At 35.1% G+C, this 144179-nt stretch overlaps 1 long non-coding RNA gene across 1 annotated transcript; it reads left to right on the top strand.

Annotated features, from left to right (window-relative positions):
• The first annotated feature begins 43797 nt into the window (after positions 1-43797).
• Positions 43798-121064, top strand: LOC138710039 (uncharacterized). The gene is made up of 3 exons (XR_011335031.1): positions 43798-44661; positions 110705-110961; positions 120714-121064. It is a non-coding gene; the product is annotated as an uncharacterized lncRNA (long non-coding RNA).
• Positions 121065-144179: the final 23115 nt, after the last annotated feature.

Genomic DNA, 144179 nt, shown 5'->3' with positions numbered 1-144179 from the left:
TGGTTCACATTTTCCTCCCGGACGTCTTGCGATAACTGGAGTTAAACTCGCCCCACTCCAGAGCAATGACCTCAAGAAGCACTGGTATTCTGTGCAATGTTGCAACACGTTACATTTCATATTCTCAAAACTACTGGACGTATCGACAAAACTTGTTCGAATTGACTTCATCTATTACCTGTGTGAATTAATTTAATAGATTCCCTTCTAACTTATATAACATATTTAACACTATGAACTTTTGTTTCATACATCCTCGTTTCTGAAGCTACAAGCAAATAAACCAAATGCGTTAAATGCGTTTAATCAGGAAAGCTCATAGTATTCGAGCGGATTAACTTGCTTATCTTTTTTAAATGGCTTGATTGAGACTTGCGCTGAAAGTAGTCTGAATATGAAGTGATGTTCTACTTCCGTGTAAAAGCATGAAGTTTGAAATTTCACCCTGAATCAGTTATGTTTCAAATACTTCTTGTAATATAGATATAATTTAACTGACTACTTGCAGCTTCTATATACAAGATAGGGCCATAGAGTCCAGTTCCTTTGAAAGTCAACATCACAGTTCATTTCGGTTTATCTATTTGAAATTAGAACGTGGCCGCTTGTGCTTGTTCACACGACCACGTGTATGAAATGTAGCCATTTCGCTCAATAGGAAGTTAGCCGTAAGATTTTCACATTTAATGTCTCATATATCTGGACAGACGTTTTGCAAGCAATGTGGCATTTAAGTTCGAAACGGTTAACTCTAAATAGAGCGATTTACATGTACAGAACTGCGTTCCAATGCTGTCGGAATCTTTTAGATAGGTATCTTACTGAATAAACTCAGTCACCGACAATCATTCCCAGGGATGGTCAACTCGTGCTCACAAAGTGCTAAAAAGACCTTGGAAAGAAGAAAGACAGACGAAGCCATCCGTAGCAGTTGCAAGTTGTTTGTAGTTTCGCTGCAAACCAGTTCACTGCCGCGGTGCGCTCTGGCGGCTCATGCAGGTGGTCGTGATATCTACTCCATGATTTGAATTTCAGAATGACGCATTGTATAATAATTATAGTAATTTTAGACAGACTGTACCTAAGCACACATAACAAAATTATATTATTTCCTATCTTTGTAAATTAGTTTAGTACTGGAGAGACAAACTGAATACAACATTTTCAAGATACAACAAACATAGCTGCAACACGTATTTATTATTACACTATTTGTTAATATTTATTATTATATGTCTTATTTTTTTGAAACATAGAACGCGAGAATTTACAAGTGTTTATACATTAAAGAGTATTCCTATTTTCTCAGAAAGGTAATAGTCTGTGTTCGCAAATAATCACAAATTCAAGGAAATATTTTGTACATGTCACGGCAGAGGAAATAAACTTACTTCTAAGCTCTTTCTGTATATTGAGAGCTTTTACACTTTTTTCTTGTATTAAACTCTGACTCAAGCACATAATGTGGAAGCAAAGAGTATATTAGGAAATTCTGACTTAGGCAGCATTACGAACGGTTCGATTCCTGATTTCGATGGAATTTGAATGGCGTGCTGTTTTGTAGATTTATCAATTCAAGCTATAAACTTTCAGAATATTCTATCGGCTGTAAGCCAAAAGGATTTCAGAAAAATCTCGATCCCTTGTCAATTGTCATATTTTTCCAAACTTACCAGTGAATTCTGCTGTAGGGCTTGAAGTAGGGTCTTATATTTGATAAGAAGATTTTCTTATCACTATTCAAGCTAGTTTATAGCCAAAGAAAGTGAAGTTGTCTATGTTCTACATGATACTGCCACATTTCAAATTTATCCATAAATGCTCTTAGCTAGTCTATCATATGTCGTGCACTTCTGTAACTCGCACGCACAACGTGCTAACGATATTTGATATCAGTCTTACCTTGTTGTTATCCAATTTTTACCTTTAGCTATTCTAAAGCATATCTAGACAATATTTATTTACTAAAACCTTCACTGTGTTTATTATTTGTATAACATAAAATGTCGTGCGTAGGAAAGTGTAATAGAACATAATACAAGCTTTACCTTACCTCCCTTCTTAATAAAAAGAATCTTTCTCTTTCGACTCATCACTGAAGGGAAATAATCTAGGAATTATATTGTTTTTCACTTAAAACAAGCCGCCACTTACTGCAGAAGCGAGTAAACTTGTGTCTTGCAAGAACGGCATACATGCACTACAGCTAATACAGAGTCCGTTCTACCTGCACTGAGGTTGTGTTCACACTTTGAGAGCACGAGTTGCCCACCCATGATCATTCCCTTCCATCAAGATGACATACAATTCTCTGAAACTTATTCATCAGTAACTGCTCTCGTATATCCTAACTCTGCTCGAACTTCTGCTGTATCTCCTCAAACAAACAATTACGAGCTAACATTACTCCTCTTTTCTTCTCCCAAGAACATTTATCGGGTAAATCTTAAAAAAATATTTTCTTTATGAAAATCGAGACTTTGTATCACACCATTATCGTCATCTTCTTCATCATCATGAACTATTTAAGATTATATACTGTATATAATTTTATGACAAGAACCAATTCCTTACAAATTTAAATATTACAACATCCAACCAACAGCATATTACAGGGATCCTATGAGTCCCTTTTCACGTTTATTTTATTTCTGTGTTCATTTCAAATAGCTTGTTACATAAGGATCCTTTACTGTGTAGCAGATTTTAAAATAATGCAGTTACAGTATAGGCCTAATGCTATTGAAGCGTATGGGTGACAGGGAGGCAGGGCTCGTCTGGTTTCTTGGCCTCGACACTACAAGAGCACGGTGTGTTCGGCATCACAGTTCGGCCATCTTTTACGTCAGAACAAAAAATGAAACATCACGTCTCTACCCGGACTGAACCGTATCTTTTCGTGTCCATAATGAGTTTACATAGATAACTCCTTTCGTAATAATATACTTGTCAGAATTAGGGCTAGACTAGGGTGACCAGATTCACATCGGTAAAAAAAAAAGACACAAAGTTTAAAAAGGGAGGACATTGTTCGAAAAAAGAGGACAAAGAATATGTATTTAGATTTAGGCTTGGGCCTATATTATACTTTAAATTACGTTAATATCTATTTTATTACAACATATTTACAGTAAAGATTTAGGCTTATAACATATGAAAAAGTATATTAATCTCTATTTTATTACAAAATAATTATGATAAAATATAATAATAATAATAATAATAATAATAATAATAATAATAATAGTAATAATAATAATAATAATAATAATTTTACAGTTACATATATGAAAGTCAAGGGAACTATAATATTAAAGTGGACAGAAAATATCCATTTAGATTTAGGCTTACGCCTTATTATACTTAAAATGATGTCAATATCTATTTTATTACAGTATACTTGTGACAAAACTTAATAATATAATAGTACATTATGTACGAGCCTATAATGATAATGGTAGTAATTAAGACGCGAGGATGTTTATGAAACGAGCGCAAGCGAGTTTCATAATTTTCATACGAGTGTCTTAATTACCGTTATAGGAAAGTTTCATACGACTTTTTATGCTCGACCATATTTCTAACTTGAAATTATTCATAAGTATTCATGTTATTGTTATGTGAGTGAGTGCAATAGCCTACCTCATAAATTGTGAGGTCCACACCTGTGGAGTAACGATTAGCGCATCTGGCCGCGAAACCAGGTGGCCCGGGTTCGATTCCCGGTCGGGGCAAGTTACTTGGTTGAGGTTTTTTCCGGGGGTTTCCCTCAACCCAATATGAGCAAATGCTGGGTAACTTTCGGTGCTGGACCCCGGACTCATTTCACCGGCATTATCACCTTCATATCATTCAGACGCTAAATAACCTAGATATTGATACAGCGTCGTAAAATAACCTACTAAAATAAAAAAAAATAAATTGTGAGATGTGCGCAGACGCGAAAGTTTTGATTTTTTCCGGGGAACGAATGCCGACGACCTTGATATAATCTAGAGAGTAAGATAAACATTAATCTTGATATACTCTTGAAATTGAATTCGACATTGAAATCGAGATGACAAATTGAATTTATTTCAATATTATTTACAATTAACGCTAATTATTATAGTAACAGAACATAACCTTCTGCGACAGTATTGGATTTCCAGTGTCCGTGACGTTTCGCTAGTTGTCTTTCGATTGCATATCCGAGAATAATCGAAAACCTGAACTTTAATGAATAGGTGTACTTTAATGACATGCATTAAAGGGTTGCTACCAGGTGTATAGTTACTAAATTTCGGCATGGTCGAGCATAAAGTTATTTTACATTTAGCTACATATGAAAGCAACGACCCAGAGGTCTGCATAGGACGTTTTCGCTCTAGCGCCATGTAATTCATAGGATAATCCGATAGGTAGCGCACATGCATGATCGGTAAAATTGTCGCGAGCGATAAATCCTTGAATGGTATATGCCGAGTGTTAGGCATTCGTTCTTGTTACTGGCAAGAAGTACACTGTCAAAAATGGAGAGCGAGCTAAAAGATGTAGTGAAGTTGAAACTTCTCAACAAGGAATTCAAGTTAAGTCCTAAAGAAGGTATTAAGAGTGATGTGTGGGACAAATTCTTACTTCTGATACTTAGTGTATCAATCTTTGCGTCTGTAACAGTTGTGCAGCATGATTATTCGTTTTATTATATTTTCTGTGACGTTATTTCTGTACTAATATTGTTATTAATCTACTGCTATAGGTATCAATAATATTTTGTAAAACGTTTCTACATTGTCGCAGTATATAGGCGGAACACTGTGTATGGACCTATCATATTATATATGTGTTAAATCAAATATTGAATAATTATTAATTAGCAATAATAAATGTATATCGAAGTTTTTCATACTATTTTATTTATAACTTCATGTTACTGTTTTGGTATATTCCATTAGACTTTTGTCATAAACGCAGAAAATAAAGCCTTATTTTTACCGTGTGAGCAAAACATATGTGTATCTTATCTGTCATCTTCCATACAAGATAAGACATGTCGGTGAGATGACCTTGTCCTGTGCTTCTATTTATTACGAGCGTATCACGACCGATCGTATTTCACTCGAGGGTGCGACACTCGACCGAGTTCAAACGAGCGATTTAATTCCAATGCAGCACTACTATATTCCGTCGATTCTACTGCCAACTACAGGTAAATTACTTGAAGAAGGAGTCAAATCATATAATTTGAAATTATCAGGCATGCAAGTTACGTAAAGGAGGACATTTCTTTATTTTTTTTTAAATCCGCCCGGACCTCGGACAAAGGCCTAAAAGGGAGATCATGTCCGGACAAAAGAGGACGTCTGGTCACCCTAGCCTAGACCGTGTCCTGGAACTTGACATTTTCAACGTTTTAGGTCTTACATACAGGTTACATCATCAGGGCAAATAGGTATTCCCGCTTATTGAAATGTTATCGCTTTAGAGTAGTAAAATGTGAAGCAATGAATCAAATATATGTGACCTGAGAAATCGTTCCACTATGTCTGTTACGTAGCCTACTGTATAGCCTAGCGTCTAGTATGAATTTCGTGACTCATGCTCAAGAAAGATTTATACTCGAGTGTTCTTTATAGCGACCATATAGAGTGGAGTATGCTTCACATCAACCCTGCAGAAGAATGTTTCTGTCATAATGACGTATGAAGAGAATCTTCGACTGCTGCGGTAAATCTGAGAAAGAAAGATGTTACACGAGGCACTGAAATTTCTCGTCACGATTATAATAATGCTGAAGTGCCGGCCGGCTCTCCTGCTACCGAGCTAATGGGCGGAACAGGGATTTGGCGCACCTTAACCCATTGTACATGCTGCATAACACTGCCGAGTTGCCAGCAGACAGTCCCTGATTCTGGAAGACTGCTGTCTGCTGTTCTTAATTCGCTATTCTTGGAGTCGCTGCTTTTAGCTCTTAAGTAGTTTCATTCCCAAATAGGACACACTTTTAATGCAGAACATGCAGTAAGTAGTAATAGCACAGTCTACTATATACAGTCGCGAAGCTCGAGGTGTTTTTTTGCAAATCTCGTGATAAAGCGCTCCAAGCGGTTAGCAACTAGAAACAATAGACTGCCCATGGTCGACTTTGGACTGTGTCGTATTTCTATCGAGTGCTAGCTCGTTGCGTATTTCACATTGATGCTTGTGAAATGTTCGTTATTGGTTATAATGAAAATGTTAATGGCTAAAATATAATAATTGGAATAATAATATGGGACAAGGAGGAGACTTTGTAGTGCTATAAATTGTAGCAACAATAAGGGAAAGAGGCCAGAGTTATCCTTTTTCCGATTTCCGAAAGATTCAGAAAGGTTCCTGGGTTTCCACAAGAATGCCGTGCAGAAACAAAATTGTTAATTCGAAGTTCTTTGTGACTGTTAGAATACATTATATCCTTAAATTTCACAATGAAATGTTTCAGTCTAACCGAAAGGACATTAGATAACGGTTAAAGTTCTGTCACTTAGGCTGCTAAATTCCCAGAGAAATAAAGGTTAGGTCTACTTTCTTTTCAGAGGATATATTTTTAATTGTAGCTATTAATTTTGTTATTATTTTTATGTGTTATTTTACTAAAGACGTAGAAAAATTGAGTTTGTTTTAATGAAATTTATTGATCACGTTTTATTTTCAATTCTGGTGGGATTATTATTGCTTAGGCCTACTTTTTTCTTCAAAGGATATGTTTTTAATTATAGCTGTTAATTTTGTTGTTATTTTTATTTGTTGCTTTACTAGGGACGTAGAAAAAGTCTGTTACAATAAAATTTATTGATCACATTTTATTTCCAATTCTGGTGTGATTATTATTGCTTAATCTCATCCCACTTTGTTAACTATGTAAGTCTACACTACAAGTACCGGTACACGTAAGTTACTCCATTAATTCATATTTCCATTATTATTGTTGTAAAGAGAAATGCAAATTAATATTTATTGGTTTCATAGTTAATTATCGCTATAATCTTGAATGAGTGAAGCTATTATAGTAAATTTCAGTTCGTTTTGCACAAACAAAAATTATATTAACTTATTTCTTGCAGGTATCTTCGAGTTTATGGTGGAATTTAATATACTTCATTAAAATAATAAATTAACTTTATGCATTTAATATTTCAATAATGGAAGGAAGGTGTTAATTTTTCCAAAAGATCACGACAACGAAAGTATAACATATTTTGTCGGCTGTTAGCAGAGAGATCTGCGATGATGAGGCGATAGTAGCGATCCTAGTGGTGGGCAACTACCCATGTTTGCATTTTTACTACATATTGAGCTTCGCGACTGTGTATAGTAGACTGTGGTAATAGCCTGCAATTCGTACAAAATACAGTCAGTATAATATGTGCTACTTAGTATTTTGCAATGGAATCCCATATTTCGGTGTCAAAGTTATTATTATTATTATTTTTTTCTTTTCAAATTAATTTTTCCACTTGCATCCCCGTTGTGACGTGTGTCTTACAAGGGAGGGTTTCCAGTAGGGCACGATGGATTTGGCTGAACATGTTAATGTAGATCAGCGATGGGCGTTTGAGTGCATTTGCCCTCCGTGCGCACGGGGTATTCCAAGTGCGAGCGCTGCAACGCGCTGTAGTGTGTCAGCAGCTGTAACAGATCTTACACAGCTTTTAATGAGCTAAATTTAGGACTTGAGGGAAAAGAAATTCCTAATACACAATTTGCAGATAGATTTGCAGCTTTTAAGGAGAAATTGCTCTTATGGATACATCAAATGCAAAAGGGCGAAATATATCATTCCCCATCCTTATCTAGCGCATAGAATTTTGAACACTGAAAATTTTGAAGTGTACGCATGTATTCTATCAGGTCTATTAGAGGAATTTACATCAAGGTTCCGCGATTTAGATTGCCTGGAAATGGATTTGCGAATTTTTGCTATATGTTCTGATTCCAACTGATTATTGATAACGTCCTCCCTTCATTATAGTGTGAATTGACCTGCGATGTGATCGAGAGATGCGAGCGAAATATGCTTCAAGGTCGAGTCTTACGCAGTTTTATGACGGATTCCCAAGAGGACGCTTTCCCAAACTGCATAAGCTGTGTGAGAAAGTTTTGTGTTTATTTGATTCCACTTATACAGGGACATCATTTTATTTTTACTTCAATTTTTATTGTACCTGAGTTTTTGAATGTACTTCACTCTCACCCCTTCTACTAAGGAAGTTCCAACTCCACACAGAACCAAGACCGCAGATAGTAAGCAGTACTGAGTTACTGAGTATAGTACGTTCCATAAATATGTTCGCGTTTTCCAGTGACGAAAGAGCTTTCAATATTGAATCATATTTTCGCACAGGTACTGTGCCTACGTCGCATCCCGATTTCCCCCACCTGCTTCTGCTCGCCCCTCTGTAATAGCTGGGCTGTCTTAGCTCTTTTCTGAAAACATTAATTTCTCTTAGGAATTGGAAGTTTACGTAATATTATACAGCTGTTTAATTTAACTTAAATAAAAGGGCCTCGTTAAGTAATTAACTGTCACGTGATTTCCTCCCTTTCTACAATCCTGCGGCATAACCACTTGGACGGACAGTAGATAGCATGTCTGAGTAATTTTATATTTTCGGGTCGGGCAGAAGTGAAGATTGAATTTACAGTACGTAGAGTAGGTACAGAATTATTTCAACATGAGTTACTAATACGAAGGACGAAACTGGCAATTGGAATTAGATGCAATAGTCTATAGTGCGATAATGTGCACAAAAGAACTGAAGCCTGTATCGAAATGAACGGCCACCATTTTCAAAATTGTGTTTAAATATTCATATTATGATTATTTTTCAATTTAACTTTTTTCTCTATATTGTACGCTAATGTGCTGTAGACAGTATACACTGCATAATGAATACGTTCGCATGGATAACCCACTTCGTGAGTAAAAACACTTATTCTTAATACAGTACTGTACCTTGATTAAAGGAAAAACCTAATGAAAATTATCAAACTCAAAATCGCGATATTTCCTAGTTTACGTAAATGGATGAACTACTTTTCTTCCATCCTATACCTAGTAGAGTGATTTGTGTTTTACGCCAGTATCATAGAACTCCAGTCTTGGAGGGGGGAGCAAGCGGTGTTTCTGGTTCTCTAAAGGTATAGACAGGTTAATATTAAAAATGTTAGTAAAAATAAAATGATGTCCCTGTAGATGTGAACAGTTATTTTCTATTACGAAAATAAACAAATCTCAAACAAGAAATGATGGGCTTTTAACGGCAGTTCTTCGCATAGCCTGTGCTAATACAGTTTCTCCAAATCTTGAGAAATTGATTAATATGAATTAATGTGCAACAGACATGTTTTGTTTTGTGTTTAAGGAATTGTTTCATTAATTTGTGTTCTTATTTAGTTTGGTAGAATAACATTTTCTTTTGAGACATGCAGTACGTACCGCAACTTTAATAAATCGGTTTTCGTGCTCTCTATAAGCACACTTCTCTCGTAGTACACCGTGCAAGCACAGAGTGCATAATTCTGCCCAACCCTGATGTAGAGTGATTTAAGGTTCCTGAAAACGAAGGTGAAGGTCTTTCGTTTCGGAATTGCATACAGAGGGTGCCAAAGAAATATATACACACTTCAAGCAAAGAAAAAACTATCTTAACATAACAAATCTGAATTCACACAAACAGAAAACGATCAGACTTTTATAGTTACAACAGTTGCTCAAAATGCCCACCATGGGCGTCGACACATTTCTGAGTACATTAAACTAATCTTCGAGCAACGTTTGCGAAAGTGTCCTCAGCGATTGCAGCACATGCCGTTTCAATTTCTTTCCAAAGTGCTGCCAGTATAGCTGGTTTTCTACGGTGTACAACATTCTTAAGAGTCCACTCTAGGTAAAAGTCCAACGGAGTTAGATAAGGAGAACGAGGTGGAAACTCAATCGGACCTCTTCGTCCTATCCAGTGCCCTGGATGATTGTCAAGGTACGCACGTATTTCTCGGTGATAATGTGATGGTGCACCATCCCGTTGGAAGTAAAATTCCTTATTTCCATAGAGTATACGAATGGCGGGTAAGACGGATGTGCGTAACATCACCCTCATATTTCTAACAGGGATGGAGGAAAGTAGTTTTCTCGCCTCTAGTGCTCTCTGCAAGTAGGTTATGAGCAAGCTGCACGGAAAAACGACATGTAATTCAGATTTTAAAAATTCTTGTATATTCACAAATATGCAATTCCGAAACGAAAGAGCTTAACCATCATTACAGGAACCTTAAATCAGTCCACATTAAAACTTTTAGCCAAATCCATCGTGCCCTACTGAAAACCCTCCCCTGTTAGCCTCAACTTTGTAACCGCATTGGTGTACGAAACGTCGTCGTAATGTAAAGTGTCATTTATTTATTTTATTAAATTCTGTCTAATCTTTATTCTAATTTAATCACTTCTTACACTACGCAACAGTTTTCACTGGCAAATTAGATCGTTTTAAACTATTAGACTATTTTTAGGAACATAATTATTTACGCTTAAAGTAAAAAAAAAAATTACAGAAATATAACATTTTGAAATAATCACAGTATAAATCAATCTAATGAAGTATATAAATATTGTCACTGGAACAGCGTTGAATTGCTAGGTTAAATCCATCCAGATGCCTGTCTTTCTCTTAGTCAACTTCCGTCAGTACTTTTATTTTCCAATATTAATGCTGAATAATTATACATCTTGATTACACAACTTTTAACACTGTATCACTTCGGAATGTGTATTATATGTCTTTCTCGTGTTAAATTTTACCGTACCTGGTTAACATGTTTCGGCCTTGTATGGATGAATTGGTTGTTGCTGGTCTTGGCGCCTTTTATTTTGTTTCCTGTAGAGGTGTGTTTGTGTAGTGTAATATGGAGTCAAAGAGTGTGTGTGTTCTGAAAATGTTCTAGAACAATACGAAATAAACAGACACAAAAACACATCCAAATGAAATTCTCAACACACAACTCAATTTCAGAACACACACACACTCTTTGGCTCCACATTACACTTCAAAAACACACCCCCACAGGAAACAAAACAAAAGGCGCCGAGACCAGCAACAACCAGTTCTGAAGAAGGCCCATATAAGGCCCAAACATGTTAACCAGGTACGATAGAATTTAACACGAGAAAGACATAATACACATTCCGAACTTTCATAAGAATTCTCACTTCAAACTGCGAGAAGTTGGGTGAGTTTTTCTTTTCATCTTTCATCATTATTTTAATTACTTTGAAAAACAAATGTAAGTTGGACAAACAAACAAACAGAAACCAAGCGATAAGTGACAGGGTACATTCGTTCGCTGTTTCAAAAGCGTAACTCCAGCTCTCAGTAGATACTTCTCAATTGAACTGACTGTACTGAGTTGAACGAGGAAAAATGTTGGTGCACCGCGCGTGTAACATGATTATTATCAAGAATTAATCATACCTCAGTGATTGCTGATGAACGGTTGGATAATCGAGAATGTTGCACACTATCACAGGTGTTCTATAAATAATAATTCATTCATAGTGTTCCGCTAATCCAACATTCCCCAATCTTTCCTATTTTCTGCCTTCCTCTTAGTCTCCACATATGATCCACATATCTTAATGTGTATCATCTGATGTTGTCTTCTGCCCCGAACATTTCTTCCGTTCACCATTTCTTAAAGTGCAACCTTCAGTAGGTAGTTTTTAGCAAGTGACCCAGCTAATTTCTTTTTATCTTCGTGATAAATTTCGCCATTATAAGTGCAAAAAAATAAATACTGTAGCTTAATAAGTTATAGGTTCGTGAAAGCGAATTAAATAAAGAAGAATAAGAAGGCGATGAATATATAAGTAGAGAAATGTATGGATTAGGAAGAAAATGAAACGTAAATCCTCCAACTGATAAGCTTATTTACTTATACTGATTCTTAAATAGTATGTGTCATTAAACCCAATTATTCTGTTTTTCGTTTTCCTACAACTTTACAATTCTTGACTTACAGAGTTTCAAAAATAACCGATAGAATTAGCCCTTTAATGGACCTCATTAAAGTACACCTATTCATTAAAGTTCAGATGTTCCACCAATCAGAAAACACCATTGTAGCAATATGAAAGCGCAAGTATCGATTATTCTCGGATATGCAATCGAAAGACAACTAGCGAAACGTCACGGAGGCTGGAAATCCAATACTGTCGCAGAAGGTTATGTTCTGTTACTATAATAATTAGCGTTAATTGTAAATAATATTCAAATAAATTCAATTTGTCATCTCGTTTTTCAATGTCGAATTTAATTTCAAGGTTAAATCAAGATTAATGTTTATCTTACTCTCTAGATTATATCAAGGTCAATGACATTTGTTTCTCGAAAAAAATCAAAACTGCGCACATCTCACAATTTACGAGATATTGCACAAGGCTAGTTCCGCTCCCCAGTCACATAAGAATAACATGAATACTTATGAATAATTTCAAGTTAGAAATATGGTCGAGCATAAAAAGTCGTATGAAGCTTGCCTATAATGGTAATTAAGACGCTCGTATGAAAATTATGAAACGAGCGCAAGCGAGTTTCATAAACATACTCGCGTCTTAATTGGTACTATTATAGGCTCGTTGCATAATGTACTATATTGGGTTATTTATTTGTTTATTTGTTCATTTATTTATTTAATTATTTATTTAGTTACTTATTTTTTCACTCATTCAATTAATATGAAGAAGTTAAGGCCATCAGGCCTTCTCTATCACACCAAGTTCAAAGTTTAAGTTAAAAAAATAGAAACAAGATTCACATATTAGATAGCAAAGAGTGTCAAATATGGGTAATGAGTTAGGTCTGAACGTTAAAGAAAACCTTCGAAAACACATTAAGAAAGATGATCCTTTGTATAATATGAATATGGCTTTCCTAGGGAACGTAACACAGAGAATTTTACAGCTTCTTTTGCAAAAGGAGGAGAAAACGAGCAGGGTATAAAAATGTAATCAGAATAAAATCCGCATAATAAAAAGGTGTGTAACTGCATTGTAACAGTTATGAAAATTAGGGTGGAGAGAAATAAATACAAGGTGAAGAAGAATACATTTATTTATATTAATCGTAGGTTTGCCCTTAAACAGTTGAGAGAAACTGGTAAACAACTACATGTAATGTGATGTACTACTACAAAATGACAAGCAAACTCTAGAAAATGAAATACTGTACGTATATGATTTTATTAAACAACTCATAGGAAAATCGTACACCTCACTGTAATTTATGTAAACAACCTGAACACAACGAGGGTACGATTTATTGCGAACAGTGTAATGGATTTTGTTATAACAAGTTTTGTCACACATCACTATAATATTTGTAAAGAAGTTTTTAGGTGTAAAGGTTGTAATAAAATTGTATTAAGAAAAATCACACTGTTATAAATAGTCAATCAATCAATGAATCAATCAGTCTTTATTATGAGCATGAATACATGCCACATACATGGCCAAAATACAATGATATACACAGAGTGCAATAAAATAACATATAAAATAGATTTAATAAAATATAAAACATATAAATACGAATAAAATGCATTTAAATAATTAAAATATTTACAAATACAAATATTCTTTATAGCGAGGTATTATGTATGGCATTGTCAAAATACATAAAACTTATAAAAAATTATTTGCACGGTCATAGCATTGTTGTATTTCATATAAATATACAATTTTCTTTGAGCTTCTTTAATTGTGATCGGGAGGAAAAAGGTCTGAAGTAAAAATTTTATATTTTTCAGAAGAGCAGTAGAAAGATTGAAATTGGTGTCCATTATAGGGTTTTTTTAATTAAGAGGTTTTTCCTGGATATTACTTGTTTATATTTCTTCTAAAATAGGTAATGTTGCTCATTTAACAATTTTCTTGATTATTTCCAAAAATAGCCGCACTTAAGCCCTTTTAAGACTAGAACCCAAACTGAGTAGAAGGGACTATTTAAACATAAGACCTTTTTCATGTCTACATAAATCAGAAATGTAAATTATTAGGAATGCAAAATGAGTCTTAAACAATTATAGGACATTTTACCCTGGTGCTTAAAGTTTTAAAAGGAAAGGACATCAGTATGTGATAAAATGGCTAAAATACAAGTTAGACCTTTTTAATAGGGAAGCATGGAAAGTAAACATGTGATGGTTTGTAAGGAATAAAGTATTAAATATTCTTAATCCTTTATTCTGTGTGTGCTTGATTCAAAAAGTACTTAGGACATTTGGTAACGCTCTATAAATCCAGTCAGGAGTCTTATTTGACTTTAGCCATTTTACCAGATTGTAGAGAATTGTTTCCCCTTTCAGAATATATAAAAATCTCATTTTCACAAAAAATTTACTTAAGACTTTTTTCCTCCCGGCCACAGCTTTATTACCAAACATTTAAAAGAATTAAAATCCAAATTTCTGGTCACAATAGGTAAGCAATTATAAAGCTTAACTGACATATACATAACATTCTGTTAAAGAAAACAAGCATTGATGTTAAGATTATACGTAATGTAAACCACGAGAAAGGAAGCGTACGTGACCAAGAATGTAGAATATGTAATGTAGGAAGAGAATTTAGTGGTAAGATTTTATTCACAATACTCTAACAGTTCTGTGGGGAAGAAAGAACATTGAAGTTAATCGACAGAAAGATAGAAGGCCTATATCGTGATCAAGAAAGAGGACACGTAATTCAAAAGCCATACTAACGCGATAATTGCTACGTAATCTAACATGCTATATCTTTACTTCACTCACTCACTCACTCACTCACTCACTGAATGAAAATGATTTAGTTGAATTTGCGAAATGTTTAGTGAGATTTGTGAAATTTATAGAAACAAATAAGACATAAAAATAGGCAATTAAATTGTAACTTCATGTCACAGTGTAAACTCATTAGTTAAAATATTAGCAAGAACGATAATTTATAGGCCTATAAATAGCAAACCGCAATTTATTTTAATTAGGTTAAAGGGGTTGGGGACAACTCGCCACAGAAAATTGGCCACAGAGGCAACTCGCCACATAATCGAAATTGGTATCAAAGACAATTCGCCACATAATTGAAATTCGTATCAAAGACAATTAGCCACATATTAAAATTCAAGGCAATACTCAAATTCGCAACAATTTAGAATATATTTCTATGGTAACACAAGATAAATCCAGAAGCTGTGAACTAATTCGGAACTATGGCGGAAGAAATTCGCTTCACAAAATAAGAAAGAGGCTCTGACAAATTAATATATAAAGCGCATCCTTCCTTGTATCACGTACTGGAGCAACTGCAGTTTGAAGTGGAAGAAGTGGACAAATGCATAGAGAGATTGGAAGGTGGTCATTCTCCTACCAAAAAGAAGCGGAAGTACATCGATATGGACAGACGAATATCACGTATAGTTGAATACCCCCGGTACAAGGCAGAAGGCACCGTCATCCGGTACTTGAGAGCTATAGGCCACAACCTAGCAAGACATTTTTGAAGCCAAATTTACATGTACATAGCAATTCCTAGTGGAATTTACAATTATTAATCTCTGTATCCATTCGCACATTATAGAGCTTCTGGAAGTCCTGGATTTATCTTAGTACCTCAGTGGACAAATCGTCTATCTGTGGCAAATTGTCTATCTGTGGCAAATTGTCTATTTGTGGCGAATTGTCTATCTGTGGCGAATTGTCCCTATTACCAATTTTCTGTGGCCAATTGTCCCAGTTACCAATTTTCTGTGGCCAATTGTCCGGAGCCGAGGTTAAAGATTACGACCCAAAAGTTTGTAACTATTGATATAATATTAACATAGACTAGCTGAAGACAATATAACGGGAGGAATTATTATCTAAAGACTGAACTTTTACATGTGTCTGCTATATTCAGCATGTACGCGAGCTGCAGAAGAATTCATCATTGAATACTTGCCGGATATGCGTACCATTTCGTAAGATCATGATTTTACCATTGTGAAGGGTTTCCAGACCACTTCCTGACAAGATACTATGTCAAATATATTAATAATAATATTGAACTGCCCCCCCCATTGAGGGTAACCCTTACGGACTCAATATATCCTCAAAAAAATTAATATACATATGTAAACATAGATATTAAATTTTAAAGAAAGGAAACAAAGAAAAGGCGTGAAAAATTACAATTTTTATTAATGTGGCACCATGTGATTAATTACGGTTTGGCAGGATTTTTTTAACACAATTATCACAATGTCTTCCCTCAGAGATATTGGCAGAGCAAACTGCCGTCGACCTCGGCTGATTGATGATGTTCTATTTCAAAACGTATTCGTGGGGTTCACAATGATGCCCTGTTTAGTGTCAGCATTGTACGCTAAAATATCTACTCGTCTCGTTGACCCATTTTCAGCTAGACAGGAGATTTCTTCTTCTACTATCCAGCCCTTATTTCTTAATGCGGTAGCAATTTTGGATCTTATAAGATGATGTCTAGAGTTCCTCAAGAGCAATCCCGTTCACAGAATCCCAAGACGTGTGCTAAAGTTTCAATCTCCAGGCAGCCATGTCTGCACCGTTTACCGTCGAGAGACCTGCCGGGAACGGAACGAACAGCTGCTAAACTTGCTGTCATTTTCAGACTAGATATCTATAGTGGAAAACTGTCCTCGAATAGGAAACTAAATTAGTTCGTTGTTGATTTTACTTGTAACATTAATCGTAACATTCAGTACCACATGTAGAAATTATGATTGGGTGACAAGTTTATCAAGAATAACAGTGACGGTATAAAAAAATTTAAAAAATGTGTTGTATTGAAATAATAAAGAAACGTTAGCGGTTTTTGTTATGAATACAGAAGAATTTATGTCTCCGACGATTCTACAATTCATAAAAATTTTATAGAAGTATGATTCACTTTTTCAAAAATAAAATTTAAAACAATTCTAATCAATGATTTTAATAGTATCTAAAAATTGATAAGGGAGAATATGGATACGTTAGTCGATAACAATTCAACACCAGTTTAAGGTGATCTGCAGAATTTTAAAATTTCTGGGTTTGAAGAAGTTTGCGACACGTTAGTCTATGGACTGAAAACTAAATTATCTTGAATATAATGTGTAGAAAATTCTTTCATTCATGATATTTCACAGAACTTACACTAACGTTATTTGGCCTTACTTTGAAAATAGTTTTAACGTAGAATTACGTATATCCAATCATTCCATTTCTTAGTTGGATTTAACGAAAATGTGTAACGCAGAGACATCGTTGTTATCGAATCGAAGTGAAAAATGCGAACTCCTCGAAAGAGAGAGAATGTGTGTAACGACTGTGAAAGTTTCGATAGCGCACAGCGCTCCTAATGGAAATAGTTGGGGGGAGGAGCTCCTTAGGGTACCAAAATTGTGCTTGTGTGCTTCGCGAACACAGGAACCAATGCCTTCCACGTCTTCCTGAGTGATCGACTTCCAGCCTAACTAACATGCAATATCTCTGTCAACTCTTGTATACTGTGTACGAACTCTGCTTAAAAAATAGAACATATTTAGAGTCTTCATTTCTTTAAAAATTTCTTCATCAAAAACTAGAAAAAATACTATGTTCTCACTGCTTCAACTCTGTTGACATAATTCTACACCTGAAACCTAGCGAACCTTTCCACAGAAGCCGCCCCACAGTTTTATTTTTTTCGTGATTTTTTTATTATTTACTAGGTATTCCAAACTTGCAAGAAAAACATTATTTATTTACCTAATCTTATGTGTGCTGAAAGTTTTTTCTATAACAAATATAGCATATTGTATGAATCTCTTAAGTATATTATGTAATAATATTCCTTTATGCAAACAGTTAAAATCATAGTAATTTACAAATAAAAATATGAGATCCTTTCTCTTTAACGTTGTGGAACAAAATCTGAGAAGCCTATAACAGTCTTTTCTTTTCTCCTGCAGTTCTGCGGTTTCCACACAGCACCTCATAAAACTTGGGTGAATAGAGAAGGAAGCAAACAGGATGGAGACGAAAAGATGTTTTGAGGAAATTAGCTTCAGATTGGAATGTCCTATGACGGATGAGAAAGAGAGAGAAATGCCATTAGGGAGTGGAGTGGAAAAGGAACAAGACACAAAAACTAACAAGAATTACCAGGAAGTGGAAATATGGAAAACCCAATTATATTTAAGGAAAGATATGAAAGAAGTGTTGTTATTGCTTTTGCTATATCTACTTCTTCGAAATTCCTCTTAGGGAAAGGATATTTCTATTTGTACACCCTGAAAAGATCAATCAAGTTGGAATGATCTGAATGGATTCGCTATTATTTGGAATAATATTTATTATGCTACTTCAGAATTATCTCTAAAAATAATTGTCCGTACATAAATCGAATGAAAGTTATTCATAAATCTTCTATATTTACTACGACAACTGCCATTTTCAGAACTCCAATCAAACTTTGACTAGAGACACAACTGCTGCATTTCCCATGTAAAGAGAGGTATTCCGCGTGTTTTTATAGCACTGTGTTCATGAACTATTATTCGTTTTACAGATTAAATTTCCACATTACATAATTTACAGTGTGATTGGAGAATTTAACTTCTGTCACGCTGAAAACTGCTCATTCAACTGCACAACTCCATACAAACGTTAGCACGTAATGAAACTGCTTCTTTGTTGTATATATTATTGTAATGTAGTTACTAAAGTCATGCACCTATAGTTGATGATATACTATGAGCTTTTATATGAACAGAATATAGAATGCTAGTACTATAGATCTGTATGCCCAGTTGCACTCAACCCGAAAGCAATGTTTTGGTACGAATTTCCTAAGACTGGTCATAATACTTCTTAAATGTACAAGAGAGTACGAGGCATTTGACATTCCTTCCTTAACTTCATTCTATTACTTACTTACTTACAAATGGCTTTAAAGGAACCCCCAGGTTCATTGCTGCCCTCACATAATCCCGCCATCGGTCCCTATCCTGTGCAAGAATAATCCACTCTCTACCATCATATCCCACCTCCCTCAAATTCATTTTAATATTATCCTCCCATCTACGTCTCGGCCTCCCCAAAGGTCTTTTTCCCTCCGGTCTCCCAACTAACACTATAATAAGCATTTCTCAAATTATGGTCCGAAGACCACCTGTGGTCCTCGAGTTCTGCACTTGCGATCCTTAAAAAAAGACAGAAGAAGAAATAAAATTCAAACGAATTGAATATCACACTACAGCTGAAAATCTCAGAGTTTGGAAATTACACATGACAAATGCCTTTCACTTTTTCTCCCAGTACTAATATTTTATGAAATAATTTCTTATTCTACTCGTCTACCCACTCTGCTCTCAGCAACAAACGAGGGATTTAAAACACGTGGCATTTCTCGCCATCTCGCCATCTTTTCCCTGCACATCGGTTGCCAAGCCTCTAACCCAGCCAGGGACAACTCGAATTCATAACAGAGGACCAAAGTACCGAACCTTTTCATGTATTGATGACTTTCTTGATAGTTTCGCCGACACCCACTATGCACATTGAAATGGGCACGTACACTATGTCATACACCAATAAAACAGAACGTGCCAAATTGCATCTTTACTTGTTGAAAAGGTGGCATGTTTCTGGATTAATTTTTTTATTTCCTTTTCCAGATGACGATATAAGAAATTTTAGACAACGCACCGAGGTTTTGGTTCACTCTCATTGCCACACCAAATAAATTCAAGTTCCAAATAACTCTTGTCATATTTACGAAAATAGGTTAGTTTTTCTTTGAATACCTATCACTAGGATTAGATATTTCTGTAATGGCACTATAATCACTGATATTAATATATTTCTTCACAGCTTCTGAACTATTAGCACTGCCTAAATGAAGCGTATCATCATGTTCCTTTCTTTTCAAAGACGCGGATCGAAGTCAGTTTTCCATTATTTATAATGGACACTATTTAACAGAAACATGGACAACTACTGTGTGTACCACATAAGAAGGATTTCAAAGAGCTAACTGCTAACAGGCAAGCGATGAATCAACAGTGCACAGAATTTGTTATAAATTACTTGTGATTGGCTACAAAAATATAATTAGAAAAGTATTATAATTAATTAACTCTATTTTGAAATATAAGTATATTGGTAATAAAATATGCTACAAAAATGATAAATTTGCTTTCGAAGGGAACAAGAGTAAGGTGGTCCGCGGAACTGTTCTGACTTTAAAAGGTGGTCCTCACTTCAAAGAAGTTTGAGAAACGCTGCTCTAGGCCTATATGAATTTCTGGATTCGTACATACGTGCTACATGTCCTACCCATTTCAAACGTCTGGATTTAATCTTCCTAATTGTCAGGTGAAGAATACAATGCGTGCAGTTCTGCGTTGTGTAACTTCATTCCTCTTAACCCCAAATATTTTCCTAAGAACCTTATGTATGTATGTATGTATGTATGTATGTATGTATGTATGTATGTATGTATGTATGTATGTATGTATGTATGTATGTATGTATGTATGTATGTATGTATGTATGTATGTATTTATGTATTTATTCACACTGCAATGGGTATATACCCGGTGGCAGTGGTAACTAATTACACTCAATAATGACAATAATAAACTTATTAATTAAAAATACAATTAATAATAATACTAATAATTGATACTAACAATAATCAATAATAATACTAATAATAATAATAATAATAATAATAATAACAACAACAGGGAATATACTAAATTAAATGAAACGATCACTTAAAATAACATTTGAAGTATTCTAATTTCTATCTTAAAACTAAGATCGAACTAAAACCCACGAGTTATGTTCATATCTGCACAAGTACCTTTCAACATTACACTCATTTCGCTGTCAACTCACTCACTGCACTGGAACTACGACACATTTCACTGATTCTATCCTGATTTCACTAACACTTCAAAAACATTTCACTGTTCAAATTCTTTGCACTGCCACTATAAACTATAAAGCTTCACTGACAGGAACACGTTTCACTTACACAGCACACTTCACTGACACGACATACTTCTTCACTGATACAACACACTTCACTGACACAACATAATTCTTCACTGATACAACACTTCAATAACAACATATCATTTACACCCTTTAACTACTGTGTATAATTACCGTCTATTAGTAAGGTCCTTAAGCCTATTTTTAAATGCATTTTTGGTTGTTGGTAAAGCCTTTAGTAAGTTTGCAGGTAAAGCATTCCAGTCCCTGATAGTACGATTGAGAAAAGAAAACTTTCCAGTGTCCGTCCTCAAACACCCTTAATCTCTGTTCCTCTCTCAAAGTGAGAGTCCAAGTTTCACAACCTACAAAGACTAGTTACGTTCCACGTACCAAATCTCATAACATTATTCCTTTGCTGTGGTCGTGCCAGAGAATCAGTCCTGTTCCGAGGCTTAACTTATTGTAAGATTTCGTAACAAGTTGTTTTTACGGTGATGGGTTATTAGCCCTTCGCCCAACCTCCAAGCTGGAGGAATACCCCTTATCGGCTGTCCACGACTGCTTATTCAATATATTCACAGCTACCCTCCATATCTGCAGGCCGTCTCCTCTATCCGCAACCTGAGGACGCGCCATGCCGTGGTGGTAGAAACCCAAAATACATTACTATCATTTTTATTTTCTGTATATGAGAGAGAGGCAAACAGAATAATGAAAGGTAAGAAATAGGAAGGAGAAAAAAAAAGAGAACTTTATGCCCATACTCTGTAATACTGACTGTAGTACTTTAGAATGAAGACAACTAAGTATTCTTCCATACGACATCTGAAAATTGTTTTCTTACACTTACGTGCACAGAGAGAAGAGGAAGAAAACCGAAGAGAAGACAATTCCAAGTCGAGTATTATTCCTACAAAATATATAAGTAAGAGGAACTTTTGTGTCCTCTTAAATCTGAATTTATATTTGAAAGTAATCCTCCAGAACTCGTATCAATTCCATCACGCTTCTTACTCGAGTAATTTATTCAGATTCCGTGAAAATAAAACTGAGGAATGAAATCATCTTCTCAAAGCTAAATTATTCTTCTTTAGAAGCCTGAGTCGTCACTGCAGTACCGTTCCAGCTGCTCACGTAACATTATCTTCGCTCCCTTGTTGCTTTGATAGAACGATTGAAATAAACAATAGTCTATTGGTCTGAAGCTGCAGGTGTGTTTTACGGAATAGATCAGTGGAGCGGTAGCAGCTCCTATACCAAAGCGGTTACTAGCTGAGCGATATAGGTCAGACAAGCTGGGAAGAAACGAATGCTGTGTTATCGGAAATTCTCAGACGTGGCGTAACTAAACGAAACGTACTCCGAAAAAAAAAATAGAAAGCAATATAGGTAGTGACAAAGAAAGAAATAAAAGCTCGTAGTTTCAGATAGAGCAGTGAAAATATTTCCCAGACAATTCCGAAGATAAGAAATCAGAATTGGCTCATATACATTCACCAATACCTTTTTTCTTGATAGGTTTTACAAGGGCTAGGATTCAATATCGAATTTCACCCGTACAGAATATCAGGTAGAGGAAAAATACATAAAAGATATCAATGAATGGCGTATAAAAGCACTCATAAAGGAAACCAACTTGCGCGCTTACCAATGTCTGAACGAGTTTTCTATGTAAAATGAAAATGCTTGTCAATTTTACGACATCTCTTGGGAAATAAAAGAGTATTATTCCAAATCTGTTCAGGACATAGGTATCTAAAAAGTCAAACACATGACAGTGTGTTCGTCTTCCTGAAAATAATTCCTAATACATAATAATTCTAAAACTGTTCGAGCAACTTTTAAATAATTATATTGAAGCATAATAAACGGATAAATTGTGACAATGTTACTAGCTCATACCAATACATTACAGGGCCCAAAAATATGGCGCACAAATGGGAAGTTTATTTATTTATTTATTTATTTATTTATTTATTTATTTACTTACTTATTTATTTACTTACTTATTTACTTACTTATTTAATTATTTATTTATTTACTTATTTGCTTACGTACTTACTTATTTACTTATTTATTTATTTATTTATTTATTTATTTATTTATTTATTTATTTATTTATTTATTTATTTATTTATTTATTTATTTATTTATTTATTTATTTATTTATTTATGAACTATACACATAGAAATAAATATTATTATCATTGCCACCTCTTCCAGCAACAGTACAGTATATTTGGCCTATATCACAATCGTGAATCGAAGTTGAATGTCCAGAGTTGCCTCTTGTAGAAAACAACTAAAATCTGTAAAAATAGCGTGGGCAAGCAAGCACTGCTGCGTGTCGAATATCACAGGCTTTATGACTGCATCTGTCTTGTTTACCAAATGCTTTTACTTTATATTAATTTTCTGCTTCCTCTTGATATTCTTGAAGGTGACTCTTGTATTCTCATTATCTTACGCAACATGAGATACTAGCACAGTCTATTATATACAGTCGCGAAGCTTGAGGTGTTTTTTTGCAAATCTCGTGATAAAGCGCTCCAAGCGGTTAGCAACTAGAAACAATAGACTGTCCATGGTCGACTTTGGACTCTGTCGTATTTCTATCGAGTGCTAGCTCGTTGCGTATTTCACATTGATGCTTGTGAAATGTTCGTTATTGGTTGTAATGAAAATGTTAAATGGCTAAAATATAATAATTTGAATAATAATATGGGACAAGGAGGAGACGTTTGTAGTGCTATAAATTGTAGCAACAGTAAGAGAAAGAGGCCAGAGTTATCCTTTTTCCGATTTCCGAAAGATTCTGAAAGGTTTCTGGGTTTCCACAAGAATGCTGTGCAGAAACAAAACTCTTAATTTTGAAGTTCTTTGTGACTGTTAGAATACATTATATCTTTAAATTTCACAATGAAATGTTTCAGTCTAATCGAAAGGACATTAGATACCGGTTAAAATTCCGTCACTTAGGCTGCTAAATTTCCAGAGAACTAAAGGTTAGGTCTACTTTTTTTTTTTCAGAGGATATATTTTTAATTGTAGCTATTAATTTTGTTATTATTTTTATGTGTTATTTTACTAAAGACGAGAAAAATTAAGTTCGTTTTAATGAAATTTATTGATCACGTTTTATTTTCAATTCTGGTGGGATTATTATTGCTTAACCTCATCCCACTTTAAGTACGTAAGCCTACACTACAAGTACCGGTACGCATAAGTTACTCCATTAATTCATATTTCCATTATTATTGTTGTAAAGAGAAATGCAAATTAATATTTATTGGTTTCATAGTTAATTATCGCTATAATCTTGAATGAGTGAAGCTATTATAGTAAATTTCAGTTCGTTTTGCACAAACAAAAATTATATTACTTATTTCTTGCAGGTATCTTCGAGTTTATGGTGGAATTTAATATACTTCATTAAAATAATAAATTAACTTTATGCATTTAATATTTCAATAATGGAAGGAAGGTGTTAATTTTTCCAAAAGAACACAACGAAAGTGTAACATATTTTGTCGTCTGCTAGGAGAGAGATCTGCGATGATGAGGCGATAGTAGCGATCCTAGTGGTGGGCAACTAACCATGTTTGCATTTTTACTACATATTGAGCTTCGCGACTGTATATAGTAGACTGTGATACTAGTGTCAGCTTATCACAAGTGCAGTTTGTGTCCTTAAGAGGTTCTTTATCGCGAGGTTTAACATACAATGAACTCATTTTCGAAAATGCATAGTGACATTCAAATGTTCAGATAGTTTCAAGAACTGTTTCTCATTATTCACATTATTGAAAACATTATTGAGGTTTTATCTTCTGGGATAAAGTATTTAAACCTTTGTGATTATCATTTCTTTTCCATTGTTGGGATTTCAGAGAGTCGTAAAATGTATAAGCGACATAAATCGTATCTGATGCAACTGCCTCTCGAAACCAAAAATATTTTAGAAAATGTGGCAAACTCTTTGTCAACTGGTAGACTTAACACACTTTATACACCCACAACTATGCTCTTGGCGAATCAACGTAGAAAACACAATCACATAGCTATGGTTCTAATCGAGATAGGAGTTATCGCACCATACACAAAAGTGTGTCTATTTTCTCTATCATCTGAACTTAAGAACTCAATTTCAGCCATCTGTGGAGTTAACGCACTTTACCCACCCATCCGCCATATATATCTAAAGTTCGCCAATGTGGACAATGTGTTCGCTTTTCAACCAAGCGATCCGAGGTTCGTTTCCTTGAGTGGGTAATAGAATATATTTATCTTCTGTCTACGGGACTGGGTGTATGTCTCTTGTCATGTGCTGTTCTGTGTTGTCTCAGCGGTAGCCACGTGCCCTGCTGACCACATGACCGGGAGGTCCGCAATGTGTGCCTGTGTAGTGTTGGTTCATAGTTATATCCCTTCCCTATATCTCATTGGATTGTAAGTCGGTAAGAAACCAGAAGGTAAAACAGAAGAAGAAAGAAAGAAATTAAGAAATAAAGAAAGTAAATAGAGGGTTTGATTTTTTTTTTAAACTGACTATAATACAAGGTAACAGAATTTTAATGTATCATTACTTATAGATTGAATAAGACAGAACTTCTCACTATACTAAATAGGTCCCCAATCCATTTGCTGCAGAGTCCACATGGACACAAATGCAGCACATGCTTTTTCGGCAACAATGCTGTTATGCACATGCGCAATATGTTATCACGACATGCCAGTACCATAAAAGAAAAACCTTATGAGTTTATCTTTCACACCACGTATCGATTATTGTTCTGATGCGTAAACACGAGGTGTACATTTTTCTCGCTGCATTTCCTTTCATCTGATTTTACCTTTAGAACATAGATTTCATTTCATCGCACTTCTAATGTATGTACAGTTACCCTTAAAAGGAATGAGACGACTCTTGGTCGTCGGAAGTTAAAGTTCTACAGCGCGGTTCACTCGATATCGACGTAATGATAAGTTTCATGACAAATACAACAAGAATTGTTACAAGGACCACAACAAGACAAGGACCAGAATAAGAAGACAGCCATTTAAGGCCACTACTTCACAACATAGCTCGAGTCACAAAATATCATTGCTTCTCTGTACCGAATGGCAAATGCCTGCTATGGGATCTACATTCTAGACTGCTGCTGTCACTGTCTTGTTTCGGTAGCTCATATAGTAGCGTGTCGGTTCCACTGCTTAACCGAAATGTCTCGTGTTCGATCCCAGGTAAAACTTTTGTTTATTGAGATGTAATTAATTTCTTCAGAATTCCTCGACTGTCTAATTTGTCGAAAAAATATGAATAATTTATGCCCAATTTCTGGGTCTTACAAGTGGGCTGAACCTCGTCAGAAAAAATAAATCTTACTTGGAAGTTAAAAGTATTCTTCCTCAAACAAAAATCATAAGAAACAAAAAGAGACCTGTCAACTTAAAATCTTGTCCACAAGCCATCAGCTTCTATTACAGCTCTAAGTCAGTCCGGCATGGATGTCACGAGTTTGTGGAATAAGTTCTAATCCTCGGCGAGATCTTCCCAGGTGTCAACAATTTGATCCCACAATTCGTCTCGATTTCGATGGCGTCGGTGGGCATAGGTGGCTATCCTTCTCTTTTTCAATTATGAAAGAAGGAAATAGAATACATTTGAATAGAAAAGTATAAAACTCAGATAATTCAATTAAAGCTATTCCGAATATTATTAAAGTTGAACTTGTAGATATCCTAAGATAGAAAATATTTTTTCATTAAAACCAGTGATTACTCGTATAAAGTAGAAGATCCCAAATCTATTGCAAATTCTTTTAACGTCTTATAGTATATAGTACAGAAATATTATTGACAACTTAAACATTAAAGATTTTGCAAAAGATACTGCAATTAGTTACTTAATTGATGCATTTAATAATTACTATTAATATATGTAATTAGTCAATAACTGCAACACTGCTTTTTCATTCAATCATAATATGAATAAAGTTGAATACACATTAAATTAAACACTATTGCAAACACGTAGATAAAATAGTTATAATCAACTGAAGGGGTGAGAATGAAATAATCCAAAGCCACACTTTTAACAAAAATTGTTTTGTGCGAGTGCACTTATTACACAATTGGGAAAGCTACTAATAAAATATTGTAATAATTACCCAACAAATGACATAGCCTAAGGACTCTAAACCTTTGTGAAAGTTTGTCTGTGTGGCTTAGGAATATTTTTTAGTTTCATTTTAATTGTTAGTTTTTAATATATATGCATTTACATTGTATATGTTTGTATATAAATGCATTCATTAGATTAACGTTTATAATATTATAACTTGTAATTTTGTATTGTCTGTGATCATTAACACTTAATCTGAGGACTTTGTAAAACTCTATTTCAACGTTACTTAGCTATTTCAACGTTATTTACACAAAAAAAATCGTTGATGTAGACTAAGAATCGAACTCGCTCTCTTCTACACAACACGCGGAAGTCTTAGCGTCTGAGCTATTGCAACGACACGAAAGCTTTCCTTTCTGTGCGGAGTGTCGATCTAGTCATGAAGGTCCATTGTCGATTTAACTACACGATTTATGTATATATTTATCTTTTATTTACGTAATATTATCATATTTTTTGCAGTTTTTGAAGTGAATTTCGGAACGATGCTAGTAACAAACCAAATAGCCTGCATTTAAGTAACTCAATATTCGTTATCTTGTGTATCAGTGCTCTGGTCTCCGATCATGCGCAGTGTTTTACATCTGAGACTTAGGGATATTCAATCATCTCATTCTTTTCCAGGGAAACTGTACGTTCAGAATTCAACATGCTTGGTTTGGCAATGCTGAACGGCGTACTCTACTGTAGCCCACTTCGTAGGCAAAGAGTGTATTTATTTAGTCTTAGTGGTAGTGTATAGTAGCGCATAATGGTTTTTGTACCGATATAGTGGTTAGAGAATTAACGTGACTTCAATATATGTAGGTTCAAAACAATTTATCGAATATATTTTTCACAAATGCTCTTTTAAAAATCTAATTAAGTGTGTCTTTTAACAAGTTAATATTCTACAAACAAATGTTTTTCAAGAGTTTTACATAAATGTGAGTATTTGAACGTGTTAAGATTTTATAAACATGGATTTTAAATAATAAAAATAACAGACGTCAAGATATGGAAGTTTACATTGAAACAATGAGACTTTCAACCATTTATAAAACAGGTTATCATGGCCATGAAAACATTTCATCATATTATCTAATAAATTAAAAACAAAGATTTCGCACAATTGAAAAGAAAACAAAAGCTAATTTATGAGTATATGGAAAACCTTTTTTAAAGTTGATTAGGACCGAAATGAAAGAGAGATTTGAGATTTTTTTCTGAAATTGATCTGCTAAGGCAAGCAGTTTACAGGAAACTTTTTAAAATGCTTCTTTCTGTTCCTTCTTCCATCAAAGAAGTCTCATAACATTTTTTTTTTCCGAAGAAAATGTAGTTACATTGGAGAAAAGTTCTTATGTGTACGGCAACAGCAAAATTGTCTCAATAACCTGTAAAAGAATTCTAATTCGTCTCATGAATAATGAATGCATCATTGTTTTGGCAGACAGTATTTTTGGTTATGCTTACAACCATTTCTATCACATGTACACCATAGGCTACATTCGTGTCTTAATGTTTTCAATATTCCTATGGTTATTTTTTTACTAAATGCTAATACCCAAGCATACAACATGTGGTGCTTTCTAAAGAAATTATATCTCCAAATACTGAAAAACAATTGTAATTATTTTAGAGCTTTTGTTAGATTATGAAATAGCATCACACAATGCTACAAAAATTAATTTTCCCAGTGATAAGATTACAGTGTGTAAAATTCACTTATGAAAGAGTTGGCTTAGGAAAATCATATGAAACAGTATATCAAACCAGGAGCTCCGAAACAAAACATCTGAAATTCCCTATAGTACATGAGGAGCATGTGATATCAAGAATAGGTGAGCAAAAATTTAAATTTTCATTAAAGTGTTGGATGCGACGAAATGAAAAGTACTTGTGTGCTGCAGTAAAAAAATAAAGTGCGGCGAAATAACCGACGCCATATTTCTTCCGTTATAGGAACTTTTAAGCCGGACACACTGTATTTCGACCTTATGAACTTCTTAGCTAGTTCCTTGAGCATATAATTTTCAATCACTGTATGTACATGAGAGCCAGTACATCAAGGCCCTCCTCCTAGGGTACGTTTTCTTAGTGATAAAATTAACTTTTCAGAAGTACGAGGAATTACTGGGATAGTTGCTATTATTGTGAACAGGCTGTGTATTATCGAATTAAGTCACATTTATAATGTTGCAGAGCGTTAACAGCGATTCGTTTTTTTTCTGGGAGGCTTTGGGGGAGGGGGGGAGTTACCTCTAAAACCAATTATCTACGGCATTTTCTTGAAACAAATGACCATCTCCTGAATAGTCATAATTATATTAATATAGACATGGTTCTTTCCCTTCAAGATTAGAAAACTGTCAGAAATAATGTGTATTTTGTCGTTGTTCCTGCAAAAACTCCTATGTGCAAAATATAAAATCTTTCGGGAGGAAGGAAAAACACATTTATTCATCCTATCCTGTGAATTCTTATATTTTCAAAACAAAGATATTATATAATTACATATAGAAGATTTTATTATCTCTATTTAAGTTATTTAATAGATCAAAAATCTGAAAATCGATGAATTTGTCACATAGGAGTTATTGCAGGAACAACGACGAGTTAATAATGATGTGGCATAGGAAACTCACATCTCGTTAAATATCAATATTATCAAAATTATTCAGGGAATAAACTTGTCGGAAACATGTTTCAAAGAAGCGTTTGTTTTTAATATTCTTATAAAAATTAATAATAAGTGAGGTATTTAGATTTAGTTACTTCAGGCTCCCTTAAAAGTCCCCTTTCACAGAAAGTACTTACAATGCCATATACGAATAACATTCGTAGCTTAAAATCTAAGTGAGAACTAACTTGCATTACATACAAGTTTTCATGGAAAACGGTTCTGCGAATATCGAGTGAAAAGGTAACAAACATATAGACTAAATAAAATTTAAAAAATGTCGATTTTCTGTCTCAGGGTAGTTAATTATACATGTTAACATCAATAATTTTTTCAAAAGCAAAAATTACCAGAATAATTTAAGTTACAATTTTATTAGACTACTAGCCTTACCGTGCGCTGCGCTGCTCTTCTTAAAAATAAATACCATTGACTTAAACCTATTGTATTTTCAAGTACATCTTTGTTATTACTTAGCGAAAAATTATCGTTGTAAATACATAGTTTGCTCGTGAATTGTTTTTAAAATTGCATTTAAAACTATGAATATAACTGTTATTGTCATGCATTACTGTATAGAGTTGTGCAACCTATTCCACTTTTAAGCTTGGTATTATAGGCTATTAGACCAAACAGACAATTGGCCAGCGTCTGAAACAAAATGCATTTGTAAGAAGTGAGAGCTGGAAGAGGACTTCCAATTAAATGATAAATGGCTGTAATTAACTTGTGTTGCATCACGGACAATGCACATTATCCAACTGACTCTATTGTGGAATAGTCGTCACTGCTAGCGAGTGCGAAATTCTCCCGCAGAGATTCGAATCTCTTCTCTAGGTTACACTGTATGTGTACATACAATTCCCGTGGCATATGGCACTTAGTGTTAATGTGCATATGAACTGAAGACATATTTATTCATCATCAGGGAGACGAGAACATAGTACTGCAGAACAAACAGCTTACTAAGTCATACTGTATTACCCGGCCTGAAAGAGGCTCAAGTTGTATTGGAGTATGTAACTGAGTAGGTACATCTTGTGATTCGTGTTTCTTCTACTTTCTACTACACGAGAAAGTAGGCTATTGGGATTCTGCTAAAAGTGTTCTGAGAATTTTATGAATACACCAGATTACAGCGTGCAGATTAAGTGGATTTTGGTATGGCGTTTGTCTCTTGGAGTACAGCGATTACTGCTAAACAGATTTTGTTTATATTTAACTTAGTATATATGAGCAAATTCAACCGGAACAATGCACTTGACATATATTTTCTGCTAAAAATTCAACGAGTTTTCATTTAAATAAAAAAAAATATTACCCGAAATCGAATCTTCTTTCATTCCTTTCTTTATTCTATTTCTCATACAAGACAAAGTGTTGACCGACGCTCCTAATTAAATTCCCGAATCCATTTTCCCGTACCAAAAATTCCGAAGCTCTATTTTGCGGAATGGACATTTTCCCGTGTCGGTTATCCAAAATTTACTTTGCTTCGTTTTTTGAAAAATAGGTACCAGTATGTAAGGTTCTACAAAAGTATTATACACGAACAGTGTTTTAATGTTGCTACGTAATGTTCAAAATCAACATTCCGGAATCTTCAAGAATATGTAACACAGTACTAAAAGTTGAAATGGACAACGGACCTAGAATTGAAGGGTTGAGAACCATAGTGGCCAAGCGCCATTTGCTAAAACCGTACAAAAACAAGGGTTAAAATGAAGTTATTACCATAATTCAATGGAAACATAGCCTATAGTAAGTAATATAAAGTATACACATTAAAACTAAATGACATATAAATCTTCATTAAACTATGGTATTCACTTAACTTTAACTCTTGCTTTCTCCTTTTTTAATAAATGGAGCTTGGCCCACTATGGCTCTGAACCCTTCAATTATAACCTACGGAGGAAGAAGCACCAAGTTATTATTAAAGGGTTATATTACCAGCAAGGCAGTGGATCTCCTCGGGAACCTCTAGTCCTTTAGCTCAAAGAGCATTTAATACGATGTACCGAAGTACATATCGTCACTTGAATGCAAGAACTAGGTAACTTGATTTTTCATATTTTGTGACATTGCCTATTTACTTATTTATTGCACTAAGGAATATGTCTCGTTTTCTTTTACCTATTTGTTATATTGGAAAATAGATGTCGCTGGTATCGTTCGATCAGTTACCTAGTTCTTGCTTTACATTTTGTGCGATTTTTGCTATGCTATAAAAGAGGTAACTAAAAAACGCAAATTTCGAGTTACCTAGTTCTTGCATTCACGTGACGATAAGATATTTCCGTTCCACTCTTTCTTCATCAAAGAGCATTGGTCAGCATCGCGTATGGTGCTATGTCTCTTGAATCTCATCAGTTATTTCCTAACCCTTCAATTCCCGGTGTCACAAGGTGCAGCCACTTCAAATCCATATAAATTTCTATGCAAATAAAATCTTTGTTTGGTATCAATGAAATTGGTCTTAAGCAACTTTACATTGTTGGGAAAACCGGATATCATTTTTAATTATAAAGACATTCAGGGTTCAACAATGAAGAAAACATGGCTGCGAGAGAAAATAGCAATTTCCACTTCTCTTCTTATTCTAGAAGTAAAAAGTATCAGTAATGATAGGTGTAAATTTTTAATACAAGTTATACGTAATATATCAGTGAAATTATATTTTAACATTGCGTATCAACCTCTCTTTAGACAGTATAATCTTGTGCGCTTAATTCATGCAGATGTTTTCAATTAAACGACTGTTAATTTTCTGGACACAGGAGGTTTCACCCAACGGGATGTTCGAGGCTGTATCGTATCTGACTCGCATTCGGGAGGCCCAGGTTCAAATCCCGAGATTGATCAATGTAAGAGTGAGTTTTTTCGTGGCTTTTCCCACTCGCAATGGCGAATGTCGGATTGGAATTTACTTTTCACCTATCCCGAACTTTCTGTCCATTGTCTATATATGTGTTAGTTTGTCTTTAGGAGGTGGTTCCAGCGTCGAGCTGATCCCCCACCAGGGAAGTCCCTCCATTGTCCATGTCTCACGTGTGACCCGAACGAGTTATCCCTCCCTTACGGGCAGGAAGCTTTTGGAAACCTAGGAATAATTTTTGCTATACTAGCAATTGGTTTATTAGGCTAGCTTGTAGGATCCAGAAAGGAGGCTAATACAAGAATTTGGAGGTTTTGTGGGTTACGTAATTTTTTATTGATTATTTTACGACGTTTTTCAACTGATATGGTTATATAGCGTCTGAATAAGATGAAAGTTACAATGCCAGCGAAGTGATTTAAGGGGCCAACGCCGAAAGTTGCCCAGCATTTGCTCTTATTGGGTTGAGGGAAAACCCCGGAAAAAACTGAAACAGGTTACTTGTCCCAAACCAGGATTTGAACCAAGGCCCACTGGTCCACGGTCAGGTATACTAACAGTTACTTCATAGAGGTGGACGCGTAATTGCCTTGTTACATTTTACTGGAAATTGATTGTAGGCCTATTGGCATTTTTAGATTATTTCATTTGATTTTGTATTTATAGAGGAGGGACAGAATTAAATTTAATATTTATTAGATTCTCCATGCCAGTGCTACTGACCCGAAAGAATAATACGGTAAAAATATCCAGTTCAATCTCTGTTAATCACGTACTGTACGTATCTCGTAACCTGATTGGACAAGAAATTGAGGCGTCCATTTCCCAAAGGATCCTTGTCCATGCTGTTTAATTTTAGGGAATGTGATAAAAACTTTTTATTGATATTCTTGATCGGAAAATGTTAATGAAACTTTTCTGTCTTGTTTATTCATGATCGTAGAATGACATTCTGAAAGAATTAACTCCAAATTCTTATTGGTTTTGTTGAAAATAAGGTTATTTACTTGGACAAGGGAATTGTTTTATGGACAAGTGCGATTTTGTAACTGTTTGAAATGGACAAGGGGCATTTTGTTCTTGCAACATTTTATTAGTGACAGAGAAGGACATAATATTTAATAATAATAATAATAATAATAATAATAATAATAATAATAATCTATGTTATCTTATTTAGTATACAAATACTGAAAAATATAAGCAATTTAGAAGCCTAAATAACAGAAATGTATACTTCGGTCATCTCCACTAAGGCAAAGAAAAAAATCCATCAATAAAATTAATACAAAATTAATGAAAAATGAATGGAACACAATTCAGAATTTTGATAAATCATAGTTATCTATTAATAGCAAAATAGCAAATAGCATTTACATTGTCCCTAGCCATTGGCAGTTTCAAGATCTTCTATGAAACCCACTCGTTTTCATCTTCAGATGGCAACTCAACTTGAACATCACTGACAGTCTTAAGTTGTTTGTAAAATTCCAACTGTTGCAAGTTATCCCGGCCTCTCCAAAGTGCAGGCTCAGTAAGCGATGGACGCTTTCCCTTAAATGAGGGTGTCACTGCACCAGATACTCGTCTAAACCCACTCTCAAAATTTGTAGACGGCTGCTGTCGTTAATCCATATTATTAATAAAAGCTATGATGCATTAAAACGGAATAATTAATGCAATGATGAAACTGAGAATATGTGAGTAAAAATAAAGTAAGATAAGAGAAATAAAAGCTTACAATGCACCACTTACCTCAGCAAAACAGGAGAACTTTGAATATGTTTCACAGCTGTACTGGTCGTTCAAATTTATGTGTGCTCTGTGCCTATTGAGGTACTATTAACAGAACCATATTAAATTATTGTTTAATGATGTTTAATTCTCGGTACAATTAAGCATTAATCCTAAGATGACAAATCCAAATGAGAAACTGACAGGAGAATTTTTGGAAGTAAATGTCACTTTCTTAGGCTAATAAGCTCCGCCATTGGACAAATTCCATTTGTTCCTGTACTGATGAATCCTACTATAGTCAGCCATGATTGATTCTCTTTTGTGGATAAGGGGCGTTTTAAATCTGTTCGTAATTTTTAAATGCTTTTTATACAGTTTTGCGTTTCGGAACTGTAAGACGTGTATATTTAGATAGAGAGTGATCATCTAAATGCAGGGATACCGATATCTCAATTTCGAAAATGTATGGGCAAGGGCGCATTTGGAAATAGACACCTCAATTGATCATTTTAATACAAGACATAAATCAGATCTTCATCTACCCTCTGTTAGTCTAAGCTGTTTTAAAAAAGGAGTTCGCTATTCATGTATAACAGTCTTCAATGCACTGCCTAATTATCTTAAAGATTTTAAGAACAACGAGAAAAGGTTCAGAAAAGAATTAACCAAATTTCTACATACTCATACCTTCTACACAATTGATGAATTGTTTATGCTTGTGAATTGAATTATTCTACTTAAATGACATGTACAATTTTATATAGCTCAACTAAAATATGTTTTTATATTGACTTAATCTGTTTACTATGTATTGTATTTTTTGTTTAGCATAACTGATGAATTGTATGTACTGTATAGATCAACTGATGAATTGTTTAAGCTTATAAATTGAATTAATCTACTTCATATGAATTGTATAGCTTAACGAAAATAAGTTTGTAAATTGAACTAATTTGATTGTATATGTTTGTATAGTTTGGCTGATGAATTGTATATGTTCTTAAAATGATTACTAGTCTGTGTAGCTCTACTGATGAATTGTATATAGACCTACTGTAAATGGAATGGTAATATGTATAGCTCAACTGATGAATTGTTTATGATTATAAATTGAATTAATCTACTTGATATTAATTGCACAAATTTGTATAGCTTAATGAAAGTATGCTACTTTGTATTGTATATATTTGTATAGTTTTGGCCGATGAATTGTATATGCTTTAAATTGAATAGTAATCTATATAGCTCTACAGATAAATTGTTTGTGTTTGTAATTTGAAGTAGTTTGCATGATATGTATTATCAATTTCTGTATATCACAACTGGTTGAATTGTTTATGCCTTAAATTTAATTAAATTGTTTTGTATCATAATATAGCTCAACTTATGAATGATCGTTTGCGTTTGTAAATTTAATAATCTGATTGGCTATGTATTGTATACTTTTAGTAGAGCCATCGATGTAGCTCAGTCGGCAGACTCGCTGGGCTGCTGATCCGGAGCTGCGTTCGGGCTTGGGTTGGATCCCCCTTTGGACTTTGGTTTCTTCGGAGGTTTTCCCCAGCCGTGGGACTGAAGCCGGATGGTCTATGGCGAGTCCTTGGCATCAACCCCTTTGATTTGATTACCCCCTTTGATTTGATTACCTGGTTGGGTTTTTCCGAGGTTTCCCCCACCGAAAAGGCAAATGCCGGGTAATATTTTGGCGAATCCTCGGACCTCATTTCATCTCACTACATCTCGCCAAAATGTAAAAAAAAATTGTACAAAATTGTAAAAATTGTAGAAAATTACTAAATTGTAATACTATAAAAATTTGTAAAAATTGTAATTGTAATATTGTAAAATGTTGACATGTTCCACATCTTAAAGCTTCATTGCTCATGTAAGATCTATGGAATAAAATAAATGAATGAATGAATGAATGAATGAATGAATGAATGAATGAATGAATGAATGAATGAATACAGCTGTATGTTACATTCGACAATTTCTTTGTGAATTCCAAATGAGCCTTATAACATTGTAACATTTGATTATGGTATGAAATATCTCATCTGATACAGACAATTACTGGCAATAAATTAAAAGTAGATGTGAACAATATTAAATGGTGAGTAACAAAAGCGTTGTGATTGAACTGCATAATGATGATGATGAGTGTAAAGAATTTATGAACAACATCAGTAGCAATAGTGATGATTTAAAGGTCAAGGTTCCAGCTAAACGAAATCCTCTGTTCATTATACATGAAATTGAGGTTAAATTTCCAGAAGAAGAACAGGTTGATGCTATTATTGAACTAAATAGTGCTTGCTGGATCCTGCTGAGGGAGTAGAGAAGAGATCTATGAGATCGATCCGCAACGGGCGGTCACAATACGCGGTCGTGGAAGTTACACCAAGGATCTACCAGACAGTGAGGAAAAGAGAAATCTGTATATTGACTACAATAATGCTCGCGACAGGAACAGTTTGGCTATGGCGCATGCGCGGATTTCTCATACAGTGGCAACGTGATCCTTACGTGAATTTTTTTTCACGTGTACATTCCAGATCAAATCTAAAAGTTCCCTTCGTGCTTCGGTTACTCATCTTACATATACAAAGTTTAGGTTTGGTTACTTTAGGTTTTTATTAACCAAGTACAAGCATTCCACGCATGTGCAGATAGCCAAGACGATCCTGTTGCGAGCCGCACGTCTGCTCTGGGCTTGGCCATGTCTCCGCGGACTGCAGAACACTAAAGCTATGCTCTGAAGAACAGAGTGAGTGAATGCCACAAGACGAAAACGGAATATGGAAACTGTAAAGTTTATAATAGAAAAATAGCGAGTAGACCCTATTTTAAACCTTGCCCGACCGATCACCCTGTTTTCTTCGTGTGAGTGCCCTGGATACAAAAGAATAGTCGAGATAATGAAGTCGAAAAATTATGACTAAATTTACCCTTTACTATCAGAACTTGCACAACTCATAGCAACGCAGGAATTAATTATGAAGTCAAACTTTATGACAACTGATCTTAACACAATTAAAATACTCTGCATACAAGAACCGAATGTTGAAAATGGCAAACCAGTCGGGTTTGGTTTAAATTATCAAGTCTGTTCCTCCACCACCAATGAGAAAGTACGCGCTACTATTAACTCAAGCCAATGTAAACGCAATTTTAATTACTAACACAGTTCACAACTGCCGATTGTGTAGTGGTAGAAGTGGATTTTAAGGGGTTCACTTTCTATATTCGCAACGTATATTTCGAAACAAGTAACATAGAAATTTCCGTAAGTAGTTTACAAAAGGTATTTCCAATGTTAACAATCAATAAAATATTCCTTACAGGTGATATAAACAGCGAACACAGAGCTTGGAACATTCCTATAAACGATAATCGAAATATACAATTCTATGATTTCTGCTATACAAATAATCTCACTATTTTGAACAATAGCAATGAACCTGTATACTCTAGAAGTAATTGCTTATAGTTTCATAGATGTTAGCGTTTGTAATACTTTATGTCTTCACATTAAGGACTGACAAGTCAGTAATGCTCCCACTTTTCTGACTATAAATTAATTACTGTAGAAATACACCACTACCCTACCGCCGCCTTTATCACATATGTTACACGAGTATATAGAACCAAGCATGTTAAATGGCCTCATTTTGATATTGCAGCAGAGCGTGATCTTATGAAAATTGTAGAAGATGTCAGGATCTGTCACACTGCCGACGACTTCAATAGTATAATGTATTTTCTGACCAACAAAATAACTCAGATTTGTGAGTCACATCTTCCTAAATTGTCTCCCAAATCAATAAAAGATTACTGGTGGAATGATTAATTAGCAATACTTAGGAAACTAATCTTAGCAAGTCACAGAAGATATACGTCCAGCAAGTGTCCCTTTTTAAGACATAAAATTTAAATAAATACAATAGTGTGAAATCAAAGCATAAAAAGGCCATATACTGTATGAAGCAAAGCTCAACTCATGGAAATCCTTCTGTTCTCTGCAAACATCACACAAAGACCAGAGTTTTTTATATGCAAGATGTGTAGAAAGTCAGAAAATTTAAATAAGATTTTAACTACTGTCCAAAACAAAAATGGTACCACTAAATCTGCACAAGAAACATTACGGGTTATGATTAGGCATTTCTTGCTCCTAGTGCCAAGAGACTCCTAAATCATCCCAAATACAGAGGACTACGTACCATTACCTTCAAGAGAAATAAAAAGAATAATCATGTCTCAAAATTATCGGAAAGCTCCTTGAGTTGACTCATTATCTGCAGAGAACATCAGACATGCACATTTCGCTAAACCAAAATTATTAATTGAAATTTATGACAAATGTTTGGAAGACTGCTGTTGCAAAAGTCACCCCTAAACAGTCTTTTTAAAATAATACACTCAGAATCAAACATTTTCGTCCATTTAGTTTACTACCGGTTCATGGAAAATTTTTGGAAAAATTATAAATTGTCAGAATCATGGTCCATCTACAGAGTAACGATCTCCTAAATCAGAACCAATTCGGATTTACGCCACACATATCTACAGAAGACGCTGTGAGTAAAGTGGTCGATTTCATGGAAAAACTGTTTATTTCATTAGGTATAGCTGGTGCCTTTGATCACGCTTGGTGCCCGAAGATCTTAAGCGAATTGAAAAACAAATGATGCCCTAGGAATGTGTATAGGCTAACGAAGAGCTATCTCAATCGTCGTAAAGTCAATTTGACAACAGGTGAACCTATAGTTGCGACTGATGTAACTAGAGGGTGCCCCCAAGGTTCATTGTGTAGTCCAGACGCCCGTTTCACAATGTAAATTGTAAACTTCTATTTCACGACCTTTGTTTATAATGCTGAATTATAGAAAGGAAATCAAATCTTTACAAATGAAATTTTGCGCACTTTACAAGTGTTTTTTTACAATAAAAGAGTAATTTTACAAATGTGTAAACTTCACTTGTAAAGTTAGCACATTTTCTGCAATTTTTGAGAAGTGTAAAGTTTAATATTGCAACAAATTGTGAATGAACACTATATCTATTAAATTAATTTTTGAGTAACAAGATACCATTAAGATTTAAACTACAACAGTTTTGATGTTATCAAGTAGTTCTACTGACTCAGACAAAGATATTAAATTTAGGCCTAAGCAAAGAAGACGTATACGTAAAATTTTCCGGCCAAGAATTAATAACACGTTGGTATCAATGTATGAAATTAATTGAAGGTTTCGAATGAGTTTCATACTATACTTCAGAATACCGCGTAAATATTAGAGGTGTAGGCCTATAGTTCCAAAACCCGTCATTTGCTTTCTAAGTGCTTCTGAGAAAAAGTAAAAAAACTATTTGTAGTAGCAGTGTTGAGATGTGCAAGAAATGTTTATAATTGTCTTTAATAGGAAAGCTGAGGATAAAATTACATGTTTGAACTAAAAGTATGTATTTTTGTAAGAGTTATTACATTATTAAATTTGGACATATCGTGTTTTGGAACTAACTATTGCACATGTCGGATTTTGGAAATTCTAATAACATTATTTCCCATAAATAATCCATATTTTATACTAAAAAGCTATTAATTTTATTGAATCCATGGAATATAATAAAGAATTATCATGTATTTAGGTATATCATCAGAATATTATATTTAATCTCTATTAAGTGTACATTTCAAATCCTGATATTCTCTTCTCCCTGTGGTTCACAGATAGTCAGTCTTCTTCATCCTCATCCTCGTTACAAATACGGTCTGTGATATTCTTACAATATTCCAACGTTTCCATGTCTCTCCAGTTATCTTAAACATTTTTAAAGTAATTCGTTAACATTACTTAGTTTTTCCTTATAGATTGTGCATGTGTTTTTGTGCAAGTGTGATTTTTCCATGCAGAGCACGTTTTCCCCCTTTTCAAAATCCTTTGTACAAATTTACAATTCTTCTATAGTTTTGTTCTCCTCTTATCGCAACTCCATTGTTTATTCCTTTATCTTGATTCCTTTACAGAATTTATGTTTGAAATGCCACCCACTTGGTGATTTGAAAACAATTAGTATATTCGTTTTCTAGTCGTAAACTGGACAGTCCATACCTAACTTGATTATGGTGCCATTGTTATTGAAGATAATGCAATAATCTTCGGATTTAATAATGATGTTCAGCTTCTTTGCCTCCTTCTCAATTCCGTAAAAAATTCTATCCCTTGGTATGAAGGAAATGGAGCGGACTCATTTCACCTAATTTTACAATGAAGTATTTCATAACATTTCACTTTATTTCATATTTCTTGCTACGTGTATCCTTTTCTCTTTTTTTTTTTTACTGGAGGAAGTGCAGTTTTTAAATGTCACTTAATTAGAAGTCCCACCCAATTCTTTGACACTTGCAAGATTTCTAAGAAAGTTTGTCGGTAAACTGGTAGAACACGATGTGCTCCCATCCCATGATGTCTCACGTTCTGTTAACAAAATGTGTTTTAGGATAATCAGCTGCTGTGTATTCAGTCTATGAATTCACCTTGAACCAACTTATTAGGGACGCTGTAAAACACTTCGTAAAAGTGCTTGATATCACGCTGAGTTAGGAAACTGCATTGAGATTCAATTGGACAAAAATACAAAGTTCCACTTATTGTTGCATTTCCTGGTAGTGTTAACACTAGGAGGGCCATTCTTTTAAATATTTTGTAACGGTTTACCCTACTAATTCGCAGTTTTACGACTTTTCATAAATATTTCAAAAACACTCTTTCTCCAAAAATTGTGATTTTATGACACTCTGAAGGGCAGTACAGCTAATCGGTTTCAGACCGAAAGCAGTCATTTTTATAGTATAGTATATCTCTGAATCGGTAGCAGCACATGTTGTGATTGTTGCCTGCTTCAAAACTAAGGTTGGCTCTTTGTCGGCATTTATGCCTCCAAACATGTTAAATTCGGTGAAATCTATTGCGAGTGTCGTGAGATTCAAAACATTTTGTTTCCTTTATCAATGGTTTCATGGCCGGTGTGAAGCAAACTTTCCACTTTTTAAATGCCTTAAATTTCGCAGTGAATGCATGTATAAATTATAAAAAGTAAGAGTGAAATGCGAAACTTTACAGTGAGTTAGGCATTTTTAGGCGAATATTAACAAATTAGGCTCTAATAACCGTTTTATGGCATTTTAGGGCACTATAAAACTCCTTGAATACCTTTCAATTTCCATGAAACACAAATATTAATAATTATTTTTACTTTTCTCCTAAAGAAACAAAATAGGCATTTGCCCTAGAATCCGATGTCTGGTAATAACAGAATTCGATGTGTTGATATGTTTTAGAATATCAATAAATCATTCAACTCTACTTTGTAGAATGAAATAATATGACATTTTAAATACACCAAGAGATACATAACACCTAAATTTAATTTGTTCTACTCGTATGAAAAAGACATACAATGTAACAAGACGATCGAAGTTGTTTCTTCCGACCCGTCACATCTTTGTGACATAGGCCCGGTTTCTTCAACCTTTGTTAAATTACAACAGTGTGTTATTCCATTTTAACTGTAAACTTAACAGTTGAAGCATTTCTTCAACTACTGTTAGTACTAACAGACTGTTAAAACCTATGTCAATTTAACTGTCCAATTTCATGCAGTTAAATCATTTAACTCTCTGTTAGCATAGAAGTATCCAATATGGCTGGTGCGTTAGATGCTGAACTTATATATCTGGATTATTTAGAAAATGATATCCATGAATATATAAACAGAGCGGATGATTTCTGTGATTTGACAGACCGGAAATTCATACAAAGGTATAGGCTATTTTCTGCCAAGCCTCACTTTTTGCTTTCAACTTAGATTCGTTTGTTTATTCTCATTAATTGGTTTATACTGGGAAATAATTTCCAGCAGAAGGTTTCTTTCGAACGAAGAGAAATTAGTCCCACGATTTCTTTTTGTTCCAGTGTTTTCCATTTCATAACAGCAATACCAATACGCCGCTCCACGCTATTGTGATACAGACGAAGAAAGAAGCAGAAATCAAACCTGAGAGAATAGAAAGACTTCTATCCTCTCTGAATCAAACAACGGAAACAAGCGAGAATCGCAATTGTCAGAATTCAGAAAACAGAAGTGAGCCTATACTTGGTTATAGGTTATGGTTAAACTCTAGAATCTCTGGTCCTAACAGAGAGTTAACAAACAGAATTTTAAAATGTTAAATGTAAAGTTGAATAAACGCAATATTTTGAACAGCAATTCATACTTTTAACTTACAGTTAATTAACGCTATGTTAGGTGAATTTTAACAGCTTTAAGAAACCGGGCCATAAATTATTAAACGGCAGTTTTCCAGTCTTCCGGTGAACTTTGTGGCGGAAAATATGGCTATAGAATTCAGTTGTCATTGATTCTTGGAGCTGTTATTTCTCTTCAAGAGTGTCAGTATGCTTTCCATCTCCTCTGACGTAATTTTGCGGTTCTTTTCTCTACATTCACATATATTTCTCTTCCCATTTTCTCCTCCCTTGCTTCCAACGTTCTCCCCGGACACCAAACGATTTGCTCGCTCATCTATGGTAGTTGCAGTCGATCGTAAGTTTCACGTCTGGACGGTTTAACAAGCAACGTCATTGTCGTCGCAGGCAGACGCATCGTGTCACGGGACGGACGCTGCAGGAAGACAAAGGAACGCCGCCCTCGACCGCTCTGTCATTAACTGCAAACATAACTTCATTAGTAGTTACACCGCGTCCCCGTCCATGTTAATTAAATAGTGTCTGTCTAGTAAAGGGTTATATGTATATAAACACACATTTAGAGTTTTCTCTCCCACTTGGATGATGCTGTTTAAACTTTTGAGAGTAAACGGAAACTTTGTATACAGAAAGAAAAGTTTTGCTAACATTCCCGTACTTGAGCCCCATTTTATTGCGGGTTTATCTGGATCGGTAGCGAGAGAAGAGTGGCGCAAAAGAAAGATAGAAGGGTGAGTTTATGGGAAGGAAAAGCGGGGTTTATAGGTCGGGTGCAATCATTCTAAGGGCTGGATTGTAGGAAAGGATTTAAGTTGAAAGTGAAACTGGACAGTAATTTCTAACACAAAGTTTAATGCGGTGTGGGTCAGGACTATAGCTACTATATATATGCAATTTGGACCACGGCACAAGTTTAACTGAGAGAACTTGTGAACGGAATCTGCGCCTGAGCGTACACATGCGCCGTGTGTGAACCCCCCTTATCACCGCAGGAGTGCTACTGCTAAAATGCCGCGTTTACCGACTTGAAACTTGTTGACAGCATTCCACGGTTAGCGGACGGGCGGACTCGCGGGGAATTGTACGAGACGAGATCTGGCGTTTAATTAATCGATCAGTCTAAAATGATGACTATATACGTTCGCCGTATATCGCCCACACTGACTTTGCAACTTCCGAAAGCAACTATGAATTTATTTAAAAACCGAAAGTGTGACATTTTTGTTCCTCATTCCCACATATAAACTTAATGTCAAAGATAATGTTCACATGCAAAATCAGACTGTAGTATATCACTCGAACAAAATATTAGTGATAATGAATCAAGACCTTGTTAATCGAACTTACTAACTGTACCGTGTGACAACAGTATCGCCTGTATGTGCGTATGAACCACACATTTGTATTGTAGAAATTAAAGATCACGATAATCGTAACAAGAAGGTGTGTTAAAACGTAGTGACTTTCAAGTGGTCGCGTAGTTCGAAAACTAAATATGTGCGCATGTGTGAATCAGTTTCCTCGCTTCCTCCGCCCCCTACGTCGCGACAGCGAACCTTAAATCACAGCTTTCGGGCACCAAGTGAACCATTTTTAATGGAGCATGTTACTAAATCGCAAGAGATGAAGATTGTTCTTGGAAGTGAACTCCTTGCGCATGCGTGTTCTTTACGTCAAATGAAGCTAATAAAAATCTGACCTGACTTAAGTAGGCGTGGCGTACATTTACAGAAGTGAGACGTAATTAACAATTTATTGTTTAATTAAATGTGGCAGACAAATTTAAGCTTGGTGATTTATAAGTGCCGCTTCATAGTGAGTTGCTGCTGTCTTCTAGTGTGTCTGGGCATATTGCGTCACCAGGAAACTTTCCTGACCTGCCTCAAACCACATGGTATGCTCCATAGTCGGACTGTTATCACAAAATAAATTTCCAAATGTTCGACATATTGGCAAATGAATTGAAATGCTGGTTCGGATTGTTTTTAAATATTTATTTCGTTATTCCCATAAGTTACCTATAAGTTAATTACAATTTTTATTACTCACTGAAGTCTATATCACATTTCCGTCATATAACTTATAATTAATAAATAGTTTTTAATTAACAGACTCTTTTCCTTTATTTCCCTAGGCATCATCAGGTTATTTATTATGTTTTTCATAATTACGTGACTGACATTGCAGCATATAAATTTAATTATTGTCATTTTTGTCATTTGTTGCGATTTTTGTTACAAATTATGTAGCTTGCTATTGGCTTAATGCGCGATGTTAATATTGTTTATTTTAAAGGCTTTGCCTAATTTATTTGGTATAAATTTATTATAAATCTCGGTTTACCAAAGTTTTCGTTTTTCTTTCCTTTTAGAGGTATTTCAAAAGTTGTAACATCGGTTTGTATTGTTTTTCTTTCTTTTCTTTATTATTATTTTCCCATTTTATTGGTGCTGTTTCAAATATTTCATTTTTTTTTTATAATTTTTCGTTCTTATATCTGTATGTAGCAATCTGTTAGAAAACTGAACATACTAACTGTATATGAATAAGGTAGGATAGTATTAATATGAATAGGCTTTCTGTGATTTGTCGTCGTGGGTTTTCTGTATACAGAGTGAATGGCGGTTATTCTTTGAGATATTTCAAACAAAAAAGTTTAATACAGTTTCACTCATTTTTGCTTCCTTTTCGAAATACAAATTGTTATATATGAAACATTTCATTGCGTGTTTTGGGAAAACCATTGATTTATTTCTTAATTTAGTTAAACCTAAATGTTTCACATCTGCTGCTTTACTACACAGTACAAATTATGGTCCACGTCTATATAATTCAATAATAAAATTACATCCAGAAGCAATGAAATTTTCAGATCCAGAATTAAAAAATTTATATGACAGACTTCCCTGTATTATATTATGTATCATGTATTTTAAAACAAGATTATTTCTATCCTAAGTATATCCTATATATACTATATCAACATAACCTGTACTAATTATATTACTAATAATAAGTTTAATATTAATCCACCAATCTCAACATCGTCTCTTTTTTCACTTAGTTATTACTAATATTATTATTACTTACTTTATTATTATCATCTTTATGTCACCTTTTTTTTCTTAAGTATTTTGTCTACAAAGTATGTATATTTATGTAACGGAACTGTCCCCGAACACGAGCTTTGCTCTTCCAGGGTACTTTAATGTAACGTTTTTATGTATGTTTATGTAATTCCTAATATGTTCAGTCAGTTTAAGAGAGCAGTGTATTATGATAATAAATTATTGAAAGAATTTTAGTTCTGTACTTTAAATGTGGAAAAATTTAATTCGAACAAATGTAACATTGTAAAATACATTTGCAGAACGAAACATTACATTTGTTCAGATCAAATTTATCCAAATTTAAAAGACAAAACTAATATTACTTAAATAATTTATTATTATAGTACACTGCGCTCTTAAATTGACTGACCATATTGGGAATTAAATCAATGGCTTTCCAAAACACGCTATATAAAACAATTTTTATCTCGAAAAGGAAGGAAAAATGAGCAAAATTGTATTAAACTTTTTCGTTTGAAATAACTCAAAGAATAACCCCCTGAAATTAATTATATTACTTACGGTTCACTAGGCAGAGGATCCCGATTGCGCTCAAGACAAATTTCTAACTGTTTTAAAGCGCCCGACTGCGCGCGACGATTATTCCTGCATTTTCATTCCCAATTCCTGAAGACAAAGGACTCTCTATAAATGTTAGCCTATTTGCCATTCTAGGTATGGTTAAAATTCAGTGTCATATGTATGCCGAATTTAGTATAGGGTATTTGTAAAGAAGTTAATATATGCATACCGGTATTAAAACAGGGAATTGGGGAGAGGATGGTATTTTTTTAAACTTTTTTCCTATTTGGTGTAAAATATTAATTTTTTGTATGTAGAGGGCTCATAGCTGTAGCAACTTAACCAAATATAAATATTAAAAAAAATTATTTGGGGGACCAAATTTGAAAAAAAAAAAATATATATATATATCCAATGCAGGATTGTACTAAAACCGATATATCTAAACCGCTTTTAAAAATAGATTCAAACAGTTTTTTGCAATGTATTTGCAGAAGCATATTCTACAAACCCTCAGTAACAGAATTTTGATATTAGTCTCTACGTTTGTAAAATAAACAATTAAAATTTAATAATAAATTATCTGATTTCCTTTCTTGCAAACAAACAGGCGTATTTTAAAAATGAAATCAATTAACACACTTCTGTTACAGAGAAAAGTTTCCTAATAATCTAAGGAGTGTGTGTTCTAAATTTCATGTATGTATCTTTAATAGTTCAGAAATTATATCCATTTTTGCCTGGCAATGTAGCAAAAAAAAAATGAAGTTACTGGAAACCGATAAAAGGAGACGTGTGATTTAAAAATCCATAGCACAGGAAGTTTAAAAATGACGTCTCAACATCCGATAAGGGCACAAATACCCAAAAATGTTATGCAATGCATTCCACACATGTCAAAGTGTATTTTAAAGAATTTTTTTTTTTTTTTAATTTAGTTTACCGGAAACGACAATAAAAGTGGGCGAGTGATTTAAAAATCCATAACGCAGGAAGTTTAAAAATGACGTCTCAACATCCGATAAGGGCACAAATACCCTCAAAATGTTATGCTATGCATTCCACACATATCACAGAGTATTTTAAAGATTTTTTAACAAAAAAATACCATCCTCTCCCCTTAAAATATGCACTGAAATTATTTGGTTTTCTTGTAATAATAAGAAACACTTTTTAGGAAATGCTATCGTGAGATAATTCCTTGCCTGTATTTTAAAATTAATTCCTCTATGCACTGCCTATGCTCTTCGCAGACAGGTTTAGATTTGTAAGTATCTGTATCATTGATTTTGATGTAAGTGCATACGTTTGAATGATAGCGTCAAGAAAGTCTTATACATGTGGATGTGCACTGAAACCACTGTGGAATGAATGCCTCACGAGCACTGGTTGTTCTTTCTGATGTGATAGTGTCAGAAGCCCAAATTTCTAGAGAAAACGCAGAATCAGAATCTATGAAAGTTGTTGTTAAATAATCTCGCGCGCAGTTGACCTATTTACAATTCAGTCGCTCGCGCGCAGTCGGTACTCACCCTCAATATGCCTATTGTAAATAAATTTGGTTTTATGTTTTGTAGCCGTAATAGAGAGGAAATTTGTAAAGTTATTTTGTTCTTTTCCGAACGTGAATTTTAAATTTTGATGTAGTTTATTGAAGATTGTTACTATATTGATATGCATTTCTTTATTGCTTTCGTATACAGGGTGTTAAAAAAGTATCCAATATTTTAGGATGTGCTAGTATGCATCAAAACAAGAAAATAATGTCTAATAAACATGGGTCCTACAACACATACTTTCTGAGATCTGAACACTTGTTCATAGGAGGTGCTCAATGTGACGTCCATTCATAGCAATGCATTCCTCTACCCCAGGGGTCGTCAGCACAGAGCACGCTGGTGCTAGAGTCTCTTGCCCGCGGAAAACGCAGTGCACTAGGGTACACTCAGTAGCTGCTAGCGGGTGTGCTCTCTCTTTCTCCCTGTTGCACGACGGTGCACACCGGACAGCACCGCGTACCCTTTGCACATTTCAGCGAGTGCTGACGACCACTGCTCTACCCCTTGGAATAAGGAATCACACACTCTTTGAAATTTGTTTTAATACCTTAATGTCCACACCTGTGGAGTAACGGTTAGCGCGTCTAGCCCAGAAACCAGGTGGCCCGGGTTCGATTCCCGGTCGGGGCAAGTTACCTGGTTGAGGTTTTTTCCGGGGTTTTCCCTCAACCCAATATGAGCAAATGCTGGGTAACTTTCGGTGTTGGACCCCGGACTCATTTCACCGGCATTATCACCCTCATCTCATTCAGACGCTAAATAACTTAAGATGTTGATAAAGCGTCGTAAAAACAACCTATTAAAATAAAAGAATACCTTAATAAGAAAGTCCTGATAACGATCTTCAATTAATTTCTGTTGTAGCACGTATGGCCCTATTAAATCTATCACCAAGAACGCCTGTCCATAAGTTGATTGAGAATCGGTACTGATGCCTTGTTTCTTCAACTGCATGGGGATTTACATCAGCCTACACATGTTGATTACGAAAATTCACAACACAATCTCTGCTGAACCCCTCTCATATCCGCAACCAGACTTTTGTTTTTAGTATGCCTTACGACGTATCATTATTCCATGCCAGGGGTGTCAACTATGGTATGATTATCTGTATTGTAGGGCAGAGAAATTCATTGCCGTAAATGGACGTCACATTGAACACCTCTTATGAACAAATGTTCAGATGTCAGAAAGTGTATGTTGTAGGGTAGGACCCATGTTATTAGACATTATTTTCTTGTTTCGATGCATACTATCACCTCCTAAAATATTGGATACTTTTTTGACACTCTGTATAATTAACATCTCGTCTACGTATCGTCTGTGTAGTTTTATGTTAAATTTTCTGTATATATTTTCAATTTGTTGTAATGATTATTGGATGTTAGTAGATCTAGTATATATTTTAAAAAATAAATTGTAATCATGTAAAAGTAAGTTTAGAATTTTAACAAACAATGCAGTAAACAACCCGATGATGTCTGTCAAAATAAGGGTGAAAAGTTTGTTAATTAAAAACTGCTAGTTAATAGGTAATATTCACGTAAGTAAATAATAAAAATTGCCGGTTTGAAGATGTATAAGAATAAATTGGTAGGGGCAAGTGTGTGTGTGTGTGTGTGTGTGTGTAGCATCCAATTAGTATAGTCTAATGATAGTAATGTTAATCAGCAGTGAACGTAATATTACTATTATTAGCATATAAATTTTTCAGTTCTAGATAGTAGATGGAAGTTCTGAACTTGCGCAAGTATTTTAACGCTAATTCCCACGTGCATCAATATCGGTTAGTGTAACCACCGGTTAAAATTGTCATCTAACCCCTGTTAAGCATTTTTACAGTGGATCGATCTCGGTTACGAATTAAATAGAAGGTTATCCACAGTAATCTCTAACCGGCCATATTCGAGCGGTTAAAAGAGGTAACCAGTGATTAGTAGAGGAAGTAAAGCAAAATGGCGGCCAGAGCCACAGATGATTGTTTCGAAGACGATTATTATTGTACAGTACTTGAATTACTTGCATAGAGCGTGAGCGTGAAGTTTCTTTAGTGGAAAGAGAGAATTCTTACTAGGAATTGGGTGACAGAAAATTTCAGGAGGGATTTCGTTTGTCAAAATCTACAAATGGATCACTTGAAATAACACAAAAAGTCATATTTCTCCTATTGATCGGCTGCTTATATTACAATTCTATGTAACTGCTATTTTCTGTAGATTAAGAGGGAATACTCGAATATCTCTTTCTCTATGTCACTGGCTGAACAAAGAGAGGTTATGGACGGATCTTAGGATAATGAACCGTTCTCTCGTGTAAATGGGGTCCTGGATCGTATACACATTCCTACTAATCTTCTGCATCCTTTTCCTTTATAGATATTCCATCTTTTTATATAATATATTTAAATCTAGTAATTAAATGTATCGATGTTTCAACCTGACATTGGGATATAATCATTTTTGCATTCAATTTTCTATTTTGTACGATTTTAACCTAACAGCACTAAAAGGCAAAGAAATGCAACTCGCAAATATAACAGCGCCCAAAGGCAAACAAATGCAAAGCGAAAATGTAGGACACGTTCATTTCGATGTAGAATGGAGAGAGCGCAGTCGTTTTTAGACGTTGACTATTATCTTTGCAGCGGTATGGATGCTTTCCTTTAGTCATTTTGTAGAAACAGTGTACCATCATAGACTTTATTCTGGTTAAATGAGGTGTCAGCTAACCATGTTTAAGTAATCGGTGATTATGAATGGTGCACAGAAATTACATTTTAACCACTGTTACTGTTTTACCGTCGTTTCGTAATCTATTATTACTGCGTTTTTAACCGATGTTGATGCACTTTGCCATAAGTTTGATAAGTTCAATTCAAACCACATGGTGGATGGCAATAATGTTCAATTGTAACTAAAGCTTTTATCTTTTCGCATTGATCTGAAACAGTTACATTATTTCTTTCATGATCAAATTTTCCATTCGTATCTGAGTATGTATATCTTGATGTTTCCACATTTTTTTTTATTATTATCCAATTTAATAAACCCTATTTCACCCTGAGGTATATTAGGGTTATAGTTGGCATCAAAATACATATTTTATAACCAATAAACAAAAGTAAAGTTATTATATAAAATAGTGGTCACAGTTCCAATTCACATGAATTATGTAGAAGAATGCGCCTTAATGAAAAATGGATCCTATTAAAGATTAATGAGATGTTTGGAGAATAACCAATACAAAAGATATACAAGAACGTCTAACCGTTTCAGAGTAAATACACGACCTAAAAAGATAATCATTAGTACATTAATATAACAAAGTTTGACTTTCACTTTCAAATTAATACTTAATTCATGAACAATGGAACAATTAAGAGTATTAAAGGGATATTACAAGCAATGATTTACGGTTACAAGTTACATACGTGATTCAGGAACAAGTGCAATAATCAAAATAAGACAAGTACCTAATGACTTGTAACTAACGAATAACGAAATTCTTGAAGGGCAATATATAATAGTAGGGGCAATACAAAAGATTTGAAAACAAATGTAAACAGTAAAGGAATAGTAGAAAAATTGACTTGAAATTACAATTAAACACATTCTTTTTAAAGCAATAGGTAACAACAAAGAGATACTGATAACAATACACTGACTGTAGTTACAGATTAAACACATTATTTTAAAAACAAAGGATCAATAGCTATTTTCAGGCATTATATACATCTTCTTGACGTTACTTCGTATATTATTTTGTGTTTCAATCTATTTCAAATTGTTTTTCACTGTAACAACAAAAATATTTTTCATAAAACCTCAGGGCATTTCTCTATATTTATTGTATCATGTACTCTTTGTCAATGGCAACCTGTGATGGTTATAGGAAGAAATATATATAAATAAAAATAAAATAGCTACTAAACACATTATTTTAGAAGCAATAAGTAGCTATACTAAGAGATGACTTAAAATTTACGAATTAAATACATTATTTAGTAACAACAATTGGCAATAAGGAGGTATTACAAAAAATGACTCAAAATTAGAAATCAAATACCTAATAAAAAATTAAAACCAATAGTACAATTATAGTATGCGAAATTTAAGACTTACAGTTTCATAATAGTTGATTAGAACTAATACGATTTTTTTCCCCGGAATAATTTAATATTTTATAGTTTCACGAATATTCTATTCAAAAAGGACATGAAATAATTAGGCCTATATGATTTAGAGTTGGTAAGTATATTGGTTAACGGTTCGGTAAATGTATAATTTAAAATGTTCAGTAACAACTCAAACTCGTATCTTTCACGGCAAAAGACTGGACAATTATATAATACATGTTTGACATCTTGAGATTCCTCCCCACAAATGCAAGTTACATCGTCTTTAATATGGAATGTATTTAAGTATTCTCCGAATTGATGTTTCCACATTATATGGACTATTAATCCGGGTTTGTATGTTATTTTAAAATTTGCTGTGTCTTCATGTGCGTTCATTTCGTCACTGCAAGTAATTATTTTAAGTTGTTATTCGAAAATTGGCTGCAGACTTTTTTGTACTAATCACTCATCACTTCTTCGCAGCAATTACCTTCTACGAAGCGAGGCGGAAGTGTTATCGCCATCATTACACACGTTTTCAAAACATCTTCAGTGCCCGATGGTAATTTGGAAGGTGCGAGATGAAGTGTGACGTCATCCCCCACGTATTTTCGTTTCCCACACGCGGAACCGTCGAGTTACATTATCCATTTTCTACTCCGGTATCTGTCAGGAATAAAATGTCAGCGTATATCGCTATGTAACGAGATATTTCGATCACATTGAAACTCAGAATTATGGCATACTATTTCCTCGCTTTCTGGCAAATTTTAACACGCAGACTTGAGATCTATTCTACATTCGTGAAAAGATTAAATACCAGTTTTAATGTTTACCCTTCGAAATTGCGAGGAAGAGTACGATAAAGAATATAGATTCAAATTTAAAGTTTGGGTAATTAATAGGGCGAATGCTACATTCAGTATCCACAGGAACAATTTTTAGCACTACAAATTATAATGATCATAATAATAATAGGAGCAGAAGAGGGGTTAAGAACATGATTTTTATACTTCATAATTTTGTCAAATTTAAGCATAATACTAGTTAATTATTAAATCGGGGATTAAGTAAGCTTAACGTATTTTACCACTAATTACCTGTTAAGTTACTTAAATAGGCAACTTTTAAGCTTCACTAGATTAATATTTAACTATTGCGGTAGTTTAACGTAATCTATTAGTTTCGACATGGTGTTCGTCATCTTCTGTATTCTAGTGATGTTCCGCGCTACCTCTATTTTCCTGTTGGTGACTTGGTACTGTTGTCCAAACAGGAGATTAACCGTGAAAGGAATGTGCTTACTATTGCGTCATCTATTGGAGCGAAGTACATGAATAATATTACCGTTATAACGTCAGTTTAAAAAACATGCGCTCTGCTGCATATGTTATTTCCTGTATAGAGAGAGATTAAAAGACCAGGAGATTAACAGTGATCTAATTTTGTAACTAGGGTAGTATAAATATGTGTGTATCAGTGTTATCGTTTGTGCTTTGAGAGTTAGCCAATGGAGATCCGTGTACCCACGTGTGTGACCTTATGACATCTTATGACATCAACATTCATTCATGACATTGCCCCGCTGCGTCTCATTCCCCTGAGACTCTCTCCTGGTTGGAGTACAGTGGAGTATGGTGTGTGGATAAGCTTCAGGGCTTCTACCGCGTTGTCTTGGTGTTATTGGCTGACGTTTCGACCGCTGTGTTGTGGCCATCTTCAGAGCAGTTGTTGGATAAGGAAATAACTGCTCTGAAGGAAATATATTTCCTTATCCAACAACTGCTCTGAAGATGGCCACAACACAGCGGTCGAAACGTCAGCCAATAACACCAAGACAACGCGGTAGAAGCCCTGAAGCTTACCCACACACCATTTAATGTACACCAGCCGCGGAAGCCTACGCGAACACTCACAGTAGAGTTTGTTTAACTTATAATTGATATGTATCGACAAGGGTGTCTATAATTTTTTTATATTTCTAGTGTCTAAATTTTGGCAATTTGAGTCAGTGTGTAGGATTTTCATATATATTTTTTAATATTTCTGTAGTTGTGATTGGAGTTTGTTGTGTTTTCTGCGTATGTTGAATTGTTGTGTGATTTATTTATGCTTGTGATATGTTTCTTGTATCGTGTTTGAAAAGATCTCCCAGTTTGTCCGATGTAGAAGTCGTTAAACTATTAGGTTATATGTTAGGTTATATTTTTGTTTTGTGTCTCTTATTAGTGTGTTGAAATGTTTTTGTGTTCTCTACGCAATGTTGTATTTTAAATTTCTTGAAGGATGTTGCAATCTTGTAGGCCAATGTGTTTTCATTTTCGTATATTGGTATGATGTATGTGTTTTGTTCATGTGCTTGTGTTGTGTTTCTTTGTCCCTTGTGATTATATTTTGCCTTTTTTATTACGTCTGTTATGTTAGAGTTATATTCATTTTCTTGTGATACATATTTAATTGCGTGTACTTTTTCATTATAGTTTTGTCGGTCCAATGGTATATACTAATTAGTCTGTGTACCATGGATCGAATTGCTGCATGTTTGTGTTATGTTGGGTGTTCAGATATGTACCTATGTGTGTTACCGGGGTTGTGGGTTTCCTATATGTTTCGAACTTATGTTTATTGTCTGATTATTTTAGTTTCTAAGAGGATTTATACGTGAACGCATGGAAAAAGAAAATCATTACACCTAGATCTGTTAATATTTAAACTGCAGTTGCACAAAAATATATAACTATAATTAATACATAACTTTTATATTGTCATGATGGATCACTTCGAATTTTGAAGATGTGAGACATAACTCTTAAGGGCATAGATTTATCTTCATTCAATATTAAATATGAGAAAAAAATATTTGCAAACTTGCATATTGAGTGTGAGTGTATACTTACTTATGGATTTTAAGAAACCCGGAGGTTCATTGCCGCCCTCACAGAAGCGCGCCATCGGTCCCTATCCTGAGCAAGATTCGTACTCTTAAATTTAAAATTTCGAAACAATATATCAATAATCTGGCTGATGTATCTACTTATTATCAGGCAGTACATTTCATTTGACTATGATGTCAGAGTAAGAAAATTGCTTGTATACACCTGAGGTCTGGTTAGTGAACTATGTTATAGTTGAGGAGGTGAGACCTGGCATATGAGCTGTGCAAGAAGGGAAAGAATAAGCCATTAGAAAGAGAGCTTGTTTCACCATAGTTAATATTATACGAATTTACCGATACGGAAGTTGATCTCAGACTGAAACTTACCTTCCCCCTCCATACACATTGATGATGCAGCCACTACACATGATGACACAGAACAGGTCTTGCCTCTTCTACTGTACTAGTCAGCGATGTATGCGATGAAGGGAGAAATGAACTGGCCACCCCACCCCATTATCTCCAGGCTTAGTTGCCTCATGAGTTATTGGTGTCACGATGTTCCAACCTCTCTTTAGACATTGACTGAACAACAACATGTAAGTTGAATGTTGTTAATTGTGGACTGGACAAGGAAAACGGTATATGTGCCAAAATGACAACGTGTGGGAAAACACAAAAAACTGTATACTTGCAATTACTTTTTAATTTTTTCAACATAAAGTGTTTCAACATCTAATTAAGTTCCCTGCAAACATATTGAGCTGTGAAACAACCCATTACTGACAATATTATGTAGTGTAACTGGCTCCCACAATAGCAAATTGTGACAACGATATGTACCATGTATAATTTCCTCGAGTGATTTGTGACTATTAGCCTAAAAGGTAGAACACTATAAAATTTGATATCTAAGCATGGGAAACTGTTTCTTTTTCTTACTGACACAGGTCCTTATAAAAATCATGGTACTAAGTGTCCATGAAATCTAGCATTGCCAGAAGGTCTGCCTTTAAAGAGTTCTTAGGAGACAGCATAGCAAACTTCTCCAGATTTGTAATAGACTGCAGTGTTCGTTCTCTTCTTAGAACCTGACATGTCTTTCACTGTTCAGAATCAAATTATTCCAGGTAAGGACCAATGTTGGATGATCACAAGCAAATCGAATCCATGATACTTGAGTAATGCGCAATGTTAACGTATTTAGAGCCCTATCAGCTTCTGAAGCCACATCCAAGAAGTTTTCAGATTTCACTTAAATCACTTCGAATGCTTTTTTCATTCTGGCCGAACTTACAATGTCCTGCATCTCAACAGGAACCATGGCTCTTCCTTAGCAGTTGTGTATGGTTTCCCTTGCTGCCGTAGTTCCCTATTTTCTACATACTTTTATAGTTAGTGGGCTGTTATTATTCACGATAAATGCTACAAAACCGCTACATTCACTGCAGATCAACACAGCGAGAAACCCTCCACAGATCATACACTAGGTGGCACTCATATCGTTCATCAGGACTATACTACGGGACTTATATCGAGTGCCATCTAGAATGCACTCGTTTGACTATATAGTATAATGGCAGTTGACACTGGACATATACGTCAACATCTATGCCTAACATGGAGTCAGGCCATTAAGGGAAACATTGAGGGAGGAGAATTCGACCCGGTGCTGTGGATTGAATTCGTTGTAGCTCAGTGGTCAGAGCGCTTGGTACGTAGAACTAATGCCCGGGTTCGATCCCCGGCCCCGGAGCGTATTTTTCTCCTCAAATATTAATTATATGGAAGGATGTTTGGCACATATATCCATTACTATGACATTGGCGCTGCTACAATTATCACATTCCATGACAAAAACAAAATTTGACATCGGAGGCACTTATACCGTTTTCCATGTCTGCTCCTCATTTGTTCATTACATTTCTGCAGTGCTCGGGAAAAGTGACACAAGTCAGTTTCCACAAACCTTTTTTGATAATTTATTGACAACTTACGGAACATCTGCTCGCTTGGAAAAAAATACATAAGTATTTCTCCCATTACAATAATTCATACAGAAAAAAATCAAATCGACATAAACCAGTGTAAGTTGTCAATAAATTATCAAAAAAGGTTTGTGGAAACTGACTTATGTCACTTTTCCCAAGCACTGCAGATTTGTATCTAAACTACGTAAATATTCAATTAGATTTCATCACTTATCAAATAATTATTACGCACTTTTTCATATCGAAGAAGCTAATGGATATTTATTATAGTTGAGTTATTTTTACTTCTCTATAAATCGGTTTATAATTATTGAGAATTATTGCACCCGTTACGTATAACTCTACTATTCCATTATTATCATTATTATTAATGCATGATCTATAAACGTGAAAACTGTCATGCACAACGCCGGTTTCGGAACTCATTGATTACCAACTTTTTTCTCACTCTAAGCTCCACCCACACTTGCTCTTATTCATTCGTTGTAATATTACGTTTAACAGCTACGATGCAGTAATAATACGCAGACCTGTTAATATTCCTGAGTCTGGACGTTTTGGATCACTTTTGACCACCTGAATACATAATATAAGGGTATGATGTAAATTATTTAACAGTGAATGCTATAATGAATTAGCAGTTATTGTCCAGGACAATTTTCTAAACTGAAGATATGAATAAGTTTTAATTGTGATATATTTTTAGAACTATATATAATATATTGAATCATATGAGGAAACGAAGAGGAACGCAGAAAATAGGAAAAATTAGAGAAAGCTGGGTTTGCAGTGAAAGATCTGGCCTGAACACTAAAGGAAAATAATAAATGAATATATTACTTCCCAAGACATTCTCAGCAAAAAATGTGATATAAACATGTCCTAATCTCAATATTTTCAGAGTTACACTAATTTGAAGTTGTTAGTAAAATACCTTTTTTCTTTAGTTTTAAGGATAAAAGAATATTACAAATATAGAATGAAATATTCAGAATTGGCTAGTGTTCTGAAACTGAAAATGTATTGTTAATTGCTTTGTACAGAGTTTGTTTTTAAATTCTTACGCGTTTATCACAAAAATTGTTACAAATCATACAACTTTAGGAACTTGATTTTTTTGCAATTTAATTATGCATCCTAATGTACAGGCTTAAAGTATGTACAAGAGTGGCGTGATTTGTAACAATTTATTGTTGTGATAAATGCGTAAGAAAAAGTGTAATTTTGTACTTAAAAATCGAAAAACAGATCTATACTAAGCAACTATGGAACTCACAACACATTTTTAGCTTCAGAATAGTAGCTAATTGAAGAAATGATACTCGTGAATAATTCATTCTTCATCTGTAATATTCTTTTACCCTTAAAACTAAAATATAGTGATATATTTTACAAACTACTTCAAATTAATGTAACTCTGAAAATATTTCGATTAGGACACATGTTTATATGAATTTTTTGCTGAGAATGTCTTCGGAAATAAGCTCCGTAAGTGCGGTAAGTCCTCGTGAATCACCCTGTATATATATTCATAATCATAATCATTACGGGAGTAGACTAAAAAAAAATAATTTAATTCTACGACAAAGTAAAATGTTACATTGTAGTTGAAAAATGATCTACTAGAAATCATTTCTCTCAACAAATAATTTGAAAATAAGGCTGCAAAGCAGTGCCATCCATGGTCGCTGTTGAAGGAAATAGTTACTAAAATACATTGTAACTCAGTTGTAATGGCACCTTTATGCATGGTGGCGAACATTTGCATCATTTTATTCTACATCTTTTACTTCAACGTACTGTAGATTATGAATAACTAATGAAAGATTAGTAGCTACTGGCGTAGCTCAGTCGGCTGAAGTGCTTGCCTGCCCATACGGAATTGCGCTTGTATTAATTATCTGGATCTGGTTTTTCCGAGGTTTTCTGCAACCGTAACGCGAATGTCACGTAATCTATGGCCTTTTAAATGTCTATTTTAGTAGGTTATTTTACGACTTTTATCAACAGCTTAGGTTATTTAGCGTCTGAATGAGATGGAGATAATGCCGGTGAAATGAGTCCGGGGTCCAACACCGAAAGTTACCCAGCATTTTTAAATTTAAGAGGCATGATTTTTTACCCAGCATTTACTCATATTGGGTTGAGGGGAAAACCCCGGAAAAAATCTCAACCAGGTAACTTGCCCCGACCGGGAATCGAACCCGGGCCACCTGGTTTTGGGCTAGACGTGCTAACCGTTACTCCACAGGTGTGGACTTAAATGTCTAAACGAGATCATTGTTAATTACTTCGAGTCCTGAATAGTAGGTCCAGTATTACGACTTCGCGTCGTATCTAGACTGATAGAGATATAGGAGAGGAAATGCAATGCCGAGCGTCAGAAATTCTAGTTGATCCATGTGGGAACAAAATGAAATTCTCATTCGACTAATGGTGAGTCATCGGAAATAAATGCTTCATTCTATACAACACAACGGTCTCACTTTAATATCTGTCCAGGAACTGCACAAGCGTCATGGTGTTCAATGTTTTATAAATGCTACCAGCGCTACAATGTGAAACATCACGAATTTAGTGACGATGGCATGTTGGTTAGGTGAAGCGTGGCTTGACATGTGTATCCTGTCCACTGGATCACAAGTATATTAGTCCATGTTTCGAGTTTTTGCGAAAATGCATTATTTTACACTGCATTTTGTTTTAGATTAAATATCAGTCCATATAATATATTTTTGGAACCGAATTGGTTCTGTCAGGCTGGAAAGATCCGGCTTCAAGTATAGCGAACAAGATTTTTGATCAAATCATAACTTCAGAATGGCTCTGGGGCCAACTTATTCTTCTCCTCTTCATTTCTGCGAGTGTAAGGCGGTCTAAATGTGGTACTTACCACATCACCTGGGCCACCGGCGTAGCTCGGTCAGTTAAGGCAATTGCCTGCCGATCCGGAGTTGCGCTCGGGCGCGTGTTCGATTACCGCTTGGGCTGCTTACCTGGTTGGGGTTTTCCGAGATTTTCCCCAACCGTAAAGCAAATATCAGGTAATCTATGGCGAATCCTCGGCCTCTTCTCGACAAACATCATATCTAAGCTTAGTATTCCTGCTACCAAAAGGCTCAAGTTGCGGATAAATACGTAGTCTATATGGGCTATTCCATCTCAAATCGACCGACATATAGAGAAAATTGACCTTGCAATTTTTAAATAGAATTAAACTTTTTCTGTCCGTTGACAACTGTGATACAATGCTTTGTGCAAAGTTTGAGGCATCAGAACTTCATAGCGTTTTAATTTAAAATATTTAAATTTATGGTATTTTCATAAAATTAGCAACTTTAAACTGTTGTGGCTCCGAAACCCTTTCACCCAATGATCAAAATCATGGTTTATTTTTATGCTGAGAAATTAAAGTTTATATTGACATGTAAACAGTTTTTCTTACTTTTTATCGAAGTGGAGAAATTGAGCTTTTTCTTCATTAAGACGCCTTTGACCAGAAAAAATATTTTAAAAATATGTAATTAGATAGATAGACAGACAGACAGAGAGGCAGATAGATAGATAGATGAATGGATGGATGGATGGATGGATGGATGGATTTATTCGTTCTATAATATTCTTACATTTGCTTTATAGTATAGAATAAAGAACATGTCCAATTCTTACGTTTAAGAATAAGATGCAATACATATAAAATGCAAATATGAAATATGTACAGAATTAATACCTTAATAACAGTAATATTTTATACAATGTAGTATGTTTACCATTTAATAGTATTATAATATTTACACAGTACTGTGAAATGTCGAGAATTCATCTACAGAATAGAAAGTGTAAGATATTAAGTAATTTTTTAGTTTTACCTTAAATAATGCAGGGTTTTGGCTATGATTCATAATGTCTTCAGGAAGACTATTGAATATTTTTATCGCCATGTAACATACTCCCATTTGAAAGCATGATAAATTTGATGATGGCGTATGAAAATCCTTCTGCGTGTTTTTATACTATGTATGGCTGAGTTAATTGGAAAATTTTCTTTATTACCTAAGAGGAAATTTATTGTAGAGTATATGTATTGATTTGTTAAGGTTAAAATCTCTAATTTTTTTTAAATAATCTACATGATTCTCTAGCCTTTGCTCCAACTATTATTCTAATGGCTCTTTTTTATAATAAGAATATATTTTTACTATCTGCAGAATTTCCCCAAAATATTATTCCGTAGGACATAATGGCATGAAAATAGGCAAAATATACTGTCTTTAAGATACTGCTGTTTAGAAATTGTTGTAACGACCTAATTGCGAAGCATGCTGAGCTAAGTTTGGGGGCTATTTCTTTGATATGATTTTTTCAATTTATTGTATTATTAATATGCAAACCAAGAAATTTGGTTGTTGATGTTTCTAGTAGAGGTATATTGTTAGATTCCGCATTGAAAGTACAAATAAACACATATTTTTTACTTGTGCACCGTTGATAAGAAAGTATTGAAAATTTCAAATAAAGAAAATAAATAGTACGCGCGTGAAGTAACCACCTGACTGTGAGGCGGGAGCTAGCTGAGACAAGCAAGCCAGGAGGCAAACATATGATGTTTCGTCTAGTAGCGCATAGCTGGGCTAGCTTTATCACAAGTTTTCATAAACACAGGAGTAAAATGACGCCCAACGCTCGCTTATCTTCAGCTCTCGGCCAATGCGTGCGGTACTGCGCCGTTCAAGTCTAGGCGTGTGAAAATAATTTATTTAATACCCTCGACACTTATTGCCGAGCCACTAAGCAAACAATCCGAATCCCTCTTAATAATGCAAGGTTTTTTCTCAATATTTGTTACATTTTTACAAATTGGCAAAAAGCCTAAAAGTAAGTAAAATCAGATTAACTGTCTCTCTGTATAAAATAAAAATAAGGATTACTTCTTAACATAACCTACCAAATGTCAGCTTCAAAATGAGCTCCCGTTCAATGTTCTGCGGTAAATAGTTCCAGAGTTCAGAGCACTGAAAGAGGTTTGTTTTTATAAAAGACGCTAAATTTGTCGCTCACTAGTACGAAAACTGTTTTGACTTTCGATAGTCAATATTTTTGAAAATGCACTGTCCTCAGCAACTTGTATAAATAGGGAAAAAATTAGAGTATTAAAAAAATGCGAGGTTTTTTACTGATCGATTTCATATGGAACCCAGGTGATGCAGCAGAGAAAGAGACTGACAAACCTGTTCTTACTGTATGTTCGTAGAGTACATCCAATCTGAAATAAAAGTAGAGCAACTACTGACTTTATAATCTAAAGGCGCAACAGCCCGAAGTTGGCCAGGGCCTACCTGCGTGACAAACATTTTTTCTTCATAAAGTATGGGTACAAAGTGCTGACGGAGTTGGGGCTCACTTTGAATATGTTTCTTCGTGTACTTTTCTAGAAATTCTCTAAAGTGTTTATTGTTCAATTTATTAAGCGGTATATTAGCATTGACCAACATGGCACATAGTTCCCTGCAAAACATGAATTTCTTATCGTACTCTCTCTGAGTTTGGTGGTACTGCTTGTTTTGAGTTACTTTCAACCATATTTCTATGTGTTTTTGTATAGAAGTGTCTTTCAATGCTCCGTTTTCTTGTAAATTTTAGTATATCTGCTTTGCACAACTGACATGTAATGTAAATTATTATTGGCTCCGAACTCCTGAATTAAGTCCTCCAGCCTTTCGTACTTCGAACTTTTTGTCTTCGGCATTTTACCTCGTCACAAATACAAATGTTACGTTAAGTAAATAATACGATTTTTACATTTCACTGGTTTAAAGTACTCACTATGACCGCGTTCCGGCTTCAACACTAACTAGAGTGAGCGTGAGTAAGATGCGGTTCTATGTTGTATCAGACGGGACGTATCCCTGGGCTGTGACGTCAGGTACAGTATGAGAGTAGGTAACTGTATTCCAGCTTAGACGTAGCTGAAATACTAAGCTTAATCATATCGCTATCACTATCGACACTAAATAACCTCGTAGTTGATACAGCGTCGTTAAATAACCAAGTAAAATAAAAACCACATCACCTTCTAGTGCCGAGTTCAAGACGGCATGCCTCTCGTGGGCATAAATAGTCAAACCTTTCTTTTTCCTCTTTAATTACCTCTACTTCATACACTTTTTATTTTTAACGTTTAACGCCTATATTTGATCTACACCAGTAGAAAAATGAAGTCCACACCTGTGCAGTAACGGTTAGCGCGTCTGGCTGTGAAAACAGATGGCCCGGGTTTGAATCCCGGTTGGGGCAAGTTATCTGGTTGAGGTTTTTTTTCCGGGGGTTTCCCCTCAATCCAATATGAGCAAATGCTGCGTAACTATCGGCCCTGGACCCTTGACTAATTTCATCGGCATTATCACCTTCATTCCATTCAGACGCTTTAATAACCTTTGATGTTATATTGTCGTAAACTAAACTACTTAAAAAAAAAAATAAAAAAAAAATTTGGAAAGAAAATTAGACTTTGGTTGCCATGGAAGTACTACGTCATGTCAGGTAAACCGTGGCTAACAGGCTACGGTGTGACGTCACATTCTTAGTCATAACATGGCCAACATTGAACAAGTTTATATATAAATGCACCTGTAACATGAGTTTAATGTAGCAATTCCTTTGTTTTTTTAAAACTTTGAACATGTATTTCATATTATTAGGCGATTGTTACGATGGCCATGACTAGACCATGATAATCACATGACTCCTATTCGCGCTGTAGTCTGGCTTTCTCGTTAGCTACGAGGTAAACTCAATAAGCCAACTAGTCCGTTCCTATACACCAGGATCGGTAAGGAATACTTCCCGCTTTGGCAATACAGAACTGGAGTAGAGATGGCCGATATTTCACAAACCGATACTTTGTCACAGGTATTTTTTTGTCACAGGTATTTTTTTGTCACAGATAAACCTGTGACTGATGACGCGAAATATCTGTGACAAAATATCGCTATCGAAATCTGCTCCGTATTCAGTACTCTGTGATTGATATTTTCTCCTCTACGTCGTAGGTTTGCGCGTGCGCACGATACAATAACAGCAATCTGGCGGTAGTTTCTCCATCTTATTATAAATGATGTAGTTATTACACGATTTAAATAATAACACCTTTGGTTACCAGTACTTAATCTTGTGTAAAATCCTGTCTGAACAACTGTTTTGTTTTGTAATTATTTTCTAATGTTTTTCCGAATACTTATGTTTCATTAATTTTTATTCTATGACTCAGTATTATAATGTTAATGCACGACTTAAAATAATTTATCCATTATATTATATACAATAAAAAGGATTAATTTTTAAAACGATTAGGATAATCATATAACCTCAATTTCTCCATACCCACCTACATTTTAAAATGATCAACTGGTTCAATATATATAATATAACCTCTTGGTACATGAGGTTAACTTTTGACATGTTACTGTTCAGTTAGGTAAGTATTTATTTGTTAATGGTACAGTACATAATTTCTTTGTTGGATTTTCCCGTATAAATCACTGATGAGTGGTGTGTATAGGGAAATCGTATTCATATTTCACTGCTCTTCAATATTTCCTGCTAATTTTTATCGGTGTGACAAAATATCGGTGTAATTCATGCTACGTATCGATATAAAATATCGGTGTGACAAAATCACCGATAAAAGTCACAGATATTTAATTGTCACAGTCACAGTTGTCACAGATACTTGAAAGTATCGTTTAAGCTCATCTCTAAACTGGAGCGTACCCGTATGGAAACATAGCTTAGTAACTGAAGTAGGCCTACTGTGTGGTGACATGCACTAGGACTGTACAGTTGTGCTGTACATTAGTGACGCGGCGATGGAAGGTCTGCTTATTTCTTATCAGTAGTACTACTCCTTGTGTGATTGTAAATAAATTGTTATTTTTTGGCTATTTAAATTATTGTCATTACTTTTTAATAGGTTATTTTACGACGCTTTTTCAACTATTATGGTTATACAGCGTCTGAATGAGATGAAAGTGATAATGCCTGAGAAATGAGTCCGGGGTCCAGCGCCTAAAATTACCCAGCGTTTGCTCTTAATGGGTTGAGGGAAAACCTTGGAAAAAAACTCATCTAAACTCACTTGTCCCGACAAGGATTTGAACTCCGATCGTTTCACAGTCAGGCGTGCTAACCGTTAATCCACAGCGGTGCATGACTGCCATTATCTGTTCCTCCATTCACTGTTTGAGTCGCTTGAGAAACTTCTTGCCCCAGCAACTAAAACTTACCCTAGTGCAAACCCTAGTAACGCCGCACTTCGATTATTGTGACGTTCTGTTAAGTGACCTAAGTTCTGAATTGTCAGTCAAGTTACAGCGAGCTCAGAATATGTGCGTCAGATACGTGTGCAACATCCGACGGTATGATCACATATCACCGTCCTTCGCAAGTCTCTCGTGGCTCCGACTTAAAGAACGTATAACTTTACACTCTTTGTCTTTACTCTTTCGAATTCTGCACACTTCAACACCAAATTACCTTTCGTCTCGTTTCTCTTATCTATACTCTAACCACGATGTAAATACCAGATCACTTATCTGTGGCACGCTAAGTATACCTCTTCATAGAACATCTTGTTATTCATCATCTTTTACAATATCCACCTCGCGTCAATGGAATTCCTTGTCACAAAGTATTAGGGGCTGCAAGACAATAAACACCTTTAAGAACAGCTTAAAAGATAACCTTATTAGCATTTCACTCCAATCATACTGATTTAAACTATCACTGACTACATTGTTACTTTTTTCTTTAGACATCATCCTGATTGTGCTGTATTTTAATTGTCTCGTAATAATCTCTTTCTATTATCTAATATTATTTGAAATATATTAACATTCTATGTATTTTAGTTTAATTCTGCTACACAGTTTATTTCAGTGTTTAATTAATAGTTCATAGTATTTTGTTGTTTAATTTGTAAATAACTTTTGTATACATGTAACTCTCATCTAAATCAAATTGTTAGATTCTTTGTAAGTTCATGCATATGTATATACACTTTTTGCTGGTTGAGTGGAAGAGAAGGCCTTACGGCCTTAACTCTGCCAGCTAAAATAAATCATTATTATTATTATTATTATTATTATTATTATTATTATTATTATTATTATTATTATTATTATTATTATTGAAAAATAAATTATTTCAGTAATATTAGAATTATATTAATAATAATAATAATAATAATAATAGTTTTATTTTCCCTGGCAGAATTAAGGCCATCAGGCCTTCTCTTCCACTCAACCAGGATCAAATCACATACAGAAAAATACAGACCTGTATACAAATATTAACTTAAAAATAATGATAAACATAATTAAGTAAAAAAGAGAGATTGAATACATATACACAATCAGTATTAACTTTAAAATAACAATAATAAAAAATATATATAATAAAAAAGAGACTGAATACATAATCACAACAGGAAAATACATTCTAGTATACAAGTATTAACTTAAAAATAATAATTAATACATATGAATATAATATCACAACTAAAGGAATAGTAGAATTAGTATGATCAGCACGGCATGTGTTACATTGAGACAATGACAATTACCTAGATATTAGTGTTAATGGAGAAAATAAAGTAATAACTGTGTAAAATAATAATAATAATAATAATAATAATAATAATAATAATAATAATAATAATAAATCAGAATTATACCTAAAAACTAACTCTTTGCATTTAAAATATTTCTAAACAACCTAATTTTAAACAACTGAGGACTAAGACTACCCCTGATTTCGAGCGGCAGCGAATTCCATGAGCGGGCCATGGCTATTGAGAAAGAACTTGAGTACAGAGATGTCTGATGTCGTGGTATTGATAGCAACAGATTGTGCTGTGAACGTGTATTTCGATTATGATGTGAAGCTAGGAGAGTTATTATTATTATTATTATTATTATTATTATTATTATTATTATTATTAATAATAACAATCACCGTAAAAAACAGCTTCTTACGAAACCTTCAAATAATATGTCTCAGTGAAACGTACAGCAGAGTCCTTATAGGTCAATTTCTGTCAGATGCCTTTCCACTTCACTGTGGGGTGAAGCAAGGAGATGCACTATCACCTTTACTTTTTAACTTTGCTCTAGAATATGTCATTAGGAAAGTCCAGGATAACACAGAAGGTTTGGAATTGAACGGGTTACATCAGCTGCTTGTCTATGCTGATGACGTGAATATATTAGGAGAAAATCCACAAACGATTAGGGAAAACACGGGAATTTTACTTGAAGCAAGCAAAGAGATAGGTCTGGAAGTAAATGCCGAAAAGACAAAGTATATGATTATGTCTCGTGATCAGAATATTGTACGAAATGGAAATATAAAAATTGGCGATTTATCTATTGAAGAGGTGGAAAAATTCAAATACCTGGGAGCAACAGTAAGAAATATAAATGATGCTCGGGAGGAAATTAAGCACTGAATAAATATGGGAAATGCCTGTTATTATTCGGTTGAGAAGCTTTTATCATCTAGTCTGCTGTGAAAAAATCTGAAAGTTAGAATTTATAAAACAGTTAAATTACCGGTTGTTCTTTATGGTTGTGAAACTTGGACTCTCACTTTGAGAGAGGAACATAGGTTAAGGGTGTTTGAGAATAAGGTGCTTAGGAAAATATTTGGGGCTCAGAGGGATGAAGTTACAAGAGACTGGAGAACGTTACACAACGCAGAACTGCACACATTGTATTGTTCACCTGACATAATTAGGAACATTAAGTCCAGACGTTTGAGATGGGCAGGGCATGTAGCACGTATGGGCGAATCCAGAAATGCATATAGAGTGTTAGTTGTGAGGCCGGAGGGAAAAAGTCCTTTAGGGAGGCCGAAGATGGGAAGATAATATTAAAATGTATTTGAGGGAGGTGGGATATGATTGTAGAGAATGGATTAATCTTGCTCAGGATAGGGACCAATGGCGGGCTTATGTGAGGGCGGCAATGAACCTCCGGGTTCCTTAAAAGCTAGTAAGTAAGTATTATTACTATTAATAGATTAATCGGTTCATCTAATTTTACCTTACTTTACTGAAGACATGAATAATAATTTGTGTGAAATTCGTTAAAAAAAATAATAATGATAATAATTATAATAATAAACTCTAAAAATATTTAATATTGTTTATAAGCTATATGACTGTTCTTTTAACAATGTGACTTTAAAACGACTGAAATATGCGGATGGAAATATTAATGCCTAGCTAAATATCGTCAGTTGCCAGGGATCAATATATTCCAAATGTCAATGATGGAGCCGAATTTTGTAGTGGAGAAGACATCGAGGAACACTTGTTTATTGAAGTGCCAATGAAATTGACCAGACAGCTATTAATTATTATATAGTGCCGCTTTAGACTGGAGAGGCTGTTCTGTGTCCGTGAGTGATAGGTGAACAGATAAGGATGCGGAAGATGGCAGTGATCGCGGATGTTGGGAACAGGAACCCTTGAATAGGAAAGTATTTCGTTACACCGAGGTTGCTTCTTTAATAGAAGATAATTATCATGCTCGTATCATTGCAAAGAATTACACCTTCATCAACGAATTCAGTCCCTTCAGAAAGAGACTTTTTGGTATTCCACTGTTCCTGTAAGTCAACATTTCCAAAGTTTAGGTTAGGGAGGAAAGGATATGTTGCCTACTATTGTTGGGCTCGTTAATACAGGGACATCATTTTATTTTTACTAACATGTTTAATATTAACCTGGCAATACCTTTGGATTAATGGTTCAGAGCCGGAAACACCGTTTGCTACCTCTTCCACGATTGAAGTTCGATGATTCTGGCGTAAAATACAAACACTTTACTAAGTATAGGAGGGAAGAAAAGTAGTTCATCCATTTACATAAACTAGGAGGTATCGTAATTTTGAATTTGATAATTTTCATTAGGTTTTTGTTTAATCAAAATATAGTACTGCATTAACAATAAGTGTTTTTTACATCCACACCTGTGGAGTAACGGTCAGCGCGTCTGGCCGCAAAACCAGGTGGCCCGGGTTCGATTCCCGGTCGGGGAAATTACCTGGTTGAGGTTTTTTCTGTGGTTTTCCCTCAATCCAATATGAGCAAATGCTGGGTAACTTTCGGTGCTGGACCCCGGACTCATTTCACCGGCATTATCACCATCTCATTCAGATGCTAAATAACCTAGATGTTGATAAAACGTCGTAAAATAACCTACTAAAATAAAATAAGTGTTTTTACTCACAAACTGAGCTATCCATTCGGACGTAATCATTACGCAGTGTATATTATACTGTCTACAGCACATCAGGCTACAATATAGAGAATGAAGTTAAATTGAAAAATAATCATAATATGGATATTAAACACATTTTTGAAAATGGTGGCCGTTCATTTAGATACAAGCTTCAGTTCTTTTGTGCATATTATCGCACTATAGACTATTACATCCAATTCCAATTACCAGTTTCGTCCTTCGTACTAGTAACTCATGTTGAAATAGTTCTATACCTTTTATATAAAAGAGTACCTTACGTACTGTAAATTCAATCTTCACTTCTGCCCGACCCGCACAGATAAAATTACTCAGATATGCTATCTACTGTCCGTCCAAGTGGTTATGTCGCAGGATCGTAGAAAGGGGGGATATCACGTGACAGTTAATTACTTTTATTTAAGTTATTTTAAACAGTTGCGGGTGAGGGAAATCGGGATGCGACGTAGGCAAACGGACGACAGTACCTGTGCGAAAATATGATTCAATATTGAAAGTCTTTCGTCACTGGAAAACGCGAACATATTTCTGGAACGTACTATACCCACTAACTCAATACTGTTTGTGTTTACTACGACCTTAAGGCGACTTTGACTGTATACGCTTGCTTCTGTGAAGAGAACAGTTTGAAGTTCACTAGTAGAGGGGGTGGGAGTGAAGTACATTCAAAAACTCAGGTACAATAAAAATTGAAGTAAAAATAAAATGATATCCCTGTACCTCGCTGTTGTTCATATAATAAAACTAACCATATATGTACATTTATGAATATCATTTATAAAACGAGTCCCGCGCCATGACGTCGTGGTCTAAGGCATCCTGCCTAGGACTCGCGTTACGGAATGCGCGCTGGTTCGAATCCTCATGGGGGAAGAAATTTTCTCATGAAATTTCGGCCAGCGTATGGGACCGTTGCCCACCCAGCATCGTGATGCACTTGGGGAGCTACGATAGGTAGCGAAATCCGGTTTCGCAAACCCGCTATAACGGCTGGGGGATCATCGTCCTTGCCACACGATACCTCCATTCTGGTTGGATGATCGTCCACCTCTGCTTCGGCATGTAGGCGTGAGGACAGCAGCCGGCTGGTCGGTCTTGGCCCTTCATGGGCTGTAGCGACATGGATTTACTTACTTTTTATTTATGAAACGATGTTTAAACATTTCTGCCTCAACGCCTATAAAAGAGAAAAGAATGGGAGTTGTGCATATCCTTCTGAAAACTGCGTTTACTCATATCTTTACTCATTCATTACAAATGAAGTGTTCAGAGCCATATTGGGTCATGCGCCATATATTAAAAACGGAGAAACAAGGGTTATACTTGAGAGATCACCATAATGTAATGAAACATATAGCACGTAGTCTAATATAAAGTATTACATTAAAGCTAAATAACATGACAATCTTCATTAAACTACGGCATTCACTTAACTTTAACCCTTGCTTTTTCCTTTTTTAATAAATGGCATTTGGCCCACTATGGCTCTGAACCCTTCAAATATAATTGCATCGCTCAGTAATATTTGTTCGGTGATTTCAGCCTTTACTATGTATTTAAGATACATGGAATGACATGAGCAATTCCTCATACTCAGAAGCGAACTCTAGAACGAGAGAATCAAAGTAGTTGGATTAAATCAAGAAGTGATGAGGAACACAGATATGGACGTATTAGGTTGCGACTCCTTTAAAGCCACGAGAATTAAACGAATAACCTGTTCCGACTTCATTCTGAGAACATCCCTATTGACACTGGGCTTGTACTTAAATTCTAGTTATCCTCCATCCTTGTAATTTGTATAGCGTGGGTTGTCTCAGTAACCTCTAGAGTCTTTTTTTTAGTTGGCTGTCTTACGACGCTGTATGAACTGGTATGGTTTTCTAGCGTCTCAGTGAGATGAAGGTGATAACAGCGAATAGGGATTATAAAGAATGGACACTGAGCGAATTTTCCTGTGTTTTTTTTCTCTGTGCGCAGCGTTTAGTTCCACTTTCAAGCGCTAGAGGTTAGTGTAATCGAGCATACGCTAAGATATAATTGAGTATACAGTTGAGACACAGGATCCAACATCGCCTACCTTATTGCATAATCCAATAACGCTTTGCTTCAAATAAATTCAAGTTAACAGCTTTTCCTTATTTCTCAGTGACAAACGAGTTGTAATAATAATAGTTTATATTTCAGATATAATAAATTATATTATAAAATAATATAATACATTATAAAATTAAGTATCGAATTCGTTTAATATTTGTATATAATATAATATAAGTATACGGTTTTACTTCTCGTAAGAGTTTTGTTTTTCCATTTTCAGCGCTATCAAATCATTACATATTTTAATTGTTGTTGGGTCAACGTCTCAACTCTCATTATAAAGGAACTCTAGAGTCTAGACATTACATTTAATAACGGATTTATTATTTTATGGATCCAATTTATTTTATTTCAGTACATAATGTACCTAGATGTATAAATTATATGTGTTATATTTCCGCTGTGTCGACTGCTAGCTGGTGTGACGTCAGCGCCAACTCTAGGGAGAAAGCAGAATCTCACGCTTTAGCTGGCTTGAAGGTCATTGAAATGAGTCCGGCTACATCAAAGGTACCGACGCCAAGTGTCCATTCTTTATGATCCCTATTCGCTGGTGATAATGCCAGCGAAATGAATCCAGTGTCCAGTGCCGAAAGTTATCCAGCATTTGCTCTTAATTGGTTGAGGGAAAATCCCGGAAATAACCTCAACCAGGTAACTTGTCCCAAACAGGATTTGAACCTGGACTTGCTCATCTCTACAGTAGTTCGATTCTTATGTCATTATTACGGAATTCATTTCTAGAGCAGCCTTTGACAGACCTTACAAACTGCAACTGTCATATAGGTATACAGCAGCGTCGTGTATGCCAGGTGCTATGTTCCGTTCAAGTTTGTCGAGCGTGACAAGAACCAAGTCTGCTTTGAAGAAGTCGATCTGTCCAGCACGCTGGAACTTGCCTCTTCAAATTCGCTGGCCCCTACTTTCCTCTCCTCCCATTCCTTCTTGCTTTTATCTGCGTAACGATTTTAGATCAAATCTTGTCATCATCATCATCTCCTTCATGGATTAGATCATTACTGATCTGTTCCGGCTCCAAAGTATAGTTGATCACTCCTTATTTTGGTTGGTCGTCCTCGAATTCTGTGACCTTGAGGCTTATAATTTAGGGTCATACGGGGCAGTCTTTCTTCAAATTCATTCTGCTGACGTGTTGAAACCATTTATTTCTATATTCTTCTATTTTTGTTACTATTCTGACTATTTGTATTTCTTTGCGGATATCTTCATTCCTTTTCCTGTCTAAAAGAATATATCCTGCTACATATCGAAGAAATCTCATTTCTGCTGCCTCCACTCTTCTTATCATACTTTTATTAAGGGTCCAGCATTCCGAGCCATTCATCAATACAGGTAAAGCTAAAACGTTATAAAACTTGATTAGAGTTTCTCTTCTGGTTTTCCTTCCTAGTGTTCTCTTAATTGTACCACAAATATGTTGAAATAGGTTCAATTTTCTGTTAATATTCTTTGTCCTATCATTTCCTAGGAAGACCCCTAAATAGTTAAAATTAGTTACCTGTTCTATTAAAAGGTTATTCAATACTATTTTGGCTCTTACTATATTTCTCCCATGGAACGCCATTACTTTGGTTTTACTTGGCGATATCTGTAGGTTATATTCAGCAGCAACTCTTTCTAATTGAAAAATGGCTCTCTGTAAGCTGTCCTCGTCAGTTGCTATCACTGCCTGATCATCTGCAAAGAGGAGTGTATGTAATTTTCTATTATCAACTCTAAACTTTTCTGATAAAATATAAAAATCTTGTGAAATTCTATATAATTGTAAGCACAGATAATTTTCTTACAGATAATTTTGTTACAAAATTATCACTGACTAAGCATTAACAGGAATATACAGATGAGTAAATAACAATATTTTTTTAAAAGACGATAAGATTTACTATACGAAGTACCAACAGAAAATATAATTACAGTCTTTTGCCTCATATGTGGCGCCTTCTTGGTATCACTTGTGAGGTTCAGCCTTGTCTTTGGACAGTTGACTAAACAACATATAATATTTAAATGTCACAGTTACTCAACAGCAGCAGTTGTGTAACTATACGGATGATGAAACTAGAATAACGTGAACGGCATAATATAGAATATATTCCATAATTGCATAAAATAATAGTTTCATTTTCACACGACATATCATTATAATTTATTATATCCAACCTCTTAACTTAATAAATAAAATAAATTATTTCATTTCCATACTCCAAATTGTCGTGCATGACAGGCTCTCTATTACTTTCTGTTCATTTTTTCGAGTATGGCGGAGTTCAATATTCACTTTTCAGGAGGTGGCTTGTTATATTTGTTCGCTAATATTGTGAAAATATTTGCCGTTCTTCTCTCCCATCCCTTCATGTTTAAAACAGCTTAAGGATTTGGGCTCATAACTTGTGATTAGTTTTCCATATGGAATAAGACGAAGTTTGTAATGTCTTGGTTTCCTCTCTCATGTTTGAACATTGCACAATACTAGTCGGTACTATGAACATATGCGTTTTAAAAAAGATATTTTGTTTGAGTGGTGTATACTTATTTTTTGTGAATGTTTAGTCACATTAATAACAACAAAAATTTCCCATATTCATTAAGGCGCAGGGAGAAGAGAAACTAAGGAAAAAGGCACCGAACATATATGTAACGAAGGGGAAGGATTGAACAAACACAATGTGAGCTTTGATTATACAGGGTATTAAAATAACGTTTAAAACGCTTCAGGGATGATAGAGGAGGTAAAAACAAACATCTTTTTTAAGTGACAAAACTTTAGCAGATGCGCCGTTTTGCCGCAAGATGGCCTGAAGGGTAGATGGCTTGACTTCCGTCACAACACACATTGGTTAGTTCTGTTTGTATTGCTGTGCCTGCAACAAATTAAAAGGGTCCCTGACACTCCGTGGTGGTAATTATTTTGTTTTTCTACGCGACGTCCTACTATAACTTTTAGAAAATATCTCATTGAACATCAGAGAACGAATATGGTTTCAGCATGACGATGCCCCTCCACACTTTGATCGTCGTGTCAGGAATCACCTAAATGCTACATTCCCCGATCGTTGGATTGGCAGGGGTGGGCCGGTACCGTGGCCACCTCGATCACCGGACCTACCCCACTGGATTTCTTTTTGTGGGGAGACATGAAACGTCTTGTATATGAGACACCGATCGATACGGCAGAAGACTTAGTTGATCGCGTTGTTGAAGCTGCACATGTTATTGGAGACAATGTTAGCCTTTTTTAGCGTTGCAGATACTCCATAGTACGAAGGTACCAGTTGTGCAAGGCCTTCAGTGGACGGCAGTTTGAACACCACCTCTAAAACGACAATTGGTGTCGTTCCTTATGAACTACACTAACACTAATAAACGGCGCATCTGTCGAAGTTTTGCCACTTACAAAATATGTTTGTTTTTACCTCTTTCGTCATCCCTGAAACGTTGTAAACGTTATTTTTAACACCCTGTATAGAGACTCGGCAAACATGAACCGACTATAAGGTCTCTTACCGGTTTTCAACGGACTAAGTTATTTTTGTTTACATGCTTCACTTGTGCATATTGTTGGATGCCTATCTTGATATCCACTTTCATATTCGAACATTGCACGATACTAGTATACAGATGTTTATTAGGCGAGTTCTGGAGCATCCCTAAAATCTTCGGCCCAAATAGTCCTTTTGTGAATCTGTAATGATATGAATTGCTTGCCGATTTTGTTGCTCGGCTAAGTTGGCTGTACCACTTCTTTACATTCGAGCCATCACGTCCATATGCCACTTCTGTGGTGATGGTCTGCCGTTCCTCAAGGCTCTACATAAGTCGTCTTGTTCCCATCAGGCAAGCAAGAACCTGGGATGGATGGACGCTGCTGTGTTTCTTATGCAGATTTATGTTGTTTTAGAATTCTAGAATCTAACACTATACCATCTACCAATCTTTGCACAAATCGCGAGCAACGCCTACCATGGCGGACGATCATCACAGGAACATAAGTGTAGCTTATTTTTCGAGACGAGATAACAATTGTGAAGAATGTTGATGGAATGGGGAGGAAAAAAGGAATAACGACGAGAAAGTGCTTTACGACCTTGGCTTTCTCCTCCAGAAATACAATTCCGCCATGACCAACATTTGAATCGGATGCTCTGTATTTTTAAGAGCTTAGGTACATCTTACAGCATTTTTTTCCTCCATTACTGTATCTTGTATAATAATGAAAATAAGTATGTGTAAAACACTGTCTTTCTGCTACATGAAAAAATATTTTTACGATTAAAAAAAATCATTTATATATATATATATATATATATATATATATATATATATTTTTTTTTTTTTTTTTTTTCAAAATTCAAAATGGTGGCAGTTCACCGTAGAGTGATGAAGCGTTTTCCTCATTACTAAAAAACTATCCAACATTCTGTGATGAAATTTGTTTGTGTATTTATGCATGTCATATCCACAATATGATGCAAAATCACTTCTCTACCTCTGATAAACTGGCTGATAAAAAATAAAAGAATTTTAAAAAATGGTCAAATATCAGTATTTTGTTCTAACACAAAATAAAAAAAAAATATATTATTTATTAAGGAATGTAATTGAAAGAGCATGATATTGTAAACATGAGTTTCAAAAATAAAATAAAAGAGAGAGAACATGGAAATATTAAAATATTTATGAGTTATGAGGGAAAGCTCCAACACTTCATAGTGAATTGCCAATTTTGAATTTTGAAAAAAATATATGAATATTTTTTCTTAAATCGTAAAAATATTTTTTTCATATAGCAGAAGGACAGTGTTTTACACATACCAATTTACATTGTTACACTCGTAGAAGATATTATAATGGAAGAAAAATGTGTTGAATATCTCCAAACATGTTACTGCTGTAAGCTGTACCTAACGCCTTAAGCTAGAGGCTTGATTTTTTGTACATATACTCCTATTGATATCAGCAATGAGGTGTTTACGTTTCATGTTTATAGGTTCGGCAGTTTAAGAGTTATTTACTTTACTCGAATATTCAAATGTTTCTTCTCCAAATTTTAAGTAAAATCTCTGAAAGTTTTTTACAATATCTTTCACCTGTTTAGATAGCTTTTAGATAGCTTCTATATTCAAACATATTTTACCTCTTAAAAATAGGGGAGAGGGAAAACTTATCCACATTCAAATTTGTAAAATGTTGACTGCAAGCATATATATATATATATATATATATATATATATATATATATATGATTTATTAAAAATTATTTTCTTTAAAAATGCCAACATAACTTTATTAAGTATACCTTAAAGAACATGCAGTAAACATTTCAGCTTCCTAGCACGAAATTTTTCGAATCCTTAGCTATGTGAATGCAGAGAAGTGGGGGTAAATAACGGTAAAATTAGTTTAAAAGTTTGCATGCGTTTTAAAGTTAATGATCGCAGCCTTTTAAAGATGGGGTAATTAATGACAAAACCGCCGTAGGGTTCTGAAACTTCGTCAAAATATAAAGTAGGCATCATAGCTTCATTTTGTACAAAAAAAACCGGAAATTATCACTTTGGGTAAAATTATCAAATTTTCACCATCTCCTCCCTTAAATAATTACAGTATTATTATTAATTACTCAAGAGGTGAAAAAAACCTACCTACTTATGTCGTCATCATTATGGTTCGGATTTCTATGACCTAAAATCTGGAAATATGCATGCATTTATTCTCTAAGAGTACAGAAATATGATATAAAAACTTGGAAACATGACGTAAAACAAATTAAGTATTGTATAGATATTATTTAGAAAACGTATTCATTCACCATTTTACAAAATTGTATTTTGTGAATATTAACTACTTGCATTGTTGAAAGCAGACTGTTGGCTATAAAGTTGTTCAACGTCTCTCCTCTGCGGAACTAATTCTTACAGCTATGTAAACAGGCTTACTATTGTATATGAAGTATTACCTGGCAACAGCGAATTGAATCTCTTAATCGCCATATGTTTGGGAGGGGTAAAGATGTGGTGAAGGCGAGACCGACCAGAAACAATCTGGTAATATACCTAATATTCTTTTGTCCTTTGTGTTTTGATAACTTACAATCGGCGAGTCCAGTTATTTTCAAACTTAATTTAACCACAAATTTTTCTAAGAAAAGGAAATCCAAAATAATTACCGCTAGGTAACCAAAGGCAAACAAAATCTCTTGCCATTATTGACACAAACCGTGTGAATGATACTTCGGGAATTGTTAAAACTGTTTAATATGATCAAAAATAAACGTTTTACCCTTTTTGTCGCAATTCAATTGGCATTCAATTTTTGTCTGATGTTGATACTTCTTAGACTTAATGTTAACATATGGAAAAAATATGTATAAGATCAATAAAACCGTGTCATTGTGTTCAGAAAAACTAGTAATGTGTTTAATTTAAGTTTGTAAGAAGACAAAGGAATATATGATATTTCATAAAAACCAGAGGCCTAATCATCATAATGAAAATTATCAATCTATCAATCAATCAATTTAGGGCATTTCGAAACCTAAGAGGTTTTTAGCCGCATTCACGATATATCGCCATTTGTCTCTGTTCTCTGCATCTTCTTGTCTTCCTCCCACTGTAGAAAGATTATCATATACTTGGTACTGCCAACGGGGACGAAGTCTACCAAGAGGTCTGTACATCTTAGAGAATAGTCGAAAGCTTTTCGTAGAAGAGAGTCCTCATCACGCCGTAGAACGTGTCCAAGCCAACGTAGTCTTCGACTTTTTATTAAGGCTATTATGTCCGGATCTTTATAAATATCCCTTAGTTCCCTGTTGTGCAAAATTCTCCATGTGTTATTTTCTTGAATGGGACCAAAAATCTTCCTCAAGATTTTGTTCTCAAAAGTAAAAAGGGATTGTGTTGTTTTTTTGTTAATATCCAAGTTTTACAGCAATGTAGGAGAGTTCGTAGGATTATAGTTTTATAGCATCTTAATTTTGATAATCTAGAAAGCAGTTTGGAACTAAGCAATTTATGAAGGGAGTAGTAACACTTATTTGCCGTAACGAGTCTATGTTCCATTTCTTTCCTAAATAAGTCTGTTTCATTAATTATACTTCCTAAGTATTTAAATGCAGTAACTTTTTGAAACGTGATGTATTCATGTATTTAGTTTTATCAGAATTAATTTTTAACCCTGTTATTCTTGTTTCTTCTACTAAGAGCCTAAAAAGTTTCTTGATATCATCTTCTGTTTGTATATTCCATGTTCCAAATCGTAGATCCTTCTTTCTTTGCCGTATTCGTCTTCTGATTATCAAATTATCATCCGAGGCTAAGCGTGAATGTTCCACAACAATGTTTTTTTTACGAAGCGGATTGTTAACCCAACGTTCAACCCCACAATAGGTGAGGAATTAATTTAATAATGCAAATTATAACCTTCTTAATGTATTGAATTGTGCAGACACGCTTGTTTTATAAACTAACTCCGTGAGGAGAAGTACTATTTGCTCCAGTCTTGCCATGTCAGGGATTTCCTCTCGCCATTCGTACCGTTGTGGAGTTCATTCTTAACGCTGCAGAGGGCCCCCTGCTGGTAGTTCACACGTCATGTCAATTAGTGTCTGGACATTTTCTCGGCTGCCAGGTCTAGATCCGTTGTCTTCAGCAAGAGTTGGGCCAGCTTTAGTACGTAATATGTAGGCCCCGGGAAAAGTATTGCTATCAGCTTAGTATGCAACATTGCACACCTGCTTTGAGAGGGATGGGGTAAATAACGATAGACAGCGTGACGCTGGCAGTAGTACAGTTCGGATCATGAGAAATGAAGTAATACATGAAAGTCTCATTACTTGTGCGTTCTTTTGACTAGTTTCCAGTGATTAGCTATGAAGCTTACAAAGTGCAATTCTAATTTTATTCTCATTAGGAGACTTAAATATTTAATTGTACTTGAAATACTGGTAATAATATTATTTACGTATTGACGCATTGCAATGAACTATGATATGCATGTGCAAGACATGTAACGTGTATCATATTCGGATAACGTGTTTCAAGAAACTTAGCAGATTTCTTCATATAGCTAGCAGCTTAGTAACATTTTGAATTGCACACATGATGGCCATAGTAACTCCATAGCGCTATCAAGAAGTTCACATATGGTGGAATAATTAACCCTCTCTAACACCTCACTCATTAATAGATAGGGTCTACAGCAACATTCCGCACTAAGGGCAGCCACAACCACATTTGCAACGTGACGTCCAACGGAGTCCATGCTTTCATCAATAGACATTTCTCACGCAGACATTACTCATAAGCATGTTGCACATACTTCTTCCGCAGTGTTGCTTCTTTAGGAATTTGTCTTCCAGTGTACTTCTCTGAAAAGCCACGGAGTTTAGCGTTTTCTAATTTGTTTAACGGAATATTTGAAGCAATAAACGCGTCACACATATCATCGTAAAATGATCGTTCAAGTAATTGTGAAGGAGATTCGTGCTGCACCTTGCTTAAATTCTGTTGTCTTTTACATGCGCGTTTATGCTTATTGCTATTTATATGCTTCTTAACGTCGCATGCCATGTCGGCTGCCAATTTCAAGTGACACAATTCACAAAACAGTTCATTACCACGGATGGAAAACACACTTTATTGATGAACATATTTCCTCAGTGCTTCTATCTTGCGTACTTTTGGTCTCGGCATTCTGAAGACCCGTGTCGATTGCTTTTGACTGCGTTGTACTAAGCTGCGCCGGCACTACTCCTACCTGCAGTGATGCGTACAAGAGTCCTCGGTTCATAAACATTAGCTATACTACATCGCGCGTTTCCCTGTAAGCAATACTTTCTCCGGGGTCTGGTAATATGTAGTGTAATGTAATGTTTCGTAAAATATGAAGTTACACACACGATTGAAGAAATTGGCTTCGAAATAAACATTTCTAAATCAACAGAATTGTCAGTTACAAAAGGAACATTACATGCAAAAACCTGGTCGTTAGCCCTGGATATGAAATACAAGCTCAGCAGACTCTTAATATATTAAGGGAGGAAAAAAACTGAAACACTTTTTAGCTTACCTTCGTTATAGGCTATTAAAAAATTTACATTGTTAAACTGTTCAATATCTTCTGTTCTTACCTATCCGTTTCAAATAGTTCCACAAAACAAAATTCCTAGAAGTTTTAACAGATTATGAAAAACTTATTGAAAGTGGACTAAAGGAAATCTTGCAAATACCAACAGACGTTCCCTATCTTATGCTATATTCCGACCGTAAATACAAGGACTCTTTTGTGCTTCATGTGAAGCAAGGTTACAACAAATTAATATATGGAATGTTCTTACAAAAAATGGTAACATCTATGTCAGTAAAATTAGGAACATTAATGAAGAAAGTGTAAGCTGCATGGAAGATCTTGGCATTCAACCAGAGACACACAACACTAATCCTAATAGTCTCCTACCTAACGCAAGAAAAGTCCGACGCCAGTTACGGGAGCAAGATGCTATCTTGTGGAGCTAACTTCCTCATAAAGGAAAAGTTATCGCCCTTTATAAGGAGTATGCGCCTATAAATAGATGGATCGTGATCACCGTGACTTATCATTAGGGTTAGGATTTTTAGGATTATTAAAGGACCATTTTTGCCTTTTTCTATAAAGGAAATGGCCATTTTTTTTTTTTTTTTTTTTAGTTTTTGACCATAAACACACTAATCCTTTATGAGTTTATAAATTTTACACAAAAAATAATATAGGAAACGTGGTAACGTCCATTTATCTTATCTGCACTTTTTAATATGACATGACGATATGAGTATGACACTTTCCTTTAACTAATTTTCTGCTTGCCATATGAATTTAAGATTCTTAGTGACAATATAATATGACAAGCCATATTTCTAAATTTTCTGGTGCAAATCTTTTTCTATTGTCTTTCAACAATGTTTTGTATACAGACATGTTCAAATTATTAGGCTCAGCACCACATTTTTTACATTTTTATAATTATCATGAATTACTGGCCACAAAATAATTCTGAAGGACTCTATGCGACAGGATCAGTACAAAAAAGTCCTAGAAACACGAATTTTTCCACAAATGAGGGACTGGTTCCCTGATGATGAATGTGTCTTCATGCAGGATGGAGCACTCTGTAACAAAGCCAGATCAGTGACTAATTTTCTGGCTGAAAATAATGTAGACGTCCTTCCCTGGCCAGGTAACAGCCCAGCCGCAAATCCAATTGAAAATCTCTGATATATCATACAAAGAAAACTAAAAAAACCACGATTACCACCAAGGTGGACATCATAGAAGCACTTATCCAAATATGGCACAGGGATGAAGACATTAAGAAACAATGTGAAAATCTCATGAACAGCATGCCAAAGCGCATAAAATTGATGGTAGAGCGAAGGATTTCATACTAAATATTAATTGTTGCTAACAGTGTGTAATAAATGAGTTTTGTAGGATAAATGTTACTTGACTCTAATAATTTGCACACGTTTGTAATGAAAATGACTTTTCAACGGCACAGGCTGTCATGGGAGCAAATTTCATTGCTGCCACGGATGCTGGACCCCTAAGTAGTTTGCCCGTAATTTTTCCCCTTCAAGAACTGCATACACTTCCTTCGTTTTGTCAAATCCTGGGTTTCACTGAAGAATCCTTTTTAGTTTTGTGGAGCAAGATGTACCCACAGGTCCTGGAATTTCCATTGAGGCAGATACTGACACAACAATGTCTATAGACTGTTTCAACTATATAGACGCACTTTCCAAACGATGTATAACTTCAGATAAGTCACTGAATTTTGGCTTCATGAAAGCAAGAGATACAATAATCTCATTGTTCTGAAGCGCTTCTTTAGCTTTTGTAATTCTTTGAGCATCTGTGTCATCCAGGGTGTCTATTACTTCTTTAATCTTCTCAAAATTATCAGCATAATAAAGACAGGCTAACAGTCAGGTTCCCAGAAAGTTGTTATGGGTTGTGGAGAAAGAGTATTTCTGGCAGAATTTCTTTAAACATTTCAATTCGAATAGGGGCCTTGAGAAGTACTATATATACAGACGTGGACAAATTATTAGACTAAATTAATTGTATGTGCAACTAAACTGTATTTATCCGTAGAAATAATGAACAAAAACGTATTTTGCACAGATATAATGAACAGAAAATTGAGTCTTGAGGTTACTAATATTTTGTGAACATTCCCTTATTCTTTATTAACACGTTGATTTTGTCATGGATGTTAGAAACCAAAGTTTGATATTTTCTTTGAATATCAGCATCATTTAGCCAGATAGCAGGCAGTGCTTAAATGTGTCCATGTGTGGTTGTAAGCCTCTTTTTTTTCACTTTATTCTTAAGTGTAGATCACAGATTTTCAATTTCGTTCATGTCCGGTCTCCTTGCAGGCCATGGGAGAATATCTTCTGCAGTATATAATTAAATCACCAGTAGTACCAACATAGCCAGAAAAAATATACTTTACATGAGGGAAATTATTTCGGATCTCTTCCGCTAATCTATGGAGCCCATTGGCCAGACTTATCACGTGTAAGACTTGTGGGTAGGAACTTGTTATTGTCTCCCCTGCTTCTAAGATAGGCCTATAAGCTGCATTATCTGTGAGTAACAGAATGCTCAAAACATCCTTGACTGCACAAACTATAGTGGAATGGTTTGTCTTCTCGAGTACCTCACAGCATTCAGATGAGGCTTGCCTGGTTCTTTAGTATAAGTTTCCCGACCACGACATTGGCTATGAAACGGCCACAACTATCTGTAGTCTCATCGATTGATAGCAATATACCATGGTTGCCTATGTCTTGCCTTATGTCCTCTATCGTCTTCTGGTATAGGTTAGAAATAGGGACAATCTAAGTTTAATTAAAGAATGAGCATAAGAAATCAATCACTGTTCTCCATTGGTTCATGTCAACGACTAAGCAACTCTCATTTTAACGAGACGTTGTATCCATAATTATTATGTACTTAACGTCGTGATTTTCTGCTGTATTTTCCGCATTGGAAACAGCCGAAATAAAAGTAATTTCGAATTACAGGTTTTTTTTTTTTACACTTAGAAGACACATAAATGGGGTGAACAACATAATGACTACAAACGTTACAAAATATTGATAATAGCCTACTCGTAGTAATGATTTGTAATAATAACGTCATTACTGGAATAACCGTTGCTAATGAGAAAGACAGGCTAGGGCGCGATGTCACATTCTTAGTCATTACGGGTGCTATTCATAGACATTTCGCTAGCCCGGGCTACTGGCGTGCTAAACAGGATTCTTATCATATCATATCACTGACACTGGTTTATAAAAACGAAAAACGTTAGTTCGCTGATCATCCACCGAAAGCCCGCGCTAAGAATGTCTAAGAATACGGCCCAACATGGCCAACTTTGAATAAGTTTATATATAAATGCATGTTTAACATGAGTTTAATATAGCAATTTCCTTATTTTTTAGAACTTTGAACGTGTATTTACATTAGGCGATTGTCAAGATGGCCATAACTGGACCATGATAAGCACGTGACTCCGATTCGAGCCGTAGCCTGTCTTTCTCGTTAGTCACGTGGAATAACTACGATATTTGGTTACCAAATAATAAAGCGATCATATTTTGTTTATTTCCGAGTTGTTATCAATTTGTCTGTCTGTCTGTGTCTGTCTCCCAGTCTTGTTGGAAGTTGTCTGCGCCAAAAAATCTGCTACCAGTGATTCTAAATATCATCGTTGTTTTTATGAAGTCCCCAATGTGTCAGTAAAGAAAATAATTTTTCAGGAGAAAGAGAAAATTAATTAAATATTAATAGGCCTACACTGATCCTCCATGATATCATTTAAAATCATCATATTCACCAACGTTTTCTACCTAATTATTTCATGTTCTTATGTACGCCCATTGATTTTCAATTAATTTTTCCTTCCTACTGAAAAATTATTTTCTGTACTGTCACATATGAGGTTTCATAAAAACAACGACGATACGCTTTCGGTTATTTTCACCATTAACACTATAGGCTAAGTTGGAGCAATAAATTAAGTTGTATAAATTTATCATTTGTCACCGCGAATCTTGATGACTGTAGTCAGAGAGAAGAAATTAGAAGTTAATAGAGCGTTGAAGTGAGAACTGGACGGTGAAATACCAAAACGCTGCAAACAAAGTAGATTTATAATGACGGGTGACGTCGTATTAATCATTGGAGTCCCGCAATGAAGTGCAAACCCACTCATTATCCACGATAACAGACCACATGAACAAGTCTCGGTTTTTCCCATTTGTAATTAATTTCTTTGAGCTCGGTTCTCACTCATAACATCACCACCATCATCATCATCCATCATACATCATTCATCATCATCATCATCATCATCATCATTATCATCATCATCATCATCATCATCATCAAATTTTCACTGTCATTCTTTCATTAGTTCTTTCCTATTGAAGTATTGTGAGTTGCATTGTTACGCCAATTTTGGATAGCCTCTGGCTAGTATCTAGCCTATATTTTCTAAATAGGACTTATTAAAAATATTATTTATTTTTAATTTTTATGTTTAGCCGTAATAATTTTAGTTATATGTTATTCATACAAAAATCCAAATCTGCTGTCTCTTTATTTATTCTTTCTCTCTCTGTGTCATTGCTAGATGTACAGGGACATCATTTTATTTTTACTAAAATTTTTAATATTAATCTGGCTATACCTTTCTATTAACGATTGAAACAGGAAACACCGTTTGCTACCCCTTCGACGACTGGAGTTCGATGATACTGGCGTAAAATACAAATCACTTTACTAGGTATAGGAGGGAAGAAAAGTAGTTCATCCATTTATGTAAACTAGGAAATATCGCGATTATGAGTTTGATAATTTTCGTTACGTTTTTGTTTAATGAAAATACAGTACAGCATTAACAATAAGTGTTTTTACTCACGAACTGAGTTATCCATGCGAACGTATTCATTATGCAATGTATATTGTACTGTTGCAGCACATTAACGTACAATATAGAGAATGAAGTTAAATTAAAAAATAATCATAATAGGGATATTTAAACACATTTTTGAAAATGGTGGCCGTTCATTTCGATACAGGCTTCAATTCTTTTGTGCATATTATCACACTATAGACTATTGTACCTAATTCTAATTACCAGTTTCGTCCTTTATATTTAGTAACTCATGTTGAAATAATTCTGTATTTATTCTATAAATGAGTACCTTACGTACTGTAAATTCAATCTTCACTTCTGCCCGATCAGAAAAGATAAACTTACTCAGAAATGCAATCTACTGTCCATTCAAGTGGTTTTGTCGCAGGGACGTAGAAAAGGGGGGGGATCACGTGACAGTTAATTACTTAACGAGGCCCTTTTATTTAAGTTATTTTAAACACTTGTATAATATTACGTAGACGTCCAATTCCTAACAGAAATTAATGTTTTCAGAAAAGAGCTAAGATAGCCCAGCTACTAGACTTTACAGAGGGGCGAACAGAAGCGGGTAGGGAAAACCGGGATGCGACGTAGGCAAACGGACGACAGTACCTGTGCGAAAATATGATTCAATATTGAAAGCTCTTTCGTCACTGGAAAACGCGAACATATATCTGGAACGTACTATACTCAATAACTCAGTACTGCTTACGTGCCCTCGGCTCTGTGTCGTGAAGGGTTAGAAGTTTACTAGTAGAAGGGGTGGGAGTGAAGTACATTCAAAAACTCAGGTACAATAAAAATTGAAGTAAAAATAAAATGACGACCCTGTATAATCATTTTATAGGCATTGTTTATGTTCAATTGTAAAGTGTTGATTTCATCTATGAAACAGACAGTACCATATATTTGAGGACCTATTGAAAGCGTTTTTGATAGAATGACAAAAGAACTGAAGTCTCTATCGAAATGAATGACCACCATTTTCAATAATTTGTTTAAATATCCATATTTCGTTTATTTTTTAAATTTAAATTAACTCTAAATATTTTATGCTAATGTGCTGCAGACAGTATACTATATATTGCACAATAAATACGTCCGATTGGATAGTTCAGTTAGTGAGTAAAAACACTTACTGTTAATATTGTACTGTAGTTTGATTAAATAAAAACCCGACGAAAATGATCAAACTCAAAATCGTAACATTTCCTAGTTTACGTAAATGGATGCACTACTTTTCTTCCCTCCTATACCTAGTAAAGTTATTTGTATTGTACTTTACACTAGTGTTGTCAAACTTCGGTCGTGGAATGGGGTAGCAAACGGTGTTTCCGGTTCTCAATCGTTAATCCAAAGGTATAGTCAAGTTAATATTGGAAATGTTAGTAAAAAGAAAATGTTGTCTCTGTATAAACCTGTATCCACTCAGTATCGTGATGAATTTTGGGAGCTACACTGGGTTGCGAAATCCGATTTTGGAAATCTGCCACATGGTTGGGGGAGATAATCGTGCTGACTAATCGTTACCCCATAATTGTTGGATGATCGTTCATCTCTGCTGAGGCATGTGGATGTGAAGCCAACATTAGGCTGGTCGACTTAGGCCCTTCATGGGATGTCGCACCACGGGTTAAGGGTTACTTACATTTGTACCAAGTTAGTTCCAATAACCAACTTATGAACAATAATTACAAATTAATATTTGTGTAGTACAATGTGAATAATTTCTCGTATAGAAAGAAACTGGAGGGGTCAGGATCAAAATCTGCTCAATGCACTTTTTGATTAAATTGAGTTATGTACCAAATCAGGTATTCCGAGACATACTCTACTAAATGTAGTACCTATGAGTATAAAATTGTACCATATTCTCATATAGAAAGACGTATGAAAGTAAGGCTCTTCTGCGAAACCTACTTAATGCATGAAGTTAGTAGTGGTACTCCGTATCAGAGCCTACCTAATGCAACGACAAGAATACAATGTGTTTTAAGGTCGTTAGAGACGCGCGTTTATTCGCTTAGTAATGTGACAGCGTTTGCGCACTCCAGCAAGTTTCTCTACAGTGTTATTAATCGATGAAGAAAAAATATGTTTCTCTGCTTGAAGCAGACATAGTTTACACATACTCATTTCAACATTGCATTTATTTTTATCTATTTATTTAGTTCTGAAATATAGTTTGCTGGTACTCATTTCAATATTGGGTTTACTTATTTATTTACTTTTTAAATTATTAATTTATGTATAAAATAAAACAAGGCAAAATTTTGAGAAACTCATTATTGCATATTTTGATATTACATTAATAGCTGGTACCGATAAAAATGAACTGTGGTGGTACTTTAGGTTAAATACATTTACAGACCTCTATTCACATCCGTGTTAGATATTTCATTTTCAGGCAAATGTAATAATAAAAAGTGTACGTATATAAAAGTCGTTAAATACATAAAGGCGCTAATATAAATCCCGTGTAATTTGTGAAGCCTTAAAAACTATTACTGGTCAGAATGATCGATACGGTTCTTTTAGTGTTAAAAATAGTACTGTTTTATGAAAAAATGTACAACAATTATTCACATTATGTAAAATACAGGGTGTATCTATATATGTGTCCATACATGTAGAGGCGTATCCTGATACCAAACCATAACAAAAAGTTCATATGAACATGGGTCCGCAATCCCTTCTTTAGGGAGTTATGGGTTTATTGGTAATGGTACATGTGATACATTTAACAACACACATTTACAAAAATTGCTCAAAGTGTCCTCCTCCTGCTTCGATGCATGCCCTGAGCCTGCGTTCCATGCTTTGCCGTACTCTGTGCAAATGTCCTGGGGTGTTACGGATTTCATCAAATTTGCTACCATCTGCTAGGCCATAAATGTAGTGCATATCCGTCATTTCTCTCTCTGAATACATCTTGTGATGTGATGAATGTTACTGTGAATAACACAAAACAGAACAAAAGGCAATCAGACAAAACAAAACAAATGTCATTACCAACTGTAATTAAGAAAGTGGGGAAAATGCAAGATTTTGGAGTGAATTACATAATCAGGGGTCACTATAGGAAGTTCCTTTCGTAACTTCCTAGCGAAGAGTTTGCGACCCATGGTCATATGAACTTTTTGTTATGTGTTGGTGTCAGGAATGTGCCCCCACATTTATGGATACATATCAAATATACTCTGTATATATATTTTTTATACATATTGATTACACAGTTCAATTCCCGGTCGGGGCAAGTTACCTGGTTGAGGTTTTCTTCGGGGTTTTCCCTCAACCCAGTATGAGCAAATGCTGGGTAACTTTCGGTGTTGGGCCCCGGACTCATTTCACCGGCATTATCACCTTCATCTCATTCAGACGCTAACTAACCTTAGATGTTGATAAAGCGTCGTAAAATAACCTACTAAAAATTGATTACACAACTTTTAACACTGTAACACTTCCGAATATGTATGATATGATTTTCCTGTGTTAAACTCCAACGTACTTCGTTTACATGTTTCGACATTGCTCATGTTCAGAACTGGTCGTTGTTGGTCTTGGCGCCTCTTGTTCTGTTTCCTCTGAGGGTGCGTTCGTATGGTATAGTGTAAAGTCAAAGAGTATGTGTGTTTTGAAGTTGAGTTGTGTGTTGAGAATTTCGTTGGGGTGTGTTTTCGTGTGTCTGTATATTTCATATTGTTCTAGTGTGTTTAGTTTCTGGCTTTTTGGTTGGATGTGTAGTATTTCCATGTCTGTGTTGATGTCTCTGTAGGTGTGGTTAGCATTTTTTATGTATTCTGCATATGTGGAGGTGTTTTTTAATTTTTTATGGCTGTGATGTGTTCTTTGTAACGTGTTTGAAATGATCTGCCTGTCTGTCCTATGTAGAAGTTGTTGCAGGTGTTACATTTGTGTTGGTATACGCCTATGTGGTTGTATTTGTTTGTTTGTGTTGTTTATGTGTTGAGATGTTTTTGTAGAGTGTTATTTGTTCTGTATGCGATGTTGTAATTTAATTTCTTGAATGAGGTTGAAATTTGGTGTGTGTTTTTGTTTTCGTATGTTAGTGTGATGTATTTGTGTTGTATTCTTATGTTTTTTGTGATTATGTTTTGTCTTACGCATTATGTTGTCTATTATGTTAGGGTTGTATCCGTTTCTAGTGCTATGTATTTGTTTTTTTATTTACTTTTAGAGATGCTTCATACAAACTCTGCTGCAAAATCCACTTAATGTACAATTAAAACGTCATTATACGCTAAAAGTAATTGAACGAATCTATTGACAGTTTGGGTTGTAATAGAAAAGAATATAGGCCTATGTTTATTAACTTGTAATAAAAAAGAATATCACTACTCATGGTTGCTCAGATACATAATTGTCTCATTTTTCTTAATATCCAAAATTATGCATTTAGTAGATTTTGAACGGGACCCCCTCACTTGTCCATTATAGGCTAAATTACAGAATATCATTGTGTAAGATCACAGTTAAATTGTTGTATAATACTTGCTTCGCATTTCGTGTGCTTGACAAGTTGAAAGAGCGCTTAACTTCTTTCTCTACATTAGAGAAAAACAAAACTGATACACATCCAACATAGAAGAATTATTCTGTCAGTCTTTCATGCAACTTTTGAAATCAAATAACAGTAATGTATAAAAGTGAGTGCTGAACTGGAAGTGGTATGACTTTGAAGGCTATACAAGAGTGCTATGAAAAGAAATAGAAATATAATCAGACGCACTTATACATTTTGACATCTAGAACAATGCTACAAAATTCCGTTGCCACTACTGGGTGTTCAGTTCAAAATGTGTCATGGCTCGCTGTATGCCGTCATGTGGCTAGCCGATGAGCCTAGAGAATTCAATCTTCCTACACTTCCGCAGAGGTGTATAACCTACGAGGCAGAAAAGTTGCCTAGCAAGTACGGCGTTCATTCTGAAGAGTACGTACCGATGCTGTACGTACGGTAACGCCGGTAGTGGCAGGAATGTGAACTGTTTGGAAATACGTACTGTCTGGATATGGGGAGAGGGTTAAGACGATTACTTACGTATTTGTTGACATTAACTTCGACGGTCAACATGGACACGGAGCATTTGATTTGTGTTGTGGAATGTTACCGTACGCAACCGATGATAACAAATACCCTGCGTACGACTTGCCGGCGCAAAACACAGTTCGAAAGAGGTTATGGTAGAACACAGACCGTACAGACCGCCATCTGTTGCTACGACGTTCAAGTTATACCGTACACATTCTCAAGTTCAGATTGAAGAACGCCTTAAATAATAGACAACTTCTCTAACATATAAGCTGAAACTCGCTTCAAATCGGTGACCCAACAACAATGACGTCATGACACACTTTGAAATGAACACCCAGTAGAGGGAGAGTTATAAACAACAATCAAAATTCAGTCGGATTCGTGTTACAAATTGGAAGTTCAAAATGACACCAAGTGAGAGTAAGTTCGCTTGTTTGACGAGCAGTGCTGAGTTCTTTACCTGTGTCCGTATTAATTAGCCACATCATGCTGTTGGAAGCCGATTAGTGCGACACGTACTGGATTAGAAGCAATAGGCCTATATGGATGTTTTCTGTACTCCACTTGGAAATGTACTGCTGAATTATGCATGTGCAGTTGCAGTGGAACTGTCCTGCACATGCAGTGGCGTAGCTAGCTATTATTCGGAGGGAACAAGTGTAGCGATGAAGCATATCAGTTTCTGCTTTCATTTTATTTTCTTATTAAACAACTGTGGTGAGAAAGTATTTTGCCTTTAGAAAAAAAATCTGCGGTGTATGAGGAATACACTGGTACGTAGAGTGCGTCACACAGTTTCGGGAATGAAGCTACAGTTGTGTTGGTTGTAATGTTTATTTTTGTTTCGGTTTACAAATGGAGAGTATGGGTTTAAGGTAAGAGAAGTAATTAATGAAGGATATGCAATGTATTTTATCTTCATATGAAGCAAAAACAAATTTTTCACCATGGTTCACTCAAAGTGTAGCCTATCGTATTTTACCACTTTAGTATTGCTAAACTCGCGACTGTAAATCAAACGCACAGGTCTGTAGCTGCTCTCGATTCTGGGATGTTACTGAGAGAGACCGCGCGCAAGGCTATTCTATAGGAAACTCATACTCGCAGCGAGGGGAAGTGACGTTATTGGGCAGGTCACAAAAATTACAATAATTCATTAGCATTAGCATTCGACTGAGCCTCATAGTCTTGTTACAGGAAATATTTGAAATTCTGTAATTTTTTGTTTTATCACGGATTCTGGATCGAATCGATTTCGAGTATTTTGACGGAAATATACCTTACCAGCATTCCTCTTGCACAAAAAAATGGCCTTTCACATACCACCAGTCTGTATTTATGTGTAGACATTTTTCTTAATATTGTGGATGAAAAACACCTACGAGTGAATTTTAACGGGAATTATGCATATGAAATAGAGTAATACGGTATTATAAATATTATAAAAAAGCACTATGGCTAATTAGTCTAAAATAAATCAAATGATTTTATTTGTTATTCCTTTATCACTTGAATAAAGTAACAAATGAAGGAATGCAGTATATTTCTAACAAAACAAGATAGCCCGAGACAAGAATTATTATATGAGAACAGGTATTATCCGAGAAAGGCGAATATAATCCCGAAGGTGAGGTCATTACCCGCACCGTTTACATTGTAAACGGAGCTTGAAATAGTACAGCCATGCTATACACACAACTTAATCACACGACACTACTTACAGACCGATTATTTAGTCCTGACAGCTCAGCGACGCGAAAGAGGGGAAGTAATAGGAGTAGTGGGGAGAGTTCCGGAGTAGACATAAGGGCGAGCGGTTGGTAAAGGAATGTAGTGCAGCTTTTAAATTGTACTAGAAACACACCGCTCTACTGCACGCATGACATCCGATCGCTCCGAAGGCAAGCGAGTGACTAGCCCAAACACCCCTTGGCGTAACTAAATGGACTCGCCTGACTCAGGCGCACATCTCCAGCGACTGTCAGGACTAAATAATCGTACTATACAATGCTTGCGAGATACGTATCTCGAAATGAGGAAACAGCGACAACAATTTAATATGCTGACGACTGATTGTAATAATAATAATAATAATAATAATAATAATAATAATAATAATAATAATAATAATATTCAGCTACAAGAATTAGGCCTACTGGACTGTTCCGTCTTCAAAGTATGTCATCAATAATGATGAAACCTATCCTTCCATGGAGGTCGACCTGGTTGGCGAGTTGGTATAGCGCTGGCCTTCTATGCCCAAGGTTGCGGGTTCGATCCCGGGCCAGATCGATGGCATTTAAGTGTGCTTAAATGCGACAGGCTCATGTCAGTAGATTTACTGGCATGTAAAAGAACTCCTGCGGGACAAAATTCCGGCACATCCGGCGACGCTGATATAACCTCTGCAGTTGCGAGCGTCGTTAAATAAAACATAACTTATAACTCCTTCCATGGACACAAAGTTGCCTACGACTCAACCATATAGTGTGTGTGTCTCTGAACTCTTCGCAGCGGTCAGATGTAAACAAGAGCAGGTATCAGACATACAGACAGAGTATGCTTCGGTGGAACATAAACGTTGGGCACTACCTGTTAGGAACATTTGGAGAGAAATATAACCAATGTAAAGTTGTTACTCTTGGTAATCCTCTATGGGTATACAATTAAACTAAAGTCGACATATAATATTAGAATGACTTAATGTAGCACTATAGGTTAGAAATCGAATCGCTCAATTACTACCTCACTGGACACGTAGCACCATAGTTCAGCACTGTCGCTGTAACCAGACGGTACAGAAAACAATTCTAACCTCCTTCCCTCTGACGTCATGTACAATACTAGAGTCACATATACGCTGGTGTAGTGTTTATGAAGGAATTGTTTCATCTCTAGTCATCAATCCATCTTGTCCTCGGTTTTCCATATGTCTTCTTCCAGTTGATATATAGTTAAGAATTTGTTTTGGTATCCTATCATATAAATCTGGTTTGGCTATTACCTTGAAGAATCTCAATAAGTTACTGTCCCCTGGCCGCGTTACGAACGCTGCGCAGTGAGTCTGATGGTAGGGCTGCTACCTCAATGCATTCAGTCAAACATCGCTGTGTATTAACTCCTACATCAAGGGCTGCTATTTTTTTTTTTTTTGCTCACTAAATCATGTTGGATGTCTTAAAACTTCCACATCGTCTTGGTGACCGTTGAAGACTTCACACGTGTCCCTGTGCAGGGGATCTCATTATACCCTGAGACACTGGGTCCTCGGCAGAACTTAGCTATCTAAAGTCCCCACTCCCGCGACATGGTCGCGCCTACCAAGAATTATCCATGTAACAGTTATGACAAATGTCTGCCCTGTTCACCAAGGACCGTGTTATAGGCATCCAACAAGGAAAACTCGGTGCGCAGAAACCAGCGGGCGTGACTGTCTCGCGCAGATGACGTATGTTCCCGTTTCCAGCATGCTCTCAAGCCTACTTACTGCAGGGGAGTAAGAGGGGTATAGCATGCGCGCCTCGAGGAGTCCGAGCTGAGTTTTGTTTGTAGGATACCTATAGTAGCCTTGTATCTATCCAAGGCTAGAGGCAATAGTAATAATAATAATAATAATTATTATTATTATTATTATTATTATTATTATTATTAAACTATTATTATTATCATTATTATGCAAATCAAACTTTCAGGCATAACTCCCTGTAAACTTGATTTGAATAATTTCGAGGGAAAAATTGTTCCGGGGCCGGGTATCGAATCCGGGACCTTTGGTTAAACTTACCAACGCTCTACCAACTGAGCTACCCGGGAACTCTACCAGACACCGATCCAATTTTTCCCTCTATATCCACAGACCTCAAAGTGGGCTGACAACCGTCAAGCAACCAACATTGAGTGCACACTAACTCTGTGTGACTTAAATTGTGGTTTACTGTTAACGAACAGTGACATATATTATGCAAATGAAGCTTTCAGGCATAACTCCCTGTATAGTTGATTTGAATAATTTCGAGGGAAAAATTGTTCCGGGGCCGTGTATCGTTTAACCGAAAGTTTCCTGTTAACGAACAGTGACGTATATTATCAAATCAAGCTTTCAGGCATAACTCTCTGTAAAGTTGATTTGAATAATTTCGAGGGAAAAATTGTTCCGGGGCCGGGTATCGTTTAACCGAAGGTTTTCTGTTAACGAACAGTGACGTATAGGCTATTATGCAAATCAATCTTTCAGGCATAACTCTCTGTAAAGTTGATTTGAATAATTTGTCCCTGGAAATTATTAATTTATTATTATTATTATTATTATTATTATTATTATTATCATATTCGTCTCGGCTCCGGGAAACAGACACATCAGACGTTCTCGTGTTCCTGGATCAGGAGTCTAGCTGAAAGCTGTGTAATATTTGAAGGGTTCAGAGCCATAGTGGGCTAAGCGTCATTTATTAAAAACGGAGAGAGCAAGGGTTAAAGTTAAGTGAATACCATAGTTTAATGAAGATTGACATATCATTTAGTTTTAATGTGTATACTTCATATTACTTGCTATATGTTTCCATTGAATTATGGTAATAACTTCATTTTAACCCTCGTTTTCTACGCTTTTAGTAAATGGCGCTTGACCCACTATGGTTCTGAAGCCTTCGTTTAATTAACTGAGAGAATAGTGTAACAAAAATCAGTGAAATAACATTTTAGGCCATTGGATTAAACGAAATTAATGACATTGTTTCTGTTCTTATGCCTACATTAACGTAGGCCTACACAATAGGTCTCTCTTCTCTATTTCCATTTTCCCTCAGTGTTCGAATGTATAACGCCCTGTGGCTGCTATGTCGGGGCGCTCATTAGGAATCTTCTGTTACTTTTGCATTTTTTAAAACGTAAATTACACAAATTTCCTAGATTTTGGAAGTGCTTTTCTACTTCCATCTAAACCAAGCGTTGTAATGCAAAGCCAGAGGAGATTACTAGAAGTTGGAATTTCTTTACGAATGTCGTAATGTTCCTGGAATTTTCTTCTTATGATATCTTCGTCCATATCGTCTATCTCAACCTTGTTAGCAGGAAATGGACATACTTTTCTGAAATGTGTTATCTTGCTTCCACCACTACCTTCGCAATAGCCCTTCTTTCGTATTCTACAGGGACATCATTTTATTTTTACTTCAATTTTTATTGTACCTGAGTTTTTGAATGTACTTCACTCCCACCCCTTCAACCGTCTTCCACACAGATCCAAGACCGCATATACAGTCATAGTAGCCACAGTACGTTCCAAAAATATGTTCGCGTTTTCCAGTGACGAAAGAGCTTTCAATATTGAATCATTTTCGCACAGGTACTGTCGTCCATTTGCCTACGTTGTGTCCCGGTTTCCCCAACCAGCTTTTATTCGCCAGCTAGTGGCTGGGCTGTCTTAGCTCTTTTCTGAGAACATTAATTTCTGTTAGGAATTGGACGTCTACGTAATATTATACAACTGTTTAAAATAACTTAAATAAAAGGGCCTCGTTAAGTAATTAACTGTCACGTGAGTTCCCTCCTTTCTACGACTCTACGACATAACCACTTGGACGGATAGTAGATAGCATGTCTGAGTAATTTTATCTTTTCGGGCAGAAGTGAAGATTGAATTTACAGTACGTAAGGGACTCTTTTATAGAGTAGGTACAGAATATTATTTCAACATGAGTTACTAGTACGAAGAACTGGTAATTGGAATTAAGTACAATATGCTATAGTGCGATAATATGCACATTAGAATTGAAGCCTATATCGAAATGTGTTTAATATCCATATTATGATTATTTTTCAATTTAACTCTATATTGTACGCTAATGTGTTGTAAACAGTATAATATACACTGCATAATGAATAGGTCCACATGGACAGCTCAGTTCGTGAGTAAAATCACTCATTGTTAATACTGTACTGTATTTTGATTAAACAAAAGCCTAATGAAAATGATTAAACTCAAAAGCGCAATATTTCCTAGTTTACATAAATGAACTACTTTTCTTCCCTCCTGTACCTAGTAAAGTGATTTGTTTGTATATTACGTCAGTATCATCGAACTCCAGTCGTGGAAGGGGATAGCAAACGGCGTTGATCGAGAGGTATAGGCAAGTTAATATTAAAAATGTTAGTAAAAATAAAATGATGTCCTTGTATAAACAGTTGATCTACTGTAACCAGTCAACACCACAGCTTCTTCCGTTGCTTTCTCAACGGCGATTTTCTTTCTCGAGTCTATATCTGCATATTAGTAACATCGTGAATTTTATTATTAGTCTTCCGATCTTAGCTTATACTCACAAGTGAATGAAACACCACTGTACAGTACACAGCACTGGTCCATCCGTCGTACGTAACAGAATGTAGTACAGTATTACGTAGTTCGAAGTTCCGCCGCGTCTCTACTCGCCTTTACCAAATAATACCACAGTCTAGTATATACAATCACGAAGCTCAATACGTAGTAAATATGCATCCATAGATAGTTGCTAATCACTAGGATCGCTAATATCGCCTCATTACAAACAATGCGAAACAGTACCGGGACTGTCTATTGTTTCTAGCACCTTCACAACTCAGGCTTCGTGACTGTATATACTAGACTGTGGTAATACCAAAAGAGCCGTATATCTCCCTTGTTTACGTGGATGAATTCCACAGTAGCAATTAATTTTAAAACGGTTTGATTGACGATACGGCTTTTTAATTCAAAGGAAATTAAATTTCATAGAATCCTATTATATAATATTAACACATATTTTTTATACTCGTATCCATTTCAAATATCGACTTTCGTAAGTGTAATTACAATACCCGAGTAGCTATCTATGAGGGAATGACATTTATGTGATTAAACAGTAAAAATTGTTTTAAAGATAAGTTATTATTAGCATCACAAAGAATATTTTGGTACTTTCTAACAAACGGAAGTATGGCTATCTCTTTATTCGAGTATAGCCTATGATAAGAATTGTGACATGTCGTTGAATAATAGTTACAGAAAATGCCATTGGTGACGTTAAAAGAATTGAATGATTGCGGAGCACGTAAAACGTAAGTAACTGAAAATAAAGTTTAAGTGCACTAGCGTTGAAAATTTTCTGAACCGCGATTTTATGATCATGTAATGGAACTTTCTAACGACGGGATAAGTCCGAACCAAAGATATGAAACATTCACAAACTTTGAAATAGTTCCGCTACTTCCCAATAGGTGGCACATATTGAGGAAACTGATAATGTAGATCAGCGATGTCAAAAGCAAGAGCATTTTATGACGAAATCATTCGTGGACGCCGGGCGCTAGAACACGGCCAGTAGATCGACAAGGTGAATCCTGTAGGAACCTGCTGATTGCAGAATAAGATAATTCAGTGGTGTACAAATAGTAAGCGAGCGCCATACGTGTACACGAAATGTGATATGAATAACGGAATTTTAAAATAAGTAGATATCTATGGTTCTTTTCTGCATTGCTGAAATAAAAATATAATTAATAGTTGAATATGACACGACTGGAATTAGTTAAATAAACAAATTTCTCTCAAAAAGTCTAATGCCACATTATAACTAAGCTCAGTATTTCAGCTACGTCTAAGCTGGAATACAGTTGCCTACTCTCATACTGTACCTGACGTCACAGCCCAGGGATAAGTCCCGTCTGATATAACATAGAACCGCAACTTACTCACGCTCACCCTAGTTTGTGTTGAAGTCGGAACACGGTCATGGTGAGTGCTTTAAACTAGTGAAATGTAAAAGTCGTATTATTTACTTAACGTAACATTTGTATCTGTGACGAGGTAAAATGTCGAAGACAAAATGTTCGAAGTATGAAAGGCTGGAGGACTTAATTCAAGAGTTCGCAGCCAATAATAATTTACATTACATGTCAGTTGTGCAAAGTAGATATAAAAGTTACAACAAAACAGAGCATTGAAAGACATTGCAATACAAAAAGGCATAGAAATATGGTTGAACGTAACTCAAAACAAGCAGTACCATCAAACTCAGAGAGGGTACGATAAGAAATCCATGTTTTGCAAGAATCTATGTGCCATGATGATCAATGACAATATACCGCTTAATAAATTGAACAATAAACACTTTAGAGAATTTCTAGAAAAGTACACTAAGGAACATATTAAAAGTGAGCCCCAACTCTGTCAGCACTTTGTACCCATACTTTATGAAGAAAAACTGTTTGTCACGCATGTAGACCCTGGACAACTTCGGGCTGTTGCGCCGTTAGATTATATACTGTTGTCACGCCAGGAGAAGGCGGCTGAAGTACTTAGACGGGGCGGAGGGGAAACAGTCGCGCATGCGCACCGCGCTGTTCACTGCAATATTCCTGTTTCACAAACATCTACTACACGTGTCTATGAGTCTTTGCGACTTTGTGAAAATAATAGTGGGGGTTTTTACTGTAGTGTTTTATTAGTTTCAACAAGACAATTGTTTTCAGTATACCGCAAATCTTGTATTGCTTTAGTTATCCTTTGCTTTTCGTGTTAATAGTGTTGATAATAATATAGTTAATAGAATTTATGTTATTGTATACTGTTATTTAGGCTTATAGCAGTTTTTTGTTTATTGTAAATATGTCGACAAAGAGAGAACAAGGATTGACAATCTATAGCAAAGGAAGGAATATTATTAGACGTGCAAAATAATTGTGTGATGAAGAAAAAGAACAACAGTGCCTTTGCATTCCTCTTACGAAACCTACAGCAAAGGTAGAAAAGTACTCTAATCTATCCACAAGAACAATACAGCGTATAAGGAATGAAATTAAAGACTGCACAGAAGAAAGTGCGTTGTCGACACCTGAGGGAGAAAAAAAAATGTAAACGTCCAGTCTACCGAAACGCAAATGTAGATTACTTCGACGGGAGATTGACAAAAAAGATATAATTGAGAATTTTTATTTGAAAAAGAAATAGGGCCACCGGCGTAGCTCAGGAGGTAGCGCGTTTGCCTGCTGATCTGCAGTTGTGCTCGGGAGTGAGTTCGATTCCCGTTTGCGCTGACTACCTGGTTGGGTTTTTTCCGAGGTTTTTCCAAGCGGAAGGCGAATGTCAGGTAATCTATGGCGAATCCTTGGTTTCATTTCGCCAAATACCATCTCGCCATCATCAATTCAATCGACACTGAAGAAGCTAGTAATTATTACAGTGTCGTTAAATAACAAATAAAAAAATAGTACCAAGCTGCAACAAACGTCTACCCTTTTACAAGAGAAAATTGATTTGAAATGAAAGACAACATTAAGACGAATACTGAAGAAAAAGGATTTCAGGTGGAAGAAGTGTGCAGCAAAAAAAAAAATGAGGAAAACACTGTAAATTAGAATACGTGAAGATATCTACAGCAAATAAGAAAGCTTAGGAAAGTGGAAAAACCGATTTTGTATCTGGACGAAATGCGGATAGATAGGCCTACCAATTTAACGTTTCCCAAGTTCTGGCACGATAAAAATGTTACGGGAGTTTTGACTACCGTAAATGTGTCCAGAACACTCATTGTTGTTCATCAGGATGGGGCGGTGGGGCTAATGGCTTTGTTGGGAGATTCGAATTAATATACACGGCTGGAACATAAACAGACGATTATCATGGACAGATCATACTCCAGAAATTTTGAAAAATGTGATAATGATAGTCATAGCGACAGCACCGAAGATGCGGAATCATTTATGTCTGACTCCGTTGCCGTGTAGCCAAGGAAGTGGACGAAGTTTTCAGGTCAGAGTGTAGCGTAAAGTTCCCCCGTCCCGCCTATCTACTCCCCGCGCCAACTCGTAGCGCGAAGACAGTAGTTCTACTTTTATTTCAGGTTGGATGTACTCTACGAACATGCAGTAAGAACAGGTTTGTCAGTCACTTTGTCTGCTGCATCACCTGGGTTCCACCTACTATATAGACTATTTACCCGCAACTTGAGTCTTTTGGTAGCAGGAATACTAAGCTTAATTATAGCATAACAGACACTTTAAAATAACACTGTGTTCAATTACTATACTACCTAAAATGTAACTTATGTTTTTTTCACCGATTTCTAAATACAGTGTTAGTTCTTCTGTGCGCATGAGGTTTTAATTTTTATCACGCACAAAGCTAAAAGCTGCGAGGTGTCAGACAAGTCTGTGCTTTAATCACTATAATAAGAAACAAGCAAATTCTTTACATAAGTCTTTACTTTCTTTCTTCAGTATCCCCTGCTAATTCTTGTATCCTTTTGGCTATAGTGTTCCTGGATAAATACATTTCTTGGTACTTTCTGGTATCATTGGGAGATACTTTGGCTACAGCGACTGGAATACAACCTTTAATGAGAGACACCTCTTTGTAATTTTGAGGGAGATATCATAGCTAACTAATAATGCTATACAGATTTCAACAGATATTGCAGCCTGCAAAATAAGGAAAGTGCATAATAAACTGTTAAGAGATGATTATTGATATTTAAAAATTAGAAATGAAAATTAATACAATTCGTTAATAATTTCATAGGCCTATACTTAGATCTGAGGACAAATAGAAGATGATAACAAGAAACTTTTTAGACTCTTGGTAGAAGAAACAAGAATAACAGGGTTAAAAATTAATTCTGATAAAACTTAATACATGAATATATCACGTACCTCAAATAACAGAGGGTCACTTCTAATAGATGATTGGGAGTTTCAAAAAGTTACTGAATTTAAATACTTAGGAAGTATAATTAATGAAACAGGCTTATTTAGGAAAGAAATTGAACATAGACTCGTTACGGCAAATAAGTGTTATTACTCCCTTCATAAATTGCTTAGTTCCAAACTCCTTTCTAGATTATCAGAATTAAGATGCTATAAAACTATAATCCTACCAACTCTTCTACATTGCTGTGAGCTTGAATATTAACAAAAAAAGACAACAAACTTCCGTTTTACTTTTGAGAACAAAATCTTTTTGGTCCCATTCAAGAAAATAACAAATTGATTGATTGATACTTAGATCTGAAGTCATTCCTTTGTTAAATTCCAACAGTTTGTGGTCGTCTTTAATATGTTTATACTTTTCATTGTGATATTTTTCGTAATATCTTTTCACTTTAAATTTTTTGTGTTTTTTTTTAATATTATACACTGTGCGTTCCCACCACTTTTTTTACTAAAAATAATTCTCCATTTTGGGTAAATATACTATAAATTCTAATGCATGAAACCTACGTACGCATTGTACACCCCTGGCCTACGGCTTCCGCCAACCCCTATTAGAAGACTAATCCGTTCGTTTAGTATGTCCTTGTCTAATCTCCCGACTGTCACACTGGGCCCTGAGGCGCGCGCTTGCACCTATGGGCATTAATTGATATGACTGGGGTAGATTAAGCATAAATTATTCTCATAATTGACAATATCAGCTATTTTCAGCTAAACCCAGTGTTGTTTTACAACCAGCAGAGGGGGACGAAATTTTTAATTCTACAATGATGGTATATTTGTGTACTATTGATAACAGACTATTATCTTCGCCATCTATTCATAGAAGTAATAACTAAAGAAGCTACACTTACTCCAACAAAGTATCGACCACTATCGATTAGTAGGGTTAAGTATCTTTGCACAACAGTGTACAGTAGAGGCAAAAAAGAAAAAAAACCGGACCGACTCTTGTAGCTGATACAAAAGAATCGTGTGCTGTATATTGTGTCAAACTGTGGTAATTTCAATATGGATAGTGAAGTCAGAGGTATGTACTGCTATTTAATGTAAAAATACGCAGCTATCTTTATCGAATAGAGGTAGAAATGTAATATTGTTGAAAATAAAACTCTCAAAGTATTTTCTTCTGTAAGTTTGAGGCAATGAAGGAAACAACAGACAGTAAAAATCGAACAAATGCAATAAATTGCATTGTTACAATTAATTATACAAGATGGATGTGTTTTGTGACTAGCAAAATTTGAATCTGTGACTCTCAAATCAGCAACAACGGTCGGTCCGGTTTTTTTGTCTCTACTGTACATTTGAGACAGAGCGATAGAGCTATCATATTTTATTTTGGACCGGGAGGAGGTGCTGCATTTAACGCCACATTCCAGCAGTTGTTTACCCTCGAAAAGTACCCCGTCTCAATATTAAAATAACATACTGTACTCCAACCAGGACAAAGTCTCAGGGGAATGAGACGCAGCGGGGTAATGCTGTGAATGAATGTTGATGTCATGAGGTCACATACGTGGGTACACGCATCTCCATTGGCTAACTCTCAAAGCACAAACGATAACACTGATATATAGGTACATATTTATACTGCTCTAGTTACAAAATTAAATCAAGCTTATTTTCCTGGTCTTTTAATCCCTCCATACAGGAAATAACATATGCAGGAGAGCGCACGTTTTTTTTTTAAACTGACGTTATAATCTTCGATGCTACTTACCTATTAGAGTTCTACGAAATGTTTATTTGGCCATTTTCAGTCTATCATTCAATATGGTATAACTGTTTGGGGTGGAAGTACAAAAATTAATCTTAGTCCGTTAAATTTACTACAAAAACGAATAATTAAAATTTGTTTGAAGAAACGTTTCGATTATCCAACTAAATTAATTTATTCTGAATTTAATGTATTTAATATTGAACAAATTTATAAGTATACGCTGTTAAAATTTTATCATAAAAATCGTAATAAGTTTGTATTACAGACACACAATTATGACACAAGACGAAATATTAATTCAACATTAGTAGAACCTAAATGTCTCACATCTGCTGGTCTAAAGCATAGCATAAATTTTGGCCCTCGGTTGTACAATGCTTTAACTAAATTTACACCCAGAACTTCGAACATGTAACCCACTAACATATAACAAGAAAATTAGAAACGTGTTGATATCTTCAATTTGATTAAATAAATTTATAGCCTATGTGTATGAATTAATCAACCTATATTATATTTGTATTCTATAATTTTGAAATATATATTAGTCCTACTTTTCACGTGCGATATTATTCTTCTATAGTGTTAATATTATATTATATAATTCCATTGCCGCTGTAATTATATTTTAGTTCCTATTTTATTTTACTTATTTATTTATATTATTATTTTTTATTTTAATATTATATCTGAACTGCGACCGAGTACGAGCGCTGCTCATTCGGTCTCAAATTTTGTTAATACTACTGTATCTTCTTTTTATATTGCTTGTATTTTTTATTTGTATTTCTCTTTGTTTGTTTTGTAAGTATATTTCTTTATTCTGTATATTTGAAATAAAATAAATAAATAAATAAATAAATCTATCTACTTCGCTCCAATAGATGACGCAATAGTAAGCACATTTCTTTCACGGTTAATCTCCCCAAAGATCTTTTTCCTTCCGATCTCCCAACTAACACTCTAAGCATTTCTGGATTCGCCCATACGTGCTACATGCCCTGCCCATCTCAAACGTCTGAATTTAATGTTCCTAATTATGTCAGGTGAAGAATACAATGCGTGCAGTTCTGTGTTGTGCACTTTCTCCATTCTCCTGTAACTACATCTCTCTTAGCCCCAAATATTTTCCTAAGAACCTTATTCTCAAACACCCTTAATCTCTGTTCCTCAAAGTGAGAGTCCAGTTTCACAACCATACAGAACAACCGGTAAAATAACTGTTTTATAAATTCTAACTTTTAGATTTTTTGACATCAGACTAGATGACAAAAGCTTCTCAAACGAATAATAACACGTATTTCCCATATTTATTCCGCGTTTAATTTCTTCTCGAGTGTCATTTATATTTGTTACTGTTGCTCCAACATATTTGAATTTTTCCACCTCTTCGAAGGATAAATCTCCAATTTGTATGTTTCCATTTCGTACAATAATGTGGTCACGAGACATAATCATATACTTTGTCTTTTCGGGATTTACTCCCAAACCTATCGCTTTACTTGCGTCAAGTAAAATTTCCGTGTTTTCCCTAATCGATTGTGGATTTTCTCCTAACATATTCATGTCATCCGCATAGACAAGCAGCTGATGTAACCCTTTCAATTTCAAACCCTGTCTGTTATCCTGGACTTTCCTAATGGCATATTCTAGAGCAGAGGTCTCCAAAAAGCGTATAGACATTCGTGATCCCGATGCTGCCCGCCGAACACAGTGATCTGTAAGGCTAGAGAAGGGGAAGAGACTGGTACCTCAACAGATGGGAGCGGTCAGTGGGGGATTGCAGCAACGATCTGCTTATGTTTACAAATAATAACATAAAAAGTATAAGAACTATCATACGTTTGTATATTATTTTGACATACTAGGAAGCTTCTACTTTTGATTGGGAAATATTCGTGAACGAATGCAAACATGGAAAATGGAATAATTCATTTCGCATAAGCTGCACTTTTCAAACATCTAGCATTGCCACAAAAGATGTAACACGATTGTACATGTCGGTTATACTCTGATTGTGTCTTTGCAGATGACAATTCAAATTGTTGAAATGTTCCGAAATAGGCCTATCAACAAGAAATGTTAAATCAGTAACAAACAGTTCATCTTCCAGCTCCTGAATGTTCTTCCCTTGTAAATTAAAGGGAACAATTAGTTGCAATGAACAATGTAGATATACTAAAACAATATATACAATAAAGCATACGCATAAAAAACTTACCTAATCTTCATATTCCTCTCTTAGGCCTAATTGCTCTAACAGCTTACGTAATTTGCGATATTTTAGGAAGGAACCATTGTGTTGACCGTTAGTACGACCACGTCCATCACCTATTTCATATTTACAACTTTACTCCACAGTGCTTCCTAGTGAATTAAACAATGCAAATATGTTACATTTACAGGCACTCCCTGATCATTCAACCATTGGTTTAGCCTGTCCACCAATCATGTCCGTTTACCAGTCATGGATGGAGCCCCATCTGTTGCTATTGACACAAGCCGTTGCAAATTCAACCTTTTCTGTTCCATGGTGTCCTTCAGTACCTGGAAAACATCTTCTCCAGTTGTATTTTCCTCCAGAGTAATTACATCAGACACAGTAAAATGTTCATCAACTCCTCGGATTAAATTGGCTGGGTGAGCTTTGTCATTTCTATCTGTGCTTTCGTCCAATGCAAGTGAGTAAGCTACAAACTGTTAATTGTGGTTTCGACTTCAGATTCAATTACATTTGCAATCTTGCAAATCCTTCTCTGAACTGTGTTTGGAGACAATTTAATTTTCTTAAATTTGTGACTTTGTTCTGGACACAGTGTTTTAGTAACATCCTGTATGTACGATTTTACAAATACTCATTCTGTAAAGGGCTTCATTGATTTTCCAATATTCCAAGTTATAACATAGCTAGCAAGAAGTTTTTTTTAACATTGAGGATACGTGTGTGATTTGTGTTTGTATTTTCTTGTTTCAAATTTATCAAAATATTTGTACGTATTTCACCTAAAATGAAATGAAAAACTATATCATGCGAAACTGAGTGTAAACGTGTTGTAATATACTGATTATTATGTATAACCAACAGTTTTACAGACGTCCGAAAATAAATTATTTTCACATGTCCAGCATGCCTATAATTGTATGATATTCTTTGTGAAGAGTCGAGGAGTGTCGTCGCATGTTGAATTTTAACACACCCTTAAGATTTTTCGAACAAATTAGACATTTCATATTCTCTCCACTAACACAAAAAATATTTCTCTTCCCTTTCATCCTTGAATGTACTACGTTCATGATTAGAAGACATTGTGAAACGGTGGAACACGCCGACCAACACAATGATAATGGCAGTCCGCCACTGCTCTTCGTTTGCGCATAAACATTGAGTACAGTACAGGTGGGGATGGCTGAGGCGGAGCGCGCTCATTACGTACTGGCTTCGGTTCCGTTCAGGGGCTTACTCGCGAGTACGCTTTTGGAGACGTCTGTTCAAGAGCGAAGTTAAAACGTAAAGGTGATAGTGCATCTCCTTGCTTTAGCCCGTAGTGAATTGGAAAAGCATCTGATGGAAACTGGCCTATACGGAAACAAAAAATTCTGTTCCGGCAGTGGAATAAATATTCTAGCTCCTGATTCTGTTCTGATTGATTCGATTCGACGCGCCGCGCCGCGCCGCGCCGCTTTCTGCTATCTTCCGTTTAAATACTTTTTGAAGAGAAATTCTGTTCGATCCGATTCCGCTAAGTGAGACCGGGCCTTTACAGTTTTTAAAAAGTAATATTCTCCATCATCACGTAGCCTACCTGTAGCCACACCTATGGAAGACGACGTAAACCATCCTCAGGGTCACTTTGCTCTGAGCTTCTAGTTACTACTGTACAGTTATTATAATGGCCTGTCTATTTCTAAAACATACCTCTGAAACCATAACAGAACTAGAACGAACTGAACTGAATTTCCATAGAGGGACACTATGAGATCTCATGCACTATCATCAAACTAGACGCATTCCCAAACCCACACCGGCTACCTACACTAAGTTTCGCTGCATACCCAGGTTTCGAGCAGATTACCCCACTCGTCCCTAGGCCAGCCCCCTCCGTGCGTCTCAAGCCAGGCGTTCGGGGAATGATATGGACTGATGATGAAATGGAGAAATTTTAACGGAATGAAGTTCAGCTTATTTAACAAATATACAGGTAAATGACACGAACTGACGTAGGTATTACACGGATAATGTTAACTATTGAATTATAGGTTTTCATGTAGCCTATGTTAATAATGCAGGTTAGGGTATATTATGACATAATGTGTTTTGTAAGTACTATTTGCATATTAATCTGTGTGTTTTATGGAGAGTGGTTGGATTTTAATCATAGGTGACGGGGGCGAAACTTACAAAGTAGGATCGGTTGTGCAAAGAACGTACGGTCAAAAACAATGCACTGGATTAGGGGCTAATTATGTTAGTTTAATACATCTGTATGTACAGGGACATCATTTTATTTTTACTTCAATTTTTATTGTACCTGAGTTTTTTAATGTACTTCACTCCCACCCCTTCTATTAATGAAGTTCAACCGTCCTCCACACAGATCCAAGACCGCATATACAGTTACAGTACCCTTACGGTCCTGGTAAACAGTACGTTCCAAAAATATGTTCGCGTTTTCCAGTGACGAAAGAGCTTTCAATATTGCATCATTTTCCATTTGCCTACGTCGCATCCCAGTTTCCCCCACCTGCTTCTATTCGCCTTTCTGTAAATGCTAGTGAACTACTTTCCTTCCCTCCTATATCTAGTAAAGTGATTTATTTGTATATTACGCCAGTATCATCGAATTTCAGTCGTGGAAGGGGGTAGCAAACGGTGTTTCCGGTTCTTAATCGTTGATCCAAAGGTATAGCCAGGTTAATATTAGAAATGTTAGTAAAAATAAAATGATGTCCCTGTATAAATGTTATATAAATCCCCATTTATCTCTTTATATAAAACAACGAACGGGACACACGCACACACGCATGCACGCACACACACACACACACACACACACACACTACTACTACGAACGGTGTCGCACACAAAAGTGACTCGTTACATCTAAGAGGCCTCGTCTATCCGACAAAACAAATCCTCCAAGCAAAGGGATGAGTCTCAACAGATCGCAGCGTGGCAACTGCTCTGTGCAATCGAAAGTCCCTTCGCAGCTCCTTTAATTCTAGTAACTCTGTAGAAAGCTGACACTACCCCATTCATTCAGATTTGACAACCTCACACCCCAATTCCATCATATGTTTAGTGGCCAGTGATGTAACTTGAATTCTCTACCCAGTGCAGCCGTGGCGAAAATGTGGTCGTGCGCCGAGCCACTGTGTAACCTGCAACGTTCATAGCACCTATGGAGGAAGGCGAAAATCCGAAGGGGAAGTGAAGCAACTGTCTGACTTATTAACGGATTTTCATTTTCCTTACGTTAAGCACTTAAACTAAACTAATGTTTACTACGTATAGGGCCTAACGAAAAGAAATAAACAAAAAAACATAGGACACATTAACACAACCTGAAATTAACTGTCTTCAGAATGTCTCTGCGACAAAGTTTCAGAATCAGGAATTAGGCTATGTTACTTAATGCCAGTCGTAGTTGATCACGAAGTTATTTGTCTGTCGTGATCTAAATTTGGGTTTTACTGTTTTCATTGTAGAAAATATTTTTTCACAAACGTAAGTTTAGCGAACATGGCTTCAACAGAGCAAGCGAAAGAACGAAGCTTGGGATATTTATTTTTTGGCAAAGATTTGAAAGTTCAACATTTGTCACATCCTTACATCTAGTTTTCATTTAACATCACATTGTAAATCTGTGAGCTTAAATTGAAGATCTAACCGCATTATTCGTACATAAGGATCGGCGTACAGAGATGATGATGATGATAATAATAATAATAATAATAATAATAATAATAATAATAATAATAACACTTAAGCTTTTAATGTTTCATGAGTAACATGTAGTAGGCCATATAAAGCCGTTTTATGTTATACAACCGTTTTCCTCGTAATACTTGTGAACAAATCATACATTTAATATTCTCATCATATTGGCAGCAAAAAAAAAAAAAAAAAATGCGTCCTCCCATCCTACTTGAAACTTCCGTTTTTGTAGAGGTACATGGTTTCGAGAGAGACATTGCGACGATACGCCACTCGCAGGTCAAAGATAAATACAAATGGAACGGAGTTTGACTCCAGTGAGTGAGACGGTTGGGGTTGAGGGAGGTAGGAAGCAAGAGAAACGCATAGCTATCAATGTGAGCCACAATGTGCTCGCGAGTCACATTTTCGCCACGGCTGACCTAGTGGATTCTCGGCCACACAAGTACTGCGAAGAGACTTCTCGATGGCACTGTATTTTTTTGTTATTGGGAAATTACTCTATTACTATACTTGATTTTTAATCTAATGTTTGATGCTGGATAATGCGTAGGCCTATACATTTAACATTAAGATCTTCATCGATATGGTAATGGTCTTTGAATAGTAATGCGAGCAACATTTTCCTGGATATGTACCTCATATTTATTTTAGGGACTTATTGGATCCTTTGGGGAAAATAGAACTGGTAACAACGAAACTGAAAACTTCAACTAATGTGCATGTGTAAATTTCACATAATGACATGATTTCGAAATCTTCCGATCTTGTAAGTTTAGTCAACTGTCCGAGGTCTGAACCTCACAGTACTGACGTTTTTATTACAGTGGACATAATAGGAACACATAATTATCCCTTCTCAAAGTTCAATTTATTCATGTACAGAACCTAAATAAATTGAACTTTGAGAAGGGAAAATTATTATGTTTGGGAACTAGTGTTGTCGCTTCAGATCAGTATACTGTCGTTTTGTTAATTCGGCCACAGAAGACGGTGATATTATGAATAATTTCAAGGGAAAAATTGTTCCGGGGCCGGGTATCGATCCCGGGACCTCTGGTTGAACGTACCAGCGCTCTCCCAACTGAGCTACCCGGGAACTCCACCCGACACCGTCTCAACTTTTCCCTTTATATCCACACAACTCGCGTGGGCTGACGAAATGCCAGAGACCCACATCGAGTGCACACAAACTCTGTGTGACTTGGAATTATGGTTTTCTGTTAACGTATACAGTGACGTGTATATTATTTTCCCTTCAAATTATTCAAATCTGCTTTACAGGAAGCTTCACCTGAAAGACCTTGATTTGCACGGTGATATTATGTTAGTCATACAGAGAATGAAATTATTGACCGTAAAAATGCTGCTTGAAAGAAACTTCATATCTATAAGTAACAATATTTGATTCGTTATGTTGAATTATTTCAATGTTACAATTGCTTGTTTGTTAAAATGTGTATATGATAAAGTTATGCAATTTGTGTTCTTTTGTTTTGTGTGCTTTTGAAAAATATTTCAGTTAATGCTCCGTCATGAATGTTGTAACTAAAACCTTGTGTATCCCTCGTGTTTATTCTACGGTCCGTCCTCCCTCATACGTTAGCTGCACTTTTTTTACGTTTTCACTATGCCTAAACGAGACACTCTACTTTACCTCTGATCGTCAAAGCAAGAAATCATATCCACAGTTTAGAACGAGTAAAATAAGCGAAAAGAGACTGCGGTGTATCCGAGAGATCCTCAAAATAAAAAGAATCACTCTCTGAGTACTGAAGGACTAGGAAGTGCACAAGTGTTGTAATATCGGAGTTAACATAGATTACGATTATATTTTAAAATGTTGCTAGAAATAGAACAAACCAGCATTTCAATTCATGATCTGATAGGTTCTCTCATTTTCTGTATCAGCGACTTTTTACGACATTGCGTGTACATAATCTGCAAGCCATAGATGCACATGTTAGAGTGAAACTTAATTTTTAGTGACACGAATAGCCTGTAATAGAAGAAATTAACAAGATATGACTAATATGTGTGTGCGTGTGAATGGATTGGTGTTGAAAATAACTTTGAACAACACATGCAGCTGTGATGTAGTGCCGGCGACAGCCTGCGAGAACTCCTTGTGCCCTCCACAGTCATGAACACAATTGGCGTTTACTGCTGTACGGCTGGTTTTAACAGTGCTTCGAGTATACAATTCTGCATTCTAAATTTGTGTTCAGTGCATCAAGCCCTACATACGCTCACGCTCAAACTAAGGTCAGATTTCGAGTTGCTTTCCTTTTGTTACTCAACTTCCACACTAACTGGTTCATTTTGGAGTTGGTAACTTTATTTTCGACTTGAAATCTGGTCTTCGCACGCGTGAGCGTATTCTTAGCACTTTATCCCATTTTAAACAGAATTACATTGAAACTCTGTTAAGTTTGCCTTTAATTTATGTATGTTTTATTTCGCTTCGTTTTCTTTCTAATTATTTTATCTTTACTCCCTATTCATATTCTTCCTTATTTTCTTAAGGTGGTAAAGTGAACAATTTCGTGGATTGCAGCTACTCTGATTATAGACGATGGTCGTTGCCATAGGTGGGCAACTCGTGCTCTCGAACTGTGAACACAACCTCAGTGCAGGTAGAACGGACTCTGTACTTGTAGTGTCTGTATACAAGTTCGCTCGCGTCTGCAGTAAATGGCGGCTCGTTTTAAGTGAAAAACAATATAATCCCCAGATCATTTCCCTTTAGTGATGAGTTGTAAGAGAACTATTTTTTATTAAGAAAGAAGGTAAAGCTTGTATTATGTTCTATTAACTTATGTATAAAAAATTGTAAATTCTCGCGTTCTATGTTTCAAATAAGATATATAATAATAAATATTAACAAATAGTATAATAATAAATAAGTGTCGCAGCTATGTTTGTTGTCTGTTGAAAAGGTATATTCAGTTGTGTTTCCAGTAGTAAACTAATTTACAAAGCTAGGAAATAATATAATTTTGTTATGTGTGTTTAGGTACAGTCTGTCTAAAATTACTATAATTATTGTACCATGCGTCATTATGAAATTCAAATCATGGAGTAGATATCACGACCACCTGCATGAGCCGCCAGAACGCACCGTGGCAGTGAACTGCTTTTGCAGCGAAACTACAAACAACTTGTAACTGCTGCGACTGGCTTCGTCTGTCTTTCTCTCTTTCAAGGTTTTTTAGCACTTTGTGAGCACGAGTTGCCCATCCATGGTCGTGGCACATTGTGTGCATTCATTCTGTAGATAACCTCCTCAGTCCTGGGGAGAATTTTGAGATTAAAAAAATCTATGAAATTTTAATGCAATTTTGCAAATGCACTGTGTACTGATGAAAAAATTAGGAGAAAAATATTCAAGTAATGAAAGTAACTCAAAATATGAGACCACAGGGCTCAATGTATTGTAAATTAATTACATTAACTCTAGTCTGATTGAATATTCGGTTTTATTTTATAATATGTGATACAAAATAACAATTTTTACTTTAAAATCTAGAAGCTTGACGTCTATCATAGGAGACACAATGTATATCTCAATTTTAGTAATATTGTACAAATTTTAAGGCATGAGTCTGATTATGTCATCAAACAGAACAGTATTTTATTTAGCTCATTCAATATAATATTTATTTAATTTTTTATATTATCAACAATCCAGTGACTTACATACATGCATGCGTTCCATCTCCTTCTTTTCAGAAACAGCCATCTTGAAGCATGTGTGGCTGGTTCTCGTTCTCGTTGTCGTTTCTGTTCCCGGTTTATTGTGAACCAGCCTTGAGGAGGATATAAATCTCAAGCTCTGATTGAGGTCTACCTATGCAAGCATTAGTGTAAATGCTGAGGAACACTTCGGAATTTATATAATTTCCTGTGCCACAAAACAGAACAAAATCACAAAATGGATTGTAATCTAGGCTTCTGTACTTTTTGGACCATTTTCAAAGTTTCGATATGGCTTCTCCTAATTCTTACAGTCTTATATAGAATGGATGTGAAATAAAGTTACTGATTGAAAGGGAAGATAGGGTACACTTAAATTAATAGAAAACCTATATTACGTTTCGTGATTAAATGCACGGTTAATTAGAAAATTAAGTTTGAAGTTTCAGCAGTCCGGCAACATCGCCGCTAAAACACTCTACTCGTGATATAAATGTAAGAGGTCAACGAACTCGGTGTCTCGCTAAGTGAGCTGATCTTTGGCTCGACTTTGCAACCTGCTCGCAACGTGCATTGGCTTAAAATTAGGGGATTTTAAAAGTAAATTTATACGAAAACATTCCACGTTATTAAAATACGCCAGAGGTATAAATTATTCTACTCCTATAATAGATTTATATCGATATGGGTAAAAATCACGAGCCTATTTCCAATAATTAACGAATAAGAGATTGTTTCCTCCTTAAAAAACTATTATCTTTCCACCAATATGATATTATAGTTTTTTGTTACACACAACATGAGCTATTCGCTCTGAAAATCTGCAAGGCTATTTCACTTTCACGCTGTATACTTTTGCTGTGCTCGAAAACGGTTTAGCCACTACCACTGTAACATCGCTCACGTATGCAAAAAATTGTCCAAATAATCACGCGTGTAAGCAAATCGCTTGTCTATAAACGATGCACAGTTGATTCTACGTTCACGCATCAAACACATTCCGGGTTCTAGTCTTCAATGTCGACTTCTAGTCGACAGTCCGTGTAATTATTGACTGTACTACATAATTGCCGAAGCTTAAATATTTTTATTCAGTGACTACATTGATTTAAGTTGAAAAGGTTTTATATCAATACTCAAAACCACTAATGTCAGTTTCTATAAGTGCTCATATTGCAGATTATAACATTAAAAGGCTACTTGAGAGCTGATATTGATTTGTTTGTACTTCCCATTGTGTTGAAAGCAGCAGCATCGGATACAGTTTTCGCGAGTTTTAACCAAATAGACTACAGTCTATATATGCCATTGTAAAAATTCTCTTCAGTTATATTACAAGCAACCCGAGCGATAGATGGGAGTGGCAGAGCAGCCAAGCCTACTTTAATAATAATAATAATAATAATAATAATAATAATAATAATAATAATAATAATAATAATAACAATAGTAATAATAAATAAAAATTATACCTAAAAAACTTAGGACCTATATATTACTCTCAAAAGCAGTGTTTTTTCCTTCGCTATACTTTTGCCCATTTCTGAGCTAGGCATCCTCGTTACATCCTAAAAAAGTGGAGTCCACACTTGTGGACGATCATTCATATACGGTCCAGTAATTTTGTATTATTGTGCATTATTTGTAACATATTCTATTTCTTCATATATCAGTTCATCCTCAAAAGAGACTGATGAAGAATGAGTTAAGGTTAAAATTCACTCAAAGATAGGAAAATCCTTTATACATAAGTACAGACAGATTATGTGCAATTGTATTACATTTTTATCATGACACAAATTGATACTGGCTAAGAGTTTCCGTGAAGGAATCAAATAAAAATTCAAAGAGAAAACGTTACTTTAGTTGTATAATGAATATGCTTAGCACATATCGTGTATTAGTAGTCCACGTTATTTTGAAAGTTGATTAACAATGCATCCACTTTGCAACATTTCACAGAGAAATTATATTTCCAAGTAGGCACGTATTTTCTGAGCGCCAATGGGTATACAGGAATTACAAAATAAATGTTGCTTGGTAGCTACTGTTACTGACTTAGTGTGGAGGAAAGAATATGCCTATTCAATACGTACGTATCTACTGTACAGTACGATTATTTAGTTCTGACAGTCGCCAGCCATGTGCGCCTGGCTCAGGCGAGTCCATTAAGTTGCGCCAAGGGATGTTCAGGTTAGTCTGTCGCCTGCAGTCAAAGCGATCGGATGTCACGCATGGGGTATAGCGTTGTTTTTCCAGTACAACTAACCTGTGCTGCATTACTTTACCGACCGCTCGCCCTTATCTCTACTCCGGATCTCTCCCCACTACTCCTATTACTTCCCCTCTTTCGCATCGCTGAGCTGTCAGGACTAAATAATCGTATTGTATATGTAAAACTATAGTAAAATATCCTTGGTTGAGGCATGGTTCGTCTTGGCTTTTCGAGATCGGACCCGGAAAGACATCCGTGGGTGACATCCGTGAATCCGATGCTAACAGTGGATCGTCAGTCTTAATAGATCCAGGTTTCACCCTAGACGAATACCTGATAAGCCCTAGGACCCGGAGCCCCAAGCAGTATCAACATTGGAAACCCGTACTACCCGCAGGAATTCATTCCAGCTTGTTTCTTTTGTCCCCCCCAAGTATTAATAATAATAATAATAATAATAATAATAATAATAATAATAATAATAATAATAATCTTTATTGTCATTGAATGAAAAACTTCACTATAGACATTGTCAAATGTTACAATCTTACTGCATTACATTTCATAGATATACAAAATAAAAATTTAATTATAAAAACAATGTAGATATTTATCAAATTACATAATATAAAGTTAAAAGTACTATATTTACTAGATAAAAGACAGTATCAAGTACTAATTGTCATATGTTTAATAACTAATTAAGAATACTACAAACAGAGGCTAATAATAAACTTAAAAAATGCAACATAAAGTAGTGCAATTTACTCTGTTCATTTATACATTAAAATTTAAATGTAAATTGGTTTACCACTAGGTTTCATTAAAATTTCATTATGAAAAAAAATTAAGAAACAACAACCATAACATTTAAAACTGCATAGTTTAAAAATGTATGTCAATTTCAAAGAACTCATTTATTGAGTAAAGTGGGTTATTAATTAACCGACTGTACAATTTTGTTTTAGAACTTTCAACAGGAAGAAGTTGAATGTTTATAGGGAGCTTATTAAATAATTTGATTCCAATCAATTTATAGTATTTTTTTGTCACACTAAGTCTACAAAGTGGATAATCTAATAATTGCCTATTCCTCGTTGTATGATTGTGTACCTCACTTCTCATATTAAAATCTTGCAAATGTTCTTTCATAAACACTAGAACATCATATATGTACAGATTTATGACGGTCTGAATACCTGTCCGTATGAACAGAGGTCTACAGTGTGTTCTACTTTTTGAAGCTGTCAGTATTCTAATAACTTTCTTTTGAATTAATAAAATGTCTGTAATATCACTAGAATTTCCCCACAAAAAAAGAAAAAAGGCAAAATATGCATTTCGAACATATTCAAAACTAACAATGTTCATCAATTTTTTTTAACAAATAGGTTACAGAAGATAACTTAATGCATACATACCTAATATGTGATTTCCAAGATAGTTGTCTATCTATGAGCAAACCTAACAGTACAGGATAGAATAAATTTAATGTGGAGAATGTTCAGACTGTAGGCGGAATGATTGAAGGAAACGGGAGTACCCCGAAAAAATCTGTGCAATGTCTGCTTTGTCCTCCAGAAATTTAATTACTGAACGCGGTCTTCATGGTTGAAATACCAGTGCCGAGCTACAACGCTGCTTGGCTTATGTTACAGCATCTTGTACTTTGCGTTTTTGTAGCATATGATAATCTTACCAGGCGTTTTCGGTAAGTAGATATAGCTCGGTATTCTTCCACATTGACGTCATTCCATGTTTTTTAGGTCAAAAAGTAAATAAAAAGGACATTCTCAACTTTGTTGACGTAAATAGGATTGTATAGACCGTGTAAATGAACTGTACGAAATTCAATCGCAACAACAGCGTAGCATATGGTCATACAAGCGAAAATGAGAAACCGCACTCGTAAATTCTCATTGTGAGCAAACAGATGGCGTACACACAAAACAAATAAAACAGTAAGGTTTTAGTTGAGTGTCGCTTTTCAGTATTTTCATCGCTTAATATACTCCCACAGTAACATTCAATAATTATTGTAATAATAATTATTATAGATGAGAAGGCGAGACCTGGTATATGAGCTATGCGAGAAGAGAAAGAATGAGCTAATAGAAAGAGAGTTTGTTACATGATGATTAATATACGAATCTACCGACACTGAAGTTCATCTCATAAGGAAACGTTCAACACTGAAAGGTTTAGTAGGACCTTCAAATTTTGTACACTGAAAGGTCGCATTTGTAACAAAATTTCTGCGAAAAAGAATTTTTCTAAATCGACCTATAAGACAGTTAAACAGTATTTGGAATATTAGTAGTAGTTTGGAAGCCCTGATGCTGTCGCTGTAAGTAGGCAAGTTCTGTGTAGTACTTGAGTCGCGAGGCAATGACCAGCAAATACGCAGTCTGACATCGAACATAACAGTGTACTGCAGCGATAGAGCTATAGGTTTAATTTGAGAGGAATTAAATACCATACTAGTCTAATTGTTCGCATGATGGAATGTTTCACCATACACACGAGTAATTACTAACTTGAATTAAATTATGTTAATCAATTACAGAAAATCTCAAGTTACAGTTGAAAATACTGCTTCCTTATTAGTAGACTTCGTTGAATTGCCACACGCAGCATGCAATCAGGTTGCCGATGTACGGTAGTATAGAAGAGGTGAACGACCGCCCGGTCTCGTAGTATAAGCAGTTCATGTTAAGAGTTGTGACCTGTCCAAATAGATAGAGCAGCGACAGCTAATGTATACCTATGTAAGCACTTGTTTTTGCATTACTGTGGTTGGAATAGTCTAAGTTTAACATTTGTTCAGTGCAGACAAGAATTCAATCAAACATACTACAATGAGAGTGTTGCTGTTCCAAACAATAATTACTCCTGGAATAACCTTACCCCCGCAGCCAGTCTTGACACGTTGGGGAACGTGGTTCAATTCTGTTAATTATTATGCAGAACATTATGGAAAAATAATGGAGGTAATTCATGCATTGGATAGCACAGAAAGTTCCGCTGTTGCAACTCTAAAATCATTGCTTTCTGAACAGCTATTGAAAGATATTCTATCATTGATTCTAATTTTAAAATCGTGTCCAAAAGCATCATCCTGTTAGAATCGTCTAAACTACAACTCTCAGAAGCCCTTCATATAGTGGATTAAAAGTTTAAAAGTATCACAAACCGTTATCCAAAATAACAATTCACTAATTTCAGAAAAAGTGAAATGTAATTTGAGAAACATTATTGCTAAAAATTCTGCCTATTCAGAACTTTGTATTATAAATGATGTACTATCAGGTCACGACAAGACGTCTGAGATTGGTGTACTGAAAAGTAGTGACTTCCCGTTCTTCAAATATGCACGTATTACATCGTGTGATGTTGAACGTACATTTTCCCAATCTAAAAACTGTTAAAGTGACCATCGGAGGAGATTACTTTGCAGTCGCTCAAAATGTACATAACTCTTTACTGTAATGTACATATTCAAGGATTATGTATCTTACATTAAATTTTAAGAGTTAATATATCTCACTATAAAATAATTGTGTATTTACATGTTTAGATATTTCCTACTTCAATGATCATTCATTATATTTCTTGAATGCTGGATACAGGTTTTATTGTAACCGCAGTATACTGCTCAGTGTTTACATCAGAGACACGCCCCCTTCTCATACAGTCTATACCGCGTGCACAGTAAACCTTGCGAATCTCGTGGCAATTCCACGAAGTCTACTTATTAGCTATTTCTTTTTACGTTTCAAACAGAGAAGGTTACATTGATGCATAATTCCTAAAATAAAACTAAGTTCACCAGAGGACTAGTTGAGGTAATAAAATTAGTTTTGTTTCGTTGTATGTCTGATTAAGCACACTGCCTCCTTTATTAATTAGTTTTGTTTCGTTGTATGTCTGATTATGCACACTGCCTCCTTTATTAATTAGTTTTGTTTCGTTGTATGTCTGATCATGCACACTGCCTCCTTTCTGGGACTTATAAAGTATCATTCCGACAAAACTTTTTTCTAAGGCTGTACGCTATAAGCTTTGGCGAATGGGTAAAGAAGTCTAATGATATTTGAACATAAGAAGCGGCACTGTTCAGCTTTTTGTTGTGGGGTGAAGAAAAGGCACATAAATTCCTCAGCATTTTAAATTGTAAAACGCAGCTGCTATGTAATCCCTTGTGGTCGGTTGAAGAAGTATCAATAAAATGCATGTTGAACAATTTCCCTCTGCCTCCTATTTCTGAATAGTCCCTGCTGGGTGTTGGGTATGACTTGTTACATCACAAACCGATCTGAATTTATTTTCTCTGCCGCTGCCAATCTGTGACAGTTGGCATTTCGCTTCTATTCTCTCAATTTTCGTGCAACGATAACGGACTTATTTCGATTTCCGACAGTTTTTACAGGCAGTCTCCTGAACATCCGTTGTCACTTTTTGATGATTTGATCTTTGCTCGAAGTCCCCTCGGCATTCAGTTGCATCAATTCTCTTTACAGAAACAAATATTAACCTTTCATTGACCTCGTCTTGTAGGGCTCTTTATTTCCTATCAGTAGATTTCCGCAAGTTTCTTCACCCCGCCGCCTGTCCGGGGGTGCTGTGCCGTTTTGTCATCGGCTGGCAATTCCACCCCTTCCGCTCTGACAGACCGCTCACCCCCGCTTTCCTTTTCTCCGCCCTATGCTCCGATATTGCGAAAATAGCTACGTCACACTGAGAAACCGTTTGCTGCTTCTTTTATAAGACTTGTGACGTCGTTTTAAATTATTGTTATTTGTTTTGGAGAATTGGACGACTGGGGATGGTGGATAGGAGGGGGGCGTGATGCGCCGCTGTGGTTTTAAAAGGGAGGCGTCTGCTAGAATCCAAGTTTTAGGGAGAGCGTGTCAGAGGGTGGTGAGTCGCGACCCGCTATTAATATCTCGTTCGAATTTCATCGCGATTGCATTACTCGTCATTATTAATCATTTTCAGTTTCTTCTAGATAAAAATACAATATATTTATTTAAATGGTTTTAATTATGAATTATTATTTAGAATACTTTTTTTTTTCACATTTTAGATACGTAAATATCTTTGGATTTTTTTTTATTTTATTTTTCTACCGGTTTAACTGTTTGTTATTCTTTTCGTTTACAAGATAAAATAATTATATTAACAAGATATTCTATTATTATCAACAATTGAATCAGTTATTGTTGAAAGGAACTAAGTCCACTTTTTAAAATTTTGAGATAATCGAAAAAAAAACTGTTTTGTGAATAATCTATCGAAGATTAAGCCAACATATAGTGTACACATATATTTTATGTGTACAATATGTTTTGGTTTAATCTTCCATAGATTATTCACAAAACATTTTTTTTTCGATTATCTCAAAACTTTAAAAAGTGGACTTGGTTTCTTTCAACAATAACCGATTCATTTATTATAGTAATAGCAACAATATTATCAAAAAAACAAATTGAAGACCTTGAAATTCTTGTATAATATTGAAAATTACTCATAAGCCTATTTGTGTTCATGACACATTAAAATAATTGATCTGTCGTGATATAATAAGACAAAATTTCTGTCAAAACTATTATACCTACCTAAATATAATTAAAAAATTTTTAGTGCTATAAAATTGTAAAATATTCGGCTTATATATTTTTATTACTTGAAGAGAGCACAGTGTACATTACATGCAGCAGTCTCGATGGAATTTAACATTACATTACTAACATTATGAGTTCAGGAAAGAATATTAGTAACACACAACAATTACTTGTATACTGTCACTGATATTTATCCACATTATTTTTAATTTCATTATTATTACTTTATTTAAGTGTATTTTATTTGGAAGTTAGTTTCGTCTCTTATTTTGAATTCTTACATTTGCTCCTATAATTTAAATTCCTTCAATTTTGTGGTGTTGAAATCACAGTAATAAATTGTAAAACGCTGATTTAAGTGTTTTTCTTGTTTATGTGCCAAAAGCTTGCTGTTCGTCTCAATCGGTTCACAAACATGTTTCTAAATAAAACATCTTGTTGGTGAAGACTGAAGAATCAGAAGTGAAGAGTTCTCGCTACTGAAACTATGAGAAAGCGGACTGCGTGTGTGTTGTTACGATAGTACATACAAGTGAGTGACACAACCCGCGGACACCATGGCTATGGTAATCTCTGCGCGCTCCAAGGTGGTGACGGTGGCCCTGGTTTCGGGGTTCGGCCTGGCCCTCGTCCTCATCCTCGGCAGCATCCTAGGCTGGTTCGACGCCGACACACGCGACTACTCGGGCCCGTCTTTTGGTCTGCACCAGCGCCTAGCCAGTAACCTCTCTCAGGTACAGACCTCGCCTCATTCTCTTGCAAGGGAAGATCGTGACCTTGAAACGCATCACCTAACTGAAACTCATGCCTCTGGTGTGTGTGTGCAGGGAATGTTTCAGTGCCTAGCTTATGGTTAGACATTAAAAAGAATCTGTTTCATTAGTTAACGTTACCGCTACAGAATTGTACGCATGAAGTCGTGAATGTGAAAAATGTGTTCAAACTTGTGTCAAATTTATTAAGTAACTAGCCGTACCCGTGCGATCCGCTGCACTTGTTACAAATAAATATAAAGTAATTACATAATTAAAAGAGGACATCTGGTCCAGGGAACATTCCTGTTTGATAGAAGGATAAATCGTTTAATATATCACTTAATTTAAATTGTATTTAAATAATTAAAATTTTGGTCCAGAGACCACTCATTTAATGCAATGATAATTCCTTTAACATATTTCTTAATTGTTATTACATGCAAATAATTAAAATATGATCATTTGGTTCAGAGAACATCCGTTTTTGGTGCAATTTGGTCCCATCAAAATTTTGCTTGGAATGAAACGTATCGGAAATCATTTTTAAAGAAACTTTTGTTACGCAACATTTTTCACAAAAATGAATAATAAGGGAGATATTTCGATTTATTTAATTCAATCCCCCTTATAACCTCCCTTTTAAATAAAGTATTTTGAATGCCATATAGCCTAAAATCTAAGTTACAAAGAACTTAATTTAACTTATATTTCGATTTTCATATAAATCGGTTCAGCCATTATCGTGTGAAAAGGTAACAAACATCCAGACAGAGAGATAGACAGACAGACATACAAACAAAAATTTCAAAAAAGCGATTTTCGGTTTGTGGATGGTTAATTATACATGTTAACACCAATTATTTTTGGAAAATCGAAAATTACCGGAAAAATGTTGGCTACAGATTTATTATTAGTATAGATTTTAACTCTAAAATCTTATAAAATGGTCAATCTATGAAACTCAGAGGATGCGCTAGACACTTAATTCTAACTTTTTAGAGTATCTAACTTACTTGTGAGTGTTGTTGTTCATATAAAATTATATAAACTTAGTTTTCGAGTGTTTTCTTGAAAATTATTTTCAGATTTTAAATTACAGCAGATAAATTCCCATATTGAAAGATAGCATTTTTTTTTTCCACGATATAAAGTAAAGATAATAGTAGATCCCTATTCAGTGAAGTAAAGTATTACAAATATTCCATCGCTGTGTAGTAACGGTCAGTATGCCTGACTGTGAAACGAGCGGGCTCGGGTTCAAATCCTGGTTGGGGCAAGTTACCTAGTTGAGTTTTTTTTCCGGGGATTTCCCTGAACCTAATAAGAGCAAATGCTGCGTAACTTTCGGCGTTGGACCCTGGGCTCAATTCTCTGTCAGTATCACCTTCATCTCATTCAGACGCTATATAACCATAGCAGTTCAAAAAGCGTAGTAAAATAACCAATTAAAAATTACAAGTATTAATTTCGGTATGAGTTTTTTTACTTGGTTATTTAACGATGCTGTATCAACTACGAGATTATTTAGCGTCGATTGGATTGGTGATAATGAGATGGTATTGGCGAGATGAGGCCGAGGATTCGCCATAGATTATCTGACATTTGCCTTACGGTTGGAGAAAACCTCGGAAAAAACCCAACCAGGTAATCAGCCCAAGTGGGAATCGAAATAAGTTATTAAAACAGTGCTTTTGTTTTCTTATTATTTGTACGTGTCAACAGATTTCGAAATTCTTCACATAACAATAAAAGGAAGTCATTGCTGTATTGTATTCTCAGATGAATATCGAATATATACACAATTTAATTTCTATGGAGATATCTCACACTTAGATTTAAGTAATGGTAAAGGACACTTCAGCACCACTGCAGGTTACGTCCTCTAATTCAAATGCTCTTGCAGAGTAATTCTTTTCAAAAATGTATAAAATTTGGATAGACTTAAAATCGAAATATTTTTAAATTTCTTTTTCTCAAGGAGCCTTATATTTCGACCGATCACGCACCCTCAAACATTAAAATTAAACAAACCTAAATGTAGAACCTCACCATCTTAGCTATCCAACTAGATCGCTGTTAGAGTAAGAGTTCTGAACATGTTTAGTCAACAAACTTAATGATGGCACCTCAAAGAAAGTTTTTAGTGGGTTAGAGCTTCTAAGTCTGCAACATATGTTAAAATGTTTTCCTAAAGGTCAATGAGTTTCACTAGAATGCTGCGTTTTCAGGTCGCGATCTTCTCTCTATAGTTAGTAGTCGGACGTGACGTCCACAATTACACTTAAAATGTCCCACAGTATAGTGTTCCAGTATAAATTTGCCAATTTATTTATGCAATGTTACGAGACAAAACAATATTTGATTCTGTGGACCACAGTCTAGTATATACAGTCACGAAGCTTGAGTTGTGAGGGTGCTGGGAACAATAGACTGTGCCAGTACTATTTCGCATTGTCTGTAATGAGGCGATATTAGCCATCCTAGTGGCTAGTAACTATCTATGGATGCATATTTACTACGTATTGAGCTTCGTGACTGTATATACTAGACTGTGGTCTAACTCACAACTAATCGAATGGCTGGTTCAGCTCTCGGTGAGTCTTATGTTGAAATTTAATGTGTTAGACCTACATGTTAGTGCGGGAAGAACGCTTGGGTCAATGACGAATACACAGATTTTGCAGCGAAGGCGTAAAGCGAAGAGTTACGATTTTTAATTTGATATAAATCGACAAATGCTGTCGAGTTTATATTTAGTAGGGAGTGTAATGCATATTTTGATATGAACTATATAATTTGGTAGGAAGTGCAATGTCATCTCTTGAAATGTCATTTTGATGCCGGTACAATATTTAATTTTTCTTCTGCTAATTGGTGGAAGATTGTATTTTCAACTTACAAATATTGTGATATCGACAACAGAACTAATTTGTTTTGTTAGTTTTTAAGTACATGAATATAACTGATACATCTTGAAAATGATTACATTAAAAATTGTTATTGCAGCTTCAGGCGTTGCAATTTCCTCCACAGTGTTTTAGTATGTTACGGTACAAGGTTGAGAAGTGCTTTTTACAAAATCGAGGAAAAGTTTAAAAAACGAGCAGAGAGAGTTTTTGTAATGCACTTCACAAACGTGTATTTTTTGCACGATAGTATATTATGAAAATATTATTTTTAAAAATTTTAATATTCAGTACGTACATTACACTATGAACATTTGACTGAAGGTTAGCAGTCTGGTCAATGTACAATCTTCACCATCAGCTTCAATGTGAAGTAGCGAAAATTATTCAGGTAGGTTACTTGTAATATTTCGTATTCAATAGGAATAATTTTATTTCATTTGTTAAGTGAAGTTTCAATTGTTTAAATAAAGTTCAGTATATTTCAAATGCAATGATTTGTTCCGTATAATGTATATTAATTAAAACGCCTTTTGCTTATGAATTTTACATGCATTGTAGAATTGTAGTATGCATAGAAAGCAGTGGTTCTCATTTCAACTCTAGAGCAGTTATTTGTAATATTTCAACATGCTTATCTAAGGTGGCAACTCTGAATTCAGTAAAATCAACTTTCAATCGTGGCGGCCGTTTGCTGTAACGACGATAAAACACAGTGCAAAAAATGTTTTTATTGAATTATTTTGTTGCGCAGAGTTAAGAGAAACTTTGTCATTCCTAATGTGGGGCTAAAACCTTAAAATTGGTTAGACCACTAATGCTTCTAGTTCCTCAATTGTAAAACTCAATTTATTGATAATAATTGTTTGCAATGTTTTAATTCTCTTCGTATAAATAATACATAAATTTGATTTCCATAGTATTGGCTCAAGATATTTCTAGATCTATATAAATAATTTAGGTCCAGATTATATATAAATTTTGAGGCTTTGGTTTTTTTCTGATTTCTACATTTAAAAAAGGATATTTTACGTATGTGATTGACTGTCTACATTTTCTTTCTTCACAAAAGTATAGAATCTTTATTACCTTTTTTATTGCTTGCCTTTCAGTGTTTTATTGTTTGTATATAGGGCTATATTATATATAATATGTTCTACTTTCACATTTTATTATTTGTCTAGATTAGTTTTAATACAAAGGACATTAACAATAACAGCTTAATCAATGACTTTCTGTAAACGGAATGAAGATTATTGTTAGTATTTAGAATCAGTAATAGATTATTTTATTTTATAAATTGTGAAATATATACGGTACAACATAACTTTTTCAGGTCGTATATATTTCTCACATATTGAAGTAACATTTTAAGGTAAAGAAAACTAATTAGTTGACATTCTGTAGAAAGAGAGGATTTAAGGAATATATGATCTTTTTTATTAACTTGTAGTCTCCCAAATTCTTAGTTTCTTTTTCGACAATACTCTGTGTTTAGCTACAGTGATTCATTAAGAATTTTGAGAATATCAACCACTAATTTTATTGTATATCAATAATGAATTAATACTCCAGTAGGTATACAGTAGAGTCTCGATTATTCGAGTTTCGATTAACCGAGATTCCGTGTTATCCGAGGCTGATCAAAAAAATATATTATAAATACTGTACAGTATGCATATTAGTTGCTTTTTAAATGTATGCGTACTGTATTTTTAAATGCCTAGAGTTCATATTAACCTGATTTCTTTATTCTATTTAGTCTACTAAGTAAAGAATTTTTGTAATTTCTATTCTAAACACAGTTTTTCAGCAGCCGTCCGTTTTATCCGAGATTTTGCTTATCCGAGATAGTCTTGGTCCACATTAATTCGAATAATAGAGATTACTGTACATTCGCACATTCTTTCCTTACGGAATTTCCCTGTCTCATATTTTTTACCAATTAATGTGTCACATGCGTGAAGACGTTAACGGAACACTATACTGAAATGTACATGTATTATGTAGTAATAATTAGTTGCTTAAATATTTTATAACTAATACATGTCTCTTAGATATTTTTACTAGTTTCTGCAACACATTCCAGGAGAAAAAGTGGGTTAGTACATTAAATTATAAATTATAATTACAGTGGAAGCTCTCAAATTCGACATCCTATAGTTCAACTGCTTACGTAGGAGAATTAGACACGCCCCTATACGGGCACTAAGAAGTGGGTTTGCCATTTGCATGAAATTGGCCCTGTGTCTTGCATTGATACTTTTGTTAGCCCTTTCTAACCCAAATTAAATTTACAAGCAATCCATGTTGAAACAAATAGCTGTATTAGGACCAATTCAGTGACCAAGTTACGGGAGTGGCAACATTTGAAACAAAACTATATTAATGAAAATGTATTGAAATAGAAGTTATCCAGCAAAATTTACCTTCATATGTAACACACAAGTATATAAAAGCTATAAGGTTAATTATTACCATATGGTATCAATAGATAAAAAAGGGTTAAAGGATAACAGAATATTTTATTGATTAGGACATCCATATTGATCACTGATTTTAAATTAATGAACTCTTCTTTTTCTATTTGAGAATTGTGCCATTTGTGAGACGGAACTGTCGAAACCCACTGTGGTACTAGAAGCGCATACACAAGTCTCGGGGCGGGCAGGAAATACAAGTACAGTACTGTATTCGCTGATGGATAACCAATAAGAATTTGTATTCATTTCACCTAACACACCCACTACCCTTATTGGTCAGAACTTTCAATTCTGTTCTGTCGAACTTAGGAGAGTCCACTGTAGTTCATCTTCGTTCACCGGCAATTGTTTGTAGTGTTATCTTCTACATATCTTGTTATATAAAATTGTATTCTTCCATACCTTTAATTTAAATATTTGAGACTAGCTTTAACATTCTATCATGGTTCTTGCAAGCGTGATGAAAGTTCAATGAAACATTATGACAATATGTGTACGTTCTTAAAGCAATCTATAGCACGATAAGCATTACTATTTATTGCAATCTTATTAAGACATTTTGGTAAGAATTATTATTTACTATTATTGATTCTTGTAATTTTATTTAATTGTGCAAAGACTTCAATGTAGCTTTATGTCGTACATAGGATAGGGAAGCATAATTTAAATATATTAAAGTAACACAAATATAATTCATGGCGAAGTGGTAATATAAAGAGTGTATGTTAAAAAAAAAGGATAAATGTGAGCAAACACTACACTGCAATGAAAATAAGCAACATAAAACTAATCATTCTGACGGCTGTTGTGCACTGAATAACGCTTGTGCCCATTGCGAGAACTTGAGTTGCAGGTAGCTTTGATAAAGTTCACCTAACATTGTAAACAGAAACCTAGACACTAGTACAGAACTATTAACAAAACATAAATCTGTTTTATTTACCTTCACCTTTATGTGAACATGCGAATGCATAAAGAATTATAAATAGTCATAAACGTACACATTTCACATCAGAATATCATTTCTCTCTGTTACTTTTGTTAAGTTTCATAAGGACGACAAGGCTATGGAGTTTTAAAGACATAATCACATTTTAATGTTTTACGTGAGGTTATGTACAGTAGTGGCATAAAAACCGGACCGACCCTTGTAGCTGATTTCAGAGCCTTGTTCACTTAGAGCACGATAGACTGGTAACTAAGACTTTCGTGGTTCGAATCCTGCCTGGGAACGAAACTTTTTTTTGTTCCTTATTCAAATTTATTCCCAATACTTTTAGATTGCAGGGATATTTTACTACTTAATTAACTTATTATTCCCAGAACATGGATTTTACCAGCAATCGAAAAGTATTGGGAATAAATTTGAATAAGGACCAAAAAAAAGTTACCTTCCCAGGCAGGATTCGAACTACGAAAGTCTTAGTTACTAGTCTATCGTGTTCTGGAGTGAACAAGGCTCTGAAATCAGCTACAAGGGTCGGTCCGGTTTCTTTTGCCATTACTGTACAGTTGGATGCCTATCGTAAGGTTAATTTTTAAATAAAAAACTGAGAGTATATAATCATATAATCTTACATCGTTCTATCGTTCTCTATCATTGGTATAAGTGGAAAAAACTATATATTCAAGTTCTTAAAATAATACAGTTCTGTGAAACGTGTCACCGTCTCTGGAAAGAGAACTCAATTACTTCTGTATTTTTTACAGACTAACTGTTTAACCGCATTCGTAACATAGTATTCAGTTGCAACAAACTTTATAGGGTTGTAATTTAAACTAGTACCGAATTCTTATTCTGATATGTATACACTTAAACATTTCTTTATGCGACCATGCCGAAATGTAGTAATTATACACCTGGTAGCAGCCTTTTAATGGACCTCATTAAAGTACACCTATTCATTAAAGTTCAGGTGTTCCACCAATCAGAAAACACCATTGTAGCAATATGAATGCGCAAGTATCGATTATTCTCGGATATGCAATCGAAAGACAACTAGCGAAACGTCACGGAGGCTGGAAATCCAATACCTACTGTCGCAAAAGGTTTTGTTCTGTTACTATAATAATTAGCGTTAATTGTAAATAATATTCAAATAAATTAAATTTGTCATCTCGTTTTTCTTTGTCTAAATCAATTTCAATGTTATATCAAGATTAATGTTTATTTTACTCTCTAGATTATAGCAAGGTCAATGACATTTGTTTCTCGGAAAAAATCAATACTTTCGCATCTGCGCACATCTCACAATTTACGAGATATTGCACAAGGTCAGTTCCGCTCCCCAGTCAGATAAGAATAACATGAATACTTATGAATAATTTCAAGTTAGAAATATGGTCGCGCATAAAAAGTTGCTTGCGCTCGTTTCATAAACATACTCGCGTCTTAATTACCACAATTATAGGTTCGTTGCGTAATGTACTATTAAATCCCCTTGTCACTTTTCTTCCTTAAAGCATAATTCAATCGGTCACTTCGGAGAGGGCATGAGTCACAAAAACAGACTTTTTAGGAAACAGCAAAAAACTATTCCTAAGGTAACATTGATATTTGTCAAAAATAATATCAATGAAAATAGACCTATTCTGGAATAGTGTGCGTAGTGTAATTCCAATTTTGACATCTTAGTTAATGAAAAAATAATTATAAAATTGGTTGACTCATGACTCTTCTGCAATGAATATTATTTTTTGGCAAAGAAAATGAGGTGGATCCAAAAGTGTTCTAAAGATAAGCGTTCACTACATCGTATCGCACTCCTCGGACGAATCGCACTCAAGGGATATTTTATGTGAAGTGCGTTCACTGTAACGGCTCTACCGCATCGTTTCACCGGATTCTCTATCAGCTATTTAAAAAATATGACGTACGATATTTACATTGCTGAAAATAGGAGGTTTGAGGTTAGGTCTATTAATCACGAGCGTTAGCGAATAAGAATTTGTAATTGAAGAGGAAGAAACGGAAGAGATATTGTGCGTGTGCGTGCGTGTACCGTCTTCATTACTGCAATGGGAATGCCTCAAATTATATAATTCTTCACAGTTTTCTACAGGCGAAATAATTTATGACAAACTTTCACAGATATTTTGAAATCAGAAAGATATGCCTTTACGGGGAGAACTGTAAGTTTAACTTGATAGTACCTATGTCCGAAGTATAACGGTTGGAAGTTTTTAATGGGTGAACATTTAAATGGAGAGAGGCATATAGACATATTTCTAAGTTTTAGAACATTCTGGTATTATACATTGTTGGCAATGCTACATCTTGTGCTGTTCCAGTAAGTTTATTTCACAATTAATTATAAACTCAGCTAGAAAATAAAAAATTGCAGAAGACAAATTACTAAGGTCACTCTTATTATAGATTTCATGAGTTGTAAATTCATATCATGTACCGGTATCGTTTTCTTTCCGACCTCAGTGAATTAGTTGGTAGCTTACCAGTTTCAGATAATATTCGGCAAACATGGAACAACACAGCTAGATGGAACTCTTCGATTGGGGAAAACGTCGCCTGTGTTCCTCAACAGTAGCTAATGCATTGCCATAACAAAATCCACAGACAGAAATGTATGTCTGCATATTCACTATGGCAATAAGTTGCATGAATTAATTGTCAAGTGAACGTGTATTCATTTGTGTGTGTTGCGCTGGCGTTGCGGTGCTTAGTGTGCAGAAGGTCTGGGGTAACAGGTTAAATATAATACACGCAACCGCAAAGAGTTCCAGTATTTCTCCCCAACCGTTAGACTTCGGACACAGATATATCAGGTTACGTCGATGTAGGTTAACCCAAACTACATCATCCTGAAGTATTTTACATTCCTCCTGAGACATCTTGCATAGAGCAAGAAAGTAAATGGTGCTAGAAAATTGCTTTGTATCACTATAAACTTTGAAAGACGGGAGAGTCTTTTAAAATTATAAATTCCCCCTTCTTGCAGCCTATTCCAGACATGTTAATCATTCGATAGTAAATTTAGAAGAAATTACAATATTATTAATAGTTCTGTTTCTACTGTAGCCTGCACACATTTAGTATTAGTATTTTTCCATAATATTCATGTGATCATGAAAATAACATCATCTTTTGTAGTTACGACCTCTTTCAATCTGCTGAAATAAATAAAAAATAAGGTTTGTTTTTGTAAAGTAAAATTAGTTAATCAACATTTACATTCATGATAACTTCTCTTGATTACACTAGAGGCTCATTTGGACGAACAAATAGAGCTGAATGAAATTTGCTGAGAGAAAACGTGAATTCGCGATTCGCTCTGAGCAGAAGTAGAAAACACTGCGTTTTCTTTCGTTACTTAAAACAAACATTTTATTAGATTAACTGAACTCACTTGGAAAAAAATGCATAAACAGTGTACTTTAACAACAATAAATATGACTAGAGAAAGCTCGTTATGTCTTAATAGTCCTACACATATTGATTTCCTGACGGTTCTAAATGGAATACGATAGGTGGAATACGTTTGTCGTTAATACAACACCTTTTGTTTGTAATATTGTGCGGTTTCAATTATTATATCTCTGTACACTACAAATTTAGGCTAGGTACTTGGAAAAGAAATAACTAATATGTTCTTAGGAAAGACATAACAAACAAACAAACAAAAAACATATAGGCCCTAATTCTTTGCACCGATAAACGTACGTGCAAAATTGAAATGAAAAAATTCGAAAATAAAATATAAAACAAATTAAAAAAACAGACGAGTATGACAAGGAAACCCGTTCACAGAATATCCATATGACGTACACTAAATATGTAATATCATTATCGATATCAATGATCAGGTCCTTCGGCCCGTTCCTCCTCAAAATTGTTCACGTTATTTTTTAAATAGTCTACCCAAAGTTTCTTCCCTGTAGGACTGTCTTAGTTATTCTGTTATCTGACATAGGCTGGAATAGTAATATGCGTTACAAGAGCGGTATGTTGAAGTTTCATGTTCGAGGAAAGGTTTGAAAAAGCGAAACATAGTTGAGCTTTTTTAATTTCCGAGAATTGAAAGAAAACATACCGCTCGTGTATCGTACATTATTTTGTGCGAAGATCGTTTATTACATACCTGAAAGAGGAATTTCTAATTAGTTGCAATGAAATCTCCATCTTGGTTTCTGTTCAATGACGGCAAATTTGCAAAACAAAAATATCTATCTTCAACATTGTTGCTTTAAAATGTTTTCTGTGTTTACTATACTCCAGCAGGCCGTGATATACGTCTGTCTTTTTTCCCCCAGTCCATAAATGCGAACTTAAAACAAACGGTAAGGTTATGTAATGATTTATTTTTCATTTTAATATTTTAATAATATTATTTATATAACATATTGCAGTAATAACATCGGCATCTGGAATCTTGTTGATTTTTTCACGGCTTCCTTAATGTTACTTGTATCACGGATGCAGTAACTTTAGTGGAGTTGTAGAGTTTACTTAATTTTTTCAAATATTTAAAAACAATAATTAACAGTGCAATTTAGGTGAAATTGCAGTGGTAAGTTTCCAATTTATAATTATTACTATATTGAACGTCTCTAAAAATAATATGTTAGAAGCCTAAAGCAGTAAAATCAATATGTCACTTACGTGGTAAGAAGAGAGAAATTGTTATGTGTGTTAGGTTGGGAATACTGCATGTGGAATTTTAGAGTTACAGCGGATTGGTTTTGTGCGGAAAACAAGCAAATACGCACGATCTCGCACAAATTATTTTTCCAGATTATTTAAAGGATGAATTTTCTTTTATATTATGTTCTGAAATCTATATTATTGGACGGTGACTATGTTTTTGAGTAGGTACCGTACGCTTTTTTTCTCATTATTATTTTAATGTAATTATTCCACATTCTTTACTCTCTTTTACAACATTTACTTTTATTATTCTCAATATTCAGTAGCTGCTTTTGTTACTATTTATTTAATATTTCTCCATTCTTCGTTTATGTTTTTCCTTGTGGATTTTAATTGACACTGTTGATTGGGTCTGTTGCGGTAAAGGAATCATACAGTCTCTTTTAATAAGTGGACTATAAAAGCAATTATTTTTAATTTTCGGTCCTTTTTTCATTTTTTAAAGAAATTTGTGGCGCACGCTACTATATAATGCCTTATAACAAGGCTTCGGTCCTGGGCACAGAAATGCATGAAGTTCAGAACGCACGAAAGATAGTGTTTGTTGGTCGAGTGGAGTGGGAGATGAAGAGCGCCATTACTTCGTGTCTCAACATGTAAACAATCCGTCACAGTACGGCACAAAATATATTTCACTCTGTACACATGCAGTATATACAGTACATTCCTAATGTAGGCAGTAAATGTCTACCATTAAAGTATTAACGTGAGTTGTAACCTTCAATCAGGTGTCTCTACGCCGAAGCCTGTTACACGTACCGCAGCCAAGCAGCAATACACACAACGGTAATGCACATTACGGACACACCTGTGCTGTTGCAGTCGGGTGACTGCACACGGGTCATGACGTCATTTATACTGCGTGTACTCTAAACCTCATATTGGTTAATATTTGAGAATAAAAATTCGCCCCGGCGCCCGGGATGGAACCCGGGTCCTTGGTTCTACATACCAAGCGCTCTGACCACTGAGCTACGCCGAATTCAATCCACAGCACCGGACCGAATCCTCCTCCTTCAATGTTTCCCTTTGTGGCCTGACTCCAAGTTAGGCATATATGTTGACGTATATGTCCAATGTCAACTGCCATTATACTAGGAGCGCACTCAACTGAGTGACTTGTTTGGCCGAGATTCCGCAGTTACATGCACAGTAATCTGTACAAATATATGCACTGCAGCTATGAGAATATTATAGATTTATTAATTTGTCCTACAGAATATATCTGTGATATTGACAATTATTATTTGAGAAGAAAAATTCGCCCTGGCGCCGGGGATCGAATCCGGGTCCTTGGTTCTACGTACCAAGTGCTCTGACCACTGAGATACGCCGAATTCAATCGAAGGAGGAAAGTTCGTTCCGGTGCTGTGGATTGAAGTCGTCGTAGCTCAGTGGTCAGAGCGCTTGCTACGTAGAACCAAGGACCCGGGTTCGATCCCCGGCGCCGGAGCGAATTTTTCTCCTCAAATAGCCTATTAATTCTCATACTGGTTACTCTGTGCCCCTAGGTCGAAGCCTGCTTATAACACATCCAGGCTTCTAAACTCTCTTGTAGCCTAGCCTTTATGTCTGGCCAATTTTTTATATTGACTAAAATATAATTTATTATGGAAGTTTAATCTCGAGCTGTCCATTAAATGTGTGTAGATCTCGATGATTATAAAAAGCATTAGTGATTCTCAGCTAATTAAATGCTATTAATTTTTTAGTATTGTTATTTAGTATATTTTCATTTCAGAGTCCACAACGTTTTTATTGAATTTTTGTAAACTTTTCCATTCAAATCGCCTAGCAGGAATACATAATGATTCTTATTCATTTTGTCTGTTGCCTCTTTTAGGTCCTTATAAAACTGTATAGTAATATATTTACACGTAAGTTATTAAGTGAGACTTCACGTCATGAGAAATTATCGACTACACGAACCTCTGTGTAATGCTGTGTTCTCCTTCGAAAGATAAATCCATATTGACCCTTAGACACGGAAGAAGATGACTATTGTAGCGTTCACTGTCAGAACGACAAAGATTAAGCATCGAGGATGAATTCAGCGACGTATGCGTATGTACTTACGAAGTCTTTATGGCTTAGGAATAGAGCTCTTTCTTCTCGTTTGTAATACCAGGCTTCGAATCTCTCTATGTAAAACATCCACGTGTAAACACAGTATACATGATGATTCCCGAGCTATTCCGAGGTAGGACTTTGTACCTGAACAGTGGCCAATTTCCGTGTCAAAGAGTGTGCGTAACAAAATGGTTTATCTGGAATACAGATATCTTTCTAAGTATATTCTGCGTTATAAGTTATTAAAGTTCAATTCCAGTTCTCATGCGAACTCATAAACTGCTTACAATTAAAACCGAGTAGCCTGCAAGGAACAATAACCTTTTAGATATCTTCTTGATACGAATCTGAGATAGTTTTCAATCTACACAAGTATTACCTGGAATCAGTGGTCATAAGTGTTCAGCTCGAACTAAACTGGCTTCAGACAAATATGCGTAGGCCTATAGATATTACTCGAAAAATATGGCAGCATAACAAAGCAGACATTAACGGTTTGCAAGGTTACCTTATAGATCAATATAACAAATTCATAGGCGAGGGCAAAAACATGGATCAAGTTTGGAAAAATTTTTAACGAATAATAACCGAGGCCACCTCCAAATACGTGTCATACAAAATAGTAAAAATTAATTCAGACCCGGAATATTATACAAGATATGTCAGGCAACTTAAGAAAAAGGCTAGGCGAGCGTACAGCAAAAGAAATGTGAGTTCTGAAAATTACCAGAAATTCAAAGACCTAACCAAACAACTAGAAAGGAAAAGAAAAAGACGGAAGAGAATTACTTGTAAAATTTATTGATAGGAGGCGAAAATAACGGGGGTAGGTTTTATAATTACATGCGCAGAAGAAGGGGAAACCAGGAACCGAGACCAGTTTTGAAAGACACTAATGACTAATTAATTATAAGGGACAAACAAAAAGCAGATTTATTGAACTCAAAATTTATTTCTATTTTCAATAAAAAAAAGAGAGAGAGATTATAATCGAAGAAGTTGAATGCACAGAGATGTTCGAAATAACAGTAAAACATGTTCGGAAGAGAATAAAAAGACTACAAAACCAAAAATCGTGGAGTCCAGACGATATTCCCACAGAAATGATAAAGTTAAGAGGTGAAGCCATGATACCATACTTAATGCGAATTTTTAATACATCAATAAATAATTTTATTATCCCAGACGACTGGAATTCGGCTATCATAATGCCCATATATAAAGCAGGAGACAAATGCGATGCCAACAATTACAGACCTGTCAGTCTCACGTCAGTTACCTGCAAAATAATGGAACATCTAATAACACAATATATTCGCAACATTTTAGAAAATAACGAATGGCTGAACAAAAATCAACACGGTTTCAGACTAGGATACTCTTGCGAAAGTCAGATCACATCCTTAATACAAGATTTGTCCGATGAAGTTGATAGGAGGGAAGAATAGATGGCGTTGTAATCAATTTCGCTAAAGCTTTCGACGTAGTGCCTCACGAAAAACTTTTAGAGAAACTAAGCAGGCTTTCAATAGATAATCGAGTAGTAAGATGGATATATAAATTCTTAGAAAACAGAACCCAAAAGGTCAGACTAGGAAAAGAAATATCGTAACTAGGAAATGTAACATCAGGGGTTCCTCAAGGGACGGTTCTTGCACCTCTATTGTTTCTTTATATGGATATGGAAATACTACTTCTCAGGTAAGGTTATACGCGGACGACTGTATACTATATAGACAAATTAGTGATGAATCCGATATCGCTGCCTTACAAAACGATCTTAACGTTATTAAAACTTGGATCACAGATTTACAAACAATCCATGTTGAAACAAATAGCTGTATTAGGACCAATTCAGTGACAAAGTTACGGGAGTGGCAACATTTGAAACAAAACCATATTGATGAAAATGTATTGAAATAGAAGTTATCCAGCAAAATTTACCTTCATATGTAACACACAAGTATATAAATGCTATAAAGTTAATTATTGCCATATAGTATATATATATATATATATATATATATATATATATATATATATATATATATATAGGTAAGAAAGGGTTAAGTTGATAATAATTGACTTTAATACAAGTAATTACTTATAAATTAGGTTTACTTTTGCTTATAATAGGTGTTATTATAGCATAGTTTTTATTTATAGTCCTAGGTTTATTGCATTTATTTATTAATAGTTAGGTTTAAGTTTATTTTATTTTTGTTGCTGTAATTTTTGTTTTTTTAGTTGGTTATTTAACGACGCTGTATCAACTACTAGGCTATTTAGCGTCGATGACATTGGTGATAGCGAGATGGTATTTGACGAGATGAGGCCGAGGATTCGCCATAGATTACCTGACATTCACCGTACGGTTGGGAAAAACCTCGGAAAAAACCCAACCAGATAATCAGCCCAAGCGGGGATCGAAACCGCGCCCGAGCACAACTTCATACCGGCAGGCAAGCATCTTAACCGACTGAGCCACTCCGATGGCTTGTAATTATTGTAATGTCATTATTGTACATTATTTATCACTGTCACCGGGTGTATATCTAATTGTAGTGTTAATAAATATATACATACTGTACATTGCAAAAGATAAGTTAGACTACAAGAGAAAAAAATTGTAACTTTTTAACATGAAAGGTTTACTCTGACACCACTCATGCTACCATGGAAATGGAAGTGTAAGATGAACTTCGCGCTTCTCCAAGCTTTCCATCTAGCTCCATTCCCCTATATAACGCGTCCCGACAGTTTCCACACAATAGTTATAGATATGTGTGCGCGGTTTATGTATGTAATCCTACATCAATATCAAATAAAAGACACTACAATGTGCAGTTATACAACGAACATACGTGTTTTATGAGTTTTATTTCAGTAGAAACATTTCACACAATCAATGGGATTTCCTTAAATCCCCTGTCATTTGTTTATTTCACTGAACTACGAACAAGTAATGTATTTTCTAATATAAGACGGAAATGATTTAATAAGCAGGTTTATCAATGAAATAAGCAGCTGTGGATATTTTAGCTAATGTACAAAATGGATTAAACATAGTTTCGAGAGCAATGAGTAGGAAGAGAGCAGAGAATAGGATATTATTGGTCATGAATATGATCTATGAAATACATAGGATTTAACACAAATCCCGCAGTTGGTCGAAGCATCCAGTGCTGTAAATCCACACAACAGAACTGAAGCCCTTCATAACATGGTATTTTGTACGGCTTCCCTTCAGGTTTCAGCGAATTCCTAGAACGACTTGTTAAATTGAGATAATGAAACTCATGAAGTGGTTTTGGCTCTCGTGGGAGAAGAGGTATGATTTTTGTTCTCCATTTAAACAACGTACTTTTTAACCTGCTCACTTGCATCAGACATAAATATATACCTTCTGAATAAAGTCCAAGTTTTAAAGTTGAAAATTGCTTGTAAGACTGAAATGAAACAAAACCAAACTTGACATTTGAAACGACGAATTGGCGAATTGTTTAGTAGCACTTGAAGCACATATTATTTTCTATGAGATAAGATAAATACTTGAATAACAATTATTCCTATATTCATCTATTAAAAGGATATATGTAACTTCTCTGATTTACTGTACATTCACCCCCACCAGGAGCAAGGAGTGAAATGAGTAGACAGTGGATGCGGGATGACTTAAGGAAAAGTGAAGTTGTTTCGTATCATAGTATATGGCACGTGCCGCGCCGTCCGTCTTTTGTACAGCAGCGTACAAAACGAAGGAACCCCAGTTTGTTCATAGTAACATTGCAACGCAATGTGTGCAGTTGTGTTATCCTGCTCAAGTATTTTGTACGCGTTGAATAGTAATAATATAATATAATATAATATAATATAATATAATATAATATAATATAATATAAGGTAATGTAATATAATTATTACAATTATCATTATTATTATCAATAATTGTCTTATTTTTTATACTTTGTCCCATTTATTTTCATCTATTCACATTTTATTATGATTTTTCCTTTCTTTCTGTTTGTTATATATTATGTCTGATTTCTACTTATTTGTTGTTTACATTACATTATTATTATTTTATTCAGTTTTGTGTGTAAAATTGTAGTGTGCTTTGTAAATTTGTAGTGTTTTTTGTAACGCAGTTTTACTCCTGGTTGAGTGTTAGAGAAAGCCTTATGGCCTTGACTCTGCCAGGTTAAATAAATAATAATAATAATAATTATTATTATTATTATTATTATTATTATTATTATTATTATTATTATTATTATTAATAGTGTTGTGCTGATCCATTCCTAATGGCAAAACGTTAAATTCGCTCAGAAATACGAAATGCAATTAAGAAGTATGAGAGTGACATTTTATGTATTAGCGAAGACAATATCGTGTGTAATTTATGTAAAATTGAAATAAAAACTAGAACAACTCAGGCTATAGAGAAACATCGCACAGGAAATGCGTTGAAATAAAATCTGAGGAACCATCATCATCATCATCAATATCATCATCATCATCATCATCATCATCATCATTTATTTGTTTGGGTCTAACGACACGTGCAACATGATGCTCAGTACAAATATTCCTCTAAAGAAATTGAATGATCCCCATTTTAGAGGTTTTCTTCAGAAATTCTCTCGATACAAAAACTGTTTAAGCGATATGCGAAGACGATTCAGCTTCGACAACTTACGAGAATATCTCGTCGTTTACTGCAACGCTGGCAATTGCATCAATGATGACGAGGACTGAACTTGCAAGGTATGTACCACAGTACGTTATTTTTCTTTTTCTTCTGACAGTACGGAGATACAGTAGCATGTTGACGTCGTCTGTTTACGTTTAAAACCTGTTGAGCGAATGGTCTGAATGAAAAAAATGTAACATATAGTAACGTGCACCTACATTCAACGATAAGTCATCCCACATGCACTGTCTAATTATTACACCCTTTTGCTAGTAGTGGCTGTGTATAAAATTAATTTTACTTAGGTGCAATATAGCCCGTGACCTTATCGCGTAATGCAATTGTCAGGAGTAACTAAAACTAAACTAGTTAATAGCGCCTTTGCGGAATTACGACTTTCTGCTTTTTCTTCTTCGAAAAATGCACACCCTTTTGCTAGTAGAGGCTGTGAATAAAATTAATTTTACTTGGGTACAATATAGCCCCTGACCTTACCGCGTAATGCAATTGTCAGGAATAACTAAAATTGTAAACGAGTTAATAGCGCCTTTGCGGAATTACGACTTTCTGCTTTTTCTTCTTCAAACTGCGAAGAATGTACGGCCAATTAATTTGCACGCCGCCGCGCCGCAGGGGCCGGACTGCTGATCCAGGCTCGGTCACTCTGCTACAAAGTTGCTGCATAATAAGTTACGGAGGTTACTTCGCACCGTTGCTCCACTTTCCCCCGCCAATTCATTATCTCATCATATGGAAGATAGTCGCCCCCGGCGTCTGTAATTCCCTCAGCTTTTGATCTCTTACACCCCCGTTATTGGTTTCATGATGATGTAGTCTAGTCGAGGCATCACTTTCAGTCGACACTAATTAATTCATTCTGCCTGTCATAGTTGTAGGTAGTTAGGGATTGATATGGCGTTTGTTATTGTGCAGTCTGGGTAACACGAGAGCCCGCAGCAGATTTTCTTCCGTGATTAGTATTATAAATCTGTCTTTGCGAGCAACAATCATAAAACACATTAATGTATATTCCTAAAGGTAAAGCTTTGGAAAGAAATATTCCCATTGAACAATATTTTAAAATATTTCAATGTGATAACAAGATAGATAGATAGACAACCCTGAACAAAAAATTTTACTTTTGTCTTGCTCGGAAATAAAAATAGATGAATATTACTTATATGTGTGTACCATAATATGAATTTAAAATCCAAATTGCCCCATCGCGTATCATTTTCTGCGGAAAGACAGTTGAATTTTTTTTACGAAAAAACTTTTTTTTTATTTATAATACGAATATTTATTTTCAGTCAATGACTTTACTTTCAATAGATGTAAGGTGCGAGTCCTTACATTACATGATTTAATATTGTATGAACGTTTTCGTCGGTTTCATACCAACATCATCAGATACAACATTCTATATAGTAATATCATCACTAATAGGTACATATGTCTCTACAACCAAAATACAATATATATTAATAAGCATACAATATGATAAAGACATGATAAAATCCAACATAATTAGGACATAAATATGTCTTTCTTGTGTGACTACATCCTACTGTCAAATGATTAAAAAGCACACGTGTGATTACAATACTTGTACATATATGTTTGCAGGTCTTCACTGATAAATTAATAAAAAATAAAATGAAATCTGTATACTTTATTATGTGAAGAGATGCATTACAGTCTTTGGACTATGTTAACTGATTTGTTTGTGCCCGTATTCTTGTTTTCCCATTGCTGTACGTCTTTTCACCTTCCAAATGTATGTACGTCATAATACATAGTAGTATATAGACTGAGGTTGTGCCTTGAGTCTAATTATTGAAAATTGTTATGGATATAATTTGTATCCGACGATATATTTCAATGTTAGGTTGTCTTATGATGTTGAATTGCGGCATATACTTGAACGTGCATTATGAGCGGTGATGCTCTTCAATATGGTTAATTTACGGACGGTATCTAAAATACTGTAGTTGTTGTGGACTATTATAGTAAGGTGAATGTCAGCGTTCAAGTTTAGTTGTACAGTATAAGAGCGTGTGTATTCGTTGGGTGTTGGTTGTGTGGAGGCTATGTGATGAAATTACAACATACTAGGGATTCAAAATGCTTCATAATACTTTAAAAATATCCTCTAGATACAAAAATGATGTTACATAGTTTAAAACACGAAAGCCACAACAACAATAAAAATATTTCATGTGCATAATGACAAAAATCTCGGAATTTAAACTTACCATTTAAAAGGATTTCTGGATGACTTCCGTTTATAACTAGACCAGGGACTGTCTTTTACAAGGAACCAACAATTGCCTGCAAGCATGCTGGATGATTATCTTCCTTTATATCGCCTTTCCCTTTCAGATATTTCTTGATGAAATCTTTCCCCATGCTCGTCGTTTACTACTCCAATGTTAGGAGGAAAGAAATCCAAATGAGAATGTAAATAGTGTATTTTGAGAGACATATTACACCCTATTTTGTCATCTGCATTTAACATGGTTTCCACAAGTCCGATGTAATTGTGTGCCCAACAATTTCCAAGGAAATTTGAGCAAACATCTTTGAAAGCGCGCCATGCTATTTTTTTTTTTCTGTAACGGAACGTTTTTCCTCAAACAAAGAGTCAGCCATAACTTTACGAATTTGTGGACCGTTGAAAATGCCCTCTTTTAATTTGTCTTCACTCAAATTGGTAAACTTTTCCTTTAAATACTGAAAACCATACCCTTGCTTGTTCATTGCGTAGACTTCACTTTGAACTGTTATGAAATTTACTGAATAGAAGGGACCAATATCTGTTCATTTATTAAAAGTACAAAAGAACATGCCAACAACCATAAGAAACCGGAAATAGTTCATAAACTCATAAAATGCATTACCTTTTTATTGTGGTTTACAACCCCCAACTCGCGCCAGATATTTCCTGGAAGAGCGCTCATCGAAAAGTGAAATCATAGATTATCTTAAAAAAACCTTAAAATTCTTGTTGTGCAGTGTAATCTACTGAAACTTTAATAGGTCTCAAAATTAATTCCTATAGGGTACTGCTGCACGTGTACTATTATGGAAGTTAGATGTTGACTAGTGTCGTGCAATGTTCGATTATGGGACAAGATATCAAAATATTACAAAGTTTGCCCTACCCCAGAGGCATCCAACAATACGTGGAAGTGAAGCATGTAAGCTAATATAACGGAATTCGTTAAAAACCGGTAAGAGGTCTTATGTTCGGCTCATGTTTGTCGAGTCTCTGTAGAATCGGAGTTCGCTTTGCATTTGTTCAATCTTTTACCTTCCATGTGTTCGGTGCTTTTCTACATAGTTCTTCCTCTCTTATGCCTTTATGCTTTAACGGCATAAGAATGTCAGACACCTATTTTGCGAAATTACTCATAGTAATGAGTAAGGATAATTTTTGTAGTTATATGACTAAACATTCACAAAAATATAGATGCTTACATGTAAATAAATCAAACAAAATAACTTTTTAAAAACATATATGTTCTCGAAACCGACCACTATCGTGCAATGTTCAGAGGAAACCAGGACATTACAAACTTTGTCTTATTTCATATGGAAAACTAATCGCAAGATACGTGTTCAAATACTTAAGCAGTTTAAAATATGAAAGGATAGGATAGGCAGTATTTTCATAACATGGTGGAACAAACATGACAGTCCTCCTTCTGCAGAGCGAACTTCGGCGAATATCGAACTACTACATACTCGACAAAATGAACCGAACATAGTGTCTGTTATGCAGAAGAATAATGTGTAGTACGAAACTCAAATAGATTATTTTATTTATTAACACGTTGGATATTGTAAACTAAAATAATGACGGTTAGCGCAAAAATGAAAATTTTATTTACAATAAGTTTGAATATAGAATTTAATTTATATTATGCTGTTTATATTATTCTATTTTCATCATCCGCATAGACACACATCTATTGTTGCTGAGAAATTGTGATTTATTTGAATTTTATACGAAGAATGTAATTATATTTTCTGTCGGTAATTTGTGTAGTAAATACTGTCAGAGATATTTATTTGTTTATTTATTTACTTATTTATTTATTTATTTATTTATTTATTTATTTATTTATTTACTTATTTATTAGTCATTAATTAATTAATTCATTCATTCATACATCCATTTATTTGTTTGTTTTATACATTTATCTATGAAGCGGTGAGTCTTTTGTATCTGCTTTAAAGTCACTCACGTGATATTTAACCCTAAAAAAATCAGACGTGACTCTGGATGTAAAAGCGAACCCAATAAAATAATGACAGTACTATTAGCATAGAAGAAACGTTTCGCATCGTGTCTGTGTAGCTGGTTTACCTACCACAGTGAATGAAATGTGACATCGGCCAGAATTTCGAGTTTAAAAGCGTACCACAGGGATGCAGTCGCGGTCGTATATACCAGGTCGTCACTCAGAGAGCAAGTAACGTTTAGGGTCAGGGGCGTGCGGGCTCCGGCGGAGAAATGACCCCCAGGGGACACACAGACGTACACCTCTTCATATGGCCACTACTAGTGGATAATAATACAGCCAGCCTCACAATGAACGTAGTGGTGCTGCGCTCTTTATTTTATTGTGTAAGATATGCCATTGTTTATTGGGTAGCACACAGAGTGTCCCTCTCACCTCTCTGCCTCGTAACACATTAGCCCTTCTTCCCGCGCCTGCCTGCCTATCTGAAGTGGTTGTAATAATATTTTAGTTATCATGCAGTTTTATCGTGGGCATCCTTCCAAACATGTGTAGCTCTGTAGCTTGCATTCTGGCAACATGGACACAAGTAACAATCCCGTTACCTGACTGCCGGAGTATCTCGAACAGTGTCACCAACCCTAGGGAAATTTCCCTAGATTTAGGGAAATTCTACGCAATATAGGGAAATAGGTAAACTAGGCTTGATTCCAGGGAAATTTTTCTGAATCGTCTTTTGAGATTTTCTCGCTCGTAACTAGGGACCGGATTTTTATGTAATATCAAGGTGTGAAATATGTACATATTTATGTAAGAAAAATAAGCTGAATATGTACCAAAATATGTAAAATCATGAAAATATTTAATATCAATATGTGGCAGGTATAGGATAGGTAAGACTCTCCACTTGTGATTTCATAGAGCACCCGACTTTTTTACCGCACACTTAACACATTCCAATTTTTCCATCTGTAGTGAAACCTTCGTCCATCGCAATCCATTATTTTATTTTTGCCGTGAGGGTTGAAGATACAG

Source organism: Periplaneta americana, chromosome 12, assembly GCF_040183065.1.
Source record: "Periplaneta americana isolate PAMFEO1 chromosome 12, P.americana_PAMFEO1_priV1, whole genome shotgun sequence".
Lineage (NCBI taxonomy): Eukaryota > Metazoa > Arthropoda > Insecta > Blattodea > Blattidae > Periplaneta > Periplaneta americana.
The sequence above is the reverse complement of the archived record's forward strand: the minus strand, read 5'-3'. Positions and strand labels throughout refer to the sequence as shown.